Raw genomic sequence first — 132,335 nt, forward strand, 5'->3', positions numbered from 1 at the left:
AAACAATCTTTCAAAGATACCTAAGAGCCCTGACATGTTTCACTCAGCTGGCGCCATTCAATTGTGGCTGCTTAGAAAGCTCCATCTCGTCGGGCCTCTTTGATCGATCCTATTGGTCCTTATAGAGTAACAGTGATGGGGGTTAATGTGGGGTCCAGGTTCTTTTAGCTGGGGCTCGGTGGCAGCCTCGTGTCTGGACCATGTCAACAAAAACCAGGCCTGTACCCCCGAGACAGAATCAGCCCTGCAACATCCAAGTCGCTGGCGTTATTCATCAGGGAGAACCTCAGCTGGGAGCTCTCACGTGCTCCTTTCTCACGTGCCTGGGCCACAGCCTTCCCGCTCCACAGCAGCATGGAAGCATCAACGTGGAAGGTGTGTGGAGGACACTGGCCGAACAAGAGATACCGACGAGAAGGGAGAAGACAGGGTAAGATCAGGTGCAAGGGTTTCAAGACACCACCTGGTGGAGGGTCAGACAGCCCGCGTTCCGGCTCACAGAGGCCTCACAGTGTTACGAGAGGGCACTTACGAAGAGTTCAGTGGTGGTTGCTGGACTGTGTTTAAGATCGGTTTAGGTTTCCATAAAAATCTGGGAAGTTTCTATTACGGAAATAAGCTTCAGTTTCTGGAAAACATTGGCGGTGGAGCCTCAGATTTCCCAGCCCACATGCCTCAGTCCTGCTCTTTCCCTTTGACAATGAACGTGTGGGTGTGGGTCTCATGCAAATACTAGACAAACAACTTCAAGTATGTCTGTGAGGGCGGGTGAGCGCACGCACACACACACACACACACACACACACACACACACACTGTAACTGCCAGATCATGGCTCCAACTGCTCCTCCATAAAAATTTTGGGCCTGCCACTGTCCCCAGCAAGGGGGGCAAACAAAGCATGATTGTGAAGTGAAGGACTGTTTGCAATAAGCAAGGTATGAGAACCTGTCAATCAGGGGCAGAGGGGCTGGACATCTGCACTTTGTGGAAACTCCCTCGGGGACTCATCCAGCCAGGGTCAAGCCAACAACTGAGAAACATCTGCATCTAAATTAGTTGGGAATAAATATGATCAGGATGCTTACTTATTCATATCTCCGTCCTCATTTCCCTGAAATCATTTTCAGATTGTATGATAGGAAAGAATCAGAAAACATGCCATATCTATGTGCCACCCTTTTGCCACCGTACCCACACCAGACTGACGCCGACATCTTATTCCTGGTGGTCTGGTTTCTTCTGGAGCACCTGCCTCACCATATGAGTGTCCCTTCGGCCCGCTCAGGGACACTCTGCTCAGTCTGCTCCTGACATTCCGGGGGATGGGGGGACCCATCCACCCCCACTCTTGGTTCAGTGGGTTCCCTCGGTTTCCTGTGAGAGGCATGGAGTGGGCGGTGTGCGGTGGAAACAGGAATATGGAGTCACTCTGAGGTTTAAGCCCTGCCTCCATCCACCAGATATGTGGTCTGTCATTAACTCAACTCAGTTTCCTTATCTCCAGAATTAGTGTCAAGGCAGGTCACGAATTTGTTAGATGCTCAGTTTGAGTCAAATAAAGTTTAACCCTTTCTTCCTCAAGATCACTTGAGTTTGGATATGTATAGCTTGTTTATTTATTTTTCCAACTTCCCAATCCTCTTGAACATTCTCCTCTATAATCACCGGCCATGAAATTACACGCATGTTTCCTCTGAATGTTTAATCCGCTTCCCTGCATTGTTGCAGACAGCTCTATGACAGGGACATTCTCCCCTGGAGAATCTGCTTTTGGCAACATGGAGCTTCGGGATGATGTCAGAGAGCGAAGCCCCCTTTACCCTTGGCCTTGCGTCTGCCTGGGTGCTGTGCCCGCCTGGGCCTGGGAAGCATCTCCTGCATGCCGTCTGCGGTGAAGCCTTCTGTCACAGGATTGCCTGTCCTTTTCAGCCCCACACCAACACTATCCACCACGTGCCCCTTGTCAGCTTCATGGTTTCCCCTGAAAAGGTGGTTAGCTTTTGCCATACGGCAGGAATTATTTTTAAGAGACAATTTTTTAGAGCAGTTTTGAGTGTGCAGCAAAATCAAGTATAAAGTACTAGAAGTTGCCACATAGTCCCTGTCCCCACATAGACACATCTACCAACATTGATATCCCCACTATCAACATCCCGCAGCACAGTAGTATATTTGTTACAATTATTGAACCTTATTAAAATGTCATGATCAGCCCATTCGGCGTAGCTCAGTGGTTGAGCATCAACCTATGAACCAGAAAGTCACGGTTCGATTCCTGGTCAGGGCACATGCCCAGGTTGTGGGCTCGATCCCCAGTGTGGGGTGCAGGAGGAAGCCGATTCTCTCTCATCATTGATGTTTCTATCTCTCCCTTTCTATTCCTCTCTGAAATAAAAAAAGATATATTATAAAACAAAGCCATGATCACCCCAAAGTCCATGGTTTACATCTGGGTTCATTCTTGGTGTTGTACATTCTATGGTTTTTGACGAATAATGACATGTAGTCACCATTGTAGTACCACACAGAGTAGTTTCACTGCCCTGAAAATCTTCTGCTCTGCCTGTTCACCCTCCCACCCCCACGTCTGGCAACTGTTGCCTCCACAGTTTTGCCTTTTCTAGAATGTCATATTCCGGGAATCAAACAGTATGTAGCTATTCAGATTGGCTTCTTTCACTTAGTAATATGCATTGAAGGTCCCTCCATATCTTTTCATGTCTTGATAGCTCGTTTCTTTTTAGCGCTGAATAATATTCCATTGTATGGATGTATCATAGTTTATCCATTCACTTTCTGAAGTTTATTTTGGTTGCTTCCAAGTTTTGATAATGAATAAAGCTGCTATAAACATTCATGTACAGGTTTTTGTATGGACATGTTTTCAAGTTATTTGGGTAAATCCTAAGGATCATATGGTTACGGTATGTTTAGCTTTGTAGGAAACCACCAAACTGTCCTCCAAAGTCGCTGTACCACTTGGCGTTCCCATCAGCAGTGAATGAGAGTTCCTGTTGCTCCACATCCTCCCCAGCATTTGGTGTCGTCAGTGATCCAGATTCGGGCCATTCTACTAGGGGCGTAGTGGTAGCTCGTTGTTATTTTAATTTGCATTTCCCTGATGACGTGGTGTGGAACACCTTTTCATAACTTATTTGCCATCTGAATATCTTCTTTGGTGAGGGTCTGTTAAGGTCTTTGGCTCATTTAGAAATCGGGTTGTTTGTGTTCTTATTATTGAGTTTAAGAGTTCTTTGTATATTTTGAACAATAGTTCTTTATCAGATATATCTTTTGCAAACATTTTCTCCCAGCGTGGCTTGCCTATTTCTCTTGACTTTGTCTTCCACTGAGCAGAAGTTTTGAATTTTAATGAAGTCTAGCTTATCAATTATTTCTTGCATGAATTATGCCTTTGGTGTTTATATGAAAAGATATTGCTGTTTCCAAGGTCATCTAGATTTTTCTCCTATGGTATTTTCTAGAACTTTTATAGTTTTGTATTTTACATTTAGGTCTGTCATCCATTTTGAGTTCATTTTTATAGAGGGTAAAAGGCCTATGTCTAGATTTATGTTTTTGCATGTGGCTGTTCCGTTGTCTTAACACCCTTTGTTTTGAAAAGACTGCTTTTGTTCCATTATGTTGCCTTTGCTCCTTTTTCAACGATGAGCTGACTGTATTTATGGGGGACTATTTCTTGGCTTCCTGTTCCGTTCTATTGATCCATTTGTTTGTTCTTTCACCAATACCACAGGCCTTGATTACTGTAGCTCTATAGCAAGTCCCGAAGGCAGGAGTGTCAGCCCTCAACTTTGTTCTCCTTCAATATTATCTTGGCTATTCTAAGTATTTTTTTCTCTCCACATAAAAGTTAGAATCGTTTTGTCAATATCCACACTGCAGGATTTTTACTAGATATTCATATTTGGAAAAAACATACAATCTTTCCATTGCCACATGCCTTTGTAAGTTGTATTCCTCGAGCCCACCTATGAGGAAGAATTCTTGCCTTCTTTAAAATCTCAAGGTGATTTGTGCATGGGTATAGAAACATCTGAGCCGCCTCCACCCCCATCCCCACCCCCCGAGATTCACTGGGAGCTGCTTCTGTTGTTTTTCTATTTTGCACTGACATGCTTGATATCCTCCACAGCATCCGGTTTATCTGTTGTGCTTGGGTATACAGTCCCCCGTCGTCCTGGCTGTCAATTTCAAGAGCTCTTGATTAGATCAGTGGATTTAAAGGCAGAGAGATTGACTTTGACTTCTCACTAAGGAAAAATCGGATCCTAACAGAATCAGGCTGTCATTTAGAGCCCCTACCGGGAGCGAAGAGAACAGTCAGTGGGATCTTGCCAGTGGATTCAAGACCCAAAGGGGCCTGCTGATTCTCAAGTTGAACAAATCATCCTTGTGATGGGACAGTTTGATCTCTGCAAGCGCAACGCTTTGGCCCGTGGTCCTGCTTCATGCATGGACACGGGCCAGATGCCTCGCCAACTCAACATGGGGCCCAAAAATGGAAAACAGCATTGCAAGATCCTTTTCACCTTGCTGTACTTGAACTTTTTTATGCTTCTGTTTTTTAATGGCGAAGTGAATCCACCGCTGTGAAACATTTTAAAACGGAGCCAAGCCCCATAAAAGAGCTTCCTTACATGTACAGAGAAAGTTCCAGTGTTTAAAGTGCTTGCTTGTTAGGTGCCCTCCTGCCACGGGGAGCGAGGTGGCTGCCGCGTTCGAAGTCATCATGAGTCACCTTGGCTATTGAAAAGCTACGCGGAATAAGTTGGCTCTCCTGGAAAATGTTCTCCTCTGTGGCCTGGAAGCTGCGCCCAGTCAATAAGCCGGCAGCTGGCTCCCTTCTCCCCGGACCACAGGCTCGCACTGCCCGCGGCCGGCGTGTGACATCCTCGTTCCCTCTATTTTGTCCAGTTTTCTAGTTGCTTCAATCAGGAAGATAAATCTTGTCCCATTTGGACTAGAAGTAGATATTATTTTTTCAATCCTACTTTTATTGCCACAATATTTTTTAACTTGTCAGATGTTATGCGACATATCTGTCCAGTCTACGTTGCAAATAACAGAACCTGATTCTCCTTCCGCCAGAAAAGCAGTTCTCTGGAAGATTGCTTGGTAGCTCATGAAATTCCTATGAAAGCTGGACAGCCAGGCTCAGGAAGTGGAGGAACAAAGGGAGGTTAAATTTCCAGAACCTCAAAAAAGGAAAAAAAGAGAAAAGCCTTCCAGAGAACAGGCCTATGTTTACGGGGTCCACCACCGTGGCTCAGGGACCCTGTGCTCTTGCCTGTAACCGAGACCCTGGACGGGTGGGCGCAGCCAGGGTGTCTCTGGGCACTGGGTGTGGCTGACTTGGCCACGTCCTTCTGTCTCTGCTTCTCCAGAGGCAAACTATCCAGATGGGTTTCACGTACTTGACTGAGCCTAGGCCACAAGTGTGTGCCCTGCTGAAAGGGAGGCTGGGAAGGAAATTTCTCACATTTTCAGCTTCTGTAGTTGGGAGGAGGGCTGTACTCTCCTAACACTCACAGGGTAGAGTCATAGGAAAACACAGACACATAGGTCCTGACACACACACACACACACACACTCACACACACACACTCACACACGCCCACACACACCCACACACATGCACGTAAGTGTTTTGGATGGATTGCCTAGTTTAAATTTTCAGTCCAAAAAAATTCAAAGTAATGAATTTGTATCATTCAGGCAACTGGCAGGAACTTCCAAAGTGAGACTCCCAGTGGGGACTCTGACAGGTAAGAGGGAAATAGAGATTGAAGAGGAAATTTGAAAAACAAATTGCCAAAGATAAAAAGAGAAGTCACACACTGTGTGGCGGTGGATCCCGACAGTCCCTGAGGACTGAGATGGATTTGACGGCCGAAACGAGGCTGGCTTGCAGCAGGCGGATGTGACAGACCTGTCTGCCCCGGGACCTACACTCTTCAAGCCCACATTTCTCCCTCCCTCCAGCCTTTGCCCAGGGGAAGTTAGCGAGGGAAAGGGCCAGCTGTGGGAAGGGAACAGGTGGAGCAGGCCCTGGGTTTTCAAACGTAATTTTCTATATTTAGTATCTCAGTTCCCCATCATCAGTGGTTTTCGGCCCTGGCCACCCATTAGACTCACTTGGGCGCTGTGAGCAAGCAGGGTTCCTGGGCTCCATCCCCACCATCGGAAAGAGAGTCTGTAGGTGGGACTGGACGTGGGAGTTTATAAAGCTCCCAGGTGATGCTAATGGGCAGCTAGGTCTGCGTGTCCTGACATGCGAGTGTCCTTCTCATCCCTGCATAGGAAAGTGTCCATCTGTCTTCTCCTCCTCTCTCCCAGGGGACACTTCCAGGGCAAGAGGTCCCTGCGCCCCAGGCCTCTCAGCTGACCTGCGTACCCGGCCTTCATCCTGGGGCCATGCCCTTCCCTGAGAGCCCCCTTCTCCACCCACCACCTTGGGTGGTCTCACCAAACCCCTCGCTGCCAGCAGCAAGTCACTATCTGAGAAGGTACTTGGGGGAGGGTATGAAGAAGTTGGGGAGGGGAGGGATGCTGGCACTTTGCTCCCCATTCTCATAAGTGCCCTCAAGTCAGTGCTTCTCAAAACTTGACGGTGCATAGGACTCTCCTGGGGGCCCTGTGAAGTGCAGCTTCTGATGCCCGAGGCTTGGGTGGGGCCCGAGAGTGACTTCCCAGGGGGTGCTGATGCTGCTGGTCCCGCCTGGAATAGCAAGGCCCAAGGATGCTGCTTCTCTCTGCCCTGTCCACGGAAGTTTTGGGGGTTTCAGTTTGGACCAGTTGGGTTAGGTGGCTTCATAAGTGAGGGTACCAGGAATGGGGGATCTGGAGACTTGGTTGGGGTAGGATGTGATCAGAATGCCGCTTTGGCTCAGATAAGGCTGCGGACTCGATGCTACACTAAGACTAGAGCCCAGTGGGAAGGTGTGTCCTCGCCTGGGCTGTGGCTTATCCACAGAACATCAACCTGGACCTCAAGGCCGCACAGAAGGATGGTCCCTCTGCTGCCCACGCCCTCCGTGACTGCCCGTGGAAGACTGCCATCTGTACGCACGCTGACCTGATTCTTCTGGAATCCCCTGCGGCCACCTGTCCTTTCCCACACGTGCCAGTTCTGACTCTGCCTGTTTCCTCAGAGCTCCAGGAGAGATCGCAGGAAGCAAGGTACGTAAAAGCCTCGAGCTGAGAGTGTGCGCTCCAAATACATTTGGTGGGTGAATGTGAACAAAGTAATTCGCTCGAATATTCCACTCACCATCTCCAAAGCACCAGCACCAGGACCCAGCGGTGTCATTGAACAGGAAATATTAAGCAGGGCCCCGTGTTGCAAACATCGCCATGATAGCCACCGCGAGGAGGGTTCCTTTGATCTCATTTCTTCCCCAAACACTAGCTGCTGAGTTTTCAATCTGCTCATCTTCCCAGCGTCTCTTCATTAAGCCTGTTCCCCGGCAGAGGAATTAGGCAGGGCCTTGGCGACCCTCTGAGGAAGGCGGAGGCTATTTGCATCTCTCACCACTTGGAAATGACTACTGACAGCCCAAGTACAGCAGAGATATTAAGAATGACAGAGTGGAGCTCCTGGACCAGGGGAAAACTGTAACATTAATAAAAAAAAGTATTATAGCCCAGAGCATAGCGGTAAATGATAGATTGCAAAGCCATATTTAGAGCCTGCACGAAAGTCATTGCCTTTGTCCCTTGGAATTTGCAAACGTGTGCTTGATTTCAATTGGCTGTATCAGAATCCTTTGATTACGATAGGTCAACATATTACACTTCTAATTTCCTTGTTTTATTGTCCTTCAGAAACACTGGCTCTATCTCCATTTTTTAATTCTGTAAAAAGACAAATAAGTAGCACATTTAGTCTGTAAACGGCTCACACATTTGAATTCTCCTGCTGCCTGCTTCTGGCTGATGTAAGTAAAAGAGGGAAAATGGCCCTGGCTGGTGTGGGTCAGTTGGCTGAGTGTCATCCCATGCACCCAAAGGTGGCTGGTCCGATTCCCAATCAGGGCACATACTCGGGTTGTGAGCTCCATCCCCAGTAGGGGTGTGTGTTTCTCTCTCACATCGATGTTTCCCTCTCTCTCTCTTTCTTTCTCTCTCTCTCTCTCTCTCTCTCTCTCTCTCAAATCAATAAAAATATATTTTAAAAAGAAAAAAGAAAAGAAGAAAAATGAAGGGAGATGAAACTCAAATCAATGTAGTTAGTGTTTACTTACTAAAAGTCCTGCTGGAAAAAAATGTGGGAGGCAAAGAATACCAAGAATACTAGAGAATATTAGAATTACTGTTTAATGCTTGCCAACCGGAGGCTTCTGGGCGATTTATGGTGGATGCAGACCTCCTGTGCCCTCCTTGGTTGCAGCTATCTGTGACATGCATACTTGATGCTACTCCATTATAGCTAAAGATCAAGAATAAGTATAACAATTATAAGTATCATTTTTTTGAATTAAAAAACAAATACATTCATGTCCTATTTTTATCATCAAGTACAAAGGACCTTTAGATGGTGTGACCTTGTGAATTAAGTAAAGGTCAGTACTCAATGGAATCTGATACTGGTCCTTACAATATGTACAAACAAAACCTCTATGTGGAAATCTAAATATATCTTCACTTGTTGAGGGATAGCTATGACTTTAATGAACGCCAGACCTCTTGCTTGAGACATATGAATATCCTTGTCAAACTGTCTGAATAAGACATTAATGAATGAATGGAGTTCTTTAATTTTCCAGTCATAGAAAAAGGCTAATGTTGTTAACCATGACATATTTAAGTATCTGAAAAAAATGAAACAGGTAAATGAAATAAATGAATGAAATAAAATAAAATGGCAACTCAGATATTTGTGGAGTATTATTACAATGACTAGAGGCCTGGTGCATGAAATTCGTGCACAGGGGTGTGTGCCCCTCAGCCTAGCCTGCACCCTCTCCAATCTGGGACCCCTTGAAGGATGTCCAACTGCCTGATTAGGCCCGATCCCGGTGGGACATCCCTCTCACAATCCAGGACTACTGGCTTCCAACTGCTAGCCTACCTGCCTGCCTGATTACCCCTAACTGCCCTCCCCTGCTGGCCTGGTCGCCCCTAACTGTCCTCCCCTGCAGGCCTAGTGACCCCTAACTGCCCTCCCCTGCCAGCCTGTTGCCCCCAACTACCCTCCCCTGCAGGCCTGGTCACCCCTAACTTCCCTCCCTTGCCAGCCTGGTCACCCTTAACTGCCCTCCCCTACTGGCCCAATTGCCCCTAACTGCCCTCCCCTGATGGCCTGGTCACCCCTAACTGCCCTCCCCTGCTGGCCTGGTCACCCCTAACTGTCCTCCCCTGCAGGCCTGGTCCCCTTCAACTGCCCTCCCCTGCTGGCCTGGTCCCCCCCAACTGCCCTCCCCTGCAGGCCTGGTCCCCCCAACTTCCCTCCCTGCAGGCCTTGTCCCTCCAAACTGCCCTCCCCTGCAGGCCTGGTTGCCCCTAACTGCCCTCCCCTACAGGCCTGGTCCCCCCACAACTGTCCTCCCTTGCAGGCCTGGTCGCCCCCAACTGCCCTCCTCTGCTGGCCATCTTGTGGCGGCCATCTTGTGTCCACATGGGGGCAGCCATCTTTGACCACATGGGGGTGGCCATCTTGTGTGTTGGAGTGATGGTCAACTTGCATATTACCTCTTTATTATATAGGACTAGCGTTCCCGTTGCAGGAAAAATCCTGCAATAGGGTTTCCTGCTGCACTCTACCCCACCCTGCCTGCTCTCCTCCCTTGTCCCCCGCCCCTCGATCTCCGCCAGCCCCCCTGCTTTTCTAACTTCTCCGCCAGCCTGCTCTCCTTCCTTCTCCCCTGGCCCCGCCTTCTCTGCCAGCCCGCCTGTTTTTCCCTTCTCCCCCGGCCCGCCTCCACCTCCGCTCTTCCCTTCTCCCCCGGCCCCGCCTCCGCTCCTCCCTTCTCCCCTGGCCCTGCCTCTGCTCCTCCCTTCTCCCCCGGCCCCGCCCCTTCTCCCCCGGCCCTGCCTGCTCAACTTCCTTCTCCCCCGGCCCCGCCTCCGCTCCTCCCTTCTCCCCTGGCCCCACCTCCGCTCCTCCCTTCTCCCCCGGCCCCGCCTCCGCTCCTCCCTTCTCCCCCGGCCCCGCCTCCGCTCCTCCCTTCTCCCCCGGCCCCGCCCCTTCTCCCCCGGCCCCGCCTGCTCAACTTCCTTCTCCCCCAGCCCCGCCTCCGCTCCTCCCTTCTCCTCCCCCCGGCTTGCTTGCTTCTCTGCAGCTTTGCTCCCTTCTGCAGCTCTTGGCTTCTTTCTACGCTGTCACGATATGCAAATTAGCCGCCATCTTTGTTTTGATAATTTGCATATTCGTCCTGATTGGCTGGTGGGCGTGGCTTGGCTGGTGGGCGTGGCTTGGGCATAGCAAAGGTGCGGTCAATTTGCATATTTGTCTATTATTAGATTAGATGACATCAGAGCTTTGTCCAATTGGTATTGGAGTTGGTCCTAAGAATGGTGTCCTTCAGCCTGGCTGGTGTGGCTCAGTTGTTTGAGGGTCGTCCCATTTGAACCAGTGTTGCTGGTTTGATTCCTGACCAGGGCACATGTTGGGGTTGCAGGCTCAATCTCCAATAGGGGGAGTGCAGGAGGTAGCCGATTGATGTTTCCCTCTCATCAATGTTTCTATCTCTTTCTCCCTCTCTTTTCCCCTGAATGGTTTCCTCCATCATGGAACCCAGAGCCACATACAAACCTAAAGTCTCCCTTGTGATTACTCCTTCCCTAAGTATACTTTTCACAGCTGCGGTGAGGGTAGAATTAGGGAAGTTCAGTTAGCTTTCGCACAGAAGAGATCAGGGCTCCAAGAGAATGATACCTAAGAATGGTATGTTTTGAAGGCAGGGACGGAAGACCTGGTATGATGTGCTACTTGGAGCTGTTGTGACACCATCTGAGTGTCAGGGGAGAGTCTGCCCAAACGGGGAGATGACTGGACATTGGTGGCACTGTGTCACGCTCTGAAGACTTTGCCTCTCGTTAGCACCACCTCTGCACTAAACACTAGCAGGCACTGGCTAGGCTGTTGGCCATAAGTGGGCAGTGCTGGGCTGGGGTGGCGTTCCTGGAGAACCACAGGGGATTAAGTGTGCTACGTGGCAGGGAAATGGAACTAGGGGTCTGCCTAAGAGCAGAGCTGGGGTGGGGCTTCCCCTTGGGAAAAATAAATGCAGCAACAGTTGACTAGGTTTCTGGCTTTTCGTAGCTGCAAGCCTCAGAAGGAAGCTAGGAGGATTTAGACACATCCTTTCAAGTAGGACTTGAGCTAAACTGCTGTCTGATTCTGTGACAGGCTCTGTATTACCCCTAATATCAGTAAAAAGCTAATAACGAGAAACCAGATGGTAGAAATAAGTTCAAATGTAATCACAATAAATATAATTGAATCAATCTATCTATTAAAGGACAGAAACCATCAAATTGGATGAAAACAAATGAACAACAACAAACCAAAAAGTTCTAGAACAGTGAAAGGTTAAAAAGAAAAGTTTGGGAAATGATATTGAAGGCATGTATTAATCTATTGAAACATTTAGAGTATTGACAAGTAAAATAGAATTTAATTAATAAAAAAAGGAATTACTAAGACTAAAGAAACATACTACAAAACAATCCACAAGATACAGCAAGCATAATCATGTATGCACACAACATAAAACCTTATAATATACTAGAAGCCCGGTGCACGAAATTCGTGCACGGCGGGGGGTTGTCCCTCAGCCCAGCTTGTACACTCTCCAATCTGGGACTCCTGGAGGGATGTCTGACTGCCCGTTTAGGCCCGATCCCACCAGAATTGGGCCTAAACGGACAGTCGGACATCCCTCTCACAATCCAGGACTGCTGGCTCCCAACTGCTTGCCTGCCTGCCTTCCTGATTGCCCCTAACTGCTTCTGCCTGCCAGCCTGATCACCCCCTAACCACTCCGCTGCCAGCCTGGTTGATGCTTAACTGCTCCCCTGCCAGCCTGTTTGCCCCCAACTTCCCTCCTCTGCCAGCCTGGTCACCCCTAACTGCCCTCTCCTGCAGGGCTGATCACCTCCAACTGCCCTCCCTTGCAAGCCTGGTCCCTCTCAACTGCCCTCCCTTGCAGGCCTGGTCCCTCACAACTGCCCTCCCTTGCAGGCCGGGTGCCTCCCAACTGCCCTCCCCTGCTGGCCATCTTGTAGTGGCCATCTTGTGTCCACATGGGGGCAGGATCTTTGACCACATGGGGGCAGCTATATTGTGTGTTGCAGTGATAATCAATCTGTATATTACTCTTTTATTAGATAGGATAGAGGCCTGGTGCACGGGTGGGGGCCAGCTGGTTTGCCCTGAAGGGTGTCCCGGATCAGGGTAGGGTTCCCTTGGGGCATGGGGCGGCCTGAGCGAGGGGTCTGTGGTGGTTTGCAGGCCGGCCATGCCCCCCGGTGACCCAAGCGGAGGCCTGGTATCTGGAATTTATTTTCCTTCTACAATTGAAACTTTGTAGCCTGGAGCGGAGCCAAACCTGGGGCTCCCTCCGTGGATACAGCCATTTCTGTGGCAGTTAATTCACCTTCTACAATTGAAACTTTGTAGCCTTAAGCGGGTGAGCCCGGCCAGGGTGTGCTTTAAAGCTTTGCTTTCCCTGTGGCCACCGGCAACCCTGGCCTGCTCTCTCAAGCTCCATTCTGCCGCCATTTGTTTGAATTTGTTTACCTTCTATAATTGAAACTTTGTAGCTTGAGTGGAGGCTTAGGCCTGCAATGGCTATGGAAAGCTTGGCTTCCTCTGTTACCTAGGAAACCTTGCTCTCTGTGGCTGTAGCCATCTTGGATGGGGGTTAATTTGCATACTCGCCCTGATTGGCTGGTGGGCGTGGCTTGGCTGGTGGGCGTGGCTTATGTAGCGGAGTGATGGTTGATTTGCATATTACCATTTTATTAGAGAGGATACCATGGAAAAACTAAAACAATTAGAAATTAACTAAAACATAACCAGAGTGGAAGTTTTTAACACACTTCTATTAGAAACTGCTAAATGAAGTAAACAATGGTTGAACAATCTATGAAATATTGGTTCAACATGATAAAAAATTTGGCATAAGAGATACAGATATAGAGGTCTGCATCCAGTTAAAATGGACAATATATACTCCTTTAAAGAACATATAAAACATTAAGAAAATGATCATATATTAGGACATAATCTTAAAACAAGTTTTTATTGTTAAAAGCAATTAAGTGAAAAATTAAATGAAATGTTTAATACTTGAAAACTAAAGCCTGCACTACTAAAGGATTCATGGGTAGTTTCATGGTGAAAGTGACCAGATACTTAGAACTGGATGTACATAGTAGAACCACACACTGTGATGCTTGGAGGGGAGTTTATAGCCTTATGTTCACATTAAGAAAATAAAGACATGGGGCCTCGGAGGCCGCCAGCTGCTTCAGGATGAAGCTGAACATCTCTTTCCCAGCCACTGGCTGCGAGAAACTCACTGAAGTGGATGATGAATGCAAACTTCGTACCTATTATGAGAAGCACTATGGCCGCAGAAGCTGCTGCTGCCGCTCTGAGAGAAGAATGGAAGGGGTATGGGGTTCGAATCAGTAGCGGGTATGACAGACACGATTTCCCCATGAAGCAGGGTGTCTTGACACATGGCCACGTCCGCCTGCTGCTGAATAAGGGGCACTCCTGTTATAGAGCAAGGAGAACTGGAGAGAGAAAATGCAAATCTCTTCGGGGTTGCATTGTGGATGCCAATCTCAGTGTTCTCAACTTGGGCATTGTAAAAAAAAAAGGGGGGAGAAAGATATTCCTGGTCTCACTGAAACCCCTGTGCCTCAGCGCCTGGGGCCCCAAAGAGCTGGCAGAATCCGCAAACTTTTCAATCTCTCTAAAGAAGATGATGTCCACCAATATGTTATGAGAAAGCCCCTAAACAAAGCAGGTAAGAAACTAGGACTAAAACACCCTAGATTCAGCGTCTGGTTACTCCACACGTCCTGCAACACAAACATCAGAGAGTGACGGAAATTTAAATACGAATGACACGAATTGCCCTGAAGAAACAACGTACTAAGAAAAATAAGGAAGAGGCCGCAGAACATGCTAAACTTTTGGCTAAGAGAATGAAGGAGGCCAAAGAAAAACGCCCGGAACACACCACCAAGAGACCTAGGCTGTCCCCTCTGAGAGCTTCTACCTCTAAGTCTGGGTTCAGTCAAAACTGAGATTTTATAAGAGTAACAAATAAAAAAGAACAAAGATTAAAAAAAGAAAAAGGAGATAAAGAATAAGTAAAACTGTAAATTCAAGCATCTAATAAAAGGACAGTAGAGTAAACCCAAAGAACATAGAAGAAACTTAATAATAAAAATCAAGAGAAAAAACGAATGAAATAAGAAACAAAGAAATAGTAGAGGTGAACAAAATCGAAGATAATTCTTTGGGGACAATAATTTTTCAAGACAGAAAAAAGAATAAAGTATAAAGTTGAGGTAACACTAAACAATGTAGGGAATGAAAATAGGAGCAGTAGTGATTTTAAAAATTACTAGTAAATACTATGAATAATTTTATGCCAAACATGTTACTATAGTAGTCCCCACTTACCTGCAGTTTTGCTTGTACAGGTTCCGTTACCGATGGTCAACCACAGTTTAAAAAGGTTACATTTCCCCAATCTCCGACATCATCTGCTCCTGATACTCAATCATTGACATCATGGTGGTTCCATAATCCAGGATCACCAGAATCAGATGATCCTCTTTCTGACGTGTCGTCAGAAGGTCAATAGTAGCCTAACACTACGTCACAATGCCTCCATCATTCCCCTCACTTATTCTCATCACGTAGGCATTTTATCATCTCACATCAGCACAATAAGAAGAAGGGTGAGTACAGTATGTTTCAATGTTTTGAGAGAGAGAGAGAAAGAGAGAGAGAGACTACATTCATGGAACTTGAACAAATAAGTAAGAGCCTCTTCTGCCCTTTGGTTAGCATTTACAAGGGACATGGAACTACCCTGCCAATGGGGTACAATGGAAATAATGTTATATGACTTTGAGGCTAAGTCATAAAAAGAATATAATTAAAATGTGTTCAATTATCATGGTATATACATGCAGTAGATATTATATTATTCAGTACTTTTCTATATGTTTAAAAAGTAAATTAAAATACTGAGGGTAAGAATACTAAAAAATACTTTTGCCTAGGTCACCATTTTGCCAAAGTTAAGTTTATTCCAATGCTCATGGCAGTCTGATTTTGGCCATTGGCACTTTACTTAACCTATCCGGATCCCCCACATTCTCCTGACATAAAATAATCCTCTTAATTGAATACAGGCAGTACTCAAGGTCACATTGGAGGTGATTCAATGCCATTGTTTTCCCCCACCATGGCTTCATTAGTGGAATCCAAGGTGCTTGGGAAAATCCAATCCCATCTGCCTCTCTCTGGAGCTTGTTCCTAAGCAAAGTGTACCCCCTTTCTCACACACACACACACACACACACACACACACACACACGCTCATGGCTTGCCTTTCACTAGTTGCTTAGCACACTTTCCTTTTCCTGTTACTGTTTTTCCTCAAACAGATGGTGTTTATAGACAGGAAAGGAATGGAAGTTATTCAGCTGCCAGGCTGCTAATCAATACCTAGAAATTGACCCTCTGGAGATGCCAGTCAGAGGAAGGGGGTTCATGGTGCGGCCTCTAAAATACCTGACAGCAGGGACCCACGATTCCGGCCTGGGCTGTGTCTGGGGGCAGAATGACGACTCACTGTGTTGTAGCTGGTTGAGATAAATATGTGTTTCCTGCTGGCATTTTTCTGCTTCTCTGAGGACTTCAGGGCTGTCTGTGTGCAAGTTTCCTGCTTATGCAACAGGAGCAAACAGAGACCTGCTTTTCCCTGGCCTGGTGCTCATTCTTGCTGCTAGGCGGTGTTTATTGACTCCCGCTCGATTCCTGGGCTCTGCTCTCCTTGCATTGCTGTGGGGACCCAGGCAAGATGCTGAGGTTTTTCGGCTGATGAGCCCATTGTGCTGCGGGGGCAGCGTGCCCTCTGAGAAATATCTGGGCAAAGGTAGAAATAAGATAGGCAGAGAGGGAATGAGGCGGGTAGTGTGTTTGTATATGAGGAACTACAGGAGTAATCTTTAAATACGAATGACACACACACGCACATATGAACACACACGCACACACGCACACCTGCTCACACGCATTTGGTACCCAGGAGTTTTGGGTGCAGATGAAAGGAAGGTTTGGGTTTGCAATGAGAGAGAGACCTGATTTCTGAACCAGCTGCCAGGAGACTTTGAATGTGGGTAGGGAGTGTGGGGTGGCATTGGAGCGGGTGTCCCAGGTGCTGAGAGTGACGATGAAAAAGGATGCAGGTACCCTCATAACCCTAGGACAAGGGGTTATTAACCACAGAGAGGCTTCCTAGTGGGGCAGGGGCCTGCCTGTAAGGAGGGTCTGGCAGCCCATGGGATTTGGAGGCAGCCCTGAAAACTTAGCCAATAACAATGTCAGGGACCTCCTGTGTCCCCGCTCCTTTCCCATAAAAAAAAAAAAAATGATTTCTGGTTTGGTCAATGACTAAAATGTCTGTAGCAAAGAGAAATACTTTTATCCCACAGTTTGAGGTAAGGCCCCAAACTCAGCAGGTCCCACGGAGAGAGACAACCCCACAAGGAGGTGGAAGCCCAGGCTCTGGATTTCGGGGAGGCCTGGGACCCATCCCACTCTGCCATTTGCTCCTGGGCAATTTCCGTCACTCTCTGAGCCTCATCGTCTTAATCTGAAGATTGGGGACTTCAGTTTACACCTTCCTTACAGGATCCTTGTAGGGATTAAGGAACCAGTGGATTTTTTGTACAATCATGTGAGTAAACCATCAACTAAGAGCAGCTATTATGAGTCCATCCATGCAAATGAGTGTAGAAGTTTCATTCATCAACACGAGTGACAGGCTTTCTATTTAAGAGAAGAAGCAAAGAGAAGAAGCAAAGAGAACTCAGAGTACACTGAGGGCCTTAGAGGGGGAGAAGAAGCAAGAGGGAGAAAGGAAGGGAAAGCAGCACAGACAACCAAGGGCAATCACAAAGGACAAAGGGACACACAGGTTCCCAACCTGCCCAGAGGCATTTCTGTTTCCATGTGCGGGTTCAAGGCATGGGCCACACTCAGTCACTGAAGCAGGTGGCTCAATCCTATATAATAAAGAGGTAATATGCAAATTAACCCTCATGCCCTCATAAGATGGCTGCCTACGACCAGGTCGGCAGGGGGGTTAGTGAGGGACAACCAAATGACTGATCAACAAGCTGTGTGGGGTGACCAGACTGGTAGAGGGGCCGTGAGGGGTGACCAGGCTGGCAGGGGGGGCAGTGGGGGGTGACCAGGCTGGCAGGGGGGGGCAGTTAGAGGCGACCAGGCTGGCAGAGGGGGGCAGTTGGGGGCGACGAGGCCAGTGGGCCCTATAGGACACCTAGCACACAAAGCCACTCTATCAACTCAGGGAAGCAGCCAAAATGCGGAGACAAAGAAACAGGTCACAAATGAAAGAAATGGAGGAAAACAAACGACTGGATATAGAGTTCAAAACCACAGTTATAAGGTTTTTCAAGAATTTTATAGAAAAGGCGGATAAATTTAGCGAAACCCTCGAGGATATGAAAAAGGACCAACTAGAAATTAAGCATACACTGACTGAAATAAAAAATAATATACAGAGATCCAACAGCAGACTAGAGGATCGCAAGAATCAAGTCAAAGATTTGAAATACAAAGAAGCAAAAAACACCCAACCAGAAAAGCAAAACGCAAAAAGAATCCAAAAATATGAAGATAGTGTAAGGAGCCTCTGGGACAACTTCAAGTGTACCAACATCCGAATTATGGGGGTGCCAGAAGAAGAGAGAGAGTAAGACACTGAAAACCTATTTGAAGAAATAATGACAGAAAACTTCCCCCACCTGGTAAAAGAAATAGACTTACAAGTCCAGGAAGCGCAGAGAATCCCAAACAAAAGGAATCCAAAGAGGACCACACCAAGACACATCATAATTAAAATGCCATGAGCAAAAGACAAAGAGAATATTAAAAGCAGCAAGAGAAAAAGTTAGTTATCTACAAGGGAGCACCCATATGACTGTCAGCTGATTTCTCAACAGAAACTATTCAGGCCAGACGGGAGTGGCAAGAAATATTCAAAGTGATGAATAGCAAGAACCTACAACCAAGATTATTCTACCCAGCAAAGCTATCATTCAGAATTGAAGGGCAGATAAAGAGCTTCACAGATAAGAAAAAGCTAAAGGAGTTCATCACCGCCAAACCAGTATTATATGAAATGCTGAAAGGTATCCTTTAAGAAGAGGAAGAAGAAGAAAAAGGTAAAGATAAAAATGTTGAACAACAAATACATATCTATCAACAAGTGAATCTAAAAATCTAGTGAATAAAAAATCTGATGAACAGAATAAACTGGTGAATATAATAGAATCAGGGGCATAGAAAGGGAGTGGACTGACAATTCTCGGGGGGAAAGGGGTGTGGTGGGTGCGGGAAGAGACTGGACAAAAATCATACACCTATGGATGAGGACAGTGCAAGGGGGGGTGGTAAGGGCAGAGGGTGGCTATTTCCCTCCATTGCATCAAACCATGTCCTTTAGTGTCTGATTATAGTACATTCAGATCTTATGAGCCCTGTCCTTCAGAAGTCATGGTGGCTATCATTTTGTAAGCAGAATGATAACAAACATGTGGCAGTTTTAGCCTTCTGTTCTTGTCATTTCCATACATGCCAAGCAATGAGATTATTGGCATTAAAACCACTATATCTTCCTGTCCCCAAGCTCATTCCTGGACCATTTTGCCAGAGGTTAAAAAGAGAGAGAGAGAGAACCAAACAGTAAAGCAACTTCCTTCAGACTAGGAGAGCATTCCTAGGTATTCATATTTTTAAAGTCAATTAAAATTGGTTTATCTGGTTTCTTTAGACTATAGGAAGATTAAGAGGTCATTGTTATTTAGCCTGAAGTAAACAATTTCCTCATGACCAACTCTACTGTTAATTCACCCTGTTTTGTTAGGGCATGTAAGTCTTGGATAAAGAATAAAACTTAACCCCAAGGGAGAGTTAGAGTTTGAATTGTGATTACATTTATGCTTGTATTGAAGAATTGTGGGAGGTGATCCGGGTCCCCTCCCGCCGAGCTGAAGCCAGGTTTATAGCCCCTACTTTGTTAATATGGACGAACAGTGAACACATTCTACTGCTAATAAAGATGTAACTTCAAAATCAGTATAAACAGGCCCTCAGACCCAACACGAATGCCCTGGCAGCAACCAGCTGCTTTACTTGAGAAATCCGTGCATGAAGGGTCAACTATTTCAGGCAGAAGTGAAACACGTGAGGCGTCGCTGGGTCCCAGTGACACAGTACTATTTCAAAGGTGTTCTCTAAGCAATTTGGAAATGACCAGAAAATTCCAAATATGCACATATTCAGATGAACGGAAAGTCCATTCTTAGGACTGTTCCATACAGAGATGCTCACAACTGTGCACAAAGGTCATGCACCACCATGCTTATCACAGCATGGCTTGCAAGAGCAAGAAGTGGGCAATGATGTACATATATTTTAATCTGTTCCCATCAATCAGGAACAGAATAAATAAGCCATACCTTCACACAAAGAAGTAATATTCTTTCAAGAAGAAGGTAGATTTCTGAATAGTGACAGGAAAGCATCCTTGGTGTATTGTCTAGTGAATAAAGCAAGCTTCTGAGCAGAATGCCAAATTATAGTCCCCTTTCCTCCAAGTCCAGCTCCCCAGAGTTGATCATTACTAATAATTTGTTTGACAATTTTTCTGAATATTCCCCGTTCGTGTGAAGGTATCGCTTATTTAATCTGTCTCTTTGGCACTGCCGGTGAGGAGAAACCTGGTCCAGGTGATAGCCATAAAAAAATAAAAGCATTTACACAAGCCATTGTGGAAAACGGCATACACCCTGCAGACAGACTGCCTGTGTTCAAATCCCAGCTCTACTACTTACCAGCTGGGCACCATGGACACGTGAGGAGACTTTGTTTTACTTATCTGTAAAATGGAATAATAGAGCAACTACCTTACAGGCACATGCTAGACTTTCAGACAAAATTTTAAACAAATTATTAATAATGATCAACTCTGGGGAGCTGGACTTGGAGGAAAGGGGAACTTTAATTTTTGCTATATTTACTTCCAGACTATTTTCTATTTTGTGCAAGCATGTTTAAACAGATCTTAACAGTGTTCTCTCTCAATTAGAAGCCCTTTATTAACAGATGACAACACGTGACAAGTCCTTGGTTGATAGGGGTCAATGAAGAGTGACGTATTTACCAGTTCAATTAGGCCCTCAAGATACTCAAGGCTCTCCTCCCAGACAGGGAGGCTTTGGTCCACAGGAAAGCCATGCCCACTCTCAGGGCGACTCCGTCCAGCCCTCCGCACTAAGAGGCTGACCAACTCTAGGACGTTTCCTACCCGCCCAAGGCCGTGTCCCTCTGACCTCAGCCCCGTTAAAATGCCTAAATAAGAAGGCTTGACACTGTCAAAAGAATTTACTCTTTGTTTCAGCTAACATGTGACTATAGGTCCCGGACATCCCCTTCCTTAGAGAGAAAACTTGCAATAGTAAGTACTGTCTCTGCCACTTTGGGATGTAAATCTTCTACCACTCAGAAATGTCTCCTCAAGGATCTGGGAGTCTCCTCAATGAAATGCAAACACCGAAGGATCTCCCAGCCTTGTGGGAGGATAGGAGCCTAAGTTGGTGGCTGCCTTGCTCCAATTTTCAAAACTACCTCCTGTCATAAAAGTATGAGAAGTTTGTTACCCTTCATAAGTGCTAATTAGCAAACACAGATGGCCTAATCACAGTGACCCCCACCCTCTTATGTCCTTTAGTACTTTCTTTAGCACAACCCAGTGTTTTAAAAGTCTCCTGCCTTTTATTTTAGTAGAATTGAGCTCTGTTCTATATTGAAATCTCTCTCCCTTATTGCAGTAGTCTGAATAAGATCTGTTTTGCCTTTAACAGCTGTCTGCCTCTGTTTCTCTTTGGCACTGCTGGTGAGGGGAAACTTGGTCCAGGTGATAGCCATGACCATGGGGTAGAGAGGCCTTGCATTTACCCTAATGGTAGTTGCTAAGTCTCTGCCTCCCAGTAAACACCAGAGGAAGAAGAGGGTAGTGGTGGCTCATCATGCAAAAGAACCGGAATATGCAAGAGGTCCCCCGCCCCACATGAACATTATAAGTCCTTTATTGGAGCTATGCAAAGTACTAGAAAATATGCTAAACTCTCAATACACAACATCTCATTAAATCCTTACAGCAGCTTAATGAGTAGGTGTCATTATTTTCTTGGAATCTAAACCTCAGAGAGATGAAGAAATTTGCCCAAGGTCACACAGCTCATAAGTAGTAAGCCCAGGTGTCAAATTCCCCTGTCTCTCTCTCCATAAGCTTTTGCATGGTCTTGATGGTCACTGTGCAAATAAAGTACAGCTTAAATTTGCTGTTTATGGCCAAAACCGGTTTGGCTCAGTGGATAAAGCGTCAGCCTGCGGACTGGGAGGTCCCGGGTTCGATTCCGGTCAAGGGCATGTACCTTGGTTGCAGGTACATCCCCAGTAGGAGGTGTGCAAGAGGCAGCTGATAGATGTTTCTAACTCTCTATCCCTCTCTCTTTCGTGCACCGGGCTTCTAGTATATATATATATAAAAATTTGCTGTTTATGCTAGAAAGTTTTCTTCTCCATGGAAAGCAGCTAGGTCTTAATATATGTAATAAAAATAGTCTTACTAAAATAACAACAACAACACATCTCTGGGGGGAAGCATTCAGCCTCATTCCTTCAAAACTGGGTTTCTGCCCCTGCAATGGGTAGTCATAGTTAAATCACAGAACCCTGCCTTCTTTCCTCAATCTCTGAACCGTCTTCCCTTGAGCACGGTCTCACTCCCCAGCTAGAACGTCAGCTCCATATGGGTAGGGATTTCATCGTCTTGTTAATGTCTGTATCTACAGTGTCTATAAAAGTGCTTTACTGGTTGGCACCCAGTAAATATTTGTTGAAAGAAGAAAGAAGGCGGGGGGGGGGGGAGGGAGAGAAGCAGGGAAGAAGGAAGGGAGGAAGGGAGGAAGAAAGAGAGGGACGGAGGGAGGGAGGGAAGGAAACTGAAATGGGGTTTAGAAATATACAGTCTCTAATTCAGTCCCCAACTCCCAACTCAAACTTGATGGTGAAGGGACTGCAGTCCAGAGAAGCAAGTGACCAGCCAGCAGGGAGCAGGTCTCTTCACTCCTTAGCAAGGTTAACAACTCCCTCCTTCTTGGTGGTGCTGATGGGGGAGGAGGTGGTAGCTTTGAGAATAGCTTCGGTTTGACAAGATTCCTCAACCTCGGCACTATTGACATTTGGGACCAGAAAATCCTTTGTTGGATAGTCCTGTGCATTGTAAGATGATTAGCCAGATTCTGGCCTCTACCCTTTTGATGTCTGTAGCATTGACACCCCCCTCCCCCAAACCACCACCCATCTCTCCACTCCCTGCCTTTATGTTGGCAACCAAAAAGTGTCTCTAGGCATTGCCAAATGTCCTGGGACTGGGGCTGGAGGTGAGGAGGTGAGAGGTGGGGGAAAATTTGGCCAACGTTGAGAAACACTGGATTAAAAGATAATCTAATGACTGGCTACTAACTAGGTTAGGAGTAATTAAAGCCCAGTGCTTAAACAGGAATGGAGGACATTTCAGGCTTTCGGGGTACTCAAAGCCACTGTATACACCATGGAGAGACCCACAATCTTGGGATCTGGGATGGTTCCAAATTCCGGAAGCAACAGAACATTCGTCAACATGATGACTCAGGAAATGAGTGTTCTCATGGTCTGCCTGTCCTTCCAGGTAAGAATTTAAGAAATTTAATAAGAAAATTGATCTGTCCGCATATGGTGAAAGAGAATCTAATGAGCAACAAGCTAGGCAGATTCAAAGGCCTCAATTATTCTCCCTAATACCGGCACAGCCATTTTTGAACACAATTACAGACTTGAAACCCCACAGGGGAATTCGTTTAAACATTTATTTGATGTGAAACCTCTGACCCAAGCAATTCATAGAGCAATTAAAGACGTAGGGTCTGGAAGACTTGATGGTAATGTAGTTTTGGGTTTTGTTGCCAAATGGTCAGTACAAGTAATAATTAGTGGCATCTTAAATTAGATCGGAATGGGAATAAGAATCAAGAAGGATCCCATAGGACTCGGTACAGGAAACCACATTATCTAATATATGGGGCTCATTAACAATCCGGAGGAGAAAGTAAATTCTACTTAGATTAAATTTGCAGAAAATGCAAAATGAGTGAGAAATGGCAAATACAGAAGATAAATTAAAGTTGAAATTACCGAAGGACCTGGACATTTTAGAACCTTAGTCAGAACTAAATAAGATGAAATTTAATGAGAAAGAGGAAACTATTACGTGGTTGGGTTTGATTACACTTGACGTCCCAGTAATCCGATAGCTCTGGGAGAGGTCGGGGTGGTGGTAGATGAGCTGTACCCTACCACTTCCTGCTACAAAATCTCCTTAAAACACAAGATGCCACGTTATCAGGCCAACCTTCCAAGGAGAAGTGGGTATTGGGTAAGCGCCTAAATGTATCTACAACAGCCTTCTTCTCTCTCCCCTGCAACCAATCACCCGGATTCCTGCAGGGCCATGATCTGAGCAGCTGACGTGCTCTGGCTAAAGTGTGAACCTCCTCCTGTTCCCTTTCAGTTGAGCGTACCTAAGGGAAGGTAAATCACAAATCTGTAGGAACCGTTTCTGGAAAGCTCTCCCTCTGCAGGACTGGACACCCATGGAGGAGTCCAACATTCCCAAGAGGCTGTGCTGGGAGGCTCGGCGGTGTACTTGACCCACCAGGCACCCTCGTTTCTGCTGTAATGCAATCTACCCGTCTGAATACCTGGGTGCCACGGTGCTAGGCGCCATCGTGAAGGACCATGAGAGAGATGGATAGATGTATCTTAATTTGATAAGGCAAATCAGATTAAACTAATGGTATTTCAGAGATTTTTTTGAATACATTTTTTTCTTAGGAACTCACTACTGAAGTCGGTTGCAGCTTGGCCTGGCTAGAGTTGAGAGACCATTGCCAGGAGACGTCAGCTGGCGGGGGTGGGTGTGGGGGTGATGATTCGGCGATAACCATGGTTACATTTGTGCAGTCAGCTCTTCACGTAGAATCCATACAGTGGTTTCACATTCATGATCTTCTTCATTTTTGTCCTTATACTAGTAAATATCCCAGGAAAGAGGCAAGATAAGGAGGACAGCCTCTGTGGACAGGTCCTTAGAAGAAAGAACCAGAGTTGCTCAGGCCCCGAACCCAGCAGCCCCATCACCTGCCCTGCCCCGGCCTTCATGCTGCCGCGGTGCTCACCTGGGTGCTACCTGAGGGGTGGGGATAACATCTGAAGCCTCCCAGCCTTCCAGGCAGGTTTGACCTGGTGCAGGCGGCTGCCGGTACAGTGACTTTCATTTCCCCAGGAGGGCAAGAGACATAGGCATATAACTGTGGAAAGTTCTAGAAAATAGTGCCCCTTGCTCACCAGATCCCTTGACTGAAGTTCAGCTCCCTCTGGGGGTGATCCAAAGAAGTGATTCCTTTGTGGTCAGACTCAGCACCGTCTCTCACTTTCTCCACTTTGAAGGGGACACAGTTACAGTGGAGGACGTTCAGGCCAGTCAGCATGGGGAGGGAAGGAGCAATCATTGCATTTGAGGAACTGTTGACGAGACAGTAAATGGCTGGTATAGAGAAGATTCAGGGTAGCATGATGGTCTGTAAACACTTGAGGGAGAATCAGAAGGACCAGGCAGGGCAGAAGAGGAAGCTAGAGAGACATGTTTAGGTTCAAAGTAAGGAAGAGTTTTAGAACATGAGTGTTCTCTAAAGAGGAGAAGGAGTGAGTTCCCCAGCACGGGAGATATTCAAGGTGGACACAAGGAAAAGTGGGCAAGGAAGTAGCTAAGGAGGATGAGCAGTTAGATTAGACCAGAGGTTCCTACATGGGGTGATTCCCCCACACCAAGAGGATATTAGCAATGTCTGCAGACATCTGAGTGGTCACAACGGAGGGGGTGGCTATTAGCTTCTATTGGGGAGAGGCCGGGGATGCTGCCAAACATTTTGCAATGCCCAGGACAGACCCCACACCAAAGAATTATCCAGCCTCCAAATATAAACAGCGAGGAGGTTGAAACACCCTGGAGAAGGTAAACTGTGAGTCTGGAGTTGGGTAATCAGCCTTCAATCTGTCCAGTAATTCAGAAGACCGTGGGAGGTAATTGATGGAATGCCAGGAATATCCAGATTTCAAGGAGGATTATGCAGTAGGCTAGTCAAGTGCACACATCTCAGAAATATTTTTCAGTTTCAGACATCGTGAGCTATATTTTGGGACTCTGGGTATCCCTACTATAGCCCAAACTATGAGGCTGTTATTCTCCAAAGAGCAAATATATGGGTTCCAACCACTTCCACCTACTTCCACATGGAAGTTGGCAGCGAGTGCACAAATCTAGAGGCAGGGTTGGGTGGGAAGTGGGAGGAGAATAGTTGAAAACATGCAGAGGAATCCACAGTGTGATCTTACCCAAAGGCCTCTAAAAATTCTCCCTGATTCTTTTAAAAGTACTTTTCATGCCTTCTAGGTGATGAAATGTACCAACCCCTAGAAAATTCCTAGAATTACAAAGAACTTCATTTTCTCCAGATTTAGCACACCCAGAGCCCAAGAATCAGATGGATCTGAGGGCATCTCTGGGCTCTGCCTATTCCTATCTGGGCATCGGGTAAGTTTTCCAACTTTTCAGAGCCCCAGTTTTCTCTTTATAAAATGGGACGAATTACATCTTCATAGGGCAGCTGTGAGGATTACATGAGCAAATGTGGGTACAACCATGTGCCATGCCTGGTGCATAATAGATGCTCACTAAGTGGCAGCTAGTATTTGTATGATTGTCCTCAAAATAACACGTGGCATTGGGTTAGGCACTGATCAATAAAATTATGCCATCTTCAAACTCACAATCTAAGACAAAAATTAGCTTGCCTTCATTATAGCTCTCTATTCTTATTCATTAAAATAAAAAGTAGCTCGTAGATGCTGAGTGACTGGCCTGAGGTCACAGAGTAGCTCCTCGTGGCAGAAGCAGAATTAGAACCATGCATGTGCAGGACACCACTGCCTCCCTGTTGTCTCCCCAAACCCCAATTGCCCTTCTCAGCCTGCTTCTTTACCCTGGCCTGGTCCTGGGGCCTCTCACTGCAGCAAGACCTGCCCTCAAAGCTCCCCAGGCACCAGCATATAAATGACCAGTTACAGCAAAAATGACTCCCAACCTGGGATCCCCTTTGGGCAATGATAGAGATGTGCAGGTTATTTTCTATATTTTAAAAAGCCACCCTGAAAACATACATGTACTCTTGATGAAGCCTGAAAAGATGAACTAAAATGCAGTGTTTCATGGATCTAAGCTGCAATTATGTAAATCAGCTCTCTGTGGTAATACTGGTTATTTCAACCTAAGTAAAAACTGAAGGATGGTTCCTTATGTCTTTGATGAACAAAAATGGGAAATCTAAACAGTATGGCCTATTTCACAGTAAAAAGTCCAACCTCTAATCAATGTCACCTCAATCCTATATAATAAAGAGGTAATATGCAAATTGACCGCCACACCCTCACAAAATGGCTGCCTGCAACCAGGCTGGCAGGGGGGTTAGTGAAGGACGACCAAACAACTGAACAAACAGGCTGTGTGGGTTGACCAGGCTGGCAGGGGGTTAGTGAGGGACGACCAAACAACTGAACAAGCCAGGCTGTGTGGGTTGACCAGGCCGGCAGGGGGGTTAGTGAGGGACTACCAAACAACTGAACAAACAGGCTGTGTGGGGCGACCAGGCCGGTAGGGGGGTTAGTGAGGGACTACCAAACAACTGAACAAGCAGGCTGTGTGCGTCGACCAGGCTGGCAGGGGGGTTAGTGAGGGACGACCAAACGACTGAACAGCCGGCTGTGTGGGGCGACCAGGCCGGCAGGGGGTCAGTGAGAGGTGACCAGGCCGATGGGGGGGGGGGTGCAGTTGGGGGAGACCAGGCCGGCAGGGAGGGGGCAGTTAGAGGCAATCAGGCTGGCAGACAGGTGAGCGGTTAGGAGCTAGCAGTCCAGGATTGTGAGAGGGATGTCCAACTGCCTCTTTAGGCCCAATCAAATCCACAGGACATCGGCAGTCGGACATCCCCCAAGGGGTCCTGGATTGGAGAGGGTGCAGGCTGGGCTGAGAGGACCCCCCACCGTGCACGAATTTCATGCACCGGGCCTTTAGTCTACATATATAAAACCCTAATATGCAAATAGACTGAACAGCAAACAACCGAACAACTGAGCAACAGGTTGCTATGACGTGCAATGACCACCAGGGGGCACATGCACAAAATATGGCAGGCGTTGGCCACAGTGGATGGTGGAGCAGGTGAGCAGGGGTGCCAGACCAAGGTGGGTTGCCAGTCACTGTCATCAGGCAGAGCCTCTGGTGGTTACTGAAAATTCTTTGCTCTCAAGCTCCACGGTCCCGCCCGGCGCTTGCACCTGCTGCCGGTGCTGAAGCCACCACTCACACCTGCTGCCAGCACCTGGTGCTGGCCCCTATTGCTCAGCATTATCAGCGGGTGCAAGTGGTGGCTGCTGGCCCTGATTGCCCCTCAGGGCTTCTCCGCCTCCCCCTGCTCCTGATGGGTGATCGGGCTGGCAGCCACCTCTCGCATCTGCTGCTGGAGATGGCTCTGCTCGCACCTGCTGCCGCGGCCCGGCACCGGTTCCGAATGCCCCTGAGGGTTTCTCCACCTCCCCCTGCTCATGAGGGGTGATCGAGGCAGCAGCCTCTGCTCACACCCGCTGACAGTGCCGGCCCTGCTCGTACCCACTGATGGCGCCGGCCCCAATCGCTCCATGCCGTCAGCAGGTGCGAGTGGGGCCAGCGCCGTAGGCACGTGGGAGCAGTGGTGGCGGGAGCAGGGCTGCTGGCAGACAGGGGACCAGGAGCTGCAGTGGGAGGGGCAGGGCAGGGCAGGGGCATGGAGGATGGGCTGAGACCCACCCCTGTGCCCACCACAGTCTCGCAGTCCACAGTTCCTTTGAAGGTGCATGAATTCGTGCACTGGGCCCCTAGTCTATATAATAAAAGCCCAGTGACCCTTACAGAGGAACAACCAGAATGACTGGTCGCTGTGATGTGCACTGACCACCAGGGGGCAGATGCTCAAGGCAGGAGCTGCCCCCTGATGGTCATTGTGCTCCCACAGCTGGAGTGCCACTCAGCCAGAAGCCGGACTCACAGCTGGCAAGCTCAGGCGCAGCAGCCGTGGCGGGAGCCTCTCCCGCCTTCGTGGCAGCACCAAGGATCAGTGAGCCAAGTGGTAAGGAGCAAGCAGGCAGGCGGTTAGGAGCAAGGGGTCCCGGATTGCAAGAGGGCACAGGCTGGGCTGAGGGTCTCCCCTCCCCACTACCCACACAAATTTCATGCACCGGGCCTCTAGTAAACTCAATAATATAAAAAAAATCCAACCTGAACTCCATGGGAAAAATAAAAAATGCCCTTCATGCTGAAATGTCTGGGAATCACTGAGCAAAAAAGACGCAGCACAAATCATAGAATATCAGGCACAAAACAACGTGTGACTGAGGATCTGGGAGAAGGGCATTGTGCATGAATGACACATTCAGGTGCTCACCCTGCCCACTTCTTTTAAGGAAACACTGCCCTGCCCAGTGCCCTGTGAAATGGGACAGTCTGGATTTACTATAAGCTGTTGAGAAATCACTAACCTGTGTGGCTGGGTTAAATTAATGAGGCCAAGGACCCAGCCGATGTGGCTCAGTGGTTGAGGTTCAATTCCTGGTCAGGGTACATGCCAGAGGTTTTGGGCTCAATTCCCAGTAGGGGGTGTGCAGGAGGCAGCCAAACAATGACTCTCACTCATCACTGATGTTTCTCTCCCTTCCTCTCTCTGAAATCAATAAAAGCATATTTTTAAAAAAATGAGGCCAAGAATATTCAGTCATGTAAGGTGCACATGTAATCATCTAAGAATGGCACAAATGCATTGAATCACCAGGTATTCTGAGAAAATTGTACGATTTCAGTTTAATTGGTTTCATCACCAGTGCTGACATGCAATACCAGGGACCTACCAGCAAGACAATGCACCAGAACTGGTGAGGAAGAGGCCTGCAGGAACACAAATACACCCCCAGCTCTGGCAGCCGGGAGGCGGCCACAGCGTCCTGCCAGTTTCTGTTAGCTGTGGCATTGCGGTGGTTCCCATTCCCTTTGTATCCATGCCATTGAGAACCCAGGGAGTGGGCCCATGACCATTCTCCACACCTGGGAACGGAAGGAACAGAGGAAAGCTGGGCAACTCTGGAGAGGCGTGTGGATAGCACTTTAGGGAAAGCTTGAGCTTTCTGGGAGACACAGCCTGGGAAATGAACATGAACGCTTCATCTATTATATGGAAGCTGTATGCTTGTGAAAGGGGCCGAGTGTGTAGCACAACTATTGTTAGCTCTGTTCACAGAGCAGATTCTTCCTGCCCCATCCTCCATCTCAGGGCGCCCTGAACACCCAGCTGGGGTGAGGGTATTGCTGGTGGTGGTGGTGGTGGTGGTGGTGGTGGTGGTGGTGGTGGTGGTGAGAAGGGGTGGGGGGAGGGGAGACAAGGGTCTGGAGGTCTGTGGGCTGGGACTGCGGGGAGGGAGGTGGTCCACGGAGTGGGAAAGGTCTGAGAATCAGAAGTCCTTGCAATCCCGGTTCCAATCCCCTTCCAGCAAAGTTGAACCTAAAGCATTATTTCCTGTTTGCTCGTGCACCGGCCACCGCTCCCTCTTGCAGGATCGGAAGGCAGCTAAGGCGGGAGGCAGCCAGGTAAGGCTGGGGAGGGAGTTCTCTGAATTGTGTTGGAGCAAAGGCGTCGGGGAAGAGAAGAATTAATCCCATGTAGGGAAGGCGGCCGGGACTACGAGGGAAAGGGAGAGGGACGGTGTACACTCATGCTTTTCATTATCCCGCGGGAAGATGGATGGTTTTCACGGACGGTTGTCTAGGCGCCCGGGCTCGCTATAGGGAGACGTCAGAGCGCTCCGGTCCGCGGTGGAGGAGCCCCCGACCCCCCCGACCGGGCTCCCATATAAAGTCGGGCTTGGCGAAGGCTGCAGCAGCGGCGCGGACGACGACGGCGGAGCTCCCCGAGGTCCACGTCCTGCGGTCGCTCCTCGGCTAGGAAAGCGCACCCTGCGCCCAGCGCTCGGCGCGCTCCGGGAGCTGCCCGTCGGGACCATGCGCGCCCGCGAGCTGCCGCTCGTCCTGCTGGCACTGGTCCTCTGCCAGGCGCCCCGGGCACCCGCCGCCCCGGTGCCGGCGGCCGGAGAGACCGTGCTGGCCAAGATGTACCCGCGCGGCAACCACTGGGCGGTGGGTGAGTGTCCGGCGCGCGCTAGCCCTGGGCAGGACCCGTCAGCGCTGGGGGCCGTCTCCCCTCTCCCAGCGTTTCTGGGTCCCGGCTTTGGGGGCTGGGTTTGCTCCGACCTTTCTACCCAAACACCAGCCCTTTCTCCCCAAACTCCCCATCCTTCCCCGTCCTGGCAAGCCGTCAGACCCTCAGCAGCCAAGGGCTGGCCCCTGGGTCTTCCCTCTTCCCCAGGCACCCGGGCCAGCGCGCAGCTCTCCAAAGCACCCAACGCCACGCGAAGATCACCTTCCCTCCCCATCTACCCAACACCTCCTTTCTCCAGCACCATCTCACCCTGAACAACTTTAGGAAGCCGGGTCCCTGAGAGCGTCTCGGACCCCTGGTCCAGCCCAGCGTGTATCTAGGCTGCGCCTTTGCGCCCGGCAAAGCCCCAGGTGGGGGACTTTAAGCCTGTTCAGCGAGCAGTGCCTGAATCTCGCCTTTGCGGCTCTTCTGAATTTTCTCGGTCCTCCTCCTGCCTCTGCAGCGATTGTTTTTTCTCTGCCCTTCTGCCCACCCCTCCCGCTTTCCATCCAGAAGTCTGCGCTCTGGTAATCGCGCCTGCTCTCCACGCTGATCCTGGGCTCTCTGCCCCCTGAGCCCTGCTTTCCTCCGCCTCTCAGGACCTAGACGACCCTAGCTCCTTTTCCTTTTCTTCTGCCTCTCTAGGCATGGGCTCATCCTGGCCCCAGGGCTCCCAGCGACAAGTAACGGGGAGGCAAGTAGCGGTTCTGAAACCTTGAGCTCACCCAATGCCACCCTGGGAATCTCGGCCACGTCAAACAGCCTCTGGCAAATGCAAAGCGCCCAACTTCCTCAGAAACCTCCCCATAAAGCCAACTACAGCAACCCAACATTTCCTGAGCGGGAGGGGGTGGGGTGAGGGCTGGTCATCACTAATGAGATTTAAGGGTGGTGGTGGGGTGGTGATGCTGGTGATAGTGGTGATGATGGTGGTGATGGTGATGGTGGTGGTGATGGTGGGGATAGTGATGGTGGGGATAGTGATGGTGGTGATAGTGGTAATGATGGTGGTGGTGGTGATGGTGGTGGCAATTGTGGTGATGATGGTGATGATGGTGGTGGTGGTGGTGATGGTGGTGGTGATGGTGGTGATGGTGGTGATGGTGATGGTGGTGGTGATGGTGGTGGTGATGGTAGTGATGGTGGTGATGGTGGTGATGGTGATGGTGGTGGTGATGGTGGTGATGGTGGTGATTGTGGTGATGATGGTGATGATGGTGATGGTGGTGGTGATGGTGGTGATGGTGATGGTGGTGGTGATGGTGGTGATGGTGGTGATGGTGATGGTGGTGGTGATGGTGGTGGTGATGGTAGTGATGGTGGTGATGGTGGTGATGGTGATGGTGGTGGTGATGGTGGTGATGGTGGTGGAGGTGATGGTGGTGGTGGTGATGGTGGTGGTGGTGATGGTGGTGGTGATTGTGGTGATTGTGGTGATGATGGTGGTGGTGGTGGTGATGGTGGTGATGGTGGTGGAGGTGATGGTGGTGGTGGTGATGGTGATGGTGGTGATGGTGATGGTGGTGTTTTTATATGTTTGTTTCTATTTCCTTAGTTATCTGTGTAGAGAAGGGGAGGGTGTGTTGGAAAGATACTTGCTAATTCATATACATCAGACAGCTCTCAGGTTCTCTGTGAGAAGACAGGATGAATTCATGGAAAGCGGTGAGGCTGGAACTGTCACTTCCTCAGCCTTTCCGTGTTGAGGCTGCTTCTGTCAGAACTGGAAAGCTCCTGATTATAGCAGAGTAGCTCGCGTTGTTGCTGAGTCATTGGCCAAGGCCGGCAGCCGGCAGCCTCGATGAAAGCATTTGTGATCTCTGAGGGGCATGGGAACCCAGAGGTCTGGTATGGAGAGGAAAGGCTGGGATTAGCAAAGATGAAAAGCAAAAACAAAAACAACCAAGAAAGGACACTTGGCTGTTAAGGAAGCCAAACCTAGGATTGATGCTTAAAAGGGCTCCTGGGACCTTAGAGCTAGTAGCCAATGTCCAGTCCAGCCACCATCTGGTGGCCTGGGAAGGTGAAATGAAACTTCCAGATTTCCAACCTCTTTTTGCTCATCCATATTTTTTGTCCTTAAAAGGCTTTATTATTAGGTAACTCTTGCAGGCCTAAAGGAGGACAAGAGAGTTAGCTGAGCAGCTAGAACCATGTTATTTCTGGTGCAAGCCAACCTGATTGCCGTAGTTCAGAGTATATCTGTCTCCAGGGAGTTAGGGTTCCTGGCATTAATCACCCTTTGTGGTGGTGTTTGGGCATTCCTCACCCAAAAGCATACAGACCAGTGGCAACCTTAAATTTTCTTATTTCCCTCAGACACACTCTTTTTCCTTTTTCCCCCTTGCCTGGCTGTGCAGAGTTGAGGAAGAAAAAAGGAAAGAGAAAGGAGAAGGAGAAACTCACATTTGGGTCTAAAATGACATTGTGGTTGAGCAAAAGTTGCCTTTGGGTAGACATGCTCTCGGAGGGATTGTGAGCTTTGGCGAGCAGGAATGATGTTCGGTTTCAAATGTAGCTTGCCAGTCTCCTAAGGAAATGCCTGTGGTCTCTATCAGGGAGGAGGGATTCTGAACACCTGTGCGCAGCTCCAGACTGGCTTGACATTGTCACACTGCTCCAGAAACTGAAATAAAGTTTAAGTATCTGTCCAGAGACACTAGCTCCTAGAAGTACTTAGCACTTTGTCTTAATGGGTCGTTTCCTGAGTTTGTGTATTCTTCAAGTTTTGAGTTCAAGAAAGTTAATTTATGTTTCAAACCTGCTATTTTAGTGGTATTTTTAAGTGATTGAAAAGAACAAAAGCTTCCCCCCCCCCGCCCCTGGCCACGGTTTTATTTTTTTTCAAGTGCCTGTCTTTTGGCCATGCTGATATCTCCACTGTTATGATAGGAACAGATAACAAAAGATGATGGGAGAAGAGGTGGAAGTGGGCATAGCATCCATGTTGCCATAGAGATGATTATTTGGTGGACAGGTGCCAGCTCACCAGTGAAATAGGACCCAGGGAATGTGTGTTTCCCCGTGATGTTATAGATGGTACCCTCTTCTTAATGACCAGTCTGTGGATCTTTGGGTGGGAGTCGGGACACTACCCACCCTCCAAATATGCAAATATTAAAAACTCAAGGAAAGGTCCCAAGGGTCTACAGAATGTCTCCCAAAAATGTATACATACCTTAACAGCTGAGAGCTCCATTTTGAAAATAAAATGTATTTTAATAAACACTGCCTTTAAAATTATTTAAAGTGTGTGTATACATATTTTGAGGGACATCCTATGTGTGAAATCCATCACAGATGGTTTTTAGAAAAGTCCACAGAATTATTCAGGCCTGACAAAAATGAAGTTCTTACTTGTGAAAACATCTCCAGTCCCCCTCTGTTTCTTTGGCAATAATGCCTTTCTCCTTTCCAGCATGCTAACAGGATGATAGGATGTGATGGAAGGCAAGAGGGACCGAGGTCATTACTGGGAGCATCAGATTCTAATCCTGCTTTTCCATCATCATGATTCAATTTTCTCCATGTAAATAAAGCCAAATGCCTTACGACTTCCTGGGAAGTTGTGCAACATAATCACTGTTATGGCTAAATGCAAGGTTATTTAGTGGCTATCCGGGCACCAGGTTGGCCAAGCAGACAAGTGAGGAGCCGATCACTCGGGATTCCTGTAGTGGGGACAGGGTCCTCAAGAGGGAGTCCTGAAATTGTGTGACGTGTCTCAAGTGACTTGACAAGTGCTCACACAGCTGTGCAGTGAAACCTCAGTTCAAGGCTCCCCAGTACTCACAGAATTAATTTTCTGAGTCACATAATCAATCATGATATATGGCTATATGAGTCCCATTTTAAGGATAATATTAGAAAGCCTTTTGCAGACCTCATTCTTATCACAGACCCCAGAATGATTTCTCACTGCCTTACATTCTTAGGAAGTTCAAAGACTTCGAAGCAGTATAGTAGAGTAGAGTCTGGACTGTGAGCTGATTTTAATCCTAGAGTCTTTGCTTACCTGGGTGACCACCAGCAGGTCTCTTTTTCATCAGACTTACTACAGGGTGGCTCAAATAAAATGACCTGCAGTTAGATATCCTGTAAACAGCACACTGAAACACACAATGGTGTCATAGTGAGGGCTCCTCTTGGTGGAGAGAGATGCTGGGAAAGGGTTCTTTCTATTTTGTATGACTGAGACCTGTCCAACATTATTCCCATGATGTTTGCTTTAAATACTTCTAATGTCAGTCAGCACACACTCTTGCCTTGTGACCTTTACATCAAAAGCACCATAGTTTTATTTGAAAATACTATATAAGCTGATCATAGAGAGATGGGAAAAATCGAATGAAGAAAGTAAATAAGATAATGTGAGAATATTTAAGCAGTGGGCTAAAGTGTTCAGAATGCAGACCTTAAATTCCCTGCCTCCTTTGACCACATGGTTGTCCCCACTGCATTCATGAATTTCCACGGTTTTAGTGATTTGGCCTTCTGCACTGCAACTTTTGTTAATTTACACGGCACGTGTACATCCCTGGAGCCTTTGATAGATGTTCGCTAACCACGTTAGTCATCCAAGAGAAAATCCTGCATTTATGTGGCTGGGAAGTGTTGGTCAGACCTTGTTTTCAACCAGTTTTTCATTACATGCTTTACAAACTGTAATTTCTAGGTGACGCTTCCTAGATTCAATCTCAGCTAAGTTCTGAGAAAGTTAAAATGAAAAATTCCTTTGGTACATTTGTATTACAGATAAGCGATAAAGAACACCCCCGCCCCTTTTTAAAAATCACACAAAGAAAAGCATCGAGACTTTTCTTCGCAGTAGCAATTTCACATCGTCGGGGGAGGATGTTTCAATTCCACCATTCAGTTGGGAATGGCACTCGGGGCACACAGAATTGGTGACAGAATTTTAGATATGGAAGGTTCCCTATATTTCATTTAGTCCAACCTGTTCATTTTATATTTGAGAAATTGAAGACAGGGGAGGCTAGATGACTTGGCAGAGGTCACCTAGCTCGTTAGCAGAGGGGCTGGGACCATACCCTGGGTTCCAGAGTTGCAGGTCTGAATTCTGTCCAGTTCACTTCTCATTTTGAACAAAAAGCAAAACCAGTCATCTCTCAAATAACTCTTAATAATAAAATACTATTTATCCTGCATTTAAGAGCAAGAAGCACAAACATAATTAGGGTCCTCTTAAATTTCTCATTCATTCATCGCTCCAGGTTAAATTTGTGGCATTCTATGTTTGTTTTTTGTCTTTTACAGGGCACCTAATGGGGAAAAAGAGCACAGGAGAGTCCCCATATGTTTACGAGGAAGGGAGCCCGAAGTACCAGCTGCGGCAGCACATCCTGTGGGAAGAAGCTGCGAGGACTCTGCTAAGCCTCGTGGAAGGAAAGGGGACAGGAAGCCACCAGTCACCTCCGCGGGGCATCCCTGGGTATTCTCCAGTCTACTCCGGATTCCGATTCCAAGGATAGCAGCAACTTTTCAGATGTAGGTTCAAGACTCAAAGGTATAAGGAACCTGCTGGGGAAGTGGGGGTGGGGGTGGGGTGAGGGTGGGAGGTGTTTGGGAAGAGTTGGGAGGAAAGGTCCAGCGGGGAAGAATAAAATTGTTTACAATGCAAGCCTTCACAGCCACTGCATTAGGCCAATACCCAATACACGCTAAGGAAATTAGTAGACAACTGTCACGCCACCTTTTCTTTTCAACATAATAGATTGTTTTTCCTCTTAGCACATCAAAATGCTGTGTTTTCAAAACTCCAGTTTAGGGGTTTTACTAGGAATTGTGTGTATTAGCAACTGTGCATGGATGGGATGTTTTTAACCTGCCAGGCCCAACCAGAATATTTTGCTAGTGAGGCCGTCTTTGAGTAAATCCCCGTGGGTCTACAGATATGGTGTATTTTTGATAGACATGGGAAAGGGCCTCTTCATAGATGCTTTTAGAAGAGAGCATTCTTGTTTGTGACCTTTTATGAAAAATGGCACTTCTTCATTTTTGTTCCAAGATTACTGAGTTCAGGTTTCATCCTAATATTTCAAAACTTGGTGAACATACCTAAGGGCAACTGATTTGCCCTATGTATGATTTTATGGAGGACAGAGAACAACAATTCTACCAAACTGGCATTGTTTAGATACAAGGACAATCAATGACTTAAAAGAGAGAAGAAAATGTGTAGGAAGAAGATGAAGCAGCTGAAAATGAAGTGATTCTCTAGCTGTTAAGAAGTTTCCATGAAATTTATGATAAAAGGCAAAATAATTGGAATACTAGAAATATTAATAATAGCTAATTTTATTGAGTGTTTACTATACTCTAAGTACTAGGAGAAGCAATTGATTTCCATTTGGTCTGTTAATACCCTCAGCAATCTTAGGAGGAAGATTCGGGAAAATTCTATTATTCTCTCCATTGTAGAGTCTCCGTGAGGAAACTGAGATGGTCACACAGCTGTTCACTGGTGAAACCAGGACAGGAGGCTGTGCTGTCTGCCTGGACAGTGTGCCGCCAGGACAGACATCTTCTGGGGCACTGTCCATGTAGATATGATGTAGGAAGGATGCAGGATGCAGGAGCGCCTTGCTCCTCCCTTTTTTGATAAGAAACAATACTGATTTTCAGTCACAGAGCTTGGGGAGCTGGCTCCTTCACTTTTTCATGGTGGCTACCTCTTTGATTGATGGTCCCTTTCCAGAGGCTCGGGCTGGCTGTGCCAACCCTCAGCTTACTCTCCAGAGGGAGCGCTGTGCTTCACTGCCCTTTGGTCCACTGTGGACTCTTTAGGCTCAACTCAAACCAAACATTCATTTGTTGCATTAAGCACTTAGAATGTCTCTGGAAGCCTTTATTCAGAAACAAAATCTGGATTAAGTCAACCAATGCAGAAATAAGTCACAGTTCCATATAAAGCCTCGAGTAGTGATTCTCTTGCCCACACCTGTATGATACCAGCTTCCCTTTTGTGTGTGTGTGTGTGTGTGTGTGTGTGTGTGTGTGTGTGTGTGTGTATCACAGGGCTCTGAGGGCTCTAAGGGCTCTAGCAATTAGTGATTGATTTCTTAGCTTCTGGTGGACAGACCTTTTCTTGGTCAAGTATTTTGTGGGACATCCCATGGATGGATGGCCAACAGCAGTGCCTTCTCTTTTGTCTGAAGAGTAATACCAATCACCACTACGAAACCCTCTAAAATAATTTCACAAACACTGACATGGACTTACCTTCATAGCTCGTTCATAAAATACACACACAGTCATGGCATTCATCTGTGGTGTCTCGCTTTTGAATTAAGCAGCAATATCCACTTTGAGTTGCTTTCCCCTCCAAACCAGGCTCTGCATAACTTTGGATTGTTATGAAAATTCAACTCCTTCCTCAAGGATGGAGGCTTTCCCATCATAGTCAGAAGAATATTCTGTAAGCTTGAAGGCAATTACCAAAGAATAGCTCCAATAAGGTCTCTGAGTGGCAGTAGCATGGGATGGGTGGAGTGGACCATCACTGAGAGTGACTGCTTCAAGGGGACAATATTTACCAGTATTCAACGTGATCTGAAAAGTCAACTTGATATAATCAGGCCTTATTTTTCTACTGTATCTGTTTATGCCTTGTTCTTGTTACAAGTTTAGAAAACCCATCCTGTTTCAGTCCACCTCGAGTTGAATAATTAGCTATTGTAAACATTGCTACCATTCTTTTGAACATATTTCCTGGTAATATGAAAAATGAATTCAACAGTTTTTTATGTGCATAGACCACACAGCTTAGGGCTCCCTTGGCTTTGGAAATTCCGCCTCAATGAAAGTATGCTGTCATAAAAATTGAGAACATCTTATAATTGTCTTATTCACAAAGAGGGCATGCCAAGAGAATTGTTTCTATTAGAAATTGCCGAAACCGGTTTGGCTCGGTGGATAGAGCGTCAGCCTGCGGACTGAAAGGTCCCAGGTTCGATTCCGGTCGAGGGCATGTACCTTGGTTGTGGGCACATCCCTGGTAGGGGGAGTGCAGGAGGCAGCTGATCCATGATGTTTCTCTCTCATCGATGTTTCTTATTCTCTATCTCTCTCCCTTCCTCTCTGTAAAAAATCAATAAAATATATTTTAAAAAAAGAAATCCATATATCTCTCCATGTTAGAAGGAAGTTTAGTAACTTAGCGAGGCATTACCAGAATTAGCAGCAGGAGTTCTCAGAGGCTGAAGGACTTGTCTTAAAATTAATAACTATCCACATATGCTCTCCTCTCCCACTTTAGTAAAAATACATCAAGTCCTATTGCCAACTCTCCCAGAGCTGTGGTTAGAAATGCTGAGCATTTCCTAGGTTTTGATGACAAGGATATTGACTTAATTCGGAAAAGATCTGTGCAAATGTGCACTGAATCTACTAGGTAGATATGATATCATGACAAGCAAGCTCCAGAACTTTATCAGAAATTATGGCCAATCATTTTCAAGGTTAAACTAATTTTATTTTAACTATATCCTTCTTACAAAAATGAATGGAACTTTGATGCTATCGTTTCTGTAACATAAAACAGTGTTTAGGTTGGCCAACTCCAGGGCCTAATCCCTAATTCTGCATGTGGTTGTGGATTGTCCTGAGTTTCAGTAAAGGTTGAAGTTGGACTTTGGGTTCCTCTTGTGATTTAGACCCAGTTTATTGTTCTTTGTAGCCTCAGGGTTTTTCTCTCTCTTATTTGGTGGACAGGAAAGGGACTTGAGGAATTGCCAAAGCTGTTACAGAAAGAAAGGAAATGTTGCAAGTTTGCCCTCACTTTCAAGAGACTGCTCCCGTTGTCCCAGAAAATCAGTAGAGAGAATAGAAAAGTTTTACTTATTAACATGTGAACTGCTCCAAAGGAAGCTCCAAATATAGGGAAAGCAACATGCAACTAAAAAGAACTAAAAATCCTCTGACCACCCTGACAGTTTCCATGAAGGAACAGAGGAGTGTTGGCCTCCTCACTCCCCTCCTGCCTCTAGGTCCTCGATCTTCCTGGGGTACACTCTTCTTTTCCTTGCAGCTTTACTTCCTCCCCCTGAGCCAAACCACTCAAATTCAATATTATCCGCCAAATGGGAGGACTTCTATGGATTCTTTCCCATAGCCTCAGCTGGCCCCTTTTATGACCTGTGGCTCATAATGCCAGGTGGGTAGCAGCATCTTCAGGCAGGTTGGTGACCCTTAATAGTGCATCCTGGGCTCATGGAGGAGAGCAAAGCTAATTGGCTTGGGTGGGAGTTGAACCCCAGGCCCTGGCCTCATTAACACCTGGCCAAGCATTGAGCCGTAGAGCAGGTAATTTCTGGTCTGAGAAAACCAGTTTCGTTATTAGGAACAAATTGCTGGTCTGGGTGTCAGAGAACCTGAATTTCCAGAATTATGCTCTTGAAAAGCAGAATAAACTCTAGTCTGGATGAAAAGTGTTTTCTCACCTCAGTGCGTAAAGACTGCTATAGGGGAACAAAGAAGTGTTTTTAAATGATAGCTTTTCATTCTTCTTCCGTCTTAGTTAATTTGAACAGAAGCCACAACAAGCAAACCACAATAAATGGAGAATTGGCAGAGACCCATATAGGCTTGTCTTCCCAAGTTGCTCACACTGCTACCACGATATTCATGGGTTTGTGATATATAATTGTGTAATTCACAAATTGATTCGTGTAATGAGGTATTTCCAAAAGAAGCCAAGTAAGAATTAAGATTCCACATTCCCTAATAGTCTCCCTACCCAGCTGCTATTTAGTCACAATTCCTGGGGATAATACATTTAATTGTTAACAGTCCAAATATATCAGAGTGCAAGTTAAGCTGATATAACAAAAAGACCCCAAAAATATTGTGGCTCCCAAAAGAGAGTTTGTTTCTCTCTCAGGACAGCTATGGTTTTGGAGCATTAACATGCACTCAGAACACCTGAGACTCGTGAACGCACAGATTGCTGGGCCTCACCCCCACCAGGTTCCAATTCAGTCGGTCAAGGTGACCTAGGAGTTTGCCTTGCTAACTAGTTCCACGTGAAGCTGATAGTTTGTTGGGAATGGAGTTACGTCAAGTATAACTAGCTACATTTGCTTAACTCTTTTTAATGTTTTTTTTTTTTTATGGTGCTGATCTCTCTGCTCCAGGTTCTCAGTGTGAAGGAAGGAACCCCCAGCTGAACCGACAATGACGGCCTCTCTCAAAGAAGCAAAACAGAACCCTTGAGAATGCATTCCATGGGCATCAATTCTACTGGCTCATCCACCAGATTTCCTTTGTGCAAAATACTTAACTATTCTTGTACCTTTCAACCTTGACTAAATTCGTGGTTTTCAAGCAGCATCTTCTGGTTTGAATTTGTTTTCTGTGAAATTATTGTCCTTAGAGAGTATTCCAAGTAATGCTCTTTGAATTTAGCCTCTGTGTCAATTACATTCCAGTCTCTGACCTGTTACCATTCACAATAAAAGCTTAAACACACCGTCCAAAGGGCAGGTAGTTCTCTTATTTCAATTCCTAATGAGAGGACAGTGTGGCAGAGATTAATAGAAAACTTGATAATGAACTTGTGTGCTCATTGATGAAGGCTGAATTTTGAGTTCTCCCTTCTGAAGGCCACTTACTGAATCCTTGCAGTGACTTACAGACTTTAGAGGCTACTGCTAGAAGCTCATCCTCGGTTATTACCATCAGATGGACTAAGTTGAAGGTAGAGGCTGGCCCTATTCACCAACTAATGGTTACCATTTCTTTAGCCCTAACCATGACCAGATACTTTGCTGAGGTTATTGATATTCTCCTTAGAGCAGTTTGATAAGCCAAGAATAAACATTATCATCCAATAGATAAGGAAACAGAGGGTTAGAGAGATCAAGTGACTTGTTCAAGGTCACATCATAGATGGAACTGGGATTCAAACATCCAAAGTCACCAGATATTTTTGCACTATTTAATAGTTTCTACATTACCTCATTTTAAACCCCCCTTTCAGTATATTTAAGTAGCACCATTTATTCAAAATTTCATTTCTGGTCTTGGAGAAGTAGTTCCCACGGCCAGATTTAGGAGAAAATGAATTAAGGCGATTCCCTTCCATTTGCAGAGAACGTGGACTGGCAGCTCATAACGCTCACCAGTCCCACTTTTATCATGACATTCACATGATGTTAACAGATTTTCAAGCTTCTTGCCATATGCTCAGATTCCTTTCATTTAGGGAAATCGCATTTGAAACAGTAAAGATATCTATCTTGCTCTGTTTTGATTGTCAAAGAACCACATAAGATGTAATGTGTTCTTTTAAAACCATGCTGATTCACAAAAGAGCCAGACCTGGGGAAATATGTGAAATGTGCTTCAACGTCTTACCACCTTTCACTTCTGGGACTCACCTGGGTCTCTTCCCCAAGAACTCAATCCTGAGCGGTGTCAACTGATTGCTGCCATGTGGGTAATGATGGAGAGGTAAGCCCTGTCAGAAGGATTCTCCCTCCAAAGGACATGCATGGTTGGCACTTCCGGCAGGGAGAGGAAGGCAATGCCCTAGAACAGCGCCATCTAGACTGCCACTTGTTTGGTTGTCTCGTGAGAGTAGATGTGATCCCATGGTTTAGCTGAAATCATTTTTTCTCTATGAGTTCTGACCGAGACCGGAATAGCTCCCCCAAACCTTCCGACCTTGCAGAGCTCATCTGCACCAAGCCCAGGTCATGATTAGACTCTCTTAGTTGAAGAGCTTTCTGGAACCCTTGTTTGTAAGTGAAGTCTTGTCACATATCTGTGTGTGCCTGCCGGGTCAGGCCATTTTTAGCTGCAGATAACAGAATTGACCACCTTGGGTTAAGTAGAAAAAGGACAACTTTATGAGAGGATAGTAGTCAGGGGAGACCAGGGAAACGTTCTCAAGGCTCACCTTGCAGGTTCAGTGCTCAAAGCCAGACCTCTGATTGGGTTAATGAGGTGGCAATTGCATACATTTCTCCCCCTAACGCAGTGGTCGGCAAACTCATTAGTCAATAGAGCCAAATATCAACAGTACAACGATTGAAATTTCTTTTGAGAGCCAAAAACCGACTTCTGCGCATGGGCCACAAAGTTTCAACCGCACAGATATTTTGTGGAAGAGCCACACTCAAGGGGCCAAAGAGCCCCATGTGGCTCGCGAGCCACCGTTTGCCGACCACTGCCCTAACGCATTTTGCACAACTGCCTGAGTTGGCACTGTCTTTCAAGGCCTCTGCCATAATCTCTGCCACAGCATTATATCCCAAAAGCCTTGGCTTACTTCCAAATCAGCCTTCAATGTCTATATCTGATTGGTGGAACCTGGGTCACATGCCTGTGTCTAGCTGTGAGGAAAGCTGGGAAATGTAGTTTTTAATATTCTACTTTGGTAGGATGGGACTAAAATTATGGGACCCTAGCAAAAAGAAGAGATAGTGTTCAAAAGATTGGTCAGCCACAAATAACGTGTCTTCTTTCCCTTTTACCCCTCAAAAAAATTTCCTCGTTGGTTTCTGCCCATTGCTATTCCAGAGAACAGTTAATACACAGCTGGGGATTCCGGGAAACCAGGGCCGGTTGTATGCACACAGCAAGAGCAGAAAATTGCTTTTAAGTGGTAACAATACTTAGAAATCCTTGCAGCAAAGCAGGATAGTAAGGGGGGGGGGGGGCGGGGGAAGAATCCAAAAGGGAAGGAAGCAATATCACCTTCAAATCTGTTCTTTTAAAAGCACAGTCTTAATGAAACTGGTTTGGCTCAGTGGATTGAGCGTCTGCCTGTGGACTGAAGGGTCCCAGGTTCGATTCCGGTTGGGGGCATGTACCTTGGTTGCGGGCACATCCCCAGTGGGAGGTGTGCAGGAGGCAGCTGATCGATGTTTCTAACTCTCTATCCCTCTCAATTCCTCTCTGTCAAAAATCAATAAAATATATTTTAAAAAAATAAAAAATAAATAAAAGCAGTCTTTTTTTGTTAAGTGCTGCAGGGTAATCTGGCAGTCTTTGCTTACTATCAGAGGTTCAGTGACACGCCAAGCAGGCATTTCAAGCAGCGTGGTATAATTGCCAGCCCCACAATGCCCGCCTTTCAGGTCCTACTGGGGCTATTTGAACATTCCAGAGCATTTTTACCCAGCTCTAATGTGCAGGGAGTCATGGAAGTAAAACATGGGGTTTACATTATTCATCTTCTCAGCCACCGACTGCTTTATAGACAATGAAATAGCGCTTCCAGGGCAACCCACAACGATGGACGATTGCCATTCCCAGAGCAGGATGGAGGCCATCGCGTGCACTGGAAATACTCCTAGCGTCTCCTCTTGGGGCTCCATGTTTTCATGTGCGTAGCTTATTGGCCATTTGTATATCTTTTAGGAAAATTGTTGTTGTTTTTTTTAATATATATTTTATTGATTTTTTACAGAGAGGAAGGGAGAGGGATAGAGAGTTAGAAACATCGATGAGAGAGAAAAACATCAATCAGCTGCCTCCTGCACACTCCCTAATCGGTATGTGCCCGCAACCAAGGTACATGCCCTGGACCGGAATCGAACCTGGAACACTTCAATCTGCAGGCCGACGCTCTATCCACTGAGCCAAACCAGTCAGGGCAGGAAAAATGTTTTTTGAAGTCATTTGCCCATTTTTGAAGTGGGTTGTTTTCCTTTGTTGAATTTTAGTTCTCTCTATACCTTTAGCTGGTAGTAAAAATGGTGTAAAAGATTTAAAATACCTACTCTCTCATATACAAGAAATCCTGAGGGAGGTGGGATTCAGGGTTGTTTAGTTCAACTTAATTCGGTGACTCCAGTATTTCTTCAGGCACGATGGTTTTTCCATCTTGCCGCTCTGCCACCATGGTTCAGGTTTGTCCTGAGGCTGATTTCTCTCATGGCCACAAGAGGGCTGCCGAAGTTCCAGGTGTCGCATCCAGATGAGACAACATGCAACGAAGCAAGGAGGTCATCACTTTTTAGGCTTCGCCTTATTAATAGCTCGGAGTCCTTTCCCAGAACCTCTAAATCCCTCACACCTCAATGGGCAGCCGAGTCACAGGCTTGCCCTAAACCTATCACTAACGAAAGGGAACTAGACCGCTGACCTCACCAATTAGGATTTGCCAATGAGTCCCGTGGGAGGAAGGACAGAAACCTACACTAAATCAAGGCTCTCTGAGTAAGGCAGGAGCGTGAAATTGATTTGGGATGGACGTCCAACCGCGACTGCAGCCAGCATGAAAGTCATTTCTTGTGACCTCACCCAGCATAGCAATTTCAAAAATTAGTCACTGCTATTAAGTGTGAACAAGTGGGGTTTTATCCATTCTCAGATGCTCATGTAAAGTCGTTTTGAGAGTTTTAAGACCACGAGTCCTTAAGAGCAAGCAGTTACCTGTTTCTCTTGCTCGAAGCACTGATGCTGTGATTTCGGTTGGCAGGCTGCTCCTCTCTCTGGTCTGGGCCTCTTTCTTTCTTTCTTTCTTTCTTTTTAATATATTTTATTGATTTTTTACAGAGAGGAAGAGAGAGGGATAGAGAGTTAGAAACATCGATGAGAGAGAAACATCGATCAGCTGCCTCTTGCACACCCCCTACTGGGGATGTGCCCGCAACCAAGGTACATGCCCTTGACCGGAATCGAACCTGGGACCTTTCAGTCCGCAGACCGACGCTCTATCCACTGAGCCAAACCGGTTTCGGCTGGTCTGGGCCTCTTTCATCCGTTACTCCTTTCTTAGTCTTGCAAGACAAGTGGCTGTTACTGTAACAACATAATTGTTCCTCTGGCTCTACTGCTGAAATAAACAGAAATGAAAAGGAAATAGAGAGCTTCAAATTGTGCTCTCCTCTGCCCGACAACTTCCCAAGATGCCTCAGCTATAGACAGCCACATGGACAACCGACATGAACTTGAATTTAAAATAAAGCCTGAGTAGAGTCCTTTCTTCCCACTTAACTTCCGAGGATGTGGGAACAAGAAGAATGAGTAACGTGAAAAACCATTTACTTCGTCGTCAGGAATTGGCAGCCTGCTGGTCAGATGCTACCTGTAGAGGTGCTGCTTGCCTGGAAAGTTTTTTAAAAATTAGAACTAGCCAGTCACAGACATTTAAAAAACCAAGAGATTTCACACACAAATCCAGGTGGCAAGTTTTTGCAAAGTTAGAAGACCTGCTCTTGGGTCTACTTTCCCTGAAGACAACCAGTGCCCGACAGTGCCCCTGTAGATTCGGCCCACATTCTCCACTTTGCCACAGTCCCCACCACACCCTAGTTATGCCCCTGCCTGCTTTATTTGTTTACATGACCTGCCTGCCCACTCTAGGCGTTGAGTTGGTGAACCTCGTTTAACTGTTACATATGCCAGGAGTAAGGGAACTACTCCATGATTTGTTCGACAATATATTGAAATTCCTGCTCACACTTGTGATTCTCTAGGTGTGTGTGCAGTGTTTTAGAAGGGTGTTTGCCACATGATATTTGCTTCCCTGGCCGACTTTGAAGATTCACCCCTTCCCTGCTGGTCACTGGATGAAGGAAGGAAGACTGTTAAAAAAGAGGCGAAATTGCTAGGCAATGCCATTCACTCTGACATGCTGCTGGTGAGCAGTTCTTACTATGTGAACAGAACCGGAATAGAATCTAGTGCAGAGTGTGGGATCAGACCATCTGTCCCCAAGATACTTGTTTGCTGAAGTGCCCACTGTCTCCTGAAACAAGTCAAGCAGCAGGCCCTACATAGAATATTGATGAGCTCCTGGGGCCTGTGTGGTCAAGCCCCAGTTTGACCTCTCTCTGCTCTGTTCCACCTGATTATGTGTTTCTGAGATGACTGAGGGCACAGTTCTCATAGAACCAACCAATCATTGCCTGGAGTCTTTAACATCAAAAATAGAAATTTTCACTGTTCTCTGGATAATGACATTGAGAGATAGAACTTGCATGAAGACTTCGAGAGATCCTATATAATTCTGATAGGTGAAATGTTAGAGACAGAGAGATGATAGAGATAGAGATAGATAGATAGATAGATAGATAGATAGACAGATACATAGATACATAGATAGATGATAGATATCTCTTTGTCATATTTGAAGGCACCAATAAATGTCTGTGTCCAATCTCGACCCCGATGAGGCAGTGAAGGGCGAGGGGCCTCCCGCCACCCCTCCTACCTCTTGCCTCTTTGCTGAAAGGCTGGGCTTCATGTTTGATTTATTCCCTCTTCTCTGGACCATGTGGGCTGACTCTCTTTACTTAGGGTTCACCAACACCAAAATATGCAATCCCAATCCCAATCACTTGCCACTTAAACAAGGAGCAATTTACTACTTTAAATGTGAAGGAAATGTGTTACAGGCATCCTAGCAGGTCAGGTGACAGTAAGACTCCCGTTGTGGCTGGGGTGCATCACTAGAGTAATTCCAAGTCTGCCTCGTTTCTGGCCCTGCTGGGCAGGCCCGAGGTTCCCAGAACACAATCAAGGAAAGGAAGTCCATGGCAGTGACATGGTTGCTGAGGTGACTTACGGATTTAGTCTCTAGTAGAACTCAACCAAGATTTTTTAAAATATATTTTTTTGTGAATTTCTCTTTTTAGCATTATAGATCCACATTTTGTTTTTGTTTTTAATTAATTAATTATTTTATTTATTTATTCATTTTTAATATATTTTTATTGATTTCAGAGAGGAAGGGAGAGGGAGAGAGAGAGAGAAACATCAATGATGAGAGAGAATCATTGATTGGCTGCCTCCTGCACGCCCCCCACTGGGGATCGAGCCCGCATCCCGGGCATGTGCCCTTGGCCGGAATCGAACCTGGGACCCTTTAGTCCATAGGCTAACGCTCTATCCACTGAGCAAAACCAGCTAGGCCTCATTTTTTTTTTATTTGTCCCCCCCCTCCCATATGTGTATATAGTTTTCAGATATTTAGAAAAGTTTGTGGTTTTGTTTCAGTGGTTACCTTGAAAAAGTATACCTTTACATAGTATCTTTGGACATCTATTTCTACAGGCAGTCTCTATTCATTTCCTACTCTGAACAATGATAATATTGTTTCCTCCAATATCAGTCAGTACACTTACCTTTTTTTTTTTTTTTTTTGTATTTAGCTTTGTACTATTAAGTACACTTACACTTCTTTTACTTGTTAGTGAAGTTATTTGACTTCGGGCTATTACATAGATGGCAATCAGCAAATTGACTCTAGTTCTTATCCTTTTCCTTCTCTCTCTCTCTCTCTCTCTCTCTCTCTCTCTCTCTCTCTCTCTCGGTTGGTTGCATCACTTCTATATTGTTGATACAGATAACGTTTACTTTTTGTTGTCACACGAAGTCCCACAGTTGCTTCCCCTCTGTTCTGTAGATGGCATTCACCCACGATTCTCTTGCTGAACTATCCTTAATCATCTCTCGATTGGCTGACATTCATCCTCTAATAGTTTAGTAAGAAGGAATACTATTCCCTGAATTCTTCTTTGTTCAGAGTGACTTGTCTACAGCCTCTATTCCTGAAAGAAAGTCCATCTGTAGTCAATTTTTTTTTCTTAAGTCTCCTGGAGTAGTCCCCTCACTCCTGTTGTTCCACACAGCTTCCATGACAATCTCAGCAATTTTGGGTCACACTTACACATTTTCTGTTCATCTTCAAGTCACAACTATCTTCTAGTTTCACTGACAGTGGTGTTTGAGGGTTTTGTTTCTTTTGCATAATATCTGGGAAGAGAAGATAGGAAATGAGAAGGTGCAGTCTCAGAAAACCATGTTTAGCCTTGAACATATGCCATGGGTCTCTTTAAAAAAGAGGATGGAAAGATGTGCCTTTGATTTTCCCTATAACACAAGGAGCAGATACCACTTTAGCATGAGCAGAAGACACACCTGGGAATTCCAAATAGATCATCTTCCTTAGAATTTCAAAGCAACCCTTAAGATAGATATTATGCACACTATACAGATTAGTAACTTCATTTATATAATTTAAAAACTAGATCAGGGGCATCTGGTCTATAAATGGGGGAAAAACAGGAATAAGACCCATTCTTTTAATTCAAAAGCAAGTTCTACTTTACTATATCACATTGTCTCCTACAAATACCCCAGAACCAAAAAGATAATTCCCTTCCTGGACAGTGAATGTCTAGGAACTTAGAGCAGTTCCTAATATCCTTTCCTGCCCATGAGCCTTAAGTATCACCAGCATGTTGGTCACTTGTGCTAATTGGAGGGTGGCCATAAAGGTCACTAAACCTCAAAGCATCTACCTACCCAATTTTTTACACACTTAAATTCTACTCTTCAAGATTTATTCTTTGTGTTGGCATTATATCTCCAGAAATACACCTTTAAAATGTAAATATTTCTAGTCGGCTGGTATGTTAGGATATTTAAGTCATTTATACCTTGGTATTAAATACCAGGTATTAGAAACTAACCTGAGTGGAAATCTTATCTATATATAGAAAAGGCTAAGTGACCCTTTGACTGTCCGACCAGCTATGATGCGCACTGACCACCAGGGGCAGACGCTCAACACAGGAGCTGCCAAGCTGCAGTGACTTGGCAGCAGTGGTTCTGGGGTGATGCACTCTGAACCAGAGAGGAGAGAGCCCGATTCCTGGGTGCATCACCTGAGGACTGCCCTGTCACAATACAAACCCCTCAGGGGATGTCCAAGAGCTGGTTTTGGCCCAATTACTGCAGGCCAGGCTGAGGGACCCCACCTGCTGGAGGGACCCCGCTCACTCTGCAGATGACCTTCGAGCCATGACAGTGTCCCAGGTGCAGCTGGCAGGGGAGGGACCTCAGGAGGTTGGCTCCAGGGCGTGTCCAGCCCATCTCACCCAGTCCTGCCCTGCCAGCCACCTTTAGTTAATTTTCTTTCAATGTGCACGGATCCATGCACCAGGGCACTAACAGTATATAATGTCTAATGATAGGCCTAAACTTATTACCTAGTTGCTGTGTTTGGAAGGATACCAGGAAGAGGATACCATGTATAAAATATTTTTACTGCCCAGGCATATAAAATTCTATCCTTAATATAATTATTTTAATTAATTGACTTTGAATTAGAAATTGCCATCCTTTAGGGCTCATTCACTTTGAATTAAGAATTGCCATCCTTTAGGGCTCATTCTATCAAGTATTTTTTCATGAAAGGTTTAAGAGGTTAGTAAATCACGTTTGATTCATGTACACAATTTAGAAGCAATTCCTGCCTAACTTTAATGATGGAAGGGCATGAGAACATAAAAGCAGAAGCTTCCTGGGCCCCCTGGTTTCTCTGAAGGTGGTTAATGATGTAAGAATCCCCCTGGCTGGGTTGACCTGGTGTGTGTGTGTGGAGGCGGGGCGGGTTCTGAAAGGAAAAGGGGAAGCTTTCCACTCAATGGGCATCATCAAGCCCCTGGACTTGGGAGGACTCAGAGAGGAGGGCGTTACTAGGCTGAGGAAAGGCCTTTCTCATTCATTTCTGGCGATTCTGGGAGGAGGCATTTTATTAGAAAACTTCCAGTGCACAACCAGCAGGTGAAGTTCTCAAGGTAGCCATCAGGTGGCACCCTCAGCTAAGTTACTGAATGAGCATCAGCATTGTGCGCTGAGAGGATACTTATTAGAAGTCCTCTGGTCCAGCCCTTAGGTCTTACAGGCAAAGAACTTCTGCCTGAGTGAGATCGCCTTGCCTGAGGCCACATGTCAAGTCCGTGACAGAACTGAGGATCCTGTGATCTCCTGACAAGGAGCCCAATCATGGCTCTATGATAGTAATCTGACAGGAGTGCTCCTTACCCTAAATGAAACAAAATATAGAAAAGACAGGAGAGCTGCTGTTTGAGTTTGAGTTCAAAGTTTAGCAGGCTAACCCTTGAGTCTTGAGCAGACTTTTGGTCGACTGCCAGGCAGTCACATTTACTGAGGGCTTGTTTGCTCTATAAAAGGGCAAGAGATGGGGGAGGGATTAAGGAAGGAATCACAGAGCGATCTGGGAAAAGTAAGAAAAGACTAGGTATGTAAAACCATGAGAGCTTCTGGAAGGAGATGTGCTTTGAACTAGGGATAGAAAACTTCAAGGAAAGAAGAAAAAAGTGACCTAGACAGAGGGCATGTAGTATTCATCTAGGTGAAATAGCAGGAACAAGCTCACAGTGTGAATTTAAGCCATTGCCTCTTTTCCAGGAGAGCTGGTGCGTTAGGCTGGTCTGTTATTTTGGATAAAAAAGGTGTTGTCCACCTTGAGCAATAATATAGAGGAGGAACTGGGGAGAGCAAGCCACAGTCAAGGTCATTTGTGTAGAGCAGAGGGTCTCTATTTCTGAGAAGGCCAATGGGAAAGTCATGCAGATAAGCCTTGAAGGCAGAAAGAGGAGTTAAAATTTGAAATGGCAGAAAAAGTGTGTGGATGTATTTATCACTGCCTAAGATAGTGGGCATGCAATGTATGTTAGCTGAATTGATGACATCTTTATTGACTTGGAAAAGTTTCATCTGGCAAGAGAGCAACACGTTGAAAATGGTGTTTAGAAAAATTATTCCAATGTGAGTACTTGAAATGGGTGGAAGCAGCAAGAGTTTGTGGGAAGACTTGTTTTTTAACAGCTTTATTGAGATGTGATTTCACATATCATACTATTCACTCATGGAGAGTACACTTATTTGGTTGGGTCAAAGATAAGTGTAACCATCCATCATCATAGGCAATTTAGGGAAATTTCCATTACCTCCAGAAGAAATCCCATATCCTTTACCTGTCACCCTCTATGTCCCCCATCCCCTGCCCCTCCTCCAGAACAAAGCAACCATGAATCTACTTTCCGTCTTTATGGGTTTCTTACCTGGGTTTTCATATAAATTTCCATTTATATGGTATAATGTTTTCAAGATTCACCCATGTTGTAGCATGTAGCAGTACTTTTTCTCTTTTTATGGTCAAATAATAATCCACCACATGTCCATACCACATTTTGTTTATTACTTCAACTGTTGATGGACATTTGGATTGTTTACACCTTTTGGCTATTATGAAAAATGATGGTATAAGCATTCACGTTCAAATTTCTGTGTGGACCTGTTTTCATTTCTCTTGGCCAGAATTGATAGGTGATATAGTAACTACATACTAGTATATTTAATAGTTTGAAGAATTGCCAGATTTACTTTCTTTTTTAGAAATATACTTTTATTGATTTCAGATAAGAAGGGAGAGAGAGATAGAAACATCAATGATGAGAGGGAATCATTGATTGGCTGCCTCCTGCACGCCCCCTACTGGGGATCGAGCCTGCAACCCGAGCATGTGCCCTTGACCAGAATCGAACCTGGGACCCTTCAGTCCGCAGGTCGACGGTCTATCCACTGAGCCAAACCAACTAGGGCCAGCTTTGCTTTCCAAAGCAACTGCACCAGGTCCCGTTTCCACCAGCAGTGTGTGAGGGCAGCAGGAAACAATGGCTACACCCCATTCTTCGGAAGGAAGCAAGAATTATATCTTATTGTATCATCACAAGCTGCCTTTTCCCATTCGAGACCATATTATATTTCGCCCCTTATTATTACCTATCATGCCTTTCCTGACAAAGTCTGGCCTCTGTAGCTGCCTCTGGAGAGACTGGCTGTCTCTCGCCATAATGTGTTCAACTCGTGACAGCAGGTGCCTCTCACGATAGTGGCTACCTCTGGAAACAGTGGCTGCCTGTCCTGATTATAGCTGCTTCTGGCAACAGTAGCTGCTTGTCCTGGTAGTAGCTGCCCGTAGCAATATAACCCAGTCAGGTAGCTTAGCTGCCTGTCATGATGGTGTCCCGCCCAGTAGTTACATGTCACGAGATTTATGGGATTCTAAAGGAATTTTTAATTGAATTTATTGGGGTTACATTGGTTAATAAAATTATATAGGCTGTGAGACTTGGCCAAGGATCTAGATGATTTGATCCAGTTTTAGGAAAGGGCTTTTACAGTGAGCGGTTAAGGCAGTTAAGAAATTAACCACGAATGAGTCATTAACTCTGCCCACTATTGTGCAGTTAACAAACTGAGGTCAGATCATTAGAGCCAGTTCCCAATTAAGAAGACGACATTGGCACTGAGTGCGCCATGGGGCTCTTTGAAGGGTCCTGCGCCCCTCCCCCCCCCCCCCCCCCCCCCCCCCCGTTTGGCGCGGCAGAGCCTCCCCTTTCCCAGGCGGTTTAGGACGCCGGCTGAGCTCCCAGGCGGGGCGGGGCGGGGCGGACTCTGTCTTCCGGAGCAGAGGAAATGCCAAATTCTCATTCTTATTATCTTCCCTAAAAGTCTTTTCCTGCCAGCTTCCTGGTCCTGGGACTGGGACTGGAGTTGTGCGTGTGTGCGTGTGTGTGCGTGTGTGTGTGTGTGTGTGTGTGTGTGTGTGTGTAGGGTGGCGGCATTGACAGCACCTCAAATGCTAAAGTCCTAGGGTCGGCTGGGCCCACACCTTGACGTCCCTACCCTACTCTGCCCGCAGGAGGGACCCGGCTCCTCGGAAGCGGAGTCCCTACTGTCCCCGCTTCCCTCCGAGGTCTCCGCGAAGACTGTCAATGAACCGATGAATCCGGCGGCGAGCGGCCAGGATCGGGATTCCCTCCCTCCACTGGCGGGAGCCTAGGTTCACTAGGGCGGGGCGGGGGCGGGCAGGGTTGTCTTCCCTGGTTTGATAACTGTTCCACTTGCACACAGCGGGGCTGCCCAGTTCACTTGCTGGCCTCTGGGGCAGCCTGCCCCTCCCAAGGACTCCCCGAGTCCTCCCGTCACCTACAATAGCTCTGACCATCCTCAGGGCGGCGGAGGTGGGAGCGCGGACCCGCAGGGGGCAGAACGGGGTTCCGGGAGCGGGAAACCCCTGATGGATGCACAGCTTGGACGGGCCTGGAGCTGCAGCGCGGGGCCCCAGGACACCCAGTAAAGAGAGCTCCAGGGGGCTGGGCTGTCTTGGACCCCGCGGCTCTGGAGACAAGCGAGCGGGAGAGAGGAACCCTCAGTCCCCAGCGACCTGGCGGTAGAGAAAAAATCGCCCCAGAGGCGGGGAGCCGTGGTGCGCACCACGGACAAGACACCCTGGCGTCCAGGAAGAGACTCCTCCGGGGGAAAATCGCGAACCTGAAGCTCCCCCACCGCCGCGGGGGAGACTGCTGGAGGCCGGGAGCCGGGTGGCCGGCTCCGCACAGGGTCAGCAGAGGGTCCCGGGCGAGCGCGGCGGACGGTCGGGGTGCGGGACCAGGGCTGCGTCTGACTCCCCCTGTCTGTCGCCAGCGGTCCAATTCGATGCGTCCTTTCCCGCGCGCCCCCTTGTTCTTAGCGCCCCGCCCTGGGCGCCGCCCAACAGGATTCCCAGGAGCCCAAAATAGCCCTTCTTCTGACTCACCTGCTTGCCTCCCGCGGCCAGAGCAGACGTCATCTTCTGGGAAAGGGTCGCCAAGCCTCCCTCTATGATGGACGGGACCCCAGTCGGCCTGGACCAAGGCCCGCCTCCATCTGGGTCGCTGTGTCTTTCTGAACCCCGTAAGGCCACTCGCAACTGGTTCTGGTTCCCCTTCAGTGGACCCTCAGGCTCATTGCGAAGACTCAACAACCATTTCCCAAGTGATGCGGGCTTACTGGGGAGGCCTTTCCCCGGAGTCCCGGGTGCCCGCCCCAAATCAGAGCCAGCTCAGTCTAGTTTTGGAAGCCAGCGCCTCCGCAAAGCGATTTCTGTAGCCCTGAGCGTGAGCAGCGGCCCCAAGCGCTTCAGGGTGGTCTGGGGGCTCTAAAGCTCCTTGCCAGGAGCCATTCTCACCTCCAGTCTGAGTTAAGGTCTGGCTTCCAGTCTCACCTGCACCAGTTCGGCTGCAGCCGGCAGCAAGAGTCTCCGACTTTGGAGTTGCCCTGCTAGGCAGCCCCTGGGGATGGGGTGGGGGCGCTGAGACTGGGGTGTGGTCCAGCCCTCCCCAGGAGGCCCAGAAAAGCACTCACAGCTCACGCCCACCTCTCAGAATCTCGGTTTCCAGGTGGTCTAACGAGCTGTTCTTGGGAACTGAAATGAGGAGCACTTATTCAGCAAATGTTTCCTGGGCGGGCACTATGACGGGGAACGGACCCAGCTTGTGGTTGTTACAGCTCCAGATATTACAAGGCTGCTAACTGGGGCAACCTCTCTGTGCCTCAGTTTCCTCCTTTATAAAATAGGGCTAAGTGTATCTTCCTGGTAGGGTGGTTGTGAGTCTTCGATGAGTCAACAGATAGATGTAAACCACTTAGAAGCCTGTTTGGCACATAGTTTTCAGTGATCATTAACCTTCAGCAATTTTATTATCATTTCCTAAGGAATCCTGAAATCCAGTTGAAATGGCTCAAATTGTTGATACCTAATGAGATGGTTTAGCAGAATATCCACTCTCAAACTGAACTAAACAGTAAAGGAGGAGAAGGAGGTGGTGGGAAAAAATGTGGATAAAAAAAAAAAATAGAGCCCAGCCAGTGTGGCTCAGTGGTCGAGCCACACCTATGAACCAGGAGGTCATGGTTTCATTTCAGGTCGGGGCACACGCCCAGGTTACGGTATGGATCCCCAGTAGGGGTTGTGCAGGAAGCAGCCAATTAATGATTCTCTCATCACTGGTGTTTCCATTTCTCTCTCCCTCTCCTTTCCTCTCTGAAATCGAGAAAAATATATATTTAAAAAAAGAATAGAAAGAAAAATGGCAGAGAGGAAACAAAATGAACAATTGTGGAAGTAATCTAAGAAAAGTGAAGAAAATGCTGATGTGGGGATGGGCCCAGACTCTGATAAGAATAACGAGGGCAGGCAGAGGGAGAGGGCAGCGAATTTGGGCGTTTTCTGAATAAATTATTCCTAGGTGTTAAAGAATGAAAGAGGACAAGCCAACCTGAAAGAAATTTACTTATGCATTCATCGAGTTTACCTATTGTTTCTTGCCAAGAGCTGAGATCACTTGGGCCACTTCATCCATTTCCCCAAGGAACATCTTTTGAGCGAAAGCGCAGGTATTCTTTCTTATATCTTGGGGGGGAAACAACCGATTAAATAAATGCTTAGTGACCAACCTACTATGTGCAAGACACCAGAGGAAGGGCTAGTATACATAGCCCTGTGTATGCCACAGCCTCTCGAACCGGGCGTGGCAAGGCCTGAGTTCTGCAATGACACCCTCTACCCCAAGCTCGGAACACTCATCCTCCCAAGGAGGTTTTAGGAAGCCCAGCGCAGCGCGGTGATGCTGCGGGGATCAGAGAAACGACCCACAACGCGGAGGGCTTCATGCCGGGTCATTGACAATTTATACAAAAGACTTACAGGTGATCTCATTCCATCCTACCCACCTCCCAGAGGTGGGCTTCATTCTGACTAGGAAGGGGCGGGGGACTGGGTGGTTACTAACGTGCTAACCACCGACAGACGGTAGGCGGCTGATGCTAAGGCTCTGGCGGCATCTTTCCGGGTGTAAGCCTAGCTAGGGGACCCGCCGCCCAGCTTCCAGGGTCAATTTCGGATACCACAGCCTCTCAGCGTGGGAGTCCCGGGCCCTCCTTTACCCGTGAGAGCCCGGGGAGCTTCTGAAGCCCCGGGGACCTCCGGGTTCCTTCTCCACCCCAGAGCCGGAGCCAGAGAACTGCAGATACTGTCCACAATGCCCCGCGGGACGTGCCTTCCCCGTTGGGCACAGAGCGCTCCAGGACACATTCCCAGCGTGGATTAACCGGAACCGCTGGGTGCGGGGTGGGGGGGGGGTGCGGGGCGAGTTGGGGGAGGGGGCGAGAGAGAGGCGCGGGGCTCAGGAAAGGGAAAGTCGCTCCGGGAATTCGGAGGATGGAGGACATGGACCCTGGGTACCAGGGCTGGCGCCGACCTGGTGACCTGGACAATGCTCTGAGAGGGGCCTGGGCCGCGGCGCACTGGGAAGAGGGAGGCCGGGCCGCCAGGGGCTTCGAGAAGTTCAGTTCTCCCCCTGGGAAGGTGGTGCAGACGCTTCCCATTGGGGGGTCCTTCCTTCAAAGTGGCAGCCTCAGCCGGACTGTTGGGGTAGCGCACAGGCAGCTGAGCCTTAGGCTCCAGACACCCCAACGCCGCGCATTCGCACGCGCCCTGCCGCGCCAGGGAAGGAGCAGCTCTGGGCCGGGACGCCGCCGTGTTGGGAATGGGGACACTGTCCAGGGTGGGGACACTGTGCAGGGTGGGGACACTGTCCAGGGTGGGGACACAGCGTCTGCGGAAGCACACTGCGCTCGGAGGGTACCGCAGGGGCCCCGATTCCTCGCACGCTTCTACTTTCCGTGCCCCCCTCTCATCCCCGGCCCACTCCACAGTCCCTCTCCCATTCACACCCACACTCTCCTCCCACCACCGCAGTCCCGAGGGCGTTTAACTAGAGTCAAACCAAAACAAGTAAATCTTTAATTTTCAATACTTTCTCAAATACTTTGAAACTATTTATACAAACAAGTCTTCAAACCCTATTTCCCCGCCCTCCGCCCCTCCCCCCCTTCCTCCCAGTTGTCGTTATCTGGGGTTGCCACGCCGCCAGGGAACCGCCGAGGTCAGGCGCTTTGGGTCCCTCGGACATGGCCGGGCCGCTCGCTTCTCCCCCTCCAGCAGCGAGGCTGGGGGTCTCTGGGGGTTGGGGTGGCTAAGGGGCCTCGGTCGGCCTGAGGGTCAGTCCTCCGGGCTGAGTCAGGAACAGACGCGCACCCAAGACCCAAGCCTGGCTGCAGCTTCAGGCTGCACGGGGAAGGAGTGGCCGTCGGGGGACCCAGGGAGAAGGGGTGCACGCTGGCGGTTCGTGGTCGGCTCCAGAAGGGCTGTCTGGCGCCCATTTGGTCCCCGCGCCCCTAGAGTGCCTGCCACGGCTTCCCGATGGCCTGGATGTGCTCCTTGGCCTTCAGGCGCAGCGCCGCGATGCTGCTGTTGCGCGGGTCCGCCTCGTCCAGCGGGAACTTGTCCCCGAAGCCGGGCCCGCAGGGGTAGGCGGGCGGCGGCGGCGCCAGAGGCTGCAGGCCGGGGCCCAGCGGCGGCGAGTTCAGGAAGGGCGGCGGCGGCGGCGGCGGCGTGTAGCTGGCGGGAAGGCTCTGCGCCGGCGGCCCGAAGCCCGGCAGGCTCTGCAGCGCCGTGGCGCCCCCGCCCGGCAACGGCGGCCCGAGCCACGACTCCAGCGGCAGGGCGCCCCCCGCCGGCCCGCCGCCGCCGCCGCCGCCAGAGCCCGCCCCGAGGGGCGCCAGAGCCGCCGAGGGCGGGGAGCGGCTGAAGGAGAGGAGGGGCGAGTCCTGCAGCTTCATGGACGACACCTCCAGCTTCTCCTGCCGTCGCCACTTGGCCCGTCGGTTCTGGAACCACACCTGCGGAAGGCGGCACAGCGGCCGTGGGGCTGCAGCCCAGCCAGCTCACCCCTCACCAACCCCCAAGTAAAACTGGGGCGCGACCATCTCGCACCTACTTCTTCCCCCCCCCCCCCCCCCCTTCATCCCCTACTGGCATTATCTGTCCTCTTCCTTGGTCCTTTTTGGCTCTTTCCTCCTCCTCCCTTTTCTCTGGGTCTCCTTGTGCCACACTTGTCCCTGTTTATCTCACCGATAGCTATGGTTGTATCTGTTTCCAAAAGAGTGCAGTTAACCCTGGAATCAGACCGTGGGGCGTTGGAATCCAGATCTCACCCATTTCTGTGACCTGCTGGTTGGCAGCCCCTCCTGACACTGCGTTTTAGACTCTGCTTCCGCCCTGGTGGCTCAGCTCTCAGTAGCCCACCCCGCCCCCCATCAGACTTTCTGTGCTTTACATACCCTTTGTCGCTGTGATAAACATGTATATAAACAAATACTCTAAGCACTGTAACTGGCACCACTGGATGCTAAAATACAGTTATTATTTCCATGAATAACTGGTGGTGATAACTATTAGAAAAGTGTGAGCTTTATCCTAAGTATATTTGAGTTGCTGCTTTAGTAAGATTTTTATTTTTATTTAATTGATATTCATTTAGAATTTCTGATATTTCTTATAAATGGCTTTTGATGATTATAATAGTTTATTATATCTACTTCTACTTTGTGGCGTTAGTTCTGACATTACCCTAAGATGGGTTCGATGAGTTCAAGTCTTTTTTTTTTTTCTTTACATATGGAAAGTGCATGCCAGAGTGAAGTCTGGTCTCTTAACAATGAAACATCCATGCTTGATTTGATAAAATCACAAGAAAGGGTGCAGTTAGGGTTTCACTACAGTTACATCCTCAGAAACAAACAATTCTTGGGGAGAATTGGTCTAGCTTAGGGGAGTATCCAGAAAGAACTTTGGACAAACTGGTGGCTTCAGTGATATATTTATGAAGGAAAATGGGGGGGGGGTAGATGTGACTTTAGAGACTTTAGAGACAGAAAGCAGTTGTAAGTCCATAAGAGTGGGGAGGGGCACCTCCAGGGGAGCTGAGAAAAGAGCCACCAGCACCTGAGCAGAGCAGGGCAAGCGTGTGTAAGGCTGGGATTTGGGTGAGGGTTCCCATCCTCTGCTCCCCTGTTTCTCAGGATGTCTCCCACTCCATCCCCCAAAATACCAGCTGTGGTCTTCAGATCGATCCTGTATCCCCAGTTGGAGGGCTAAAGGCCTGGGAAGTCAGCTCTCACACTGCTGCCTCAGCACAGCTGGAGACCCTGCTTAGCACCCCACCCCCATCTGATTACATCGTAGCCCTGCCCTAAGCACCCACCACACTCTGGACACTGTGCTGGCCCTGTGGTCACAGAGAAGTCACAGACACTGTTCTCAGGAGGACAAGCCAGAAGGACAAGCCAGAGGACGAGTAAAGAGGGAGGAAGGAAAGTGGGACAGAGGCGGCCTCAGGTATGAAGGCAGCCCCCGAGCGGCCGCGCCTCTATCCCGCAGGGCACTGGAAGGCTTGGCTCTCCTCTTTTTCATCTTTCACTTGACGCTTTTCCTCTTCCTACGGCCAGCCGGCCTCCCTGCACAGCAGGTGCTAATATGCCCACTGCTCCCACGAAACCATCGCAGCCTCATGGCCCCGTTTAGGAGAAATTGAACTGTCCTTGCCAGTTAATCCTGAGCCACATTAGGAAACTGTGTTTTAAAACCGTGACATCTACTCGTTACTTTAAACCCTCAAACTGAGCAGAAGAGACAACGACAAGAGCTTGTCCCCTTTTACTTTTAAGACAAGGCTGAACGCCCCAGCCATCTGAGTATCTCACTTCCTGGAAATCTAATTCAGCCCGATTGCGCACACGCACACACACCCACACCCCTTTAGCTCCCCGGCCTTTCACATGCAGTGAAACTTGTTCCCAGTGACTCCTTTCAGGCCTCTGCAAACTCTCCCAATTTGGAAATCCTCCCAGATTTTTCACAGATGACTAGCAAATATTTAAGGCTTTCAAATATTTTAATGATCAGGGATTAAAGATAATTCAGCTTTAATTAAAGCAAAAACCCCTTTACAGAAAAAGGAAAAGGCCTCCGCAGCAGAGGGAAGCTTGGTTGGATGTGCACCAGAGAAGCAGAAGTCAGGTCCTTAAACAAATCCACGGAAAGTTTCAACTGCGAGGCGCCAGGCCCCTCGCAGGAAGACGGGGTTTTGGGTTTTAAACAGGGTAATCGCAGCTGGCGACTAGGGTGGCATTCGGGGTCCCAGTCTGGGGACCCTCAGCTGCTGCCTACATTCCCTCTCTACTCAGTACTCACCCCTCCACACACACCCCATCCTGGCTGCGACTAAAGCGCCGTCCTTGCCCGCCGTTCCCAATTCCCCTCTTTTAGCTCCGAAGACGGAGACCGCAAAGGGGATGGGGAACTGCGACCTGGCACCGAATGCCCCGAGGACGGCGCGGGGCGCACGGAAGAAGATCTGTGACGCTCGTCTGGGGCTCTGGCCAGCCCAGCCGAGGAAGGCCAATGGGAAAAGTGGCATCATAAATGCGTGGGCTCCGGGGACTCAAGGGAGCATTGGCTGCAGCTTGGGCTCGGGCCCTCCCGGGGGACGACAGGGGCGCTTTACCTGGACCCGGACCTCGGGGAGGTTGACCTTGCCCGCCAGCTCCTCGCGGCTGTACACGTCGGGGTAGTGGGACTTCTCGAACGCTCGCTCCAGCTCGTGCAGCTGGTACGTGGTGAAGGTGGTGCGGTTCCTCCGGTGCTTCTTCTTCGGCGGCTCCTCCTCCGACAGCTTCGCGTCGCCCGCGGGTCCGACGGGCAGCCCTGGGCTCGGCCGCGCCTCCCCGGACTCCTTGGGGCAGTAGGGGCGGGGGCCTGGGACGGCGGGGCCCCGGAAGGTCAGAGGCACTCCCGGGAGTCTCCCTGGACCCACCCCTCCTACCCTTGGGCACTGGCCGCCAGTTGCGGGCTCCGAGATGACCGGGCGGGTGCAGGGTGGGGGAGGGGGGCCCGGGTGAGAGCTGCGAGGCGCCCCTAAGCTTTCTCTGAACTCAAATCGGAAGCCCCTGCTATCAAACCCGCACCCAGGTGCCTTGATAAAAAGTAAGGCAGGGCTCTGTGTCCCGCAGCGTTTCTAAGTCGGGGCTCCCTGGGGCCTCGCAGCAGCCCGGGTGCGCACTCACCTTCGTACTCCGGAGCGGGCGGCGGGCAGGGCGGGGCGCCTCCCGCGGGCGCCTTAGGGCAGGCAGCCCTCGCGCCCGGCCTCCTATCTCGCTCCTTGGTGCCCCCGGCGCCCGGCTCCGCTGCGAAGGAGCCGAGGATCCCGTCGTCCTTGGTAAAGCCCAGGATGGCTTCGATGCTGTGCAGCCGCGAGGTGCTCCCGCCCGGGCTGCGGAGCAGGTGGCCGGCGAGCGAGAAGCTGCCGTCGGCCATGGCTGGGGCGCAGCCGGGCAGGTGCATGGGGAGAGCGGGAGGCAGGAGGGCGCGGCCCGCGCTCTCGGCAGCGCCGTCTGCTTTGGAGACAGAGAAGAGGCTCCGAGACGATGCTTCCCTTGTGCGGCCGTCCAACCCGATGGCTACCGACCCAAGGTCAAGCTCGGCGGGCGACGCCGGCGGAGCTGCGCTTGCTGGAGGGGGGGCGAGCGCTCGGCCCGCGGCCGCCTGGGTCACTGCAGGAGTCGAAGGTGCGACTCCCGGGAGCTGGGGCTTCGGGGCCTAAAGGCTGCGAGCCCACTCACCCCGGCTCCTCCCCTCTGGCTCCCTACCCAGTCACCCCCACCCCCGCCCCGGAGCGGGCGGATCCCCCAGGCGGGGGCAGCACCTCTCATCTTTCTCTTCCCTCAGACACTCCAAACACACCCCGGGGCAAGCGGTGGGGTTCGACAGGCCTGGGGACCCGGGTCTGGGGGTCGGCGCCCCCCGCCTTGCCACAGTGGGCCCGACGCCCTCGGTCTCACCTCTTGGTCTTGGGCTTCCCTCCTCCTGGGACTCACCTCCCCCTTCACCTCCCCCTTCACCTCCCTCACTCCCTAGGCTCCTGCCTGCGCGGGGCTGAGCGCCCGGGGCGACCCTCGGAAAGGCTTCCTGGCTGCACGGCGTTGGAAGTCAGTCCGCCCTTCTTTTCCGTTTTAATTTCCCCTCTCTGTCCCCCTTGGTACCCCCACGGCAATCCTCTTGGGGCTCCGAAGTCCGGAGCCCGGACTTGGGGTTTACTTTGTATGTCGGTGTTAACTGCTCCTCTCCGACTGGCGCGCGGACTCCCCCACTCCGGCACCGGCCCGGAGGCGGGGGGCCACCTGCGCCCGCGGGCCCGGGACCTCCAGCGCCCCTTGGCCCAGCAGGAGACTGGAAGGCCCCGAGGCGGACGCGCTGCCGGGCTCAGTCCGGCGGGAGATCCTCACTCTCTCAGACTGCGTCCTGCGGGAAGCCTCCCCACCCACCAGTTCCCCGGGCGGAGGAGAGGACCCCACCTCAGGCTGACTGCGGAGGGACCTGGAGGGGTGGGGGAGGCCTCCAGCTTCTCTGGGAGTTACAGGCATAACCGCTTGCATTTCTTTCCTTTTGGGAGACCCCTCGAGGCTTCTGTGGCCCGGAGCGGCTCGGAGGCCAAGTGGAAAGATGATTTCTGGGGGAAGGGGGAAGAGGGGTGCTTTTTTTTTTTTTTTTTTTTTTTTTGTCCACATCCCCAGTGCTGTGACCGCTGGCTGAGGCCAGACCCCAGGCGGACACCAGCCTTTGCGGAACTTAAATGCTTCCTGAAAAGCCGACGACTTTTAGGAAAGGACCTAGAGAGTCTTACAAATCTTTGCAGGTGCCTTGATCTCCACTCAGGGGCGTCCCCTCCCTGCACCCGCGTTTATTTATTCCCTTTGCGTTCAGACAAGCGTTTCCTGCGTTCTTTCCGAGGGTCCAGCTCTGACGCAAGCCCTGTCAGCCCCACAAAGAAAAGGAAGGGCCAGGGCCCCTGGCCTTGAGGAGCGTAAGGCCCAGCCCGGGAGACAAGACAAAAGAAGAAACAAGAGAAAAACGCCTACCTTTGGATCCTCCACATTGAAATTGACCTGTGACTAAGCTAAGGATCCTTAAATGGGCAAATGGAGGGAAGTTAATTACACACACCGCTTTATTTTTTTAATACAAACATAAAAAGGTAAGTTAAAGAGCAAGCATGTGAGTTTGAAGCAGCCAGAAACGGATTCAAGTTCAATTATTTTTAATTTTAAGAAAACGCTAAATTAATGAAAATCAATATGTGTTTTATAGTGCTTTGCAGATCACTATACTTTTTAGAATCCTTTCACATTCTTCCTGTCATCGGATCCCCACAGCCCTGTGAGGTGAGCTGGACCGTATACATATTTGTGCCCATTTTACAGACGAGGAAACAGAGTCTCAAAGTGATAGGATACAGCTGTTAAGTGGAAGGGTCAGGACGAGAACTCAGACCGACTGAGGCCTTGTCCAGTGTTTCCCAGCTGTGGCTCTTTCGTAATTATTAAGGAAGAGGGTGATGTTTGGAAAGAATCAAAGCACAGCTTAGCCTGAGGCGTCTTCCCAGAGACTGAATCCTACATCTAAGAAGCTGAGGTAGGAATAAGTGAAGTCAGAATCCCTAGACAGAGGCGCTGGAGTCCAGGCGGACTGACGAGGATCCCACCACAACCAGGTGAAGGAGCCCGCCCCCGGCTCTCCTCAGGCTGCCCAGGAGATTTGGTCAAAGGCACCGCCCCAAATCAGCCTGCTGGCACCTCACAAGGTCCCATGTACCGTTACATGGAGCAGGTGCTGGGATGCTGAGGCCTTGGTGACCAGAGGCGGCCTTAGGGATAATTAATTGGTGTTTTCGGTTTCCCCTCTGACTGAGAATGCTTTTTATGTAAACTTGTCCAATATTAAACTGATCTCTATAATCACCGTTAAACAAAGATTGGCAGCGTTTCCTTAAGCTCCTGCCCACACGCTAAGGGGCTTAGCGCCTTGTTTTCCAAAGTTAATTCCCTCTGGAACTGCCCAGCTCTCCCTAATAGGCCCAGGTGAGGTTGGCTTTTATTTACTGTTTATTTCAGAGGCTGGGGGGTGGGGAGCAGAAAAGACTACAACAGCCACTAGTGAGGGACTAGGGGGGAAACAGGGCAAAGCGGGACAAGGGGAGGTTGGGGCTTCCTTTGTGAGCGACATAAAGAGCTAGTCAATACCATTGTGGGCATGGTGGAGGGTACTCCAAGCAATCAGCCGGGGGTCATTGTTAGGGGCTAATCTACATGTGTATTTCCCAAGAACTCGATTAGGGACGATGAATGGACTCGGCCGTGTCCCTAATTCTTCTAGCAATTTTCTGGCAGTTACGCCAGCTCATAAGCAGCCCAGCTTCAGCAAAAGTAAGGAGCCTGGCTTCTGAACTCCACCTCTGTTTAATTCATTAATTCATTAGGTGGATCAAAGAAAACTCCCCCTCCCACCCACCCCACAGGGGCCGGAGTGAGACACAGCTAAAGCCCCTTTAAACCAGGCATAGCTCAGAGAAACATTTCCAAAAGTTAGGAGAGTGGGGTGATTGGGGTATGGGGTGTCTTAAGAGAGGGAGGCTCTGTGTAACGTGGGAAGCAGAATACAGACAATAGAAGTTGGGAGAAAGATTTTGGGGAGCAAGGGCATAGAGACTGGTGAGTCCTAACAAAACAAAATCTAAATGCAAGCAGCAGTTCTGTGGAGTGGCAGCATAAAGAGGCTCTTTTCTCTTGGGTACATGCAGAAGGGCCTGTTTCTGGAAGTATTCTAGGCAGATGGCTTCACCACAACACTCTTGAGAGAAATGAGTGTCTATAGAGTTCCCTTAGCACTGGGTGGGTAGGGGGCACGGTCACAAAGTGAGTTCATGCCATTTGACCACAGCCTCTAGGAATTTTCCCTTGAAGTGATGTTTCAGGTTTGAGCAAAAAAAATGTCGCTTTAAGGGCTATCGCTTCATAAAGTATATAAAACAAATAGATTGTCTCATGTGGTCATCCCCTTAGTAGATATGGTTTCATCCTGGAATAACTCCACCTGTCTCATACCACCTTGTGGGACCATCACCTCCCACTACTCCATGTTCATTCAGGAAGGCAATTAAACTGCAGTTTCAGCCAAAGCAAAGCATAACTCATATCATCATCATCATCTCACACACACACACACACACACACACACACACACACACACACACAGAAGTTCAACAAATGCTATATTCTAGAGTTAAAAACAATATAGCCCTAGCTGATTTGGCTCAGTGGATAGAGCGCTGGCCCTGTGGACTGAAGGTTCCCTGGTTCGATTTTGGTCAAGGGCACATGCCCAGGTTGCAGGAGGCAGCCGATCAATGATTCTCTCTCATCATTGATGCTTCTATCTCTCTCTCCCTTTCCCTTCCTCTCTGAAATCAATTAAAAATATATATGTATTAAAAAACACAAAACAATATATAACAACCCTGGCTGATGTGACTCAGTTGGTTGGACCATTGTCCTGTTCACTGCAAGGTCTCGGGTTCGATTCTGGTCCAGGCACATACCTAGGTTGTGGAGCCAATCCCTGGTCAGGGTATGTACGGGAGGGAACTGGTCAATGTTTCTTTCTCACATTGATGTTTCTCTCACTCCCTTCCTCTCTCAAATCAATAAAAATAAATAAATATGCTTAAATCTGAGTTCACAATGATACACATAACATAAAACTTAAAAAAGAAAATATTCTTGAGGTGGTTATCAGAAACACCATTTTTACAAATAGATAACTAATAATGCATATCCTTGATGACATTCATTACATTGGCACAAATGACAAACTTCTCCTACACACCAGTTTATGAGTCAATATGACAATCTGAATATTCTCTAGTATTTTCAGACTAAATTGAAGCAAGTGCTGATATAAGGATACTGCGGTGAGTAATCCCATCATATAATTGTGGCTAAAATACATGAAGCAGTGAAGAGATGGGCCCACGTAGGCATTTCTGGCTGAACCGAGAGCCCTCTTGGATGTGTGTGTGGGAACAGACATTTCATCTGATCACAAGATGAAACCAGGGCAGTTGGGAGCTGCTGTGTTTCCAGGCAGTAATGCCCTGTTTGAAAGACTTCCTTTTGTGTAAGAACAGGAGCCACAGCTCTCTGCAGACCAGCCGGTAATTAGCAAGACGTCTCTGCTTCTTTGGCATTCTCATTGTTTCCCAATTACGATATTTTGGGGCACAACATCATAAAACTAATCTCGATTTAGTTTTCTGTTATTTCAGAGAAATCTTTCTAAGATTCAGAAGGGGGAAGTTTGTGGGCTCTCTCACCTCTAGCCCTCACCTTTCCTTTATAGATGTGGAAATGGGGGAACATAGAAGCGAAGGGATTTGCCCAAGATGAAACAGAACATCTGTGACAGGACTTGGGCTCCCCAACTCTCTATTAGACCACCGAGGCGTTACCATGCCATGCTCAGCTATCTGGATCCTACACTTGGGTGTCCCATGCTGGGACTCGGAGTAAGTCTGCGTATGAACCTGGAGGAATATGTTTGTTATGAAGTTACTCTTTACATGACTCCCAATCATTTACCACCCGGATTACCACAGTCCTGAGCTTGCTTTTGCAGCTGATGCCAATCCAAGCAGACTTTATGGAAGAAAAAGAATCCCTTGGCAATAGATTTGCATGGCATTTTGGCAAACAGTGATATTCCTAGCCACTGGCCATGAGAGACTATAGTTACCACCTCCTCCCAGCTCTGGGTTCAGTGACGTCATGTTATTAGCTTGAAATCTGCCACAGAGGGAAGATTCCCACCACAGATATTGGCAAACACTACAAATCAGGGCATTTTCCTTCATCCCCCAATTAATGGGTTTTAAATATTTACTAGCATTCCATTAAAGGATGGGAAAAAAAATCAGAAAGTATTACTATTAAAACTAACATGATCTATTAGGTAAGAGATGTCTACCTTTTTGAGCCCGCCCCCCCCCCCCCCCCCCGCCCCTTCAAAGGAATATTTACATTGTGATCTCAGACGATGTAAATAAAAGAGGGAGACTTGGGTTCTTGCCAAAGAAATGGGCTTTTTTTGAGTTGCTAGGAGCAAAGCCATATTACAATAATTCCTCTTTACTTGTTTTCTAATTAAACTAATTGAATTCAGAGTGTCTAGGGGGAAGCACCAGAGACATTTATCTCAAGGGGATGATGGTCTTGAAGCCAGTCAATCCTCTTAAGAGTGCAAGAGGACAAATCCAGGGATGCCCACTTTGTAACAGCCTTCACCCCACCCCCACTGTGAGTTTGGCCATCTTCAGGATTCTTCTCTCTTATTTATTTATTTTTTTTTTTGGAAAAAAATTAGGGAGCCCATTCTCCTATTTTCACAGCACCTTACGGTGGTCCTTATTATTACAATGCTTTATTTCCCATATCACCCACATTCAATACACGCCCTTGGCTCTATTTCTGGAATATTTCTCATATCCGGACACTCCTCGGCCCCTCCGCCACATTGCAGGCCATCGTCCTATCTTGCTTGGAGGGATTACTGAATTAGCCTTCTAACTGGTCTCCTTCCTGCTACTCTTAGCTCCCTACTCTCCACTCCACTCAGCAGCCAGATAATCTTGCAAAAATATAAATCAGGCCATGCCACTCCCTGCATAAAACCCTTCACAGGCTTACTATTTTTTACACTTAGGATAAGATCCAAACTCCGTGCACTGCTCTATAACACTTCCCCCTTCCCCATTTCTCAAATAGCCTCATTGAGCACTTCTGGCCACTCTCCTATCTGCCCCAACTTGCTCATGAGCTACAGCCACCCGGGCCTTTTTTTCTCGTCTTGAAATCCTCCAGGTCCCTCCCTGCCTCCGGACCTTTGCACAGACTCTTCTCACTCCCTGAAATGCCTGCCCCCAAATGTATACATGATCCTTCTTGTAATTTTATTTTTCTCATAGCACCTTCCACTCTCCAAAACTAATTTATTATTATTGATTTACTTGTTTGTTACCCATCTACCTTCACTAGAATTTAAGCTGCATGAGATTGGAACTTTTTTATTGGAATCCGGGATATATGTTGCACATAGTGATGGTTGATTGAATGAATAACTGCAAGGACCTCTATTTTACAGATGAGTAGACAGGTTAAGTAACTTGTCTGATTTCACACTGCCGTTAATTAACATGAGGGTACATTTTTTTTCACATTCCTATAGTCAGTCATCAAGATTAATTCTTTCCCAGGTGTTTGGAAAATGTCAAACTGTTTTTGCTTTCCTTCCCAAATAGGCCACAGAAATAATTTGATCGTTTTCAAAAGCCAGTTGAGTCTGCTCCGGTCTTGTTAGCATCAGCGCTGGCTGGGGTCTCCTCCACCGCCTTTGATGTGCGTTTTCCTGGAATGAGGAGGCCGGCGCACTCAGGCCCCGCCACCTCTCCTCTCCGAGCGAGCGGGAAGCAGCATTGTAGGGAATGCTGTTGTTCTCCCAAAGTGGCTCCTGCAATTCTACTGCAGGCTAATAGCTTTAGTTTACTTTTACAGTTGACAGCAGTTTTATAGACATTCGTTTGTCAATTTTTAATGTACTTTCTCCTTTGACCCCTTAATCCCTAAAAATGCTGATCTTATATGTCCTGACCCAACTAATTAGCCCCATTTACCCTCCAGATACTTTCAATAAGGCTCTCAGGATGCTCCCATGAAGGGTCTTCATTCAAACGTCAGGAGCTTACCGCACTTACTGCGGGGTTAGCATCCTAAATTAAAGGAATGAGCTTTAAAGAAACACAACTTGAAAATGTTTAAAGGTTTTCTGAAATGACATAAGAGAATGAGCGAGCATCGCTTGGTACATTTATGCTATCATTCTACAGCTCCAGGAATTAGACATCATCTAAGAATGATGCTGTCAGTTTATAGATGAAGTTCTAACAACATAGTATAGTGTCCCAAGGATAGCAGAACTTTAGGGCAAAGAAGCTAAACTTGGGTACATGTGGATTTGTTGTACTTATATTTCTAGTTTTGGTAAGGTTTGGACTTTTTCCATAGTAAACGTTTTTGTTTTTTTTTGTTTTGTTTTTTAAGGCAAACATTTTACAAGATTTTTGAATGTGAATTTAATTTGTACAATTCCTAATTTTATAACATTCTCCAAGCATAATTTTTTCTCCACTGTATTCCCCCATTCAATCTTGGCTGACGCAATCAGACAGACAGAAAATGCAAGGACCCTTTTTTCTTGCATCTGCACTGGAACCTTAGCAGCAACTCCAAGCATAATTTTGTAGTTCCCCAAATTGCTCTTTCTTTAAAAAAATACACACACACACACACACACACACTGAGTGGCCAGATTATTATAATCTTTGAATGCATAATAACCTGGCCACTCAGTATATATATATATATTAGAGGCCTGGTGCATGAATTTGTGCATGGGTCGGGTCCGGCCAGCCTGGCCAGGGGAAGGGAACATGGGCGGTTGGCCGGCCTGCCTGCTGATCGAACTCCTGGTTGAGGGGACAATTTGCATATTAGCCTTTTATTATATAGGATATACACTGAGTGGCCAGATTATTATGCGTCAGAGATCATAATAATCTGGCCACTCAGTGTGTGTGTGTGTGTGTGTGTGTGTGTGTGTATATATATATATATATATATATATATATATATATATATATATAAAATATATTTGTTGTGCAGGATAGCACACATAGAGAAAATTGATTAAAACATAAATTACACCTCAGTGAATTATTACAAAGTGAATAGAGAGGCAAGGTCAGCTTCATGTGTGTTGCAACACCTTTAGAAGGATCCTGTCCTTAGTTTAATGCTATACTGTAAATATTAAAATTCATAATTGTTCTTCAACAACCTTTTCCTTGGCATCTGAAAGCACATCTGGCTCCCACTCAGCATCCCTTTGAAAGGAGATTACACTGACTGCAGAGACAGCCATGACCTTTTCATTTTGCACTAGGCCTCACAAATTATGGAGCTAGACCTTTACACAAGTGAATAAATAAAACTCTGCCAACAACTCAGAGAAGCTCCTGGTATTCCTCTCACCATTGAGGTAAGAACATTTTCGAATTACCATTGTGATATCTTTTGACTTAGTGCTACTTTATAAGTTTGAATATTTCTAATTTTATTTTTATTTAAATTTCTATTTTTCAATTACAGTTTTACATTTAATATTATTTGTATCCAAGCCGCTATTTCTAATGAAGACAAAAACCTAAGGACGATTCAGCAATTCTACTTCTTGTGGAATCCCACAAAATTTCACTAAAAAATTGAAAGCATGGACTAGAATAGATATTTGTACACTCATGTTCATAGTAGTTTTATTCACAATCATCAAAAGGTGAAAGCAACCCAAGTGTCCATGGATGGGATGAATGGATAAACCAAATATGGCATATACTAGTATATCCAATGAAATATTATTCAGCCTTAAAAAGAAAATAACTTATGATACATGCTACAGCAGATATGAACCTTGAGGACATTGTGCTAAGTGAAATAAGCTAGTCAGGAAGGATGAATATTGTATGATCCACTCATGAGGTTCCTATGATGCTCTACAAGGCTAAGGGCTGATGAAGTCTGTTCTCTGCCTTCATCCCTCATCTTTTACCACATTTCCACTACTGCCCCTTGGCTTCCAACTGTCCAAGTGCCACACTTGATGAAAAACATCAACAATGTTAAGGAGCCTGGGAGTGGGGCTGGTGTGGTCTTCGTCTGCTGGTAAGTCTGCAGCCTGGGCTCCTGGTGGCACCCTGACCTTCCACATCTTTCTCTGAAGGGCTCTGGAGTCATGCTAATGATTGGACTAGGTGAAACTTTGACCTCTAAGGAAGGAAATCAAAGAGAAAATTCCATTTGCTTTTATTTCTTTCTGGCTGTCCTGAAGATCTTTAAGCAGATATGTGTTCTGTGTCATTCCCAGCTGAAATTCCATGTTAGCCACATTTATAGCTAAAAGGAAAGTATCATTTTCTGCTGCCAGGTGCTAACTAAACATTCTATCAGGAACAATTAGAACATTAAGTTGTTGTCTACGTGTTTGTAGAGAGTTTTGCCCTCATGGTTTTTCTAACCCTGCTCACTGCATTGAATATGTGCTGCTCAAGTCGTTCCATAGGAGAGTGGTCACCTCTGCCTTGACCTGGTCCCCTCCTCCAGCCCCGCCCGCCCCTCACATCATAGAACACTTCTGCTCTGCCGTCTGCTTGATTTCTGTGATCGTGGCCTGGGCTTTTTCTTTTATGGTGTCCAAGTCAATATTCTGAAGATTCTGTAACTGCCCCAGAATAGAATCCTTATCTTCTTCCTCCTCGTGATCTTCATCCACCATTTTTCGGAGATCTTCGGGCAAATCCACATCGTCTCCAGCCATCTGGATTTGGTTCTCATCCATTTCACTCTACGTGGAAAAACAAATGCAGAGATAGAGAGACCACTCTAAAACAAGCAAGCAAACAAATAAACATCAAAAGTAGCAGGAAAACAAAGGTCTGTTGAGGAATGAAGGGAATGGCATGCCTGGCTGTCTCTCAGCAGAGCCTGGGCCTGGTAGCTGTCATGGAGGCTGGGGGTCCTGGTTGAGACAACCCTCTTTCAGTGCACTTGGGTGGATCAGAACCTCTAGCACAGTGGTTCCCTGGACCCAGCAGCCTCACCATCATGTAAGAACATGTCAGAAAGACAAATTTCCAGGCTCTACCCCAGATCTAGTGAATCAGATACTCCCAGTGGGGCCCAGCAATCTGTGTTTTAAGAAGTCCTCTCTGTTGTGCTGATTATGCAAAGTTTGAGAATCAGGCACCAACTGGGCTTCGGGCTTCAGCATCTAGCAGCCCCAGACTGTGACTCAGTGGCCCTGGCTGATATGATTCTGGAGGGTGGGGTTTGGGTTCACAGTGGCCTGACAGTGCTCCCCCTTTTTAGTCATCACTCTTGACTAGTAAATTCTACTTAACTATTGCCCCTTCCGTCCCTTCTACTAGACGAGGGCCCCTCATGGGTGCAGAATCTTGTCAAGTTCAGCCTTCCATCCTTGGCACCTGGAAGCACATCTGGCTCCCACTCAGCATTCCTGACTAGTCACAGTTTGCCTTACAATTTCATCTTGTGGTTCTAGGCATGGCTGTCCCAGATTTCTAAGAGCATGCCACCTGATATCTTTGTTTTGTAATGAGAAAGAAGAATCTAGAGAAAAAGTTTCTCTGGGAAAGGTAAGGGCTGTTGACATCCCCAGATGGCTGCAATGAGATAATTTTCTGAGATCAGGTTGTAACAGGTGCTAAACTGGGCCTCAGGGGCAGATAAGATTTAAGAGAATGTCAGAAAAGCAAATGATAGGAAATATCTAAGTAGAATTGAGGGCCCACCTCGATATGTTATGACCAGTCTTGAGTTTGTCACCAAAGCACATGACAAATCACATAAATATAAAACGATCATCTTAGTCTTAATCAGACCACATAGATTTGGTTTTAGAAAGATTTTGACACCTGCTGAGTCCAAGGTGGAGTTCAATCAGCATCTACAGAGAGCATCCCACCCCCCTTGCCTGGGTATTTAGTAGTGATAACCATAAACAAATATTGGTTGTCTCCAGGTCCAAATGGTGAGCCAGGGCCATGTGTAAACTTGAGTCTCCATCTCCAAAGTGGGTCTCCGAGGGCCCTTCCCATTCTAACTGTCCAAGGCTTCATATTTCTTCAGCAGATCCTTTGAGAAGCTGGAGGCCACAGCCTTTCCACAGAGCAGCTTCCTGTATTTGTTTCTCTGGGCAGACTAACGGCGAGCCTGACTCTAGAAACAGCTGGACAGGCAGCCTTCTGATGACAGTGCCCCAGAGGCATGGTCCTCACACAGGTCCTCCTCAAGGCCTCTGAGAAGGCCCACTCCCAGCGTCACCTCCTGAGGTCAGAGAAGCCTCTCCGGCGCTTAGCCAAGCCTCGGCCCCTCAAAGTGCTTAATGGATTAATTAGTTCCTAGTCAAACTGTTGTGGGGATTAATTAGTTAGTTAATCCCCAGGGGCTCTCAGCCAATCCTCTCTGTCAATTTATTTTTTATTTACCTACCCTAGTGGTTGCCTTCCTGCTGATCACCCTCTGGGCAGTTTTGCTGGGAGGAGAGGAGACATGGGATTGCAGCCTGTAGAGTCTCAGCTCATGTCAATGAGGGACATCTGTCTTCTCTTATGCACCCCAAAATAACATGTAATGATTTGAAAAGGCATTCTTGGGAATTCTGACACCCCATCCCTCTAGTTGGTAATAAGCTCTCTGCGGATGTCACCAGGCCCTCAGAGGGGGTGGGGGTTTGTGCTGTGTCACTGTGACTCCTGCACTCATGGTCAGCCCCATGAGAAGGCCTTGCTGTCTTGGCACCTTACCTCTGGCCTAGGAATAGCCCATTTTTGCTCAATAGGCTCAGCTTTCCTAGAAACCTGGGCCTATTCATTTTTCGTTTGTCACTAGGCCCTTAATTCTGGGAGAAAGCCGCCTAGACGCCCAGCTTCCCTACCCTGTCAGACCCATCCTCGTGTTTATGGGACACAGAGGATGAGCACTGAAGGAGGTCCCAGCTCACAACCTGGCCTTCCTTTTTCCAGGTTGTGGCTCCATCTCTCCCTGTGTGTATGCTTCCCAGACACCTGCCCTACTCTTCAGCCCTAGCAATACTCAGGCCAGCAGCTCAGGGTACTCTCAGGATGACAGACCAGGTGCCGAGGCCTGGGCAGGCCCCAGAATGCATTTAGGCAGGGAATTTGGTCCTGGGCAAATAGAGTATGGTCTAAAAGAGGGGTATGGGTTCTGGATAGGCCCATCCCTTTGGCCTTGCAGAATTCTCACCCCATGTGAAGGGGTGTGGCCTGAGAAAAGACAGCAGGGAGCCCTCTACAGCATGGAGCCCAAGGCAGGTGGCCCAAGTTGTTCAGTCTAAAGGCAATATTGGGTGCCATGGTTGGTGTGGCTCAGTTGGTTGGAGCGTCATCCTGTGCATCAAAAGGTGGTGGTTCGACACCAATCAGGGCATATACCTAGGTTGTAGGCTCAATCGCCAATCAGGGGAATGCTGGAGGCAACTGATTGATGTTTCTCTCTCACACTGATCTCTCTCTCTCTCTCTCTCTCTCTCTCTCTCTCTCTCTCTCTCTCTTTCTCTCTCTCTCTCTCCAAATAAAAATAAGTAAATAAAGGCAGTGTTGGGTGTGGTCAGAGTTCTACAACCACCATCCTTCTAGAAGGACAATGCTACTGACGGCCTATCAGCAGCACAGTTGCTTCTGGTGATATTTCTAGTACTGGAATCCATTTCCTGGATTGTGGACACCTCATGACTAAGGGTAGGACAGGGCCAGTGAGTGGCTAGAGGACAAAATGACATGCTCTGGAGCCAAGCCTGGACTCCTGGCCTCATTAAGCCCTGGGTCCTCACCAAGTGAGCCAGCTCAGACCTAACAGGCCAAGGGCCAGAGTCCCATTTGTAAAAAGCTGAAGCAGATGCACACTGCTTTCCTGCAGAGATGGCCTAGGCCAGTGGGGAGATCGTGGGGTTTGGAGTCAGGAGACCTGGTTCGTGCCCCCGTTCTGTCATTTGCCTACTGCATGACTTTGGGCAAGTCAACAAACATTTCTGGTGAAGGCCCCCTCAGAGGATTCTTGAGCAGATTGAATGAGACATGTTGTGAAACAGATTTGTAAATGTCTAAGACCGGGACAAACAGTGTCTGTGGTTATTAACGTTTTAGAGGAAGAAGGGCAACTTGCTATCAAGGTCTCTGCTAAAAGGGTGCCTGGGATAAAGAAGGCATGGACAGCGAAACAGATCGGGGAGGGGTATAGGCCCTTAAGAGAAGGATCCGGGACAGAGCCGGCAATTAAGGAGTATAAGTGGGGTGTATACAGAGGGCCCTGGGCAGCCTTGCCTTCTCCTGTCTAATGAACCGCCCTGCCAATGGGACCGTGTCTGCAATACAAACAATGAATGTCTTGTCCAGACTTTCTGCTGCCCACTGACAGATCTCAGGTTGGATATTTTGACACTGCTCACACATATAGGAAAGGCAGTAATGCCTCATTACATCCCACAAACGTAAGTGCAATTACAGCCAATAGGAATCAGCTCCAGGGAGGGGAGGCTTGGTGCTGAGAACCAAGGCATGAATGAATGAATGAATGAAGGAAGGAAGGAATGAGTGAATGAAGTGAACTAGCATACAATTAGGGGACTGATAAGCTACACTGTATTCTTAGAGGTTCTGTTTCAGAGGTCTTCTCATTTCTAGAAATCTTATCAATTTGGGATATCGTTTAATGCAGTTAAGAGCTCATTCTTTTTATGCTGACTCAGTTTTAATCTCTTGGTTTTTAACCAGATTTATAATCTTAATCACCAAGTACTGAATGCCCCATTACTTATATAGCCCCATATCCTGCCTTTGTTCTTCTCTGTGACTGATTGATGACTTCTCATTGAAGGATAAGCATGACCCTGGATCCAGACTTCCTATGCCCTGGCTCTTGATCAACTGCCCTTCATCTTGTAGCAGACTTGAAATATAATGACAAACTGTCATAGATGGTTATATAGTCAAAACGCTGAGCATTCATTAGAAGCGTTGTTAGAGTCTAGTCAACCAGCTTGGTGTGTAAGCAACTACCAGTGTGATGGATGCTAGGTAACTTTGATTTGTTTTGGGTTTATCTATGTTGGTCTACATGATACCAGGCAGCTAGATTAATGGATTTCTTTCATTCTTTCATTTTGGTGAGTTTACTTATTTGTGAGGATCATGGACTTCAACAGTCACTTGTCTTCATCAACCACCCCTCACTGCCTCTAGCCCCGGTGACAGCAACCGCTGGTTCCTGTTCTGCCAGAGCCTTGGTGAGTGGGAATATAGAGCAAAGAATACAGCCAGTCAACAAACACCTCCATAGAAAGTAAAAGCGAGCAAAGTAAGCGGGATCTGGGCCAGGCCAGAGGGGAGTAGGCATGAGGATTTTGGGGACCAGACTCCTGAAACATTCATCCTTGTTCTGACCAGGGGATCTCATCTTGCCCTGACATTTACAGACTGTGTAACCGTGGGAAGTCACTTTCCCTCTCTCCGCTGGTGTTCTTATCTATAAGGGTGGGTGGGAGGGTTAGTTGAGAAAGCTGGTATGGCTAAGAAACATGTATTACATTCCCACTGTGCAGCCCCAGGGTCCCAGGATTCTTTCTTCCCTTCCTCATGTCCCCTTAGGACGTTCAGTCCACAGCTCTTTCAAGGGTGTGAGTAGAAGGAGCAAACTGAACTGGGGTAGGATGGAAGGAGAAGGAACAGAGGGCCTTGGCTGGGCTTCTGATGGCCTCTTCATCAGCCCCCTCACCCCCCCACCCCCCCCAAACAACTGCTCAGACGCAGGAGGTTCCGGTGTCCTGCTGAGCAGCCCCCAATTCAAAGGAGGAGGGCAAAGAAAGGTTCACAGAACCATATCTTTCTTTAAGAGGCAAATTTTAAATTCAACTCTAATGGAGCTTTCAGTGTGATACTTTGAAAGACAATTCTATTGATAGACTGTCTTCTATCTTCATCTTTATTCAAACTGAACGATGCCCTTAATACAGCAGACAAACACCAGGTGTAACTAAATCATGGAGCTCAGCAGGGGGCATGACATTATTTTTCAATGACTAACCTAGATTGACAATTCCGTTAATAGGATTAGGGTTCATTGTGGAACTGTTTTCTCTTATTAATTTGGCTTGACTTACATACACATTTTGAATTGGCTAGGAAAAGGGGCACCTTTGTTTTTTAGACATAATCTTGTAGCTTTATTTAAAATGTACTACTTCCTCTAGTTGAAGAAATATGACATCTTAATTATAATGTCAAGGAGCCTTTGCATTTTATACAGAATTATAATTTTGTATTATAATATTATGATCACAAATTCAGACTTGTTCTTTTCATGAAAATTTATTTTAATATAACTCTCATGGCAGATAGATTATTTCTGCTGTTTTGATACTTTGTTCTTTGGGTATGGTTCCCTTCTCCCCCCCCCCTCCGGCCCCCCCCCCCCGCCACCTCTTTTTCCCAATAACATCAATTAATCATAGCAAACCTTTTGCAAAGGTGTGTGTGTGTGTGTGTGTGTGTATGTGTAACTTTCACATGCCAGGATCCATACAAGGCATTGAGATAAAGATGAAACACTGAGCCCCTTTTTGTTAAGCAGCACAGTGTAGTTAGTAAGAATATTCAGGGTGGAAAAGGCATAAGAGACATGTACTCAGGTATTACAGGAGCAAGGAGGAGAGTGGGGAGAGAGAGGTCATGGAAGGTTCTGGAAGAAATGGCACTAGATCAAAGTCTTACAGGAGGGAAGGGGACCATAAGGAATAGGGTATAGAGAACAAAGTGGGAAAAAGTACAGTCCAGGCAGGGAGTGGCACGAGGCTGGAAAGACAGGAGCCACATCATGGGACCAAGGGGTTTGACTTCATTCTAAAAAGTCGTGGTAAGTCTCTCTCTCTCTCTCTCTCTCTCTCAACAGGATCAGATTTGCCTTTTGGAAACCTCACTCTGACGTTTTAAGAGGAGCAAGACTCAAAGTCAAAAAGCTACTAAAGAGCTATTGAAATAAAAGAGGTGAGGAATGATGAAGCCTGAACTTGGGATGGAGTTGAGAATTGTTTAGGAGGTGAAATTAGCGTGACATGGTTATTTGCTGGAGAAGGGGGGAGAGTTAAGACTTCCAGTTTTGGGGGGGTGGAGTAGAAAAGTGCAAAGGATGAGGGGCTGGCCAGGGTGAAGCCAACAGGAAGCCCAGTTTAAGGGATAATGGAAGACTCTGTTCTGGAGATGAGGTTTGAGGAGCCCCAAAGAGAGGTGACATTTAGGGAGAAGGTGTGGGCTGGAAGTCTGCACAGCAACCCACACACAAGTGGTGGCTGGAAGCAACAGCAAAGTGTAGCCATCTGGGGAAAATGTTTGACTGGAGAGGGAAAAGAGCAGATGGAGGGAGCACCCTCCAAATTTGGGGCGGACAGGGGAGGGTTAGCCATGAAGAAGACAGAGGAGAAATAGTTTGAGGAGAGTGAGAACCAGAGGGTGGTGTCCAGAAGCTGAGAGAGGGCTTCAGGGAGGAAGCAGTGACCAGTGCCTAATAAAACAAAGAGAAACAAAAAGATAATGGAACCATTTGACCGAGTGTCTGAAGGAGGAGTTTCGGCAGAACGTGGCCACCAGTCCTTTAGAGGACACCTAGAAAGCACGTTTACTTTGTGTTTTCGTTGGGAGAGACCCAACTCCTTTATAAAGGAGAGGCCAATAGAGAGGAAAACCTGAACATACAGGATTAATGGACTGAGATCCAAGTCCAACGTGAGCATCACGGCTTGCCATAGCATCTGAGGCCCTCTAATTACTAGTGATTGGAACACCAGAGGAAATCAGCAGAGCGGACGTGGACATGAGCACGATCATGGCCGATGCGTTTTCTTAGATGTGCTGCAGATGCTGCCATTTGATCACTGCACTCATCTGACTCCTTGCATCATTACTGCAATTAAATGTGGTCATCAGAAGACATGGGTATGACACATGCGATTGTCACTGACAGTAAGCAATAACCTCAGAGAGGAGGCCTTGTATAGTTTGTCTCTTTCTCGCAGCCCAAGCTTCCTTTCCCTACTCAGCATCCCGGTGACAACATTCTTTTCCACAGAAAACACCCGCCAAATAACTTAGAAAACATAGTGCTAATTCCCCAACGCGACATTGTTATCCTCATTATACCCCACAGCTCCCGGGAAGACATATTCCTCAGGTCTGCTCTCGACTGGGCCTGCGTAAAGGGGCCCAGAACCGCCTCCTGCTGGCTACACAACCACGGACAGACGTGACCCTGAGGAATTGTGAATGAGGCACCCCAGTTGTCCCTCGTTAGCAGGGGGACATGTTGAGTGTGTCCAGCTCCCAGAAGACTGTTGATACTATTAGTGTGTGGCTTGCCCAACATGGACTTTATAAGATGGCCCAGGGCTAAGAATTCTGCAAACCTCGAGGGAGGCGAAGGTTGTTATTAGGAGCCCATTGAGGCCTGGGTGACCTGTTCCTTCTGTCCAGCACCTTTTTTCTTGTTGTTAGACAGTTGTGTTCAGTTCTCAACTCTACCATCCTGGGTGTAGAAACACAGGTTAGAGAGGTTGTGGAGGGAAAGGGCATGAAAGATACCAGGAGCATAAGGAGACTCAAGGCCCGGTTGGTCATAGTAAGATTTGTGGACTTGGGGAAGATCAGATGAAACTCAATTTATAGGAGTTTTATGATTATGCATTGAGCGTACATCTATGTCATGTGCTTTTCTGTAGATAAAAAATAAGTTCAATAAAAAGAGAAATAACACCCAGCACTGGGGTGAAGGAGCCCGAGTACCATGGTGGCTCAGGAACCCACACCTGCTCTAGGAAGAGACAGAGGAAGAGGAAGGGGCTTCCGGCGTGCTCCCCAGATGTCCCCGCCTAGCTCAAAGGTTATTGCTGACTCTTAATAGCAATACCATTTGCCTTACGGATGACTTTTGATCACCATTTATAAAAATTGTCATCATACTGTACATTACAGCCCCAGGGCCTATTTCCCTTCTAAGTGAAAGTTTGTCCTCTTGACCCCCTTTACCCATTTTGCCCACCTCAACCCTTGCTTCTGGCAACCTGTTCTCTCCCTCTATGAGTTTGTTTTTTTTAAGACTGCACATATGCGTGAGATCGTACAGTATTTGTCTTTCTCTGACTTATTTCACTTAGCATAATGCCCTCAAGGCCCATCCACGTTGTCACAAATGGCAGCATTTCCTTCTTTTTCATGGCCCAATAATATTCCATTGTATATACGCCACGTTGACCGTTTTTAATTGCAGTAATGAGATAAGTAATCAATTAAGTACAGGAATCAAGGTGCCCCCATGAAGGAGATGTATGTTGTGACTTGGGCATCTGTTGTCCCCTCTACACCCTCGCAGTTCTCACCGGCCCAGGCTTCTGTCCACCCGCTGCTGCGCTAGGAGGGTAACATTGGCCGGTCAGCCCCTCATTCCTTTCCCTCCAATTCACTGGACATGTTGCCATGGTATGGAGTTTTCCTAATCACCATGATGCCCCTGGGCACTTGCCTAGCCTGGCCCTCAGGGGTGCACCTAGGAAATGAAAACCTGTAAATCCCCATGGTATTCAGATGGCACTCGAGGGTTCTTCTGCAGAATCAAAGGAAGACCTAACATTACAGCCAGTTCCATAGTAGTGGCAGCAAGAGCCCCTCCACATGCAGGGACTTGACACAGCATGAGATCAAAGCATGGCATTCAGGCCCTCGGCAATGGCTATCCCCACTCATCTTTTCCCCTAAGTCATCCCCTCTCAAGGCTGCATATGCCAATTCCACAAGTACTGCCAGTCTTTCAAGACCCCTGGCTCTCCTGGTTGCTGTGGAGACAGCTAAAACCTCCATCCTGGCATGCTGGGCATGGGAGCCCGCTGCTCAGATGCCCCCCTCCCACCTGTCCCCACCCAGGTCCCTCACGTGTACTGCTACCTATACTTTGTGACAGCTGCTCTCTTCCAGGCTTGCTAGCATAGCCATTTCAGGATAAAATGTGCAATCAAAAGAATGGACTTCAAAAAAAAAGCGACCTCAGACATTTATTTCTGTTCCCCAACAGCACCACTGTCCCTGCTACAGCCCACGGTTCCTGCTTCGGAAGAACTGAAAACAGTCACAGCGAGGGTGCATTTCCCTGGGGCTGCCTGTGCCCGCTGCGACTGGGGACACCAGGGGGCGCCAGGGGCCCGGGTTCCTGTCCAGCGCAGCTGCCACTACTTGGGCTCCTAGCGGAGCCAGGGTCTGGCTGGGACAGGAGTGGCCATTCTGCACAGACAGGAAGCCGCAGCCCACAGCCCGAGGTGTGATGTCTGGTGGGGGTTGGGGGTTGGGGGACTGGAGACTGGAAAATGTGGCTCTCCCCCAGCGCCCCTTTCTAGCCGAGAGGCTATTGAAGGCCCTGCTGCACCCAGAGCCTCAATGGGGTGTGTGTGTGTGTGGGGGGCTGTAACCTGTGTCAGCCACGAGGCAGAGGAAGTGCCCAAGTGGGGGCTGAAGGCCAATGCACGGTGCTGTGTTGAGGTTGGGGCGTTCGCCACATCTGGGATAACTGGACAAAGTGGAACATGATGGATCATATCCCCCCGCCCCCCAAAAGCAGCAGTTGTATTATTACTATTTTCTACACCATAGGCAAATTCTTGAAGCACTGTGTGTAGAACCCATTTTGACAAAACACAGCCATAACTCAGGTGGCCTAGGAGGCCCCCACCTGACAGCAAACTCTGCAGCGAAGGATTAAGTCTCATCTCTCCATTAGGATTGTATTTGGAATTTAGTCGTCGACTCACAGGTCTGTGGTCAAGCTGTCAGACAACACAGAAGGAAAAGGGATGTGCCCGGCTGCTGGAGATAGCATTCTGTGACACTTCACTGAAATAGTGACCAGTGCAGGTTGTCTGTCCCCAAAGTCTCCATGCAGTTTTAAGCCACATGGAACTGAAAACTGCACTAAGCTTTTGGGACACCGGGAATATTAAGAAGAGAAAGAGCAGAGACCATGGGGTGAAAGGGACGGTGTTCAAATCCTTTCTTAAGTCACTCTTTTTCATGGTTGAGAGGCCTGAGTTCCAATCCTGGCTGTCACTCAATAGCTGTGGGTTTTTACTAAGCTATTTAACCTCCCCCACTCCCACCCCCACCCCAGGGGCTGCAGTTTCCTTGTGCCAAAAGTGGTGTTAGTTTCTTACATGAACTCAAAGGCCTCTTTCAGGGTTAATGAAAATATCAGTGAGGTCTCATAAGCATGATGAATTTGAAACATTACAGAAAAGGGGCTATATGAGCACCGGTGAATCATGCAATGAAAGATCCTGGACTCCACTGTTTACCATTTATCAACTTTGTCATAGTTCGTCCATTCCCAACCCAGCTGGCTATGGGGAGCAGTACCCTAGGCAGTTATAGTCACTATCATTCCCCAGGGCCTGGCCCTCTCCAGGGAGGATATGAACGGGCAGATTTCACGGCTGTAATTCTTTCCTCTTTCCGTAGTTTCTGTTGGAGAGGCTCTTGTCCCAGATGCTAGCTTGGCTCAGAGATGTGGGAATTATTTTTCTCTGAAGAGCATCAAAACCCTGCTGCTAAGCCTGAAGGGGCTCACCCTGAGGATCTGGAAATGAACAAGACCACTGGCTCACCACCCGGGAAGAAAACAATCAAAAGCTCCGATTCTTGAGGTTCAGAGACCTCGAGTTGCTGTATTGTTTATAATGTCAGTGCGCTTGCCCATGGTCTCCAAGTCCCCTAGTTGTTATGATCAAGAAATGACTTCTGTGCAATAATAAAAGCTATCATATATTGAGCTCTTTCCATTAGTCAGGCACTGTACTAGGCTCTTTACATATATAGGGCTGGGCAAAAGGAAGTTTACAGTTGTGGGTATGTGAAAAACAGAGTTTATTCTTGTATTATTATCTATTAATTATTGTATTATTTTCTATACAAACAACTGTAAACCTACTTTTTCCCATCCCTATTTTATCACAGACAAACCTTATAAAGCAGATATTGGCCCATTTTATAGGCTCAGATAGTTTTAGAAGCCCCCTGAGGTTGCACCGTGTCAGAGTGGCAGAGCCAGAATTGAAACCCATTTCTCATTACATCCCACAGAAGGACAGCAGAGCAGCTGACAAAAATAAATCCTTAAAAAGCCCCACCTTTGTGGAAGAGACATGGCCTGCTGACTCTGTGTGTGTGTGTGTGTGTGTTTAATTTCTGCTTCGTTCCAAACAAGATTCGTGGTGCTCAATCAAATGTATCCAAGGCAGGAGGCAGGAGCTTCAGTTCAGCAGCGTAAATCTGAGTCAGGCATCCTGCCTTGGGCGGCGGGGGGGGGGGGGGGGGGGGGGGGAGAACCACAATGCCAAACAGCAGAGACACCCCAGGGAGCACCAGGAAACCCACCAGACACTGGGAGTGGAAGGCACAGTGTTTAGAAGCGCTCCACTCGTCCACAATGCAAGCACGATGGGGGAAAGTACTTGCTAAACCGGAACACAGGGCACAAAAAGCAAGGCATTGGTCTCAAAGGCAAATGAGTTCAATGCATTGGAAGTTTTCCCATTCTGGGTCCTAGGGATCAATCTCTCCCACAGGGTGGCTCTATTTAACCCTTTGGTGACTTCAGCAGTGATCTTGCATGGACAGTGTGGCCTGTCTCCCTTTGTTTCCTTGCTTGTTGCTTCTGAAGTCAGCTTTCGGGGATCTGCAGGAGACCCACTGGGGGAATTGGTTTAGTGGCTCTCATCCTGGGGGTGCGGGGGGGTTGGGGGGAGAGGACCATGTACTTTGGAGGATCTTCCTCTCTGGTTTCTCCAGGTGGAAGATGTTCTCGTAGGGAGCGTGCACCTCCGGAATGTGAAGTTGAACACGGACCTAGAATCATTGAGAGGAGCTGGGCGATCCCCAGGAGGGGGAATGTCTGAGCCAGAGGAGCTAAGTGCTGGGCCCTCTGTCACCCATGCAGGCCTGGGAGAGTGCGTCTGAGCCCTGTGCACATGCCAACACATCCTCTTCCCTCCCCTCCACCAGTGAAGTAGAAACAGATGTGCAGTAGATGCACTATGAATAGCTTGGTCCTCTCAGCCAAGACAGGTAGGATGGAGCCAGGTGATGACCAGCCCTGCCACATCATTCCCCAAAAGAGGCAACCGATCATTCCTTTGACAGAGAGGCAGAGTATTAAAGAAGTTAGACCCCGGGCTTTGCCCTTCCGCTGTGTGGCCTTTGGGAGGAGGGCACTTTCTCTGGGCCTCTGTTTCCCCTAATGTAGGACTGAGCCTACTCACAGAACTGTGAGAGGAGGAAATGAATTGCCACATGCAGAGCGCTTGGCACAGTGCCTGCACTTAGAGCTCAATGAATGGCAGCTGTGATCATTAGCCCCATTATGAATTTATATATAGCCGTGCTAGAGTCTTTAGATAAATTTACATTAAAATGTCATCGGTAGGGGTTCATTTTGTTGAGTGGAAATGGAAGTTTATAGAGGCAGGATGACTGGGATCCAGTCTTTATGAACTCCTACTTTAGTGCTCTTTTCACTATACCATGCCTTGGTTATGCTTAAGACATATACACTAGCCAAAACCGGTTTGGCTCAGTGGATAGAGCGTCGGCCTGCGGACTGAGGGGTCCCAGGTTCGATTCCGGTCAAGGGCATGTACGTTGGTTGCGGGCACATCCCCAGTGGGAGGTGTGCAGGAGGCAGCTGATCGATGTCTCTCTCATCGATGTTTCTAACTCTCTATCCCTCTCCCTTCCTCTCTGTAAAAAAAATCAATAAAATATATTAAAAAAAAAAAAAAAGACATATACACTAGTGGCCTGGTGCACGAAATTCATGCACAGGGTGGGGGTGGGGGGGATCCCTCAGCCTGGCCTGCACCCTCTCCAATCTGGAATCCCTCTCACAATCCAGAACCACAGGCTCCTAAGCGCTCACCTGCCTGCCTGCCTGATGCCCCTAACTGCTCCCCTGCTGGCATGATGGCCCTAACTGCTCTCCCCTCCTTGTCTGATCCCCTAACTACCTATCTGCTCTCCCCTCCTGGCCTGATCCCCCTAACTGCCTATGTGCTCTCCCTTCCTCTCCACACCTTCAGACCCCAGCGCAGGAGTGTTGAGAGCTCTCCACTGAGGCCCTGCCCCCATCCTGACGCCCCCTCGGGCCAAGCAGCACCACGGGCTTGCGCGTGCTTCTGCTGGGGGGCTGCCCCAGCAGCAGCCTCACGTTCTGTGGCGCAAGTCCCCACCCCCGTCTCCGCTCCCCAGCTCCTGTGCATGAGCACCTTTGACTGGTTGTGACTCGGACACCGTAACGGATAAATTAGCATATTCCCACTTTATTATATAGGATATCCTACCTAATAAAAGAGTAATATGCAAATTGACCCTAACTCCGCTACACCAACAAGCCACGCCCACAAGCCACACCCACCAGCCAATCAGGAGCAAATATGGAAATAAACCCAACCAAGATGGCTACAGCCACAGAGAGCAGGAGGGGGGCTTGTGTTTCCCCGGTAACAAAGGAAGCCAAGCTTTCCACCTGCCGTTGCTGGCCTAAGCCTCCACTCAAGGCTACAAAGTTTCAATTATAGAAGGTAAACAAATCCAAACAGAAATGGTGGCAGCCACTGAGCTGGAAAGAGCAGGAGGCAAGGGTTGCCCCCGGCAATGGAGGAAGCAAAGATTCTGAAGCCCTGGCTGGCCTAGGCCTCCTCTCCAGGCTACAAAGTTTCAATTATAGAAGATGCACAAACCCCAAAAGAAATGGCTGCTGGCCACGGAGCGAGCAGGAGGCTTGGCTCCACTCCAGGCTACAAAGTTTCAATTGTAGAGGATACATAAATCCCAGATACCAGGGCCTCTGCTTGGGTCGCCAGGGGGCGTGGCCGGCCTGCAAACCACCACAGGCCCTTCACCCAGGCCTCCCCACACCCCAAGGGAACCCCCACCCTGATCCGGGACATCCTTCAGGGCAAACCAGCCAGCCCCCACCCATGCACCAGGCCTCTATCCTATCTAATAAAAGAGTAATAAGATTGACCATCACTCAAACACACAAGATAACTGCCCCCATGTGGTCAAAGATCCTGCCCCCATGTGGACACAAGATGGCCACCACAAGATGGCCAGCAGGGTAGGGCAGTTGGGAGGGACCAGGCCTGCAAGGGAGGGCAGTTGGGGGCAATCAAGCCTGCAGGGGAGGGCAGTTGGGGGCAATCAAGCCTGCAGGGGAGGGCAGTTGGGGGCAATCAAGCCTGCAGGGGAGGGCAGTTGGGGGCAATCAAGCCAGCAGAGGAGGGAAGTTGGGGGTGACCGGGTCTGCAGGGAAGGGCAGTTGAGTGGGACCTAGGCCTGCAGGAGAGAGCAGTTGGGGGGGACCAGGCCTGCAGGGGAGGGCAGTTAGGGGTGACCAGGCCTAAAGGGGAGGGCAGTTAGGGGCAAACACGCTGGCAGGGGAGCAGTTAGGCATCAATCAGGCTGGCAGGAGAGTGGTTAGGGGGTGATCAAGCTGGTAGGCAGAAGCGGTTAGGGGCAATCAGGAAGGCAGGCAGGCGAGCAGTTGGGAGCCAGCAGTCCTGGATTGTGAGAGGTATGTCCGACTGCCTGTTTAGGCCCGATCCCACCAGGTAGTCGGACATCCCTCGAGGGGTCCCAGATTGGAGAGGGTGCAGGCTGGCCTGAGGGACACCCCCTCCCCTCCCGTGCACTGGGCCTCTAGTGTGTGTGTGTGTGTGTGTGTGTGTGTGTGTGTGTGTGTGTGTGTATATATATATATATATATATATTTATATATATATATATATATTTATATATATATATATATATATATATATATATATATATATATATATATATATATATTAGAGGCCCGATGCACCAAATTCGTGCAAGGGGCTCGGCCCTCAGAGCCCCGGCTTCATCTGGAAGGTCGTCTGGATGGATGTTCTGCTGTTTGGTCTAATTAGCATATTAGCTCTTTGTTATATAGGATGTACACACATATATATAATTTGTATTTATGTATTCATATATATGTATGTATAGATTTATATAATGTATATATACAGTAGTTCCCCCCTTATCCATGGTTTCACTTTCTGTGGTTTCAGTTAACCACAGTCAACCACAGCTCAAAACATTAAATGGAAAATTCCAGAAATAAACAATTCAGACATTTTAAATTGTATGTTCTTCTGAGTAGTGTTATGAATTCTCACACTATCCTTCTCAGCCCCGCCTTGTACATGAATTGTCCCTTTGTCCAGTGGCTCGGTTATCAGGTGGACTGCCGTGGTATTACAGTGCTTGTGTTCAAGTCACCCTTATTTTACTTAAAAATGTCACATTCACATGACCTTTATTAATATTGTTATAATTGTTCTATTTTATTATTAGTTATTGTTAATCTTTTGCTATGTCTAATTTATAAATTAAACTTTATCATGGGCATGTGTGTATAAGAAAAACTTAGTATATAGAGTACAGAGTTTGCACTATCCGTGGTTTCAGGCACCCACTGGGGGTCTTGGAACATCTCCCCTGTAGATAAGGGAGGACTATTGTATACAGATATTCATGACCATGATCCTTTGCTGATCATCAAACATTCTCCATTTTTAATTATGTAAGAAATGGTTGGAGGGAAGGTAGAGGAGGGTGGGGGTAAGGGGGAGAGGTCAACCAAAGGACTTGTATGCATGGATATAAGCCTAACCAATGGACACAGACACCAGGGGGGTGAGGGCATGAGTGGAGGGATTGGAGGGGCAATGGGGGGTAAGGACACATATGCAATACTTTAATCAATAAAGAAAAAAAGATAAAGTTAGCATTATAGATTGCAAAAAAATACATTAATTAAATTTAATTAAAAAAAAACAAAATAAAAATAAAAATGTCTTTTTATGCAAAAAAAAAAAAAAAAGAAGAAGAAGAAGAAGAAATGGCTGGATGTTTATTATGTTAAGAGTGCCTCACCTTTGGAAGTCTGTACTTTTCTCTGAGATGAACTCTGAGGCACGCCCTCTCTGCCTTTTTTTGTGTAAATGAAGCATCTCTTTCCATCCTAAAAGGAAAAGAAGAAAGGATCAGAGGGTGTAGAGCTAAGGAGTTCAGAGGCCTGCTCAGAGGAGCCAGACAAGGGGCTACACCTTCCAGTCCCACTGCCCTCAGACGTGGGGATGGGGTGTGGGAGCTGCATTTCTAACAAGCTCCTGAGTGACTTTCCAGGCAGTGAAAACATCCAGAACTGGGGGTGCTTTGGAGGCACATGGTATTAGGGATGTAATATAAAGCCATTTCCCTTCCTGGTCACCCCCCAACCCCCAGGGGTGTTCCCTTCCCTGTTGAAAGGAGGCAGCCCTTCAAAGTGAGACTGATTGCGTACTGCTCTGGGGACCACCCAACTGGGCTTGTGACTGGTGCTGGTTTGAAGTAAACTCCCTTGCTTATGATTCCGACAGAGGCAGACACCTTTGGGAATATCTGCAAAGTTCACAATACCACCCCCCTCCCTGCCCACAGAAGTGTATTACTGGGGCTACATTTACACACACGGCCCTGCCCTCTAGCTGGATTGGATTGGACTAAACTGGGTAAATGAAACCTCTTCTCTGGGAATTTGGGTGGGACTGAGGAAGTGGCTGGCGCTGGTGGCTGGAGCTGTGACAGGTGAACAAGGAGGCAGGCCATCGGCTGTTTTCCATGGGTCACCTGGTCTGGGCAACAGATTGAGGAGAGAGCTCCCAGCTGAGGAGGAAGAGCAAAGCTGCCTTGTGAGATAGAAGCAATGGCGAGGGATGGAAAAGAGTGCTAGTGGCTTCCCAACAGCTCGCTGCGTCTTGGTTTAGGTCCTGGTGGGGCCTGATGGGATTTCTGCTCTTGGGTTTGGGGAAGCATCTTTGCATGAAGCACTATTTGCATTAAAATAAACTGTTTCATTTTCAGGTGGCTAAACTGATTTCTATTCTCAACCGCAAGTTTTGAAATCATCTTAACCATGACGTGGAAGGCTGACTGCTGGAAGGGCTGGGTCTGAAGCACTCAGATTACTAGTAAACTGCTCAGTGGGCACCCCCTGAACTGACTGCCCGCCACAAAATGTCTGGCCTGGAATAGGCAGGAGGGAATACTGGGTTCAGTCTTCTAGGTTTGGAGTGGGAAACAGAATAAGTGACTTATCCAAGCGACTTATCCTGTGGCATGGGCAGAAACAGGTTTTTTTGTTCCTCCCAATATTTTATCATAAAAAATTTCAAACATACAGAAAAGTTGATGGAATTTTACAGTGAGACCCATGTACTCACCATCTAGATTCTACAATGAGCATCTTACTAAGACATGTTTTATCATATATCTATGCCCCTCTAACCATTCATTTATCCATCTTATTTTTTGATGCATTTCAAAATTGTAGAAATCAGTAGTCTCTCCCCCACTGCAACATGCATGACCATTAATTATAGTTATGTCTTTGTTTATAGTTTTATTATCTATTTACCATCTATCTATCTACCTATCTTTGTTCTATTGATTCTATTTCTGTGTATAACACAAACTCCTATTAAGATATAAAAAACATACTGTCACCTGAGCACATTCCCTCATCCCCATTTCCAATCAACACGTACTCCCACTGTGTCCTTGCCATCATAGATTGGTTTTGCCTGCTCTAGAACCTCACATAAATGTGACCATACACTATGCATTCTTTTGTGTAAGGCTTCTTTCATTCAGCATAGAAAACTTTTGAGATTTACCCAAGTTTTTCATTTATCAGTTTGTTCCTTTTTATTACTAGGTGTATTCTACCATATGAATATATCACGTTTGTTTATTCATCCTGCTGTTGATGGACACCTGGGCTATTTTCGGTTTGGGGCTACTGTGAATGAAGCTGCTATGAACATTTTTGTACAAATCTTTTTGTGAGCATGTATATTCATTTTTCCTAGGTAATATCTAGGCATGGAATTACTAAGTGATCGGGTAATTTGGTTGACTAAGTGTAGTTTTATTAGAAACTGTCAGACCTTTACCCCAGTGGTTATACTCTCATACATCTCATCAACCAGAAGAATTCTATCACATTTAGGCCAACTTTTGGTACTGTGTCTTTTTAATTTTAGCCATTTTGTATGTGTGTAATGGTACCTTACTGTGATTTTAATTTTCATTTCCATGACGACTAATGATATTGGGTTGGTTTTTTTTTCATGTACTCATTGGCCATTTATATATCTTTGTGAAGTATTCGTTCTCTTTTTAAAAAGTACATTTTAAAAAGTATATTTTTATTGATTTCATAGAGGAAGGGAAAGGGAGAGATAGAAATATCAATGATGAGAAAGAATCATTGATGGGCTGCCTCCTGTATGCCCCACATTGGGGACTGAGCCCACAACGCAGGCATGTGCCCTGACCAGAACTCGAACTGTGACCTCCTGGTTCATAGATTGATGCTCAACCACTGAGCCACGCTGGCCAGGCTAGAAATTATTTTTATATTCTAGATCCCAGTACTTCATCAGACATGTTTTGCAAATATTTTCTATATTTGCGGCTTGCCTATTTATTTTCTTAATGGTGTCTTTTGATGCATAGCAGTTTTTAATTTAGACATCTAATTTATCACTTAAAATTTGTATGGTAATTGCTTTCAGAGTATTGTTTAAAAAATCCTTGCCTACTTCCAAGTTGCAAAGATATTCTATGCTTTTTTCTAAGTGCTTTATAATTTTAGCTTTTATATTTTGGTCTGTGATGCATATCAAAGTTCAAGTTACAAATGTTACTGTAGTAATTGTTATACCATAGCTAAAATAAAGGGACATTTTAATGTAACTAGAGACATGGAGGGATAAGCAGATGGCTGTTTTATTTAGACTTTTCCAATTGTTTTCTGTTTAGGTGTAGACCTCTTTCAGTATTAATCTTATCAGTAGTGAAAAAAAAATCTGAAGATAGAAGTAAAATAAAAACGAATGTGCAGTAGAGTGTATTGTTAAGTAGGTTTCAGTTTACAATTAGTGGAGTCAACCCCACAACTTTTCTAAAATGACGAGGACAGGTTTAGAAGGTTTCTATTTACTAGTATTCATTTTAATGATTGCATGTATTATAATGTCTATAGCTCTCTCTACATGAAACTTGTGATGAGCCATTTTGATGCTCTCTTCTTTATGTTGTATTTTTGGCGATGAAGCTCTTGAAAACTCAAGCAATGGACTTGAAGTCATGCCTCTTGCCATGGAGAAGCAGGCTGGTCCTATTGTCTCGTTAATATTTCTTACATTAGATGACTACATAAATTTATAATATTCACACACACACACACACACACACACACACACACACACACACACACACAAACACATACAAGAGTAGTTGGCAAATAACCCAATCCAATAAATAAGAATATCATTTGGGTGTTTTGGTCTTTGATCTGTCCAGATATAAAATTAAGGAAAACCAGGACATTAGTTAATCAAACAGATGCCATATCTGTGAGCAGATTTATTACTGAGACATATTAAATCTTTTACAAGATCAGGTGTATAGTCTAAATACCTGACCATTTTGCCCAACCGGTGTGGCTTGGTGGTTGAGCATTGACCTATGAACCAGGAGTTCACACAGTTCAATTCTCGGTCAGGGCACATGCCCAGGTTGCAGGCTCATTCCTGGTGGGGGATGTGAAGGAGGCAGCCGATCAATAATTCTCTCCCATCATTGATGTTTCTATCTCTCTCTCCCTCTCCCTTCCTCTCTGAAATCAATCAATCAATCAATACCTGACAATTTTCCTTTTATAAGCCCACTTGAGCTGAGAATTTGGTGCTATTGTTCTATTTCTATTTCTTTGTTATACTTGTTTTTTTTTTACATGCCATAGGCAAAACTAGACAATATTCAAGAAATGCTGCTTTATTTATTTATTTTGCCTAAGTATTATCTTAGCATCAACATCACTTTTGTGGTTGTATTTACTTTTTAAAGCTGACTTTCATTTACTGCAGAGCTAAGCATAATACCAGTCTAGATAGTTTCTAAGCCATGATTTCTTTCAGAATAATACAATACAAGGTTTCTATTCAATGTAGGCCTTTGTACTTAGTTTCCTCCAGGTTATTAACCTTTTCACTTATAATCATCGTAGCAATAGGACTTAGGCAACTCTTATGTAACTGATCATTAGCAATATAGCCATAGTGGCAAAAATATTTTTCTTTTGTAACATATACTGAACATTTAACCTCAAGATCAATGTTTCAATTCTTACTTGATTACTAAAAGTCTCTTAAATTGATTCAACCTTGAACTTAAAAAAATTACATATAAATTGCACTTATTTAAAGATCAGTCTTTAGTAGTGAAAAATTGTTGGTGATATTCACATTCCATAATACCCAACTAAAATATTATGAATATTTTATTTTTATTACATTTCATATAGCCATCAGAATGTCCTTAATTTTGGAAGTATATGACTGAAATAGGGGTGAAGTATGATGATTCCTGTAATTTTCTTTAAAAGTTGTTCTATCTATCTATCCATCCATCCAACTAATCTATCTATAAGCAAATATGTCACAATATCATATGCTCTGGCCAGTGTGGCTCAGTTGGTAGGAGCATCGTCCTATATACCGAAAGGTCACAGGTTCGATTCTTATCAGGCCACATGCCAATCGGTTTGCCTGCAGGAGACAACAGATTGAGGCTTTTCTCTCACATCAATGTTGTCCACTCTCTCTCCCTTTCCCTCTCTAAAAATATCAATGAAAGTATCCTTGGGTGAGGATTTAAAAACTATATATAATAGGCATATAAGGGTATTCATTATACTGTTCTTTTTTCTGTGTCTTTAAAATTTTCATAATATACAGCCCACAAATCTATTCATAGTCTGAGAAGCAAGTCACGTTGTGCTTTCTAGGCTTTTATTTGCACATGTGAGATCAAGATGGCTGTACTAGATGTTCTTTAAGGCCCTTTTCCAGGTGCCAAGTCTGAAGTCTTAAAATTTGAAAGCTTTCTACATGCTAGGAGGGTGAATTTCAGAAAACCGATAAAGATAGGCTCACATTTTTTCATGAGAATATTTAAATTGAGGTTGATTAAAACGTGCCTGGATCAGAAAGTGTTAAGCTGCTTAAAAACGTCATATAGATTCACTTTGTCTTCTTCCTTTCTATTCATACAGGTAGGATGCTACAAAACTGTTCACTTTAGCAGAACACTTTTCACAAGGTTGGAGGCAGACAGCACAAGGAAAGGCATCTACAGAGCAAAGAGAAAGATACTGGGGAGCTGGTGAAGGTAAGGCCTGCAGGAACTCCGTTTTGTTTTTAAAGGGAAATGAAGTCGCAGGTACTCACTTATCCTCGATCATTTGCTTCTGATATTCCTCATATTCCTCTCTGGTCATCCCTTGAGCTGCGGCAGCATCCGAGGTCCCTCCTTCTTCTTTATTTTCTTCAGACCTGCCACCAAATCCTAAATTCTTTACCTGGTTACTTATCATAGTTTTCATAAAGAAAGCCATTGTTTCTGCTCCAGAAAGAGAAAACCAAAAACTCAGACTAAATCTGAAGAAGAGAAAAAAGACAAACTCTCCAAATATCGTCAATGACAGCCACGCCTTTAAGAGCAAAGGGCTTTGCAGGGCCTCATCTCCTCAAGGGCGTCCTGATGGAGAAGAGTGGTTTGTGGCTGTAAGCTGGATTAGAGGCGAGCTACCTTGGATGCAGAGGCAGATGGTTCAGATTATGGAGGCCTACAACCAGATGGAACCGACTACTTTCTGAATTAATACACTAAGCTAATTTCAGAGGGGAAAAATCCTTCCCATTTTCTACCCTCCCTCCTCACCCATCTCTAAATTTTATATTATAAGCACAGCAGGGCTTACATCCAGAGTTCTTCAATTAAATTAGTCTGACATTATATGGCTGTAGTATAATTTCCAAATTCTAGCCCAGAGCATAATGTCCTATTGAAAAGTGAGTCCAATGAGACTCAAAACCCAAAATGCTTCATTAAGCAAAAATAATCCTTTGATCCATCATTTTATATTATTGGACTTTGTGCTATGCAAGGATTTGCCTTTGGTTTGCTTGGATTCTGTCCTGCTTCAGTGGTTACTGTGTCCCATCTATATATATAAAAAGCCAGCGACCGTAAGGCCATTAACAACTCTAACAACCGGTTGCTATGACGCTCACTGTGGCTAGTGAACCAGCCCGATCAGGGGGTGGGGCCGGCCGGCCGGCCGGCCAACCTCCCACGGCCCCTCCCCGTGGCTGGCCTGCCCCTGATCGGACTCTCCCACCCCAATCAAGGGCAGGGCCGACTGGCCAAATGCCCCCTTTCTTCCCCCCGGCCAGCCCCATCCCTGGTTGCCCCCTCTCACCCCAATAGGGGGCGGGCTGGCCGGCCAACCCCCTGAAGTCCTTACCTCTGCCCAGCCCCACCCCAGATCGCCCCCCCCCCCCCCGACCCCGATCAGGGGCGGGGCCGGCCAGCCAACCATCCATGGCCCCTCCCCCAGGCCGCTGGCCCCCCCGATCGGCACCCCGCACCCTATTTGGTGGTGGGGCTGGCCAGCCCACCACCCACAGCCCCTCCCCATCACAGGCCCCGCACCCAATCAGCCCCCCCAACCCCAATTGGGGGCGGGGCCCACACACCAATTGCCACGGCCCCTCTCCGCAGCCGGCCAACCTCTTGCCATCTCCTCCTCCCGACAGGCCCAGCCCCGATCCGCGCCAATTGGGGCCGGGCTGGCCGGACCCCTCCCGTGCACGAATTCGTGCACTGGGCCTCTAGTACATGAATAAATACTTAACTGTGGCAAGTCTAAAGGGACTGCCAGCGCGTCCTTATTTTACATCTGGAAGGTTCTCTCAGCCTTCTGCACTGAAATGGTGCACTCCTGCATGGAAGTGATGCTCTGGACACTTTCAGTGCTCCCATCCAGAGGCTAGGGACATATAGGTCACACCATCAATGTGTGATAGGTCGCCTTCTCTTACATTCAGTCCATTTCCTGAGTGCTCTCTTTAAGCTCAGTGGTGTACAGTACTTGGAGAAAACCTTTGACAATGTCTAGTCATGCAGCAGATTCTCAATGGTCCTGGTTTTCCTCAGGTCAAGGGAGGAATCGAGTATGGCTAAGACTTTAATCTACATTAGTATCTTTCTAATTAAAGCATTCCAAAGCAGGGGTGAGGAGATGTGAGCTATTTTTAAAAAAATCTTAATTGTTGAAAGTATCACATAGGTCCACCCCCTCCCCCCCATTAACCTCTTCCAGCCTGCTCCCGTACCCCCCCCCCCCCCCCCCGCCTCCCAGCCTTGTCTGTATCCATGGGTTATGCATACAAGTTCATTGGTTGATCTCTTCCCACCCATGCACCCTTCTCTGCCTTCCCTCTGAGGTTCAACAGTCTTATTTATGTTTTTTGTCTCTGGGTCTATTTTTGATCATCAACTTATTTGGTTCATTAGATTCCACGTATGAGTGAGATCATGTGGTACTAATCTTTCTCTGACTGGCTTGTCACTCGGCATAATACTCTCCAGGTCCATCCATGCTGTTGCAAATGGTAAGAGTTTTCTTTTTTATTGCCACATAATATTCCATGTGTAGATGTACCATAGCTTTTTTATCCACTTATCTACTGATGGGCACTGAGGCTGTTTCCAAATCTGTTATTGTAAACTGCACTGCTATAAACATAGGGGTGTATATATTCTTTCTGATGAGTGTATTGAGTTTCTTAGGTTATATTCCTAGAAGTGGGATCACTGGTCAAATGGGAGTTCTATATTCAAGAGATGTGGGCTAGTTGCAACCTATGCCTATTTTAACTGTAGACATGAGCCCTTCCAGAAAATAGATGACTATCCTTCAGATTGTACAGAACTATGTCATCTGCATTTTTGCCTAAAATGCTTGTTTTATATACTTCAAGATCTGCTTTCCCTTTTGCAACCTATTTAAAATTTTTTATTTCCCAAAACAATGACTATTTGCTGAAGATCTGTCCTATTATAATAGTTTTGGTCAGAAAGTGAAATTCCCCAAAGCCAACATGAATTTGGTAGGTCTGACAAAACAAAAAACCAAAACAATAAAAATTTGTTTCATTATATTTTATTATAAATTATTAAGTTATTTATATTTATTATAAAATCTACTAAAATTTCACTTTATTAGGAATTAGGAAATATTAATGGTAATGGTGTCAATTCTAAACTAAAACCAGTTTGTAAAGCAACCTCTCCCTGTCCAGTCCTTTTCTGTGTGTGTGTGTGTGTGTGTGTGTGTGTGTGTGTGTGTATGCTGGGGGCAGTGCCTAGCATTAGAGATCCTTTGGTGGTAGCTATACCAGTGTGGAAACTGAATACTCTCGGGCATTGCTTTGTTTCATGAAGTCAAGTCTCTCATTGTCTCCCCAAAAGATAATTCTATTGAAAATGGGACGTCTTTGAAAACTTTTTAATCCTTATTTTATTACAATGGCCTTTCTACTTGGGACATACAGTAACTGTATTTGCTGCTGTGTGTAGAATCATTCATCCCTCCAAAAAGGGAAAATAAATGGGACCACTAGGTGTTACCCCTCCAAAGGCTTCTCGAGCTCCTTGAATAACCCCCAGATGTTCACTTTGGCCTGCAAGGCCATGTCCCAATACCCCAAAAAGTGTCTAGCTAGGGCCTTCAGAGCATCTAGTTTCCACCATACAGCCCCCTGCAAGCTCACTAATCAGGCTTAAGTTTCCTTTGATTTCTTTTAAACCCATCTAATTTATTTAAACCTTTTATTTTATCCAGTATTATCATAAGAGGGGACCATTTCCTTAGTGGACCATTTTCTGAAACCACTTTATAAAGGTTCTCTTTTACATGACACCAATCATGGGGGAGAGTATTATGGAAACTGAAGGTCCTCTTTACTGAGTGGTGGAGCCAAAATTCAAGCCCAGATTTGTCTGACCCAAAGCTCTACTCTTTCCTTCTTATACTGCATGACTCTAAGAATTGGAATTACTTGGTTAAATGGTGCTTGCTAAAAAGATTAAGATTTTTTTACTGCCATTAGTAATGAATGACTAGGAGTTCCAGATTAATTATACTTTTACCAGTATTTGATTATTAAAAGTGAAAACATCAAATACATTGTTTTAATTAATTTATATTTTTCATTGTCAGCAGGGTTAACATTTATCCATTACCATTTCTACCTCTCTTCTTATGCTCCCATGTGTTGATTCCACAGGTGGTACGCCACCCAGGGCTGAGCACACAGTGCATCATAAATGAAATACTATCACAAATCAGGGCCTATTTGGAAAATAAATAGCTACCGATTACTGGAGAACAATGAAGGAAAAAGTAATTTACTAAAATATTTCTTTATTTGAATAAGGTCAATGTCATTTCTTGAATTCCAGCTAGCATCAATAATAATCAGAAAACAACAACAACACTTGACAAAATGTTATCCAATTAAAATTAACAGTGGGTAGAAAATTCTTTTAAACTTTAAAAGAAATATATTAAACAGGCAACATACAGATCTAAAAAGTTGCAAGTGGTGATTTCACATTAGATCATATAAATAAAATAATCCCCAATATAATCACTTGTTCATGATCTCCCTGTGAAAAGCACTCGGCAGGAAAAGATATCACATCTGAATATTCACAACTGTCACGTTCTTTACAGACACCGTGTCTCTGCGATGCAGCGGACCTGGCAATCCCTTATTCAAGTAGTTTCTGTTTTCCCCAAGTTATCAAAAAGTACAATTGTCTGAGATAAAATGTCACAAAAATCGCAATCAGGAACGCAAAAAGCTTTAGCAGGCAGACATGAAGATGGCAGTTTTCATGGCTTGACCATGATCTGAAAATGATTTTGTAAGTTTAAAAGTCATCAACTACAGTATGAAGAGCTACAGGCAACAATCTGGGTTTAGTTTGTAGCTGCTACTAACCCAAGAGTTTCAGTAAAAAGAGCATTAAGTAAATTGTGAGTATAAAAGACTCAGTGCACATTGCTAATAATTGACAACAAAAGTTATATTATGTGCTCAGCTTAGCTTTAAGCCAACAAAACAATGCTCATTTTCCTCCACTCCCCTTCTTAGTGGTGCTCAAACATTAGTGTGCTCAGAATCACCCGAGGTGCCTGTTGAAAACAGATTCTGAAGCCAACCCCTGAGTTTGGGTTTGGAATGGAGCCCTGGGATCTGCATACTTAACAAGCACTCCAGGACCCAAAGGTCCATGGACCACACTGTGAGAAACACTGATATCCCTTTAATACGTAACAAAAAAATGGTTTATTGTTTGTGGTTTCATAGGAAAGTTTCCAGCTGCATAAAACATCTAAACAATTAGAACACAAATAGGCACATTAAGTAAGGGTGTCAACCATTATGTAATTGCATTTTTTTAAAAAGTGGCATCATAAGCATGACTTACAGTAAAATTTAAAAATCAATTTTGTTTTAATCCAAGGCACCTGTAAAATACTTGCTGGTGTGAGACAAGTTAACAAATTCAATTATACAAAAACAGTACAAAAATGAAAGAATCCTGGCAGTGACTGATTTTTCCACAGAGCAAATACATTTTTCTTCAGAAATTTGCTCAAGTCAATTGTTTTGAGGAAAATAAAACAAATTTCAATTAATATGATCAACACCTGTGCAAACTGCTTTGCCAAGTAATTTTTAGCAAATTAAATTACTACTAAGTAGATCTTTCATAATAGATGAAAGATGGTCAGAATGACTTTGTTTCTATTAGGATGGTCAGAATGACTCCTCTGGAATTTCAGGCTGACAGTGTACACTGCACAGATTGGTATTCCTCACTAAGTCCAGGCACGTGTGACCTTGGATTTGTAATACTGAATATTTGGAAGCTTTTTATCTCAAGAGGATTTCCCAGTACATAGTCTACAAACTTAAACACTTTTCTGAAGGTATTTTTTTTTTTTTAATGAAATAAGAGTAAATTCTGTGGTGATGATGATGATGTCTTTCAAACATGAATTCAAAATGTTAACACTACGAGGAAAAGCACTAGGGAAGCATTTTCTACGTTGAAGTGACTGAAGTGAGTCAGTAATCATTAGAATATTCTCGTTCAGTGTTCTAGGAGAAATGCTAATATAAAAAGCAATGTTAGGACTGTTTGCATATGTAGCCCAAGTTAGGTATTGATAGCATGTAGAGTTCTTCAGAATCTTTGTATAGATTTTAAGCAGTCAGTTCAATCTGTAAATGACATTTCAGAATAAACTTATGACGGCTTGGAATAATTAAATAGCACTACTTTACAAAACAATGTTATTTTGGACAAATGAAAAGAGATAAAAGTATTTTGAAGCCAGCAAAAATAAGTCTACATCAGCTGTGAAAACAAAATGAAGTGCATTTTATTTTGTTTTAGTCTTTTTTTTTTTTTTAAGTGCATTTTAAAATGTCATTGACAGACTGTTTCAATAATACCCAGGATTCTGTACAAAGTCTACACCAACACCTTCCATTCTGACATTTCAAGGTCAAGCTTACCAACAAGTGCTTCACAATATCCTCAGTTCTGGCACTAAACGAAGAGAATCAGAAGTATTAACTCTATTTCTCAAATTTTGCCTTCAAAAATCTTAACACTGCTCCTGCCCAGCCTCCTTGGATTTACACAAGCATGCAGAGTCGGCAACACCAGGCTGTATGGACTAATGTAAACTAGGACGTCACGTGGGTTTTGTGAACTAAAATATCCTCTGAATGTGCAACCTGAGCTGAATTTACAAGCTGCATAGAAGGGGAGAAGAAATGCAAACATTTTCATGGTACTGAACTGACACTGTTAGAATAAAGACATTCAAGCATATGAGTGATCATGAAATGAACACATTACCAGGCAAAATACCCATAAAAACTATTATCAGAGGAATGCATTCACCTAATTTTTTTTTTTTTTTAGGCAAAGAGCAGCTCTTAATTTCCCCAAAAATTTCCTTTAAAGGTGAAATATATAATTGATATCAGAGGGAAAAATACTTCAATAAACATTATGGAGAATATTATCTAGATCTTAATTCTCTCAGACAACATATTCTTTGATTTCAGAGGGAGTAGTATTAGATTACAGGATTGCAGGGACTGGGCCTTAGAGTAGGAAATTCTGACCTTTAAAAAAGACTGTTACAAAATAATCATGATGAGGAGCTCTTAGACCTCATATTGGGGGGGGGGGGGGGGGGGCAGGAGAGAAGTATGTTTATATTAAATAAAGAAACCTCCAACATCCGGGACTTGGGGGTATCTTTCATATCTGGGGGTTGTCCCATTTTCTGTTATTTCTCCTCTTATTTATCAATATCCTGTTCAGTGGCTATATTCTACTGGCCAGAAATTCAGAGAAATTTAAATAGATTTTATGTACTATGCACAAATTTACATGTGGTTGTCTTTGCGGTCCATTCTTACTGCAAATCAGTGTTTAAAGTTATTTTATACAAAATTTAATAATTTAGCCTATGAAGCAATTTAAATACAGTCCCTCAAAAAGACAACATTTTGTACATACATACATGATGTACACATATGAAAATGGTGGTCAAAAGAATTTTTTGGCAGCTGCTTCTTGCTGAGTCCTAAGGAAAGAGAAAGAAAAAAACAAACAAAGAATTTCTATACACTTTACTTTGGAAAGAAATAGGACTGCTTAAAATTAAAATATACAGTAGCTTTTGAAGTATAAAATACATTAAGTATACATTCTGTACATGCATTCCCATATGAACTGAAATAGACTAGAAATATTTGCTTTGTATAAACCTAATGTATAGGTATTGAAAGTTCTATTATGAACATGGAAAACTTCATTGAGTATTTCAAATTAAACACAAAAATGTTGGGTCAAATTTTAGAGACTTACCTATACATGATATAACCAATGAATAGCACCGTTTGTATCACTACGAATATAACGAAGTGAACCGTAGATAAACATGATGGAAATGGTGGTAGTTCTGGGCATTTTGGTCTTTCATTTGATGGCTATAAGGCAAAGAACTCTCTATTATAATTAGTCAAGTTAGTATTTTAGAAAAAGAAACGTGAAATCTTTATAAAACTCATGGTCTACTGTGTAAATTCAAGTATTCATCCTATAAATATGTTCCATCCCCTTAACTTTCACCACCAAACTTTTTGAAAGAGTAGTTGGCACTGGATGGCTTCCACCTTTCACGGTCCAGTCACTAACTCACTGCCACCTGGCTCCCAGCTTCATCATGTGATAGTAATTTTAGTGTCCCTGAAGGTCAGAGACCAGGCACTCCCAGCTGAGGCTTGCTGTAATGGAGGAATTCTTAATAGCATCACCTTCAACAGGGTAAACCATGTAATTGTCTGAACTAGAACACTTGAGAGCATTCAGTACCACTCTCAAAAGCGCTCTGGTTCAGACAATCACATGGCTACGCTCCCAATGAATTGCTGACAAATCTAATGGTTTTATTGCAGTTCTCAAGCATTTGACATTACTAGTTAGTATTTTGAAAAATGTTTTTTCCCACCCTGGCCGGGTAGGTCAGGTGTTTAGAGCATTGACCCAATATGCCAAGGTTGCAGGGTCGATCCCCAGTCAGGAGCACATACAAAAAGCAGCCGATGAGTGCATAAATCAGTGGAACGATAGATCCATGTTTCTCTCCCCTCCCCACCCCCTGTAAAATCAATAAAATAAAAAAGAAAGAATGTTTCTTTTCCTATTTCCATGAGTATTCCTTCTATTATAAGGAGATAATTAAATATCAGAGACAAATATTCCCTCAAGGTATGAAGACAGAATGGCTTCTAAGATTATTTGTTTTCAATATGCTTACACGTATGGGACAAAGTTCTTCAGTACATATATATAATACCCACAGGGTCAACGTGGTCCTTCCAACTAAGGCTCAAGTGGGGAAAATAATCTCCAACAAAATTAAGGAAGTAGATAATAATGCTTAGGATGAGAGGTAGCAATCAATAAGAAACTACTAAGCCACATTTGGAAAACTGAAGGGGAAGAGGCAAATGCTACCAACATTTGTGAATTTTATAAGGGCTTTTAAAGCCAATAATTAAGAAAAAAAAGTACTAGGGATCTGTCTTCTAATATTGTCTCTTATGCATCTCACATTTTAAAAAAATGTTATTTTTAATATTTCTTGCCAATCTCCAAAAATGTAGGGGGCTTACACTATAAAAAATACCTAATAAACAAAAACAAAGAAGTTTTTAAAAATGAAACAAGACAGGAAAAGTAGCTGAAAAAAAGAAGAATCTTGCTTAGAGAAAGCTGCTATCAGCTTTAGATCTGTACTTCCTTAACATCCGAAAGAGAAATCCGGGTTACCTGGCACAGTCTAGACCAGGGGTCCTCAAACTTTTTAAACAGGGGGCCAGTTCACTGTCCCTCAGACCGTTGGAGGGCCGGACTATGGTTTAAAAAAAACTATGAACAAATTCCTATGCATACTGCACATATCTTATTTTGAAGTAAAAAAACAAAACGGCAAAAACACCCGCATGTGGCCCGCGAGCCGTAGTTTGAGGACGCCTGGTCTAGACAGACTAAGAGTTTGTCAAGAGAGACCTTTATCTTTTCAAAGTTGTTGAGAGATATCATTACTGAAAACAAGAACTATTATTAAAAGAAAACAATCTAAAAAAAAGTCTGAGATTATGGTAGTTCACTATTTGGAATAACAATCAATTTTTAAAAATTCTATTCAATACACTATGGAAGCATGATATAGAAATTACAGACATATGGAACAATTCTATCTAATATTGGGGGGGGGGAGTAGGTTAATAACAATAATAAATACAAAAAAAAAGATAATACAAGAATAAACTGTTTCGAGTACTCACAATGGTAAACCTACTTTTGCCCACCTGTATTCTAAAAGAATATTAACTAAAAAGTTAAAATAGTTTCAGCAGAATAGAATAGAATGTATGTCCTTCCTTTCCTAAAGAAGGCTGGTCATTATGAAGCTAGAAAGAAGAGAGCTCACCGCGTTCCGCAGCACTAGGGACTCTATGTCCCGCTTTACTACGTGAAGGTGCTCTTTGATGTCATTGAAGTGCTGGGTGGCCTCATACACGCCCCCTGCAGACCCAGGATGCTGGATGCTGCTGACTAGCCTGACGGTGTCACTCATGGAATTCCTGGAATAGAAAATCCCTTTAGACAATGGAATCACTGGAAAGATGACTTTTTTCCATCACAGATTTTCAAATGATTAGACACACTTCCAAGCTCAATATTTCAGATAATAAAAACACAGATAGAGAATATAAATATTTTAGAAAACAGAATGATCTCCAACACTGGAAAATTATTTATAAAACTGTAACTTAACATTATGCCTTTATCTTTTACAAAAGGTTATCAAATCATATAACACTAAACAATTTGTGTTAAAACCACTATCATATATGGATATTATATAACATAATGAATTCAAATCTTTCTAGATGTTTAATGCTGGGCAGTAAAAAATTAACCCTGCACACTCCAAAGGTTTTCACTGGCCCTTGACCAGCCCCTGGGAGGTAACCCCTAAGCCCCTGGAATATTCTGCATGGTAAGAGTGTTTTTGTCTACCTGGGGCCTTGGACCCCACCACATAGTTGATGCTAAGGATGTGATTTGCCTGGAGCCTTAGGTGCTATATGAGTTTGATGTCTGGGGGACTGCAGACTGAGTAGTTAAGGTCAGTCACATGGGTGCTTCATGACTAGGTGACTGGCATCTAATACAAATTCCGGACCCCAAGGCTAGGGCGAGCTTCCTCACTGAACATGTCACAGGTCACTCCTGAGAAGAACAAGCACTGTGCATGGGACTCCACTGGGGACAGGAACAACTGAAAGTTTGTACCTGGTTTCTCCAACTCTACCCTACTTAACTTTTTCCTTTGATTTTATCCTATCCTTTTGTTGTTATAAAACAGAACTGTGAGTATAGTAGCTTTTCTGAGTTCTGTGTACTTCTAGCAAATCATAGAACCTAGGGACCTCTTGGGACCCCTAAGTCAAATGTAATTCTGTCTATTTCCCTTGCAATTCTATAAGATAGCCCCAATATCAAATCTACTGCCTCAACTAGAACTCAACTAAAGAGGCATCTGTTTCAAATCTGAAGGAAAAATTGGTTGATTAGCATATTGAGCAATGGTGTGGTAGTCTTCAATGTGTCATCTTTTTGAAGGGTAATTTTGACTTTATACAACATTTCACCTTACACACACTGACTTCAGAATATAATCTCCATGTAAAGTGTGATTCCACTATTCAGATGCAAGATCAAGACGACCACTGAGAGCTTCAGTGGTGGGCTGGGTCATAGGGCTTGAGGAGAGTGGTGAGTCTCTTGAAGGAGATGTGATGATCAAGAATGAAGAAAGAATGCTAAGCAGCTTAAGTATTATATCACAGGGATAGGCTGAAGGTACAGAAGAGGATAATTAAGAGCAATCCAAAAGAATATGTGAACATGTTGTGAAAAGTCTAGCACGGTAGCTAGAATGCAATAGGTACACAATAATGAGGTAAACATGAAATGCTAAATGCTGTCTACTCACCAAAAAGAGCACTTAATACTTTCAATTCAACATTTAAAATATATAACCAATTAACAAAGGACACAAGCTACCACATACAAATGGCAAAGCTCAAAAAACATTTGTAACTCTGTCCACTGGAAAGGCCTAGAAGCAATGATGATCCAGTAGCAATAAGCACTTGACTGCCTATAATCAACATTGCCCAGGGCTCCAAAGAAAAATGCCTTTTGCCATTTCTCTTTCCAGAAATGTACAAGAAAAACCTGGAAAGACTTACACGGGAAAGGAAGGAAGCTACCCAAGACCACTGGGGCTGTGTTAAAAGGACACTGAAGCTAACTTGAAGGGGGCACTAGTGGCAAAAGATGGGACAATTTGAACATCGTATACAATAAAAGCCTAATATGCTAAGTGTCCGGTCGTCCTGTGGTCCGTATAACCAATCAAAGCGTAATATGTAAATGATATGCTAAGGCTACTCAACTGCTCACTATGACATGCACTGACTACCAGGAGGCAGAGAGTCGACTGGTAGGTTAGCTTGCTGCTGGGGTCTGGCCAATTGGGACTGAGCGATCGGGACTGAGGGAGATGGGCTGGACACACCCCTGGAGTCCTCCCACAGTCCTTCCCTGGCTGGCCAACCTCCCGCATCCCTCCCTGGCCACGATAGTGCCCTGGTGGGGTCCCTCGGCCTGGCCTGCACCCTCTCGCAATCCGGGACCCCTCAGGGGATGTCGTGGATGTCGGAGAGCCGGTTTCGGCCTAATCCCACTCAACGCAGGAGCTGCTCCCTGGTGATCAGTGCGCTCACACAGGGGGAGCGCTGCTCAGCCAGAAGCTGGGCTCATGGCTGGCGAGCACAGCAGGCCTAAGCCAGCAGTTGGACATCCCCCAAGGGCTCCCGGACTGCAAGAGGGTGCAGGCCAGGCTGAGGGACTCCCCACCCCCGCGCCCAGTGCAGGAATTTTGTGCACCGGGCCTCTAGTTAGTTATAAAGACTAGTGGCTCAAAACAGCAAAACATGTTAAAATCCATGAGTTGAAAAAAAACACCCACCCCTCACTACCTCATCACTTAACCTTGGAGATTGCCAGTGAACTGACTTATTATCCTGAAAAAATGGTAAGGAGAAAGAATCAAGTATTTATTCTGCCTTTCCGGAACTAGCTCAGGATAAAAAGTGATGGTGGATATTCTTCTATTTAAATGGAGAGGGAATTTTAGAATGGGAGTGTCACCCTTCCTCAACCTCTGATGAAATGATGGATTCAGGTGAGGGCCATCAACAGCTACTAAAACTTAGACTAGTTGATAAGGCATTTTATCATGAATGGCTCAGGCTGACAACATCAGGTTATTAATAACTGTTGAAAGTGGATAACAGAGTTGAAAATTTTTATAAGGCTTTATGTATTAGAAATAACATTTAAAAATGAAGAGATAATGAGAGTTAATTCTGACTCTATTTTCATATTGTGATCTTTTATCATTCAGGGCCTTTTTGTTTTCTCTTTTTGTATACCGAAGGGGGTTGAACTCCATGTTTCTGCTGAAACTATAATTCTATGATTCCCTAAGAAAATGAAAATCCATAAAGACACAAACACACTCACCATAAAAGGCAGATATTTTCTATCTCTTTAAATTTTTTTTGGAAACTTAATTCTGAAGAAAAAGCTCTACAGGACAAATTCAGAAATTTGAGTTCAGTTTTTACACTAACTTATTGTATACATGACATTTGGTCTCAGTAAGTGGGAGTTTATAAGGACTGCTAATTACCCTAAGTAAGTGCTTTCATGGACAATACAAACAGATGGCTAGGATTTACTAAGCACTAACTGAATCTTAAGATGTTCTTAGCATTATGTTCAGTAAGGTAAGCAAAGCATGAAAAGAATATCTAGAGTGTGCTACCATCCATATAAGAAAGAAGAAAACCTAAGAAAACACACATGTGCAGAAGAAGTGCAGGAAGAGCAAACAAGAAATTAATTGGATGGGTCACCAACAAGGGTGGGTGTGAAAGGGCTGAAAAGAAGGGAAAAATGGGAAAGAGGTAGTAGTGATGAAGAGGGAATGATACGTCAATGAATATCTTTTTGGCTCTTAGAACCATGTATTCATTTACCATTCATATACCCAAAATATAAACAATTAAAATCAACCAGATGTAGGAGGAATACAACCACTAACAAAAAGCCTATCTGTATTATAAACAAATATCATAAACATACGAAGAGAGTGGGGAAGAGGAGAATTAAACTAGATACTGTAAGGCTAGAGGCAAAAGAAACTTTATATATATCCATCAGTAAATGTGTTTCTCACACGGATATGTGTTAATTTGAAACCACTTATGTGCACACTAAAATTAAATCAATTAAGTAAATATAACATAGATACTAAGAACCTGTTGGAGAAAGAATGTTCAAACAGGAAAAGGAGAAAGGCTAAAACCAACCCTGTACTATTCATTCTAGTCCAGTCCAATCCAACTAGACTCCTAAGTATTCACATAATCCCATGGTTTTTTTAATATAAACTAGTGGCCCGGTGCACAAAATTCATGTGTGTGTGTGGGGTGTCCCTCAGCCTGGCCTGCACCCTCTCCAATCTGGGACCCTTGAAGGATGTCCTACTGCCGGTTTACAGGGATCAGGCCATGGGGTTGTGGCCAGCCTGGGTGAGGGGCTGAGGGCTGTTTTCAGGCTGGCCACAGCTCCTTCAGGGTGGGGGTCCCCACTGGGGTGCCTGGCCAGCCCGGGTGAGGGGCTGATGGTTGTTTGCAGACTGGCCAAGCCCCCCAGCAGGGACCCTCACCCCATGGGGGTGTGGCCAGCCTGGGTGAGGGGCTGAAGGCTGTTTTCAGGCTGGCCACACCCCCTGGTGACCCAAGCTCCCAGTCCCTCCTTTTTTTCAGCGCCTCCTTGAGCGGAGGCCAGGGCCGGCTGGAAGCAGGTATCTGGGATTTAATTTATCTTCTATAATTGAAACTTTGTAGCCTTGAGCGGAGGCCAGGGCTGGCCAGGGTGTTTGGCTTCCTCCATCACCGGGGGTAACCCAAGCCTCCTGCTCACTCCAGCTCTGTGGCCGCTGCCATCTTTGTTGGGTTAATTGCATACTCACTCTGATTGGCTGGTGGGCATAGCGGAGGGACGGTCAATTTGCATGTTTCTCTTTTATTAGTGTAGATTGATGGATACAAAAATAGAGAAATGTGTACATGTGTGGATTAGTATATGTTCATCTATTCCCTGAGAGGGCCTAGAATCAATGGCATGCCAGTAGTAATGAGCACACCTAGTGCCCAGATCTTGGTTCCTAAAAATACCTTTCTCCAATAAAAGGAACCAGGTCTCAATGGAGAACTGGTTGGTTCTAGAGCTGGAGCAGAGAAAATACAAGATTTGCCTGAAACAGAGTGTGGTATCAGAAAGTAAAGAGATGCATACAAAATGATGGGGGCTTGTTGAAAGAACACAAAAGCCAACATGGAGAGGCTTCTAATGACCAGAGCTGGGACAATTTGAATAACAAAATAAATAATGATAGTATTGGATTATAACCCTTAGAATAAATATTCATGAGTCCATACTGATATAAATAATTGATTAAATAAATAAATGGGGGAGGAGGAATAGCTAGTCCGTACAGAATTCCAATAAATAAATGTAGAAGAAATGATGGAAATAGAAAAATCAGCATTTGGTAAATACCACATTCTTGTTTCAGGCAAGACATCAATGATGCTAAAATCAATGAGCAAAAGTTTAAAGTGAAACAGGATATTTATAGTCTCAAAGTATCTTTCCTACAATATTTATTAACCACCAAGGGAAAGACTGTAACTTTAATGAAGAGAAACTGTGAAGAAACCATCACTTGTTGGCAAGTGATCACAGCCAACATTAGTAGTAATAAGACATTCGGATATCATGAACATGATACACTGTTGTATTCTTGTAAAAAAAAAAGCAGAACCTCCACCCAATCATGAGTAGATAACAATAAACCCAAACTGAGGAACAATAAACCAAATAACTGATCAATGCTCTTGGAATTTGTATGATCATGAAAGACAAAAATGAGTTATTTCAGACTGTAGAAGTCTAAACAGAAATAACTAAATGCCTTGTGAGATACTGGAACAGAAAAAAGGCATTAGTGGAAAACTAGTGAAATCTGATTAAGCTCATTAGTTAATAGTACTGTACCAATGTTAGTTTCTTGGTTCTGATAATTATACTATGTTTATGTAAGATGTTAACATTAGGGGAAGATGGGTAGGGGATATATGGAAAGTGTACTATTTTTGAAACTTCTGAAGTCTAAAATTAGCTAAAAATAAAGATTTAAACAATTTTTACATGAACCAGTCTATTTCTAAAAGTATTTAACTATTCATTTAGAATCATATATATTTTAATCATGAGTTAACAACTTGAAGATTTTTTAAAATGCTAAACAGTACAACTGAAAGAAATAAAAATTTGCTGTTAAAGTTGGGTTGCTTTTAATGTCTAGGTATTTGAGTTTCACCTTCTATTCAACCTAATCCTGTTTAATTTTCTAATACTAAAGAACTCATCTTGACATTCCTGTTTGTCAAAGGTTGTACTGGTTGGGGCAGTGCTCTAAAGTATTAGCTTATGAAACATGACATTTTGGCTGTTTCTCTGCTCCTGGTATTGAAAGCTGTTAATTATTTGTATAAGTGGATCCTTTGTAGAAACTTATCATTCATTGTAATAAGGACACAGTATCTCTTCTCTGCTCCAACTCTTTGTCCAGTCTCTTAGGATACAAGATGGAATGAAAAAGAGATAGTCACACATAGCATATTTCCTTCAAAATGCTTTCATTCCAGTGTAAGTTCTTGCATCAGGTATGCTTGTACTTCAATCCTACAATGGTATGCATGCTTACTGCCCTAGTAGTTTTCAAAGGGTTGTTATATTCTACCCATATTCTTTTTATGTATGACGAGGTCTGCCTTGTGTCAAGTAACTAGGACAAACTTATTTTTTTAAAGATGCTACAGCATTTTTTTCTTATCTAGCTTAGAACAATTAAAAAATTTAGATGTTTGTAGTTTCTAAGTGTCAAAAGTTCCTGTATTTTACATTAACTTTAGTATTTATAAAATGAATCTTGAATGTGATTCTTACCCTCATGCAGGAACCTTAATAATGTGCCTGGATATTTAGAGAAGTCACAAATTTAGGATAAAAATAGCACCTAACACTAAGACATTACTATTATATACTTACTTCATTTCATTTATGTGTCTCAGAACCTCATGCTGAGTGTTCACAATGGTATCCAGTTCTTGCTGAGAGATCTGGAGGAAAAACAAAATATGAGCAACCAGCTCAATAATCCACATTCTATAGGAACATACAGCACAGTAGCCTCTCTTTTCTACCTCTTCTCCCATCAGGCCAACTAACTAGGGCATATCTGCATATTTCAAAGCTCACCTGTCCATGATGCCCTGGGATTCCTGCTCCTCTTTTAGAGATCTCTTCTGTCAAGGAAGAGACATATTTTCTCTGTTCATCAAGAATCATATCTAACTGTCGGTTCAGCTGCTTGATTTCAAGATGAATACGATTCTGTCCTTCAAAGACTTGTCTCAGCTCACGATCTCCTACACTCTCAAATATTTCATCTGCTGAAATGGAAATTACAAATTAAAATTATTAGAATCACTTATGCACATGTAGTTTTCAAAATACGGTAAGTGACCAAGGTATCAATATATATTAAAATTAGAACATCACCAACATAGTGGTATAATGGTATAATCTCCCTCATAGTGAATATGCAGATAATTTCAATCATGATTAAATTATTATTTGTTTTTGTCATGTCTGGTGGTTGAACATTTATTGTAAATTCAGTCTGACTTTTTTCACCTAAAAATCATTTTCTCTTTCAAATGTACTGTGAGATTCTATTTATAAGAATGGGCAGAACTAATTTATGTTAATAAAATCAGAATAGTGGTTGCCTCTATGGAGAGGATTTGACTTGAAAAAGACACGAGGGAACTTTCTGGGTGATATTCTGTGTACTGATCTGGTGATGGTGAAATGGGTATTCACATCTTGTCAAAATTCATCAAACTATACTCTTAAAATTTGTGCGTAAGATTAAAAAATGGAGGGAAAAAGACCTGGTTTTCCTTTTATACCTGACCATACTGAAAATAGTTTCATCCACATGTTACAATAAGCTTCACGATATGCTCACTAAACATGTGATACTTAAAACAAATCCGAGGAAAGAGTAAAATTTATATCTTATTTTTAACTTAAGTGTGAATCATACTGTTGGTCACTTGGGAATCACACACTACAAACAGTTCAATTGTGCTGATGGGGAACAATTCAGAGAGCAAAAGTTAGCAAATAAAGTCATTCTATTTGGCCTTGACATGTTTTATTTTTGATATGTAGCACACTTAGGTTCTTAATTAAGTGGCTTAGACAAGTATTTTAAAATTTTCAACCTTTAAAGTCCAGAATTCGGTTGCATAGTAAGGGGAAGAGAGCTAGACAATCATTTCACACTACTCTCCCAATAGTTTAGTTTTCAAGTATTATCTCTGTATAAATAAGGTAATTGTGTGCCACTAAGAGGCAAGAAATCAACTTTAGCCAATTTCCTTCAACAAATATTTATTGAGTTTCAACTACTAGGTCAGCAGGGTTGCTTTTTAGGTTTAGGGGACACAGCAGTGAAAACAACAACGTTCCTGCCCTCATGGGGCTTACACTGCACTGGGTCACTGCTTATCTATGGCACCGCTGGAGTCCTTGCTGCCCACTGCACTACATCACTGTGACTGGTGAAAACATCAATCCCCAAAACCTTTAAAAACGGAAGATTTGCTTCAAGATTATTTCCGGAAATGACTTGGCAGGTGCCAGGTAAGAGAGGATGAGAGGAATGCAAGTGTTTGGGCACACACAGGCCACCACCAATGCTGCAGTCCTGAGGACAGCTTCGCTACAACTCACCAGGTTGCCCTTGAAGGTCAGGGTGGCCTTTCTGAAATTCCTCTTTTTTTTTATCCAGTTCTTGTTGAAAGTGCTCAAATTCCTCCTGATATTTTTCTTTTTCTTTTTCTGAAATTTCTTTATCTGGTGTAGGCTTTTTTGGAATTTAAGAACAAATCATTAAAAAAAAATTTAAGAAAACAATAAACCTCAATATATGTCCTTTTCTCATTTTAACTACTCCACCACTAGTTGAAAGGTTAACATGAAAATGTTAATTTATTGTTGCTACTAATAATTCCAACAAAAAATACTAACAGCCAATCCCATTCATCGAGAGCTTGCCAGAAGTACATTGCTTTATTTAGTGCTTACAGAGGTCCCGAGATAGCCAATACAAACACCTCAGTTTACCAGCGAAGAAATGTGAAGTAACTCGCAGAAGGTCAGATGGCAATAATTGGCAGAATCAAGAGCCAAACCTAAGTCAGTCTCCCCAAGTTTTCAGGTTACAATTTTCTCTTTAATCTGACTGCCTATCTAGATCTAACCTGAAAATAAATTTTTGAAAACCTGTTTATACTTACTGGCTCTTTCCCAGGCTCAGTCAATTGGAAAGTCAGAAAAGAAAGGACATCATGGTCATCTATAAATTAAAAAAAAATTGGAAAAAGTTCCATAACAGGTTATTTTTATGGTTGTAAATCTGTAGATAGTTATTGCTTTTAAAAAATAATAATCAGTAAGGGAAATAAAAATTAGCTCTAATTTGGTAAATGCAATGGTGTTCTATGAGCTTAGACAAAAATTCACCAGAAAAATTTACATTAGAAATAAGCGAAATTCACTCTCTTCAATCCTAAACCAGAACATTTAGCAGTGTTTAAAATAAAACAGATGTTTAATAGATGTCTAATAAGGGAATGAACAAACAAATGAAGGGTCAAATCAAGCCCAAACTCCTAACCCTGGCACCAACATCCTACCATATTTTCCTATAAACCTTCATGGACTATATGTCCCGGTCAAGTAAGACAAAATCCTGTCCTACACTTTTCCTGTACCTGTCTCTACCTACCTGTCTTATAGCACTTACCACTTTGTGCTTTACTTTCTATTTATAACCCTGACACTGGTGTCCTGGTTTACAGGGAGTATCCTGATTTATCCACGTTGTCCTGGCATTACTAAGAGCATCTCCTTTTACTCTCAAAGCATCCCAATTTAGATAATATGATTCCTCTATACAGCATGCATATTTGTTTCCCACACACAGAAGATATTAACTATTTTATTTTATATAAAAAATAAAATTAATTTCAAGCTGTTTAAGCTGAAAACAGGGACCTAACAGATCAAACCTCCTAAGATTGAACTGAAATGCCAATCCTGGCTTGTCACATCCACAAAGTAAGAGCAATTAATTCCAACTGTGCAGCAATCTTGAAGCTTTCTGCCACTGTGATGGAGATCTAGATAGGCAGCCAGATTAAAGAGAAAACGGTAATAGTACAGTGTAGGTTAGGTAACTTTAGGAGCAGTCATGCAATGAAATAGAGCCCTGGACTCAGAGGAGTCAGAAATACAAACCAAGTCCTGCCTAGATCTGACCGTTACTGGCCATGTGATCTTTAGAAAGTCCTTTAATTTAAGATTTGGTAAACTCATTTAAAATCAGGTAAAAATCTATCATCTTTCTCTCCCTCCTTGTGTTGCTGTAAGGAACAATTCATATATTTGAAAATAATAAAAATATTGTATAACGTACCATATAAACCAGATGGTATTAATGTCTATTTATGATCAAACATGGAAAAAAAAGGTAAATATATCTTATTTAACATTTAGTCCTCAATAATACTTCCTCAGGATACCAAATTCATGTAAATGTGTAGTGACACCTTTCGGGATCCTAAAACATTAGGCAATTAACCTTTATAGCTTCAACTTTAAATGTCTCCTTCACTATGAAACGGCACCCGCACCGAAGCTCTAACTTACATCAGTGTATGTAGCCCCAGCCAACTGTATTCCTGCAGACTCTAAGTAGAGAATAAGCAGTCCCAAGAAACCAAAAGACTGGCCCTGTTGCCTATGGGAAGCTTACACCTAGTCTTAAAGGTTAAAAGTAAACAAGTCTACACATCTCCAAAATATACTATTTCCAACAAAACTCAATTCACAAACTTTTAATGTTAAAGATGGCAAGATTTACCTGCAAGACCTCCAGTTGCAGCCGATATTCCAAAATGTCCTTGTGCAGGGATAATCATATTTTCCACTTTGGCACAAAATTCATAATCATTTTTATCTGGTGTGAAGCCATTATTGATCATTACCTAGAGAGACATACAGTAGCTACAGCTTTTACAACAGACATTGTAAAAGGGATTTCAAGTAGTCAATTTATGTCTAATATATAGTTGATCTTTATATTTGGTCTAATAACCAATAGTCAAAAAGTTATCAGCTTCCTCTCACTATTATGAAGGGTAATCCCTTGTCTATTAAAAAAAAACCTCACTTATTTTTGGTAATTATTTCACTTAAGAAAATGGCTTTTGCCCTACTATGTGCCAAGGCTTACGGAGAAAAATGTGATAATTTCCCATGAAAATCTTTCTAAAATAGAATATGGTTCACCTTTTTTCAAGAATTCGAAGGGAACCATGATTTCTTTGAATGGTTCACACAAAAGAGGGATCAGACTTGTTCTGAAACCCCAGTGACAGAGCTCAAAAGAACAGGTTGCATTTACAACTTTTACCATAGCTAGTTGAAAATTAGATAGATTACCTTATTAGCAAATAGTGAGCTCCTCATTAAATTAGGAAGGTAATTGGACTGTCATTTGGTTAGCAGAAAAACAGAAGTGACAGAAGTCATACTGACAAAAACGATGGAAAATGAAAACACTAAAAAGACACTATTTTTGAAGTAATGACATGAGATGTCTTAAAGGAATCCTGGGATTCTAAGCACAGGAATCAACCTGACACATGAGTACTCTTCTCATGACCCAAATCAAGGAGTAGTCAGCCTTCTCAAAACCCTTGGGCTCGGAGAAACCAAGATGGCGGCATAAGGTAAACACCTAACTGTTGCCTACCACAACAATTTTGAAACTACAACTGGAAAACAGAGCGCACACTGTCCAGAACCACCGGAAAGCTGGCAGAGTGGAAAACCTACAACTAGAGAAAAACAGAGAGGGGGACGCTGAGCCTCAGGAGCTGTGGATGTGCGGAGATCCGTGAGCGCGGAAAGGGCGGGCGGCTGAATACGCGGCAGGCTTGCTCGCGGCGCGGAGAGAGAGGGCAGCAGACGCTGCGTGGCTAGCTTTCTCATTTGGGAGAAAAACAAAACCCCCAACTGCACTGAAATCCAGCTGCGGTCGGGGAGAAACTGGTCTGTTTGGCAGCGGACCAGGCTCGAAAGCTGCCTTCTCTCAGAGGCGCGCAGCCATTAATTTGGGCACGGAGAAACCTGCCCTCTTGGGGTGGCGCAGACGGAAACCAAGTTTGTCTGCGCCATTCTGAGACTCCGCCCATCCAAGCTGAGCACAGCCCTCCCAGTGACTGGATTTCTCGTTCGGGAGAAAAATAAAACCCCCTACTGCACTGAAATCCAGCTGCGATCGGGGAGAAACTGGTCTGTTAGGCAGCGGGAGAGGCTCGAAAGCTGCCTTCTCTCAGAGGCGTGCAGCCATTAATTCGGGCACGGAGAAACCGCCCCTCTTAGGGCGGAGCGGACGGGAAACCAAAGCTTGTCTGCGCCACCCTGAGACTCCGCCCCATCCAAGCTGAGCACAGAAGCTCTCCCAGCGGAGACACTGCTGATCCTCACAGCCAACTGGCTTGGAGATCAATTCCCCCCAGTGAAACCAACAATCCCAACCACTCTGAACTCCAGTTTCTGGGGACACGCGGGGGACCCAGACGCCTACGGGACTCTCGGCCATCGGTCGGAGAGTGAGAGTGACTTTTCTGTCGGTGTGGACGACACCAGATTTCAACCACTCTCATAAGGGACACATTCAAGAGGCAGACTCAGTGAGCACCAAAGCCCTACTGTGTCTCCAGCACAGCAATTCTTCCGTTATAGACACAGCAGGCCCTCACAACCAATTGGACCGTAGGTCAATTCCTCCCAGTGTACCAACAGCAATCAGGGCTTTTAACTACACCAAGACTTTCCACTCAGCCCACAAAGGGGAGTACCAAGAGCGACCACCTAGGGTGATAGGGGAAGCTGAGCTACCGGCCCCTATAGGTCACCGACCACACAAAGCCACTCCATCAACACAGGGAGGCAGCCAAAATGTGGAGACATCGCAGTATGTCACAAGTAGGAGAGATAGATGAAAGCAAACTAATGGACGACACAGTGTTCAGAACCATATTTATAAGGTTACTCAAGAATCTTCTAAAAACCGCTGAGAAACTTGAAGAGACCTTCAAGGACCTTAATGAGAATACCAAAAAATGGAAAAGGACCAGTCAGAAATTATGCATACACTGTCTGAAATAAAGAATATACAGAGTAGACTACCGCACCCGAAGAGTCAAACCAAAGATCTGGAATATGAGAAAGAAAAAAACACCCAACCAGAGAGGCGGAAAGAAAGAAGAATCCAAAAGTGTGAGGATAGCATAAGGAGCCTCTAGGATGGCTTTAAGCGTACCAATATCCGAATTTTTGGGGTGCCAGAAGAGAGAGAGCAAGATACTGAAAACCTATTTGAAGAAATAATGACAGAAAACTTCCCCCACCTGGTGAAAGAAATAGACATACAAGTTCAGGAAGCGCACAGAACCCCAAACAAGAGGAATCCAAAGAGGAACACACCAAGACACATCATAATTAAAATGCCAAGGGCAAAAGACAAAGAGAGAATCTTACAAGCAGCAAGAGAAAAACAGTTAGTTACCTACAAGGGAGCACCCATACGACTGTCAGCTGATTTCTCAACAGAAACTATGCAGGCCAGACGGGAATGGCAAGAAATATTCAAAGTGATGAATAGCAAGAACCTACAACCAAGACTACTCTACCCAGCAAAGTTATCATTCAGAATTGAAGGGCAGATAAAGAGCTTCACAGATAAGAAAAAGCTAAAGGAGTTCATCACCACCAAACCAGTATTATATGAAATGCTGAAAGGTATTCTTTAAAAAGAGGAAAAAGAAGAAAAAAGTAAAGATAAAAATTATGAACAACAAATATCTATCAACAAGTGATTCTAAAAATCAAGTGAATTCAAAATCTGAGGAACAGAATAAACTGGTGAACATAATAGAATCAGAGGCATAGAATGGGAGTGGATTGATAATTCTCAGGGGGAAGGGGGGGTCTGTGTGGGGGGTATGGGAAGAGACTGGACAAAAATCATACACCTATGGATAAGGACAATGGGGGGGGGGGAGGGAACCGGGTGATGGGGAGATCTGGGGGGAAAAAAGGAGAAACAATTGTAATAATCTGAACAATAAAGATTTATTTAAATTAAAAAAAAAACAAAAACCCTTGGGCTCCAGAAACTCCATCACCAGCCTCACCCAAATAAGAGTCACTGAGGTTAAGAGTGGAAGCATTATATAGAACTTTTAAAAATATATCCTATATAATAAAGAGGTAATATGCAAATTGACCCTCACACCCTCGTGTCATCACAAGATGGCCACCTGCACATTGTCACAAGATGGCTGGCCAGGGAGGGCAGTTGGGGGGGGGGGGGCAGCGACCAGACCTGCAGGGGAGGACAGTTGGGGGCGATCAGGCTGGCAGGGGAGGGCAGTTGGGGGCAATCGGGCCGGCAGGGGAGTAGTTAGGTGTCAATCAGGCCAGCAGGGGAGCGGTTTGGGGGCGATCAGGTTGGCAGGCAGAAGTGGTTAGGGGCAATCAGGTAGGCAAGTGGTTAGGAGCCAGCAGTCCTGGATTGTGAGAGGGATGTCCGACTGCCAGTTTAGGCCCGATCCCACAGGGGACATCTCCCGAGGGGTCCCAGATTGGAGAGGGTGCAGGCTGGGCTGAGGGACAACCCCCCCCCCCCAGTGCACGAATTTCGTGCATTGGGCCTCTAATACATATATATTTTTATTGATTTCAGAGAGGAAGGGAGAGGGAGAGAGATAGAAACATCAATGATGAGAGAGAATCATTGATCGGTTGCCTCCTGCATGCCCCCTTCTGGAGACCAAACCTGCAACCTGGGCAGTGCCCTTGACTGGAATCGAACCCAGGACCCTTCAGTCCACAGGCCGACGCTCTATCCACTGAGCCAAACTAGCTAGGGCAGCATTATATGGAACTTGACCTTTCATATTGACAAGTATCTTGCCAAAAATTTTGGACAGAATATTGTAAAATTTCCCTGGAGGACCTAATCTTTACCACCACTGACAGAACTTAGCTAAACTAGGCCTTCCTACTCCCCCTCAAACAGAAACAAGTTGCCACTCTTGGCTAGTTAATGGTACCACTAAGTTGTACAAATTCAGGAACTACCTCTGACTCCACAACTGCATTCACCCTTCCACCCCAAGCAAACTAGTAGTAAGTGCTATAGTCTGTTTCTACCTCCTAATCATTCTTCTTAATTCAGACCACAAGCACAGTCTTATAGTTAAGAGGCTGCTGGGTTCAAATCAGTTCTGCTACTTATTTGGTATGACACCATCTAAACTTCTTAAAACCTCCCATATTCAACTTCCCCATGTAACTGGCGGTGCCCACCCCATAAGGCTGTTAGAAAGAATGAGAAACTGCATGTAAAGTATCAAGTACAGGGCATGACACATTAAGTCAATGAGTCTAAATGATTGTATCTTTTGCTCCTTTCACAAATACCATAATAAGAACACTACTGCCTAAGTCTTCTTCCTAAATTGCAAATCTGATCATTTCATTTTCTTCTTAAAACTCTTTAAACCAAGCATGTCAACGAGGCATGCTTGCTTTAAACTGTTTCTTATGATATAAACAACACGAGACCTGAAGAACTTGTTTAAGCTACACTCTTGATCCATTAAGGCAGCGGTCACCAACCTTTCGGACCTCACGGACCACCAGTGGTCCACGGACCACCTGTTGGCGACCGCTGCTTTAAGGGGTATCTGTGTTGTAGCAATCACCACACAGCATAGTAATGCACACAAGTGTCTCCTGCATTAGACTATAAGCTCTTTGGAGAAAATGATCTTTGCCTTACTTATATTTGTATCCTGAAGGCTTGGATATGCATATAACGTGTGGCACATAATAGGATGCTTAAATATTTACTGACTAAATGCAAACCTAGAGGCCGGGTTTTACAACACATGACCACTTTCATCAAGCTTTGAAACCACTTCTGTTTTCTCATATTAACATTGATGAGTACATGAACAATACCCAAATTTAAATGCATTTAATTTATATCAAAGATTCAAAATTAAAAGTCATACAAGAATACTGTTCATTTGATTATTACTAAACACATGGTACTTACTGTCAATGTTTTCTGGTAATATATAATCTTTGCCCGGACAGGATAGGGTTTATTACGAAAATCCCTCTGGCAAGTTGCTAAAGCTTGATTAGCACCATCACTAAAGTACGAGGGAAAGGAAAACAAAAAGAAACTTAAGCTTTTCAATATTTAAAAACTCATATTTAAAATAATTCATATCTAGAAAGATTAAAATAGTATTAAGTTAAGACAAAGTCTCTGGATAACATGAGGAGCCACTGTTAGCATGTACTGATAGTGAGAGCAAAGAGATACTACTCTTCAATGTTAGGTTGGGACGAAGTCCTCACCCTAGTGCAGAATCAGAATCACAAGAAGGTCTGGCACCTTTATTTAAATACCTCCACAGGCCCTACCAGTGTAGCTCAATGGTTGAGCGTCAACCTATGACTCTGGAGATCAGGAATCGATTCCAGTCAGGACACATGCCTGCGTTCTGAGTTTGATCTATCTCCATTAGGAGGTGTACAGGAGGCAGTCAATGATTCTCTCTCATCATTGATGTTTCTATCTCTCTCTCTCTCCCTCTCCCTTCCTCTCTGAAATCAATAAAAATATATATTAAAAAATTATAAATAGCTCCACAGGTATCTACCAAAGTAAAAAAATCACTAAGGTAGGTAACAGTAAACTGGAATGTAGACGAATAATTTTTCTTACAATTTCATTGACTAGCTAGAAGGTAATTCCTCCCATAACAAACATGTAGAATTAAAAAATGTAGGTACCTAATTCCCACACATTACAAATACACTAAATACTTAGAAGCTTTGTAGCCCCCCCCCCCCCCCCCCCCCGCGCCAAGAATCTTAAAATATAGCAATTCTAAGGTGGAAGAAGGTGGCATAAATTTCTTAGTCGTTATTTTAGTCAAGGTTCCAAACCTTATTTTTGAAAGATCAAAGATCCCTTTTAATAAAAACAAACAAACATGATAAATGGCATCACTGAGAGCCAAGAACAATTCATTAACTTTTAAAAGTATTATATAGCCCTGGCCAAGTAGCTTCAGTTGGCTTACAGCAAGGGAGGGGGACATCCGGCCCACAAAATCATTTGGTCTGGCCCTGCCAAGGCATTAGGGGTGAATTAATTGTTTGACCAAATATAGCAGGCTAATTTTAAGTTGATAATTTTGTATGGCCCTCGAATGATGTTACAAATATCCAAAAGGCCCTTGCCAGCAAAAAGGTTCCCCACCATTGGCCTACATCATCATTCTGATACATTAAGGTTGGGGGTTTGAACCCCGGTGAGAACACATACAAGAATCAAACAATGAATGCATGAAAAAGTGGAACAACAAATCGATGTCTGCTTCTCTCTCTCTCTCTCTCTCTCTCTCTCTCTCTCTCTCTCTCTCTCCCCCTCCCTCCCTTCCTTCCACTCTCTCTAAAAATGGAAAAAATATCCTGGAGTGAGGATTAATAACAACAACAACAACAACGAAGAACCAAATTAAAATAAGACCTTTCCACCAAGTTATATAATAAATCTCAAGAAAAAGAACAATCTTATTTCATCTGGAAAATGTTCATATCTGAAATAATATATTTTATAAGGTTTCCAAAAAGAAGTTGAAATCAGGAATAATGTAAAAAACACATACTTACTTTTGATGGTCATAATGGATTTGTCCATTGTTGCCTACAATTACTATAGCAGGATTATTTTTCTAAAAATAAAGAGAATATGTTTGTTTTAAAGTCCTTAGTCAAAGAATTTCAGATCATTTTGGATGTGCTATAAGGCTTCTTACATCTCTAATATGCTAGAACTGAAATTTTCAAATAATAGAAGAGATTTCTACGTAATTTAGAAAAAATTTAGTAAACTCTTACAATCATTCAAAAAGTGTCACTTAACACCCCAATAAAGACTGATGACGTGTTTTCTCTTTGAATAATCAACTCAACATGTATTTGAGGACACACCGTGGGTATGGGACAAGTGTGGACTTGTGGAAGCTAAAACAGGAGGACTAACATGGCTTCAGCATTCAAGGATTTATTAAAGTTCTCTTTTAAATTGTTAATAATGACTCCAGTAGAGAAACAACCAGCTGAAATGAAGATAATCAATTTTTTTAAAAAAAATATATTTTATTGATTTCTTACAGAGAGGAAGGGAGAGGGATAGAGAGCTAGAAACATCGATGAGAGAGAAACATCGACCAGCTGCCTCCTGCACACCCCCTACCGGGGATGTGCCCGCAACCAATGTACATGCCCTTGACCGGAATCGAACCTGGGACCTTTCAGTCCGCAGGCCGACGCTCTATCCACTGAGCCAAACCGGTTTCGGCAAGATAATCAATTTTAAGGCTGCTCAAATACAAGTTAATGTTCCCAATTCGTAAGTATATTTTGTTCTTAACTGTTTTAGGAGAGATGAGAGAAATTGGTTGATCAAAAAGAGTGATTAATATAGGAAGAGAAAAAAAATACAGGAAGAGATATAAACTTGTGAGCTAGTAGTAGTAATGAACATGGGGATTTTCATAAAAACAAGCTATAGCACAGATGGTGTGGCTCAATGGTTGAGCATTGACCCATGAACCAGGAGGTCATGGTTCAATTCCCGGTCAGAGCACATGCCCGGGTTTTGGGTTCGATCTCCATTAGGGGTTGTAAAGGAGGCAGGCAATTGATGATTCTCTCTAGTCATTGATTTTCTATCTGTCTCCCTCTCCCTTCCTCTCTCTGAAATCTATGAAAAACATTTTAAATAATGTTTAGTTGACTGTAAACACTAATGGTTTCATTGCCTACATCTAAATGACTCATGCTTATCTATAAAAATCACTGTGACATACAGGGTGCTAGAGAGGGGGGCATCGCAAAATTATCAGTTAGGGCTCCGTTATGATCTCAAGTTGAAGTATGACAAATCAGAAATGCATAGCTTTAAATGTATAAATTCCCAGCTACATAAAGACTAATCATCATACTTTGGGGAGTTCTCTACTATTAAGCTACAAAAGTATTAAGTAAATTGTATTTCTCACAGCTTAACTATTAGCAGATATATTAAAGTAGGTTACAGTCCTGACAACAAATATACCTTTCCATCATTGTCAAAAGAATCGAAGAATATTCCAACACCATTCCACATATCAGCTGATCCAAATACAGGACCCTCCAAGCCTTGATTTTCTGTATACCAAATTGCCTGTAAATATGCAATAGGGAACATTTAAAGGCTGGTGGTATATGCATTTATATACATTTTCTAAGTTAAAGAAATTATCATACCAGGCCATCAGCTCCAATTCGACCTCTTCCAGTCACTCGAAATGTCACCTCAATTTCCCAGTTCTCAAAGGCTGCTTTTGTCTTTGTCCACACTGATCCTCTTTGGCTTTTTAAGGATGGTGCTATTCGAATTTGATCTGAACTTGGAATGGCATCTAGAACAAAAATCAGGGAAGAAAAACTTTAAGTTATAATTAGATAAAACTCAATGAGTCATCACCAAACTGTTACATATACTTATAGAGATCTAATTTTAACTTAGTAAGCTGTACAATAATTTTGTTAGGAAAAAATGTCATGTTGACAGTTTCAACTTTAAAATTTTAGGGCTTTCTAACACAGCACAGCTCCTCTTATCTTTTGAGTAGTGAACTATCTCTGGAAAAAACAATTAAAGCTGTAACCATATACTAAAAATGCAAGGGGCAGGAGGGAGGAAATTTTGGCTAAAGTCAAACCAAATATTTGATTCTTATTTTCAAATACTTTAAAAACTGTGATGTATTTTATCAGTTTACAAATGTTAGAAAGCTTAAACAGTGTGAAAAGAACATATCACTAGGAATCAAGAGACTTATTCCTAGTCTTATTTCAGCTGAATGACTGAGCAAATAATTCTCTTACCCTCTTGGGCTCACCATATGTTCACCTGTAAAATGAAGGGGCTGGGCTCAACCACTTCCATAAAACCCCCAAAAGCTATATGCAAAATTTTGTGTATATATACATTCTCCTAGGGTGAGGGTCAACTGAATTTCAAGTCAGTAAATAGTGCTTCAGCATCAGCAATTCTCAGAGAGAAGAGGTCCCCAAAATGGTGGTTCCCATTTCCAAGCTAGTTTCAAGTCCTAGCTCCACCACTTACTAGCTGTTTATCATAGGCAAGTTTTCCCAACAACCTCAGAGGTATATCTCAATAAATGTAGCTCTTCCTATTACTGGACTAAATAATTATTAAAGCAACCATCAGGCCTAAATTTGAACAATTCTAGCACACACTCTCAGATATTAACCAGTTCTGACATCCATGCTGGGAAATAACTGTACTGTCTCTTTGTCAGTGTAGAAAACACTGACAAGTTGAGATATTTTAGTAACACCAGCCACTGTTTGTCACCATCACTTTCAAACATTTAAGGGATGGAGGCAGGCATCCTAGAAAGAGTTCTAGTCTGACACTAGCTATGCAACCTTTTTCAAGAAACTTAACCTTTCTGAACATCAGTTTTTTCGTCTATAAAAGAGAGAACACCTGCCATGCCTACTAAGGATTGTATCAGAATGAAGGTGAAAGAGCTCTGAGAGCTCTTTATAAGGGGTTATAAATTGTTATCATTTTTTGCCCTTATGGACCCACAGATGTGTTCTGACAGTACAAAAGGTCATTAGAGTTAAGGCGAAGAAACACCAAAAATTTGGTCCTAATTTGGGGATGAGTAAAGGGCCATGCTTAAACTAAATTTAAAATGTTTCTTTTTTTTCAAAATTGTTTTAAATAATAAATCTCAGAGCAAAATGAAAAGGTAAAATATAATCAATGGAGTAAAGAAAACAGTGAAACTATAAAAATCACAGTGATAATAAAAGCAAAGGATACCTATAGCAGTGATTCCCAGCGTCAATAGATAGAGGTGTCATGGCTAATCTACTAATCCCTTTATTTCAAATTCAGTCCAGTCATACAACTTTAATTCACCCAGATACATTATCTGACATTTCTGCAGTAAACTTAGTTGGTTATAGGCTCTGTAAAGAAAGCCAAGACAACTAATGTGGGTAGTTAATTAACACTGCTAATTAGCTGGTTATGTGGCCTAAGCATGAGGAAAGAGCAAGCAGGCAATGGAAGGATGCAGAAGTGAAAAGGGTGAACAAATTCATCACCACTATTGACAAATTCATCATCATTCCATAAAGAAAAACAAAAAACTCCAAAACTTGTGTCTGGTACATCAGCATCATCTTTGTGTATTAAGAACGTTACCTTGATAACAAATGCCCAGGAACATATCCTTGATGAATGGGCACATAATTAATGTCTTCTGAGTAACAAAATAATTGCACTCTACTTCAAATAGTACTTAATAACTTGGTCATTATGTTAAATTGAAATTTATACCTTTTAATTACACATTAATTTCAGTGAAATGGGCCTTCCGAGAAGTGTGCTTCCTGGTCAATAATCACTTTCTAGAAATGGAACATTTTGTTCCAAATATTGGACAGCCTAAAATGATGTATACAAACCATATATAAATGACTTCTTAACTACATATAAAGACAGAATTCAAATGGTCAGAGGCAGCATGTCAAGTGCTGTGGCTGATTCCTTAGTCAGCAATGACACATCAGCACTAAAGTACAGATTCGTTTCTTGCACATATGTAATGTCTAGCAAAGCAAGTTCTTATCCACTAACAGTGCCAAACACAGAGTGAATAAAACAACGCGGAGTGCAGATTACTTTGATTTTTCAAAAAAACTTGTTTTTTTTTAAAAAAAAGCTGTAGATATAATAATGATAGAATCAAGTTCTGAAACAATATAAAAAAAGATATCCCTTGGTCTACTAAATCAAGGGACATGTGTGACTAGTATTCAGTTACATAATGACTTAATACAGAGCATTAAAGGCAAGATCAAAGACCACACCAAGTCACTGAGAGTGGCAACTTTAAGGTCTCGTTCCAACAGGGTGCCAGAATACCCTCACATAAAAACGTAAAAAATGACCATAAAAACCAAAATGTACCATCTCTGGAACCGTCAGGGGGCATCGGGTACAATCTGGGGCATTAACCATTGCTAACACCAGGTTTTAAAAAAGCAACAAAAGCGGGGGAGGGCCGAGGAGAAGCGGGAAAGGAGGCCGAGGGGCAGGTGGTCAGGTCTCAGGGTGGCACAGCCCGGGGTGGGGTGCCGGACGTTTCCCCTGGGGACGACGAGGCGTCGGGGTGAAACGTGATGCCCAGAAGCGAGTTTAAGTGACTGCTTAGGAGTGTAAGTAACAAAAGACTCTCAGAACAAACGGAAAGAACCGACGAGATCAAGAAGAAGACCGGCGGAAAGGGGGGGGGGGGCAGACTGGAGGGAAACTGGGGGGCAGGTGGAGGGACCTAGGGGCCCAGAGCCGCCCTGCAGGAGGGGCTACCTAGAGGGTCCTTTCCACCGCGCACGAGGTGTGCAGCTGAAAGGAGGCGAAGCGAAGGAGGCGCCAGGCGAGGATGGGACCCGGCCCCCCGCCCTCGGCCCCGGCTTACTCCCCGCGTGGGCCCAGAAAGGCACGGTCCCGTCGCTCTGCACCAGGTGCGGCCCCTTGAAGCTGTATTTGTACTCGAAACGGCGATGTGGCAGCGTGGCTGGGGTGCCCGCGGCACCGGCGGACCCGGGGTGGCCTCCCACGCCGTCACCCCGGACGAAGTGACTAAGCGACAGCAGCAGGGCGCAGAAAAGTGGCCGAACTCTGGCCGGAGGACCCCTTTGCCTGGATCCCGCCATCTTGGATTCTGGAAAGCAGAGGCTCGCGGCAGGGGGCGGGGCGCGGGAGCCGCGGTCGGCCAACAGGGCGCTTGCTGATTGGCGGAGCCCGAGGTACCCTGAGGGCAAGGGTGAGCCCCGCCCCCGGCCTCCGCTGTCCAGGCGGCCGCTGGACCCGGAGCATCTGTGGGCGGGGCCACACCAAATGGGGCGGGGCCAGGAGGCGGATCGGTGCGCACGCTCCTCCTCCAATCCTGGGTCGGGAAAGATTGTCCACACGCTACCCACGTGACACAGGGAGCCCACTGTTGCAGGAGCCCACTCGTAACACGTTAGAGGTGGAGTTTGGAAGCCCTAACACCTGGGGACTCACCACATCAGTCCTCATTGGCTATCATAAACCTTTACAGTGTTAGAAGAAAGGCATTCCTTTGGATGTAATACCAGTTGTTCCGTATCTGGTTTTCATTAGGTGTTCTTTGCAGAAACAAGTCTTTACCGGAGCAAGGAAGGCGTAATCCCAGCCCACTGAGCTCCACCAACCAGTGTTAGGGCATTTCAAACTGGGAACCAGCGATCCTCAGGGCTGTGGAGCCCTAGGATCTTTTTGTGGATGTTGAATCCGGGGTTCCTCTGGATATGTCACTCAGTCTTCAGCTCTCTCAAAATTTAATTCCAAGGGCCAAGAATGATGGCCCAGGAAGCCAGAGGAGCCCCTACTTTAAGGATTTCCTTGAGCCCCTCTGGCAGGCCAGGTCTACCTATCTCCAGACTTCTATTTTCTTTTTCTTTTTTAAAAAAATATGTTTTATTGATTTTTTTACAGAGAGGAATGAAGAGGGAGAGGGATGGAGAGTTAGAAACATCAATTCAGCTGCCTCCTGCACACTCCCTATTGGGGATGTGCCCACAACCAAGGTACATGCCCTTGACCGGAATCGAACCTGGGACCCTTCAGTCCGCAGGTCGACCCTCTATCCACTGAGCCAAACCCGTTAGGGCTAGACTTTTATTTTCTAAGATAAGACCCTGGTTCATTTAAGCCAGAATTTGTTACCTTCACTCCTGATACCAGAACTCACATGTACTGAGTGCTACTGCATATCAGGCACTGTTCTGGGTGACAAACATGCATTCAATCATTTCAGAGGAAATTAATCCAAGGTTTTCATTTAATATCAGGCATGGCTCTAGCTGTTTCATTTATTAGAAACAGTCCTTTTCCCTCAAACCACATGTCTATCTTCCCTAAAATAACATGTTGAACATCTTAAAAGCTCTTCTTCAAGTTTTCAGCAATTGCAAATCAGTGGTGAAGCACAAAGGCTTTGGATTCAACTGGCTGGGGGTGAATCCTGGTTTTCCCAGTGTGTGATCTTGGATGAGGTGTTTAACCTCTCTAACACTTGGTTTTCACATCTAGATAAGGGAAATTAATAACAGTACCCATGCCATTCCATTTCAGAAGGAATTCAGTGCCGGGTACCCAGTACGCTCCCAATAAACAGGAGCTATTCTAGTGACATTTATTCACTCTTCCACTGATAGCAAAGACAAGACTAACTCAGCTCCCATTAAGTCAGTTACATTGTGGTTGCATACATCCCAACACACAGTCCATCTCTTATTTTCTTCTTAAGAAAACACAGCCAGTGCAGTCATATTTGGACAGTGAACACTTAAGTATTAGTTTACTTTATATTAACACAAACTGCCTAGCTTCTTTTTGGTAAGTGGCAGATATTTTATAAATAGCCTGAGGGTCATCACACAGATCTGGACAGATCAGAGCGAATACAATTAATTTGGTATGCTTTAATTGTATTGTATATATTATGGTATTTAGTGTTAAAGAATTTGTCAATTATAATTAAATTTCCAATTTAATTTTTCATGTTTACCCTTTAGTCAATGAATAAAACATGTAGGTAAGAATTGCTTTGGATGAAATTTAGGTTAGAAAAGAGAAGGGAGAATGATGCTATATTTGCACAGTATGTATTGATATCTGTTGCCTATGTATTAACATGTTATGTGTGGGTTAAGCTATCAAATAGTATTTGTCATACAGTCAGTGTATGTGAAGATACTCTTCTTGGTCCTGCTAAGTTTACATAGCCTAATTGACCCCATTTTAACCTTTACTATATATATATATTTAACCTTTACTATAAATATAAATATATATATATATATTTTTTTTTTACTTAGTAAATGTAAAATTAGGGCTCACACTTGAAAGAGGATATGTTGCTTATTATAAATAAAAGCTGTTTAACTTTTCTTTGTATCTGAAAAGGTCAGCAATAACATGCCCCTTTACACCTCCATTGGTATAAAACATTGTCTTTCATTCATTTGACAAATTCAAGGCACAGTTAAGTGGAAAAGGAGAGGGCAGTAAAAGTAGGCAGGAGAATAGAAAGCAAAAGAGGAGAGAAAGAAATGTTTGGAGAGGGAAGAAAAATGTTCTTATTTGAACTATGGTATCTGCACTATTTTGACCTCAGAATAAATATTTGTAGATATTGATTTCCCAATGTAGAATGACAACGGATTCATTAGAAGGAAGCTAAGCAAAACATTTAAACCAGGACTCAAAGCTAGATCTAAAAAAAGAGGGCATGTACACAGGGAACAATCGCACACCTCCACTACATTAATGAAAAACTGAACCGGAGATTTCAAGGGGCTTTTCAAAATCCATTCTCTAGAGACAAAGTCTTTCGCATACATTTGGGGTGTTGGAGCATATTCAGTACAAAGCTCAAAGAAATTTCAATGACATGTGAGATAATAATAAAAACTTTTTGTCAGCTACTGACCAGCTCCGAAAGGAAAGGATTTTTCTATCTGTTTCACAGTGTTCCAAGTTGTGACACCCATGGCAAGATGACATTGGAAAGAGCGTTGTCAATAGTGAACCTCCAGCAATGCAAATCTCCACCAGACAAACAAACAAATGCTTCAAACAATTTAGGTCAGAATTAGGGGTTTCTTCCTCTCCCCCCACAAAACAGCAAGCATATGGTAAAGCTGAGCATCATTTCAAACTCAATAACTTGAAACATGGGATATTCCACTCAAATCAGAGTTGGCTGAAATTTGCCATAATTTAAGGTTGCTAAGCAAATTCATAGCAGCACATTAAATCTAATTCAAAAAGCAAACAATTTTAGCTTATTAATTATTCAGGAGAAATAATACAGGCTGATAATTACAGATTAGTTGGCTTGCTCGTTAAAACAACATTGTACTTCCACTTGTTATCATTGTTACAATATGTAACTGAAATAAATAAAACTCCATTAAAATTTCTGACAGTGCGGACCAATGTATAAATTAATATTTCATGAAAAACAATACTGCTTTAACCTCTCCACTAAATCAAAGTGTTTTTCATCCTATTTGTTATGCTGAGTGAAGTTTTGCTATACATTTTAAAGCATGAGAATAAATAATTTATTAAATCATCTATATCATTCAAGAATTCAAGGATGCTTCAATATTAGGAAATTTACTAATGTAATATACTACATTAAGTGATGATATTATCTCAATAGATGCAGAAAAGAATTCCATCAAATAATCCTCATTAATGACAAAGAAGTTTTAGTAACTTAGGAAAAAAGATAATTCCTTAACCTGATAAAACTGATTTTTCAAAAACCTACAGTAAATACTATTCTTTTTTTAAATTGTAAATACTATACTTAATGGTAAACTTTTAAAAACTATTTTTATGACAGTTACAAATAATAAAAAGATTCTTATTATTACCTTTATTATTTAATACTAGAGGCCCAGCGCATGAAATTCGTGCACGGGTAGGGTCCCTAGGCCTGGCTGGCGATCAGGGCCTATTAGGTTCCCCGCCTTCCTGCCTCCTCCTTCCCTTGCTCCCTCAGCACCCTGCCGCTGCCGCTGTTCGCCTGCCATGTTCCACGCTGCCCCCTGGTGGTCAGCACACATCATAGTGTGTGATTGAACTCCCGATCTCCCAGTCGAACTCCCGAGGGGACATTTTGCATATTAGCCTTTTATATATATACTAAGGGCCCAGTGCACGAAGATTCGTGCACGGGGAGGGGGGGGCGGATCCCTCAGCCCGACCTGCACCCTCTCCAATCTGGGAGCCCTTAGGGGAGCCCTCTCCAATCCGGAGTTTCTGTCTGTCTTTGCAATCATATGAGTGAATTGTCTGAGACCCCAACCCAGTTTGGTTTGTTGCTCACAGAATAATAGAGGCTTTTTTTTTCTTCATTGGTGGAGATTTCCTGGAAGTTTTAGGATATTTTCCCTTTAATTTTTCCTAGACACTCTGACTTTATTTATGTCTCTCACCTTTGCTTTCCCTCCATCCCCCACTGCAACAGTAACTTGCTCCAGGCTCACTTTGCCCTAGTGTCTAGGACAGTGGTCGGCAAACTCATTGGTCAACAGAGCCAAATATCAACAGTACAATGATTGAAATTTCTTTTGAGAGCCAAATTTTTTAACCTTAAACTATATAGGTAGGTACATTGTTATTAACTTAATTAGGGTACGCCTAAGCTGGCCTTTGCTAAAAACTCAAGGGGCCAAAGAGCCGCATGTGGCTTGTGAGCCGCAGTTTGCCGCCCACTGGTCTAGGAGGTTCGTCTGCCACCAGAACTACGATTCCCAGCATTCCTGGTACTCCCTGCTCTCTGGGCTTCCGCTTCCAGTCCTGGGGCTGCCACCAGAACTACTACTCCCAGAATTCCTGGTGCTCCCTGCACTCTGGATTTTCCCTTACTGCTGTCTCCATCCCATGGCCTCCCGCTCTGCCAAGTCCTCCAAACCTCCATCTCTCCCTCTCTGCTCTCCGTCTGGCAGCTTGGGGAGCCAAGTTCCCCAAGCCGCTCCTCTCTCCGCCGGCTCTCCTGCTCTGCTCTCTGCCTGGCACGTGTGTATGCAAATTAACCTTCCATCTTTGTCAGGTTAATTTGCATACTCACTCCTGATTGGCTGGTGATCATAGTGGAGGTATGGTCAATTTACATGTTTCTCTTTTATTATATAGGATATAGATTATTTATTATTGTATTGATGGTCTTAACTAATGCAATAGCCCAATCAATGGAAAAATATCCTCAGGTGAGGATTAACAACAACAATAACAACAAAAAAGTGTGAAACCTTCAAGAAAAACATTATTTAGAGAGAATGGAAGACCTAAATAAACAGAAATATATACTAGGTTCATGTTTGAGAAGGCAAATTATAAAAATCTTAATTCTCTCTCTATTATTTTTATCCCCACCCGAGGATATATATATTGATTTTTTTTTTTAGAGAGAGTGGAGGGGAGAGAGGAGAGAGAGAGAGAGAGAGAAATCGATTGGTTGCCTTCTGCATGTGCCCAGCTAGGGATTGAGCCCACAACTGAAATACAGTACATGTCCTTGACCAGGAATCAAACCCATGACCCTTCGGTCCATGGGCTGATGCTCTAACCACTGAGAAAAACTGGCCAGGACTATCAGTTTATAATTAAAAGCAATTCTAATAAGTGAGGAAAATGAAATTTGACTAACTGATCCTACAATTCATGTGGAAGAGCTATAGGCCAAAACCAGTCAAGACTATTTTGAAAAACACGACCGAGGAGGCAGGATTTTTTTCTGTTAGACAGATTGTTCTATTAACTCTACTATCTAATTATGATCATTTTATAATGGCACAGGGCTATAGAGCCCATAGACACACGCATGTATAGAAACATTGAAGTTTTTATTACAAAGTATTAAAAATATGCTGGACTATTCAATAAATGGTGCTGGGAAAATTAGCAATTCATTTGAAATAAAAAAATAAAACAAATTCTTATCTTCCACCTTACATAAAATGAAATTTTAGGTGAATTGAAGATCAATATCTTAAAAAGCAAAATTATAAATCTTTTAGAAGAAAATATAATTGAATATATTTATGTGTAGGAAAATATTTCTTTCAAATATACACAAAAAGCTCAACTTATAAGGAGGAAAGATTGATAAATTTACCTACTGTAAATTCACAAAAACTTCTATTCAACCAAAGACACACTAAACAAAATGGAAACAATATTACATACAGGAAGAGTATAACTTCAGTACATAAATCTGGCAAGGGATTAGAATCTAGAATACAAAAAAAGAACTGGAAATCAAGAGGAAAAAAATATACAACATAATTAACAAAACAAAACAGACAAAGATTAGAACAGACCATTTCTCCAAAAGGAAATCTGAATTGCCAAGAAATAAATGTTAGATGTTTATTTCAAGTAAAGTGAATTAAATCAGAGAAATTTGAATGAAAATAATGAGATACCATTTCTTAGTCATTAGACTAATAAAATTTTAAAATTATTTTAATGTGAAATATTGGCTAATATAGAGAGAAATGGATACTCTCAAAAACTTCCCTCACCAATGGCCACATTCTTTTTTTTAAAAAATCCTCACTTGAAAATATGTTTGTCTCCTGTATACACTCCAACAAGAAATCGAACCCAAAACCTAGGTACGTGCCCTGACCAGAATTGAACCTGTGAACCTTTGGTGC

At 45.0% G+C, this 132,335-nt stretch overlaps 4 protein-coding genes and 1 pseudogene across 7 annotated transcripts; 2 read left to right on the top strand and 3 right to left on the bottom strand.

The window, feature by feature from the left end:
- Positions 1-13,507: 13,507 nt before the first annotated feature.
- LOC307107496 (small ribosomal subunit protein eS6-like) lies at positions 13,508-14,292 on the top strand (annotated as a pseudogene). Its single transcript has one exon. The product of its transcript is annotated as a small ribosomal subunit protein eS6-like (transcript).
- Positions 14,293-30,303: 16,011 nt separating this feature from the next.
- Positions 30,304-41,672, top strand: GRP (gastrin releasing peptide). 2 transcript variants are annotated; one of them, XM_079783310.1, is made up of 3 exons: positions 30,304-30,693; positions 36,028-36,277; positions 40,905-41,672. In XM_079783310.1, exons 1-2 carry the CDS (start codon positions 30,555-30,557, stop codon positions 36,240-36,242), a joined length of 354 nt encoding a protein of 117 aa, XP_079639436.1. In that variant the 5' UTR covers positions 30,304-30,554; the 3' UTR covers positions 36,243-36,277; positions 40,905-41,672. The 2 variants fall into 2 exon arrangements, with proteins under 2 accessions (XP_079639436.1, XP_079639437.1); XM_079783311.1 differs by having other exon boundaries at positions 30,305-30,693; positions 36,028-36,258; positions 40,905-41,670.
- A 15,747-nt stretch (positions 41,673-57,419) lies between these two features.
- Positions 57,420-61,606, bottom strand: RAX (retina and anterior neural fold homeobox; the record flags this gene model as incomplete). Its single annotated transcript, XM_079784198.1, has 3 exons — positions 57,420-58,104; positions 60,771-61,021; positions 61,330-61,606. The coding sequence occupies 3 exons, from the start codon at positions 61,604-61,606 to the stop codon at positions 57,601-57,603; spliced, it is 1,032 nt and encodes a 343-aa protein (XP_079640324.1). The 3' UTR covers positions 57,420-57,600.
- A 9,771-nt stretch (positions 61,607-71,377) lies between these two features.
- On the bottom strand, positions 71,378-93,411 carry CPLX4 (complexin 4; the record flags this gene model as incomplete). The annotated part of the gene is made up of 3 exons (XM_079785317.1): positions 71,378-71,605; positions 87,843-87,930; positions 93,245-93,411. The coding sequence occupies 3 exons, from the start codon at positions 93,409-93,411 to the stop codon at positions 71,378-71,380; spliced, it is 483 nt and encodes a 160-aa protein (XP_079641443.1).
- Positions 93,412-97,267: 3,856 nt separating this feature from the next.
- Positions 97,268-125,829, bottom strand: LMAN1 (lectin, mannose binding 1). 2 transcript variants are annotated; one of them, XM_079783558.1, is made up of 13 exons: positions 125,549-125,829; positions 122,289-122,443; positions 122,098-122,205; positions 120,648-120,709; positions 119,014-119,113; positions 113,740-113,863; positions 112,112-112,170; positions 111,546-111,678; positions 110,001-110,191; positions 109,791-109,861; positions 102,961-103,114; positions 100,830-100,951; positions 97,268-100,545 (listed from the first exon to the last, which is right to left on the bottom strand). In XM_079783558.1, the coding sequence occupies exons 1-13, from the start codon at positions 125,784-125,786 to the stop codon at positions 100,509-100,511; spliced, it is 1,554 nt and encodes a 517-aa protein (XP_079639684.1). In that variant the 5' UTR covers positions 125,787-125,829; the 3' UTR covers positions 97,268-100,508. The 2 variants fall into 2 exon arrangements, with proteins under 2 accessions (XP_079639684.1, XP_079639683.1); XM_079783557.1 differs by having other exon boundaries at positions 110,001-110,194.
- Positions 125,830-132,335: the final 6,506 nt, after the last annotated feature.

This window comes from Cnephaeus nilssonii, assembly GCF_951640355.1.
Source record: "Cnephaeus nilssonii genome assembly, chromosome: 11".
Classification (NCBI taxonomy): Eukaryota; Metazoa; Chordata; class Mammalia; order Chiroptera; family Vespertilionidae; genus Cnephaeus; species Cnephaeus nilssonii.

Excerpts from the sequence above, each read along its gene's own strand:
- GRP (XM_079783310.1), top strand. The coding sequence starts at position 30,555 with ATGCGCGCCCGCGAGCTGCCGCTCGTCCTGCTGGCACTGGTCCTCTGC. Across the intron at positions 30,694-36,027 it reads CGGCAACCACTGGGCGGTGG|GGCACCTAATGGGGAAAAAG; the intron begins GTGAGTGTCCGG and ends TGTCTTTTACAG.
- LMAN1 (XM_079783557.1), bottom strand. The coding sequence starts at position 125,786 with ATGGCGGGATCCAGGCAAAGGGGTCCTCCGGCCAGAGTTCGGCCACTT. Across the intron at positions 112,171-113,739 it reads TGCAACTGGAGGTCTTGCAG|ATGACCATGATGTCCTTTCT; the intron begins GTAAATCTTGCC and ends TTTAATTTATAG. Across the intron at positions 103,115-109,790 it reads AGACACATAAATGAAATGAA|GAATTCCATGAGTGACACCG; the intron begins GTAAGTATATAA and ends TTTCTATTCCAG.